Below are 112,584 nucleotides of genomic sequence, written 5' to 3' on the forward strand. Positions count from 1 at the left end.
AGATTGTAAACTGCTTCTGGCTCCTCTTATCTGTGCTCCTAGAGAACATGCAGAACACTGAGCTACTAAAGAGAGAGGCTTTGTGGAAGTCCAGGTTTTCAGCTAGAAAGAGACCTCAGAAGAATGTAGTCTTGAAAGATAGAGCTATACCAGAAAGGATCTGTGAATTTGAAGGTTTAATTCATTAAACTATTTATTTTAATTGGAGGATAATTACAATATTGTGGTGGTTTTTGCCATACATCAGCATGAATGGGCCACAGGTATACATGTGTCCCCCCCATCCTGAACCCCCCGCCCACCTCCCTTCCCACCCTATCCCTCTGGGTTGTCCCAGAGCACTGGCTTTGGGTGCCCAGCTTCATGCATCAAACTTGCCCTGGTCATCTATTTTACATATGATAATGGACATGTTGAATTTGAAGGTTTTAAAACAGTACACCTTCGAGTCATGAACAGCTATTTTTTGTGTGTCTTAAAATTTCCCCCTAAATCCTCCAAGTCCATTTCCCCTGAAGCAGCTTGGTTGAGATGGACGAAACTTTCCGCTTGGGAAAGGTAAGCTACCTGGAGTACCTCTCCCTGTATGCTCTATTTTCCTGATACTGGGTACTATTTAAGTGACTATGCAGCTGTTTCTGCCCTGTGCATTCAGGACTTTATTTCCTGCCCTGATGGAGTCACTGTACTATTTAAGCAGTCAAGTGAGAGATACGTGTAAACTGTGTTAAGTGTTAAATGCTAAATGTTTAAAAGCTCTCCCAGTTTGTTGGGAAAGCTATCACCGTAGGAAAAAATAATAATTTGAATTTGATTGAGGTACAAGAAAGCCCAGGCTTTCAGACACACAGCATTTTATCAGAAGGTCAAGGAATGGTGAGCATCTAGTAACGACCTAAGAATTCGGAACTTTCTGAGGCACACAGGCTTGGAAATCAGGGGTCATGCAGCTTTAGCTCCCCCTTCCTCTTTACATCTCCCATCCTTCAAACCCACTTACTTTGCAATCTATGATGTAGAGCAATACTGGATGCCATGGTAAAGGTCAGTGGTAGAGCCAGAATTAAGCCCAGAATCAACTTCCAAACTGTATTTCATAGAAACGGTTTATCTGAAATAGATTCATTCAAACCATTGAGGATCCCACAATGCTGAGATATTGGACCTAAGCTAGTCTGGGGAGGCGGTTATAATTGGGTGAGCAGAAAGCGACCAAGAGTCTGAAGTAGGACTAAGCCAAACGTGATTTAGTTTGAGACTGGAGCAAAGGTGAGTTAAGACTGTTCATTCCAATTCTTCCCATCCATTCTATCTCATGTTCCCCTTGAAGTAGGGCTGGTTTCTTCCCACTAAGCCTCAGACCAACTCAGTTCTTTAGTCCTTTTGTTTAAGCAACCAGTATATGTGTAGTCCTGAGTTCTCCAATGTGTTCCTGGGTCTGGCATTTTTCTTCTTGAATACATTTAAAGATTATGTAAACTTTCCTCCTCTCCTATTCAGATGAACAAACATCTGCTTTTGTTTGCTGATTTGCACATACTGTACATAGATACCTGTCATTTCACTGGGAATCTGATATTTTTCTCCCCAGAGAAATAAACACAAAGTATTCTAAAAGTAGTAAGTTGCTAAACCTGTTGGGGACTTATTCCTATTATAATAATCTTGAATTGGGATTATTCAATTTCAATTCTCTTGAATTGAGATTATCCCTCGCAGTATTTGGCTCCAATATTAATTTCACAGACATATACAAATACTAATACATGTACAGTTACTTAGCAGTTTCCAAGGCACTCATTTTGTTTTATTTCAATCTTTCAAGTATCTATTATTTTTTTGCTTATCAACTGCGTGCCATGAAATATTTGAAGAGGCTGGGGTATATCAAATACAACCAAGATCTCTACCTCTGACAAAAAAAAAAAACATAATAAATAATCTATATAGTAGGTTAAAAGGTGATAATGTTATATAAAAGAGAAAAATTAAAAAAGGGTAAGGTGATAGGAAATCCCAGGAAGAGGGAGTGGTACAAGTTGCGTTTTTTAAAAAATTGGTTTGTCAAAGTGGTCTTTATTTCAAAGGTGAGACGAGTACAGACTTGAAGGAGACAGGTAATTTATTGGAATTATAGCATTCTGGCAAGAGGGAACAACTGGAGCAAAGACCCCAAAGCAGGGGCAGTTCTGTCTTAGTTGGGGTACAGCAAGGAGGCCCGTGTGATTGGACTAGAGGAGGCACGAGGGAACATTAAGGGGTAGGTCAGGTAGAACAGGAGCACGGGTAGTGCAGGGTGTTGTGGGTCATTCTACTCAGAATACAATGGGGAATCATTGCAGGGTTTTAAACAAAGGGTCACATATGTTTCACGTTTTAAATGTGTCCTGATATCCAAAAGAGGAGACTACACTATTGTGAACAGGAGAAGAAGTAGGGAGAACTTTATAGGTGCTATTGCCAGTATTCAGACCATGGACAATAGTGTCTTTGACTTAGATAGCAGCAAAGGTCGTAAGAAGTGGTGAGACTCTGGGTATATTTTATAAGTAAAACTAGTATTATCTCTTGACACATGTGATATCGAATATAAGAGAAAAATGGGAGTCAAGGATGACTTCAAGGATTTTTTTCTAAGAAACTAAAAATATGAAGTGTGACTGGGAAGGCAATAAATCACACAAGTTAACAGGTAATTAAGAGTTTAATTATAGATCTGTTTCATTCATAATATATACTAGATGTCAGTATTGAGATTTTGAGTTTAAAGATGAAATTAGGGTTTGGGAGAGAGGTCTGGATAAACGATATCATTTGAGGAATTATTATGATTTCGTGTTAAACTATGAGATGGAATTAAGTCACATTAGAGAAAAGTGAAAGTCGCTCAGTCATGTCTGACTCTTAGCGACCCCATGGTCTATACAGTCCATGGAATTCTCCAGGGCAGAATACTGGAGTGGGTAGCCTTTCCTTTCTCCAGGGGATCTTCCCAACCCAGGGATTGGACCCAGGTCTCCCACATTGCAGGTGGATTATTTACCAGCTGAGCCACAAAGGAAGCCCAAGAATATTGGAGAGGGTAGCCTATCCCTTCTCCAGCAGATCTTCCTGACCCAGGAATTGAATTGGTGTCTCCTGTATTTCGGGAGAAGGCAATGGCACCCCACTCCAGTACTCTTGCCTGGACAATCCCATGGATGGAGGAGCCTGGGGGGCTGCAGTCCATGGGGTCGCTAAGAGTCAGACATGACTGAGCGACTTCACTTTCACTTTTCACTTTCATGCATTGGAGAAGGACATGGCAACCCACTCCAGTATTCTTGCCTGGAGAATCCCAGGGATGGCAGAGCCTGGTGGGCTGCCATCTATGGGGTCAGACACAACTGAAGTGACTTAGCAGCAGCAGCAGCTCCTGTATTGCAGGCAGGTTCTTTACCAACTGAGCTATCAGGGAAGTCCACAGAAGAGGGGGAGAAAAGAAGACTCAAAGACTATGCCTTGGGAAACTTGTATTATCAAGAAGTCAGAGTGAAAAAGATGAAGTAGCAGAAGAGAATAAGGAAGAAAACAAGCAGGTAGGTGAACAAAGCCAAGAGAATCAGATCAGATCAGATCAGATCAGTCGCTCAGTCATGTCCGACTCTTTGCGACCCCATGAATCGCAGCACGCCAGGCCTCCCTGTCCATATAGTATCCTAAAAACCAAGTGAAGAGAGTATATTTATTTTTCTCTTTAGTTAATAAATTTGATGACAATGGCCATCATTTGGAGAACAAACACACAGATCTCACTTGATAGTACAATGCTTATCTTCTCCTCTTGACCAGTTACAGGGTTTCGAAGGTAGCAGGTGACATTTCCATGGGTGCTCTGTATTAGAAGGGTCATCTTCATGTTGAACAATTTGTCTGTATCTTGTGAATGGGATTTTGAGGAAGGTGGGATGGTCTCTTCTCTGCTGTCTCTCCATTCCATTTGAGGCTGTGGAAACCAACCTCCTGAATTACACTCCACTAAAAGACCTTTGGTGTTAGGAGGATGCACCAGAATCTGTGTTTCTAGGCTTGTAGCTGTTGGAAAGAAAAGGGAAAACAAGATTCAGGTGATGGGTTGGGGAAATATGAGAGTAGGAAAAGCCCCTTTCCACTGTAAATCTTATGCCTGTAGGTATACTGACAGCTAAGCACTGTAAGGTTCTGATTGTTCCTACGAGCTAATCAAAAGGGAAACAGGCTAAGCCAGACTGAAGTGTTGTGGTATACAAACTTAACACCCCAGTCCTAAAAAATCAGGACAGTGCATTTGTTTGATCTATTCATTTAGACAGTCAAAAATATTTATTGATTATTTTCTAAACCTAGGAGACTGAGTTAGGTCATGGATGAACAAAAACAATCAAGATCTCAGTCCTCATAGAATTTATAGTGTAACATTTTTCTTATATTTTCATCATTAATCTCATCAGTTCAGTTCAGCCGCTCAGTCATGTCCGACTCTTTGCAACCCCATGAATCATAGCACTCCAGGCCTCCCTGTCCATCATCAACTCCTGGAGTCTACCCAAACCCATGTCCATCAAGTCGGTGATGCCATCCAGCCATCTCATCCTATGTCGTCCCCTTCTCCTCCTGCCCCCGATCCTTCCCAGCATTAGGGTCTTTTCCAGTGAGTCAACTCTTCCCATGAGGTTACTATAATTTATTATTAAATAGTAAATAGTATAAAGTCTAGTTTGCAGCTTTAATTGAAACTTTAATTTATGTGCTCTTTGGCTAACCCAATATTATCAAAACAAATTCTTATGTATCTGTTTAGAGAAAATAAAAAGTTTTTGAAAAAATTTCAGTATGTTGCTGGGGATGTAAGACTTGCCTAAACTGTGAACAAAGAATGAGCAAAGATTTAAAAAATTACTCCATTTTACTTTACATTAAAGTTACTTTAAATTAATGTCTGTTAAAATTTCTGCAGTGATGGAAGTATTCCATATATCTGTGGTCCAATCTGTAGTGTTTGCTACATGAGACTTTAGCACCTAAAATGTAATCAATGAGATTAAAGAACTAAATTTTCAATTTTAATTTTTACTTTTAATTTTATTAAATAAAAATTGAAGTAGCCACATGTGGCTAGTGGCTATCACATTGCATAGGTTAGTTCTAGGCAATACAGATGAGTGTCACAATAGCCAATGAAAATGTTATGTGTGAATGGGCCTTGGACCCTACCCTTATGCCCTCACATTTGGGAACCCCTTCAATTAACTTTGAGTCTTCCATTTCCCCACCATTTCTGTGCTATTCAGAAAACTTGAAGACTGAGGTAATTTTGGAGGACATGGAAGATTGTGGATAAGGCTTTTTGCACTAGATTTAGAACGAGTTCAGTTCAGTTCAGTTGCTTAGTCGTGTCTGACTCTTGGTGACCCCATGGATCACGGTACACCAGGTCCCCCTGTCCATCACCAACTCCAGGAGTCTACTGAAACTCATCTCCATTGAGTTGGTGATGTCGTCCAACCATCTTATTTTCAAATGAGTCAGTTCTTCACATCAGGTGGCCAAAGTGTTGGAGTTTCACCTTCAGCATCAGTCCTTCCAATAAACACTCAGGACTGATTTCCTGTAGGATGGACTGGTTGGATCTTCTTGCAGTCCAAGGGACTCTCAAGAGTCTTCTCCAACACCACAGTTCAAAAGCATCAATTCTTCTGTGATCAGCTTTCTTTATGGTCCAACTCTCACATCCATACATGACCACTGGAAAAACCATAGCCTTGACTAGATGGACCTTTGTTGGCAAAGTAATGTCTCTGCTTTTGGTTGGTCATAACTTTCCTTCCAAGGAGTAAGTGTCTTCTAATTTCATGGCTGCAGTCACCATCTGCAGTGATTTTGGAGCCCCCCAAAATAAAGTCAGCCACTCTTTCCCCATCTGTTTGCCATGAAGTTATGGGACCACATGCCATGATCTTCGTTTTCTGAATGTTGAGCTTTAAGCCAACTTTTTCACTCTCCTCTTTCACTTTCATCAAGAGGCTTTTGAGTTCCTCTTCACTTTCTGCCATAAGGGTCGTGTCATCTGCATATCTCAGGTTACTGATATTTCTCCTGGCAATCTTGATTCCAGCTTGTGCTTCATCCAGCCCAGCGTTTCTCATGATGTACTCTGCACATAAGTTAAATAAGCAGGGTGACAATATATAGCCCTGATGTACTCCTTTTCCTATCTGGAACCAGTCTGTTGTTTCATGTCCAGTTCTAACTGTTGCTTCCTGACCTGCATATAGATTTCTCAAGAGGCAGGTCAGGTGGTCTGGTATTCCCATCTCTTTCAGAATTTTCCACAATTTATATTGACCCACACAGTCAAAGGCTTTTGCATAGTCAATAAAGCAGAAATAGATGCTTTTCTGAACTCTCTTAGATCGATGATCCAGCGGATATTGGCAACTTGATCTCTGGTTTTTCTGCCTTTTCTAAAACCAGCTTGAACATCAGGAAGTTCATGGTTCACGTATTGCTGAAGCCTGGCTTGGAGGATTTTGAGCATTACTTTACTAGCGTGTGAGATGAGTGCAATTGTGTGGTAGTTTGAGCATTCTTTGGCATTGCCTTCCTTTGGGATTTGAATGAAAACTGACCTTTTCCAGTCCTGTGGCCACTGCTGAGTTTTCCAAATTTGCTGGCATATTGAGTGCAGCACTTTCACAGCATCATCTTTTAGAATTTGAAATAGCTCAACTGGAATTCCATCACCTCCACTAGCTTTGTTCGTACTGATGCTTCCTAAGGCCCACTTGACTTCACATTCCAGGATGTCTGGCTCTAGGTGAGTGATCACACCATTGTGATTATCTGGGTCATGAAGATCTTTTTTGTACAGTTCTTCTGTGTATTCTTGTCACTTCTTCTTAATATCTTCTGCTTTTGTTAGGTCCATACCATTTCTGTCCTTTATTGAGCCCATCTTTGCATGAAATGTTCCCTTGGTATCTCTATTTTCCTTGAAGAGATCTCTAGTCTTTCCCATTCTGTTGTTTTCCTCTATTTCTTTGCATTGATCGCTGAGGAAGGCTTTCTTATCTCTCCTTGGTATTCTTTGGAACTCTGCATTCAGATGGGTATATCTTTCCTTTTTGCCTTTCCTTTTCCTTAGTTTGATTTAGAACTAAGTAGTCAGTAAATTGAGTCAAGGAGAAATGGGAATAAGAATGATTATTAAAAAGACAATTGTAAAGATTTAGGTCACTTCTAGAGTCAGGTTTTACTAAAGTGTTGCCAAGAAATAATTGAAAAAAATAGTAATAAATCCTGAATGGATTCTGTTGACACTTTACAGATCTAACAGTGCATATGGACATGGGAAAACAGATAGTTCTTGCTGATAAAGGTAATGTGTGCAGAGACAAAATTTGCATTCTTAATCCTCCACTTTTCCCCTTTTAAAGACTAAATATATGAATCTGAACTTGCTAACTAAACCCTGACTATGAAATGGTCAGAAATATTGAGAATATTCTTAATACTCAGCCTCAGATGGACTGAGAATCATGGATGCATAGAAGTCTCAGAGGGATCCATCCTTACCTGTGACCTTTACCTCTGTGATGGCCTCCTCATAGAAATCACCATCTTTGAAGAAACAGTGGTACGTCCCGTCATCATCAGCATTCACACTAAAGATTCTGAGGGTCACCTTACCCTCTCCAATAGCGTCTGTGAGGAGCTCTGTCCGCTCCACATAATTAGAGATGGTTTCTCCATACAAGTCTTTACCATCCTTGTACAGGTGAACAGGTCTTTTGTAGTGGTTCCGGAACCAGCGTATCTCCATGTGTTCTGCAGTCTGTGGTGGGGACAGCTGGCAACTGAGCTCAACTTTTCCACCCAGTGGAGCCAAGATTGGCCCCTCTATACCATTCACTGTGAACTGCTCTGGGAAGGGAGACAGTAACCACAGGGTGAGAGTATGAGCCAGGGCACAGCATTTACTTCGTTCATATATGTACCTCCTGAGTTCCTAGCTTTCTAGGTATCAATGGGCTTTTAGTGTCCCACTCTTTGCAACCCCATGGACTGTAGCTTACAATGCTCCTCCGTCCGTGGGATTATCCAGGCAGGAGTACTGGAGTGGGTTGCCATTTCCTTCTCCAGAGGATCTTCCCAACCCAGGGATCGAACCTGGGTCTCCTGCATCGTAGGCAGATGCTTTACCATCTGAGCCACCAGGGAAGTCCACAAATACCACCTATATGACTGCCTTAATTTTTTAGTGTCTTTCTAGATACTCCCAAATTTTCCCTTTGAATAAGATCGAGACATACATTTCAAGGAAATAGAAAAGCAGAGACCAGCTAAAAGTCCACCAGGCTAGGTACGTAATAATGGTACAGTATTGAGAAGAGTTCCCTGTGCTATACAACAGGTCCTTACTATTTATCTATTTCATACACGTGGTGGTGATTTAGTCACTAGTCATGTCAGACCCTTGTGACTCCATGAACTGTAGCCTCTGTCCATGGGATTTCTGAAGCAAGAATACTGGAATAGGTTGCCATTTCCTTCTGTAGGGGATCTTTCTGACCCAGAAATCGAACCTGAGTCTCCTGAATTGCAGGTGGATTCTTTACCACCCGAACCAGCAGAGAAGCCCCTATTTCATATATAGTAGTGTGTATACGTCAATCCCAATCTTCCAGTTTATCCTGCACATCCTTTCCTCCCTGGTAACCACAAGCTTGTTTTCTATATCTGTGACTGTTTTGTAAATAAGTTTTAGATTAAAAAATAAGTTTTACCATTTTTTAGAGTCCACATATAAGCAATTCATTTGGTATTTGTCTTTATGTCTGACTTACTTCACTCAGGGCCACATTCTGCAGGTCCATTTATGTTGCTGCAAATGGCATCATTTCAACTTTTATGGCTGAGTAATAGTCCCTTGTATATAAGTACCATATCTTCTTTATCCATTCATCAATAGCTACTTAGTTTGTTTCCATGTCTTGACTATTGTAAATAGTGCTGCAATGAATATTGGGTGAATGTATCTTTTTGAATTATGGTTTCTCTGGATATATATCCAGGTGTGGGATTGCCGGAACATATGTTAGTTCTATCCCATCAGGAAGCTTCCATAAGCCTCTTATCCTTCTCTGTCAGAGGGCAAACAGACTGAAAACCACAGTCACAGAAAACTAACCAATATGATCACACGGACCACAGCCTTGTCTAACTCAATGAAAGTATGCATGCCATGTAGGGCCACCCAAGACAGACAGGTCATGGTGGAGAGTTCTGACAAAATGTGGTCCATTGGAGAAGGGAATGGCAAACCACTTCATTATTCTTGCCTTGAGAACCCCATGAACAGTATGAAAAGGCAAAAAGATAGGACACTGAAAGATGAACTCCCTATCTTTAGGTCAGTAGGTGCCCAATATGCTACTGGAGGTCAGTGGAGAAATAACTCCAGAAAGAATGAAGAGACAGAGCCAAAGCAAAAACAAAACTCAGTTGTGGATGTGACTGGTGATAGAAGCAAAGTCCTATGCTATAAAGAGCAATATTGTATAGGAACCTGGAATGTTAGGTCCATGAATCAAGGCAAATTAAACGTGGTCAAACAGGAGATGGCAAGAGTGAACATCGACATTTTAGGAATCAGTGAACTAAAATGGACTGGAATGGGTGAATTTAACTCAGATGACCATTATATCTACTACTGTGGGCAAGAATTCCTTAGAAGAAATGGAGTAGCCATCATAGTCAACAAAAGAGTCTGAAATACAGTACTTGGATGCAATCTCAAAAACGACAGAATGATCTCTGTTCATTTCGAAGGAAAACCATTCAATATCACAGTAATCCGTCTATGCCTCACCCAGTAATGCTGAAGAAGCTGAAGTTGAACGGTTCTATGAAAACCTACAAGACCTTCTAGAACTAACACGCAAAAAGATATCCTTTTCATTATAGAGGACTGGAATGCAAAATCAGGAAGTCAAGAAGCACCTGGAGTAATAGGCAAATTTAGCCTTGGAGTACACAATGAAGTAGGGCAAAGGCTAACAGAGTTTTGCCAAGAGAACGCACAAGGCATAGCAAACACCCTTTTCCAACAACACAAGAGAAGACTCTACACAGGGACATCACCAGACGGTCAATACCAAAATCAGATTGATCATATTCTTTGCAGGCAAAGAAGGAGAAGCTTTATACAGTCAGCAAAAACAAGGCCAGGAGCTAACTGTGGCTCAGATCATGAACTCCTCAATGCCAAATTCAGACTTAAATTGAAGAAAGTAGGGAAAACCACCAGAAAATTCAGGTATGACCTAAATCAAATACCTTATGATTACACAGTGTAAGTGAGAAACAGATTCAAGGGACTAGATCTGAAAGACAGAGTGCCTGATGAACTATGGATGGAGGTTCATGACATTGTACAGGAGACAGGGATCAAGCCCAATATCAACAAAAAGAAATGCAAAAAAGCAAAATGGCTGTCTGAGGAGGCCTTACAAATAGCTGTGAAAAGAAGAGGAGCAAAAAGCAAGGGAGGAAAGGAAAGATATACCCATCTGAATGCAGAGTTCCAAAGAATAGCAAGGAGAGATAAGAAAGCCTTCCTCAGTGATCAGTGCAAAGAAATAGAGGAAAGCAACAAAATGGGAAAGACTAGAAATCTCTTCAAGAAAATTAGAGATACCAACGGAACATTTCATGCAAAGATGGGTTCAATAAAGGACAGAAATGGTATGGCCCTAACAGAAGAAGAAGATATTAAGAAGAAGTGGCAAGAATACACAGAAGAACTGTACAAAAAAGATGTTCAAAGCCCAGATAATCACGATGGTATGATCACTCACCTAGAGCTAGACATCTGGAATGTGAAGTCAAGTGGGCTTTAGGAAGAATCACTACGAACAAAGTTAGTGGAGGTGATGGAATTCCAATTCAGTTCAGTTCAGTTCAGTCTCTCAGTTATGTCCAACTCTTTGTAACCCCATGAACTGCAGTACGCCAGGCCTCCCTGTCCATCACCAACTCCCAGAGTTTACTCAAACTCATGTCTGTTGAGTCAGTGATACCATCCAACCATCTCATCCTCTGTCATCCTCTTCTCCTCCTGCCCTCAATCTTTCCCAGCATGAAGGTCTTTTCAAATGAGTCAGCTCGTCACATCAGGTGGCCAAAGTACTGGAGTTTCAGCTTCAACATCAGTCCTTCCAATGAACACCCAGGACTGATCTCCTTTAGGATGGACTGGTTGGATCCAGTCCAAGAGACTCTCAAGAGTCTCCTCAAACACCACAGTTCAAAAGCATCAATTCTTTGGCACTCAGCTTTCTTTATAGTCCAATTCTCATATCTATACATAACTACTGGAAAAACCATAGCCTTGACTAGATGGAAAAAGCAAGAGAGTTCCAGAAAAACATCTATTTCTGCTTTATTGACTATGCCAAAGCCTTTGACTGTGTGGATCACAATAAACTGTGGAAAATTCTGAAAGAGATGGGAATACCAGACCACCTGATCTGCCACTTGAGAAATTTGTATGCAGGTCAGGAAGCAATAGTTAGAACTGGACATGGAACAACAGACTGGTTCCAAATGGGAAAAGGAGTACATCAAGGCTGTATATTGTCACCCTGCTTATTTAACTTATATGCAGAGTACATCATGAGAAATGCTGGGCTGGAAGAAGCACAAGCTGGAATCAAGATTGCCGGGAGAAATATCAATAACCTCAGATATGCAGATGACGCCACCCTTATGGCAGAAAGTGAAGAGGAACTTAAAAGCCTCTTGATGAAGGTGAAAGAGGAGAGTGAAAAAGTTGGCTTAAAGCTCAACATTCAGAAAATGAAGATCATGGCATCCGGTCCCATCACTTCATGGGAAATAGATGGGAAAGCAGTGGAAACAGTGTCAGACTTTATTTTTTGGGGCTCCAAAATCACTGCAGATGGTGATTGCAGCCAGGAAATTAAAAGACACTTACTCCTTGGAAGGAAAGTTATGACCAACCTAGATAGCATATTGAAAAGCAGAGACATTATTTTGCCAACAAAGGTCCGTCTAGTCAAGGCTATGGTTTTTCCAGTGGTCATGTATGGATGTGAGAGTTGGACTGTGAAGAAGGCTGAGAGCCAAAGAATTGATGCTTTTGAACTGTGGTGTTGGAGAAGACTGTTGAGAGTCCCTTGGACTGCAAGGAGATCCAACCAGTCCATTCTGAAGGAGATCAGCCCTGGGATTTCTTTGGAAGGAATGATGCTAAAGCTGAAACTCCAGTACTTCGGCCACCTCATGCGAAGAGTTGACTTATTGGAAAAGACTCTGATGCTGGGAGGGATTGAGGGAAGGAGGAGAAGGGGATGACAAAGGATGAGATGGCTGGATGGCATCACCGACTCGATGGACGTGAGTCTGCATGAACTCCGGGAGTTGGTGATGGACAGGGAAGCCTGGCGTGCTGCGATTCATGGGGTCGCAAAGAGTCGGACACGACTGAGCCCCTGAACTGAACTGAACTGAACTGACTAGACGGACCTTTGTTGACAAAGTAATGTCTCTGCTTTTTAATATGCTGTCTAGGTTGGTCATAACTTCCCTTCAAAGGAGTTATTTCAAATCCTAAAGATGATGCTGTGAAAGTGCTGCACTCAATATGCCAGCAAATTTGGAAAACTCAGCAGTGGCCACAGGACTGGAAAAGGTCCATTTTCATTCCAATCCCAAAGAAAGACAATGCCAAAGAATGCTCAAACTACCACACAACTGCACTCATCTCACACGTTACCAAAGTAATGCTCCAAATTCTCCAAGCCAGGCTTCAACAGTACATGAACTGTGAAATTCCAGATGTTCAAGCTGGATTTAGAAAAGGCAGAAAAACCAGAGATCAAATTGCCAACATCCATAAGATCATTGAAAAAGCAAGAGAATTCCAGAAAAATATCTATTTCTGTTTTATTGACTATGCCAAACCCTTGACTGTGTGGATCACCACAAACTGGAAAATTCTGAAAGAGATAGGAATACCAGACTACCTGACCTGCCTCTTGAGAACTCTATATACAGGTCAGGAACCAACAGTTAGAACCAGACATGGAACAACAGACTGTTTCCAAATAAGGAAAGGAGTACATCAAGGCTGTATATTGTCACCCTGCTTATTTAACTTGCATGCAGAGTACATCATGAGAAACGCTGGGCTAGATGAAGCACAAGCTGCAATCAAGATTGCCAGGAGAAATATCAGTAACCTGAGATATGCAGATGACACCACCCTTATGGCTGAACGTGAATACAAACTAAAGAGCCTCTAGATGAAGGTCAAAGAGGAGAGTGAAAAAGTTGGCTTAAAGCTCAACATTCAGAAAACTAAGATCATGGCATCTGGTCCCATCACTTCATGCCAAATAGATGGGGAAACAGTAGAAACAGTGACAGGCTTTATTTCTTTGGACTCCAAAATCACTGCAGATGGTGACTGCAGCCATGTAATTAAAAGATGCTTACTCCTTGGAAGAAAAGTTACGACCAACCTAGAGAGTATATTAAAAAGCAGAGACATTACTTTGCCACCAAAGGTCTGTCTAGTCAAAGCTATGGTTTTTCCAGTAGTCATGTATGGATGTGAGAATTGGACTATAAAGAGAGCTGAGAGCCAAAGAATTGATGTTTTTGAATTGTGGTTTTTGAGAAAACTCCTGAGAGTCCCTTGGACTGCAAGGAGCTCCATCCAGTCCATCCTAAAGGAAATCGGTCCCGAATATTCCTTGGAAGGACTGATGCTGAAGGTGAAACTCCAACACTTTGGCCACCTGATGTGAAGAACTGACTCATTTGAAAAGACCCTGATACTGGGAAAGACTGAAGGCGGGACGAGAAGGGGATAACAGAGGATGAGATGGTTGGACGGCATCATTGACTCAATGGACATGAGCTAGAGTAAACTCTGGGAGTTGGTGATAGACAGTGAGCCCTGGCATGCTGCAGTCCATGGAGTTGCAAAGAGTCGGACACAACTGAGAACTGAACTGAACTGAACTGAACTGAAACAAACATATGAAAAGAAGCTTAATATCATGTGTCATTAGTAACTATAAATTAAAGCAATCAGATACTACCAAAAACCTATTAAAATGGCTGAAATTCAAACACTGACAACATCAAATGCTGACAAAGATGTGGAGCAAAAGAAACTCTCATTGTTGGTAGGAATGCAAAATGTTAAGCCACTTAACAGAAGAGTTTGGCAATTCCTTACAAAGCTCAATATGTAATCACTATATGTTCTAGCTCTCCGCCTTCTAGATATGCAACCCAAATGGGGTTGCATCCACACAAAACTACATCCACACAAAAACTCACATCAATGCTCCTAGCATTTTTATTCATAATTGCCCTCAAATTAGAAGCAAACAATATAACCTTCAATGAGTGAATGAATAAACAAACTCTGGTACATCCAGACAGTGTAATATTATTCAGTGGTAAAAGAACTGAGCCGTCAAATCATGAAGATGCATGGAGGAAACGTAAATGCTTACTGCTAAGTAAGGGGGTCATTATGAAAGGCTATGTATGTATTGTATGATTCCAAGTACACGACATTCTGGAAAAAGGCAAAACTAGGGGAACAGTGAAAACAGCAGTGGTTACTAGGACTTCAGCAGGAGGGAGTGATGAACACAAGGAACATAGGATATTTTTAATACAGGGTAAAATGGTTCTGTTTGATACTGTAATGGTAGACACATGGCATTATGCATGTATTAATATAGCACATTTGAGGATTTAAGAGCTGAGCAACGAAAAAGGTATGACCGCAAGGTGGCAGTAGCACCTGTATTTGAGAAGCAGTTTGACAGAGGCGTTGGTGACAGTCCCCACAGTATGAGAGACCATTTAGAGGCACAGGGAGCACCATGCAAAAGGGGGAGAAGGGCAAGGGAGCTCACAGGGGAGAGACAAGTCAGGGAGAAGTTTTATGTGTCTAGCAGTGTCACCCCACAGCACAGTGAAGAGTCAGGGCTCTGCAGGACAATAGTGGCTTGGGGTCTCTCTAGCTACAGGGCTTATCTTACCTATGGCTAGCAGATGTTGGGTGCAATTCCAAGGGACTTGGAAAGCATAAAGGCATTACATAGTTAAAAGTATGCTCATTTTTTAATATATTTAAAACAATTGGATATGTAAAAATTTGAGTTTGACAATGGCAAGCTTTTGAGTGAGAGGGTCTCAGCCTTACAGAAGTAAGCAGTGTAGGGCCAGTATGCAGAGGCCACTTGCATTCATTTATGTAATAATTTGTTAACACCCAGGGAATTTTATAACACCAAGTACAAACCCTAATGTGAACCTGATTTAATAATATTAATAATTATCAATATTGGTTCATCAATTTCAGTAAATGTATTGATACTGTACTATAGATGTTCGTAGTACGGGAAACTTTGGAAGGGCAGGGAGAAGAAGGGAGAATGGGGTTTTATGGAAATGCTATGTAATTTCTTTTCAACAAATATTTATTTATTTGGCTGTGCCAAGTCTTAGTTGCAGCATATGGGTTCTAGTTCCCTGACCAGGGATCAAAGCTGGCTCTCCTTCATTGGGAGCATGGAGTTCTAGCCCCTGCACCACCAGGAAAATCCCTCTGTGTGGTTCCTACACAATTTTTCTGTAAAGATAAAACTGCTTTAGAAAATAAAGTAGTAAAATTTAAAAAGTCAATGAGGATAAAAAGTAGGACAAGATAAAGGGGGATTTTGGAAACATCATAATTTACAAAATAAAATAAAAATCAAAGCAAAAAAGCTCTCTGCATATTCAAAATATAATTAATAAATCAATGGACAATTATAAACTGGTAAGAAATAAGTGGGATAGGTACAACAGATAAAAAATTCCCAATATTTAAGAGTTCTTAAACAGCAATGAAGGAAAACCAACAGTACAAAGCAGATGTGGAGTAAAGACCTATGCAGGCAGTTCAGAGAAAATGAAACAATTTTTGTCTGAAAGATATTAAGTCTCACTTATTAACAAAAAGGTAAAATGCAATCACTATGAGAATTTATTTTTCATCTGTAAGTTTGGAAAAGATAAACAGCTCTGGTACCTGTAGTATCTGAAATAGTGATATTACCTGTTGGTGGAAATGTAGACTAGTAACGATTTCAGAATGACATATTCAATACCATAATAAAAAAACACATAACCTTTGACAAGCAGGTCTATTCATTGGAATATTTGCTACCTTTGTACTCACAGGTATGCTCAAAAACATATGTATAAAGACATTGGTAGCAGCGCTATTTTATTAGCCAAAGGCTGGATCCCACCTGAATGTGCATCACTTAGATTTCTGTCATTTAATAAGCAGCTTTTTGCTAGAAATGTTTAAATCTTATGCTCCATTTGATGTCTCAGGCTTTCTATTTTTGTTGTTCCGTCACCCAGTTGTGTCCAGCTCTTTGTGATTCCACTGACTGCAGTGGGCAGGCCTCCCTGTCCCTCACCATCTCCCAGAGTTTGCCCAAGTTCATGCTCATTGCATTGGTGATGCCGCCCAGCCATCTCATCCTCTGACACCCTTTTCTCCTTCTGCCCTCAATCTTTTCCAGCATCAGAGACTTTTTCAGTGAGTCATCTGTTCGCATCAGATGACCAAAATTCTGGAGCTTCAGCTTCAGAGTCAGTCCTTCCAGTGAATATTCAGGGCTGATTTCCCTTATGACTGGCTGGTTTGATCTCCTTGATGTCCAAGGGACTTTCAGGAGTCTTCTCAGCACCACAGTTCAAAGAATAGACAGAATTTTTATTACCTATCTCTAAATGTACTATTATTTCTGCTTTGCATAGATCCCTTTACAAATGTGGATTTTCATCACCTGTCAAGTTTCCACCAGCCTATCCCATCCTTTTTTTTTACTAATAATTCACATGGATTCCAGTATGGATCTGTGACCTAGACCACTTCCTCAAGGTATAAATAGTACTTAAATCTGTCTCCTAAATATGAATATTGGTTCTCAAGGGCAAGTATTAGGTCTTTATTTGCCTCTTCTCCATGGAACCTAACAAAAACCTGGGTACATGATAAAGAAGACTTGCTGATTAGAAATATTTTGTTTTTCTAACCATAAACTGGATCTTATAGTACACATCATCATAACATAACTACATATTAAATCTAGAAACAATGGTCCCTTTTGTTTGGTTCTTGTTTTCCCTAACCTACTTGATACTGGTGTGGCTCAGAAGAGTAGGAGAAAACTTCATACCTGAACTTGGCGTTATCATCTGCAGGAGGAGCGTGGCAACAAAGTATCTAGAGAAAGATTGTCCTGTCATTTCCATTACACCTGATAAGAAATGAGGCCCGTTTAGAGACAGTGTTAACAGAAGCAAGAAGTTGCAGAAATCACATATCTCCACATCTTTTTTTCTGCAGTAATGGACTGCCAAATAGTGTTGCCAGACAAATGTAAGACTTCCAGTCTTATTTTAATATCAACAGTGATTTTAATAAAACAGTGACAGCTTTTTAGTATACATACTTTCGTACAACATTTGGCATCCTGTAATTTTTATTTACTAAATCTGTCAACCTTGCTCTTAAGAATGGCCATTGTAATCACCAAGTCCAGCCACTGGCTCCTTTCCCATTAAAAGGTTTCTTTCACTCAGGTTAGATGTCATTTGTCTTCTGGTTTGTAAACTCCATTTGGTGAACTACTTCCGCAGGGAAAGTGTGTTAGTCCCTCAGTTATGACTGACGCTTTGTGACTCTAAGGACTACAGCCCACCAGCCTCCTCTGTCTATGGGATTTTCCAGTAAAGAATACTGGAGTGGGTAGCCATTCCCTTCTCCAGGAGATCTTCTTGACCCAGGGATCGAATCCAGGTCTCCTGAAATGCAAGTGGATTCTTTACTGTCTGAGCCACCAAGGAAGCAGGGAAAGTGGTTGCCTGTTGAGGGAATAGGTCCTAATCTTGAAGGTACCAGTGTTCTAAACATAGACACAGTCAGTTACATTTAGTTATAAGGGAAAATCTAAAGACAGAGATTTAACCTATCTGGAGGGATGAACCAAGTAGCCATTTTAGAAGGGAATCTGACTTTCTTCTCTTTAGTTGGCACAATCCCTCTGAATTTTCTGCTCCTGGAGGACTCACAATTGAGACAGATTTGTGGACCTGGTGATTGCAGCCATGAAATTAAAAGACGCTTACTCCTAGGAAGGAAAGTTATGACCAACCTAGATAGCATGTTCAAACGCAGAGACATTATTTTGCCAACAAAGGTCCGTCTAGTCAAAGCTATGGTTTTTCCTGTGGTCATGTATGGATGTGAGAGTTGGACTGTGAAGAAGGCTGAGCACCGAAGAATTGATGCTTTTGAACTGTGGTGCTGGAGAAGACTCTTGAGAGTCCCTTGGACTGCAAGGAGATCCAACCAGTCCATTCTGAAGGAGATCAGCCCTGGGTGTTCTTTGGAAGGAATGATGCTAAAGCTGAAACTCCAGTACTTTGGCCACCTCATGCAAAGAGTTGACTCATTGGAAAAGACTCTGATGCTGGGAGGGATTGGGGGCAGGAGGAGAAGGGGACGACAGAGGATGAGATGGCTGGATGGCATCACTGACTCAATGGAGGTGAGTCTGCATGAACTCCGGGAGTTCGTGATGGACAGGGAGGCATGGCGTGCTGCGATTCATGGGGTCGCAAAGAGTCGGACACGACTGAGCGACTGATCTGATCTGATCTGATGGCCAGTAAAAGCAAGGGAAGAATGAAATGGTCTTTCTTAGCCAATCATGAAAGCTTTTTGCCAGTTCTATAATGATTTGGCTTTTGACTCAGCACACAAATGTGATAGTCATCTTTTATGCCCTCAAAAAAAAAAAGTTTGTTAAGTGCTAGGAGATTATGGTAAAATGGACAGTGAATGGTTATAATAACGTGAAAATGCCATGCTCTGCGCCTGATATACAGATGTCTGGAAATAGAAAGGAGCCACAGAAGACAGTAGGCTGAATTCAGGGCAGTTTGGTTGGTGATCACTCAGGATGATCCTGGGCTGTTCACCCTTTGCACTGACAGTTGGACTCCTCTGAAGGGATGAACCCCTTGGCTTGGACAACGAGAAGCCAAGGAGCTGATGGTCATGAATAAGCCTTCGTGGGGTCAGGATTGGTAGAAAGATATTTGGATTTACTTTCCAGAGCCTGAGGTAGTCCTCACTGTCTTCCATGTCCCTGCCTATAACATGCTGACACCCCTTGGCAACAAGCAGCTGATGCCCTAGCTTGGGTATGTGACCTGGCAACTGATCTTTCAGTAAATACAGCAGATTGGGTATACAGAAGGAGTGGTCAGGTGGGATGGCACATTGCCAAAAATGGTGGATTTCCCTTGAAATACAGTGACATTGTTAATGTAGTAATTTTATATCCTGTATATTCTAAATAATATCCAACGCAACTGCCAAGGAGTCTGGGGTATTCCAGCAGACTTTCCAACTGGTAAGAGCTTGGTAAATTGATTATATTGGCTCCCACCCTCCAGATGAGGGTTCTAAGTTTGCCCTGGTATGTGCAGCTACTGTATTTGGCCTAACCCAAGCTTTCCTCTGTCCCTGTGCAAGCCAGGCTGTCACCATTAGGGCATTATGAAAACAGTACCATGCAGGATACCCTTATTGAACAAACAGTGATCAGGGATCATGTTTCAGATGTTATGATGTACAAGACTAGGCAAAAGTCCATAACATTGAATGGAGATTCCACCTTCCCTAAACCCCACAAACAGTAGGGTTAGTAAAAAGAAAAAATGGAATATTAAAGCAACAGATTAAATGTCTAGCAGGTAAAACCACCTCAGCCAGGTGCACTGAAGTACTGTCTCAGGCTTTAACAGTTTTGAATGGTCAACCAGGAGAGTTTGTTGTTCCATATGCCAGATGAGATCCTTGCCAAGACAATCAATTCTTTAAGTGCACGCTGAATATGCACTTAAAAATGACTAAAATGGTCAATTTTATGTTATGTAATAGTTTACTAACATAAAAATATTTTTAAACGTTCAAACAAAAAGCAAATAGGCCAACAGAAGACTATAAAATCTAACACAAATCATGTTTAACCTGCCAGGAAAGTGAATCAGATCACAGAAAAAGAGATCTTTAAGCCAGAGGGATCACAGGAAAATTTCCTATATAATAGAAGCAGTAAAATTCACCCCTGTTCTGCTAGTTTTTTTTTTAAGCTATAGCAAGTGTTTCTGATATATGTTCCTTACCTGTTTAGGGTGACTGAGTGAAAATGTTTTTATGAAGGTCATTCCTGTTACATTTTGTAAGCCAATAATTCTGCAGATATAATTTTTTTAAAGTCACCATAAATATTCCGTAGTGAGGTATTTCTGTTTATCTTTATTTTTCTTCATCCTAACTAGTAACATTAGAGAAGAGGAATCCTAGTTGCAAAGAATACTATGCAATGGGGACTGCTCACACTACTACTGTATGACTAAGAAATGACATGCGTAAGAATAATATTTTATTTGCTCCTGATCAAAACAGACAGCAATTGAGCCCAGCATTTGCTGTGGCGCATGCGCGCGCGTGTGCGAACACACACACACACACACACACACACACACACACACACACAATTAAGGGAAAATAGAGACAAACAAAAATACCCCACTGTGGAATATTTATGGTGACTTTTAAAAACTGAAAAAAGATTTTCCCTAGAGGTGACTGAGACGTCTCAGTTCACCTCATCCTTTAGAAGCCCCAAATCTCATAGTCTTCAAATATAGGTCTGTCAAGACTTTAGAAATGCAGGGACCGGAGACTTCCCAAAAAGCACAAGGAAGAAGAAGAGATGGAAGAAGTGATAACCATCTGTGAAGAGAGGACCTTGTCCCTGAATCTTCCACTTACTTGAGCCTGGAGATCCTGAGTCAGCCCTTCGTTGTCCTTAGAGAAAGTTCCGGGTCACCACCTGGGCTTCTCCCAGTGTGGAGGCTGATGGGCACCAGGCAAACTACCTACCAAAGTCCCTTCTCGCTGTGCCCATCCCACTCCCAGCACCTGATGCTGTCAGCCTGATCCTTACGTTCCTTTCCAAGGGAAATTCCGAGGACCCTGGCTACCTCCCTCTGTGGGTAGCAGTCTTTGTTCACATTCCGTGACTGCACCTGGCATCACTGTGCTAGCATTGCAAGTACTAACATGACCTGCCTCGCTCTGAAAGGAGGCAACGCATGATCTGATTTAGACATTCCCAGTAATTTGTGCCTGGAAAATCCCATGGATGGAGGAGCCTGGTGGGCTGCAGTCCACGGGGTCACTAAGAGTCGGACATGACTGAGCGACTTCACTTTCGCTTTTCACTTTCATGCATTGGAGAAGGAAATGGCAACCCACTCCAGTGTTCTTGCCTGGAGAATCCCAGGGACGGGGGAGCCTGGTGGGCTGCCATCTATGGGGTCGCACAGAGTCGGACACGACTGAAGCGACTTAGCAGCAGCAGCAGCAGCAGCAGCAGTAATTCGTGCTGAGTAAAATGGCCATGATAGAGACATTTATTCTGAATGCTGTACCTGCACCCAGAGGGGAAAGGAAGGGAGCTGTGGAAGTGCAAGTAAGAGACACAAAATTCAGATTAGGCATTGGGGAAGCTTCAGTGAGCTGACAAAGGTTCAGAGAAGATTCTTGAAACAAGATGGACAGTTAGCCATGTGAAAAAAAGGAGCAGAGCAGGTTTTCCAGGCTGAGGGAGCAGCAGAAATGGTAAATTCAGAAAACTTGAAGTGGTTTGCTGTGGCCATAATGGGAGATATGATGTGAAAATGATGGGAAATGAACTGTAGAGAGAAACAAAGGTAAAATTATAAAGGTTGTCATTTTAAGAAATATCTATAATACATACTTAAGTGTATATGCACACACATATATATACTTAAATCTCATATAATATAGGAAACACACATATTTAGGTATTATAATACATAGCTATATACATAAACATATACATGTGTGCTGCCCTGGTGACTCAGATGGTAAAGACTCTGCCTGAAATGTGGGAGACATAGGTTCAATCCTTGGGTTGGAAAGATCCCCTGGAGCAGGAAATGGCTACGCACTCCAGTATTCTTGCCTGGAGAATCCTATGGACAGAGGAGCCTGGTGGGCTACAGTCCATGGGGTCACAAAAAGTTAGATATGACCAAAAAATGACTTAACACATACATTTGTGCACAAATATATGGATATATTTATTCTTTATTACACATATTTGAGAATATATGCTTATAGACATATAAATACACTTACATATGCATGCATATCCTAATGATGCATATCTGTACATGTGTATGTGTGAGTGATGATATATGCACATATGACTAAATCTATGTGACTATATTTATGCACAAACACATAGACTTATGTATATATGTTAATATAAAAATATAAATGATATGTACATGAGATCAGGAAGAGGGCAATGAGAACTTAAAGTAGTATCTGAGGAGACAATGCATAATTGGGAACATTTGAGATCTATTTAGCATACAGGATTGATAGGGTGGATTGATCGAAACTGGGGAAATTGAAAACTTTCAGGATGTCTCCCAGATTTCAGCATTCCACTGACCAGATGAATGGAGAGAATATTATTTGAGGTGTAGCTGAGTGAAAGAACATTTTTAAACAAAAGGGCAAAATATGGTGATTTGGATGAGTGAGTTTGATTTGGGATAGATGGATTTTAATGTGCCTTTTAGCTTAGTTGATAAGGAATCCGCCTGCAATTCAGGAGACCCATGATTCCTGGGTCAGGAAGATTCACTGGAAAAAGGATAGGCTACTCACTCCAGTGTTCTGGCCTGGAGAATTCCATGGACTGTATAGTCCATGGGGTCGCAAAAAGTTGGACACGACTGAGAGACTTTCATACTGTTCTGTTCATGGGGTTCTCAAGGCACGAATACTGAAGTGGTTTGCCATTCCCTTCTCCAGTGGACCACATTCTGTCAGATCTCTCCACCATGACCCGCCCATCTTGGGTTGCCCCACAGGCATGGCTTAGTTTCATTGAGTTAGACAAGGCTGTGGTCCTAGTGTGATTAGATTGGGCTCCAAAATCACTGCAGATGGTGATTGCAGCCATGAAATTAAAAGACGCTTACTCCTAGGAAGGAAAGTTATGACCAACCTAGATAGCATGTTCAAACGCAGAGACATTACTTTGCCAACAAAGGTCCGTCTAGTCAAAGCTATGGTTTTTCCTGTGGTCATGTATGGATGTGAGAGTTGGACTGTGAAGAAGGCTGAGCACCGAAGAATTGATGCTTTTGAACTGTGGTGCTGGAGAAGACTCTTGAGAGTCCCTTGGACTGCAAGGAGATCCAACCAGTCCATTCTGAAGGAGATCAGCCCTGGGTGTTCTTTGGAAGGAATGATGTTAAAGCTGAAACTCCAGTACTTTGGCCACCTCATGCGAAGAGTTGACTCATTGGAAAAGACTCTGATGCTGGGAGGGATTGGGGGCAGGAGGAGAAGGGGACGACAGAGGATGAGATGGCTGGATGGCATCACTGACTCGATGGATGTGAGTCTGCGTGAACTCCGGGAGTTGGTGATGGACAGGGAGGCCTGGCGTGCTGCGATTCATGGGGTCGCAAAGAGTCGGACACGACTGAGCCCCTGAACTGAACTGAACTGAGAGACTTTCACTCCACTTTTGGAGTCTTAAGGTTATGTTCAAGAAGCACGTGGTTGTTTTGGGTCTAGAGCTCATGATTTGTCTTTGTTCTCCTCTTTGAGAGCTGCAGTGATGGGAGCTACTGGCCTTTTCACTGTGAAGTCCTCAGGAAGCCTCCTCAAGGCCTTCTCCTTTCCTGCAGGCCCCAAGGCTGAAAGCTGCCCCGCTGTTCCCTTTAGCTGTCCCCAGCCACACTCTGCATTGCTGTCCGACCCTCAGAACTCTTTCTCCTTGATGCACCCCAAATAAGGCAACTGGCCTCTCTTTTAAGCATGTTGCTGTCGGTTCTTTTAGAGCAACTTTGTTGTTGTTCAGTCACCCAGTTGTGTCTGACTCTTTGTGACCCCATGGACTACAGCACGCCAGACCTCCCTGTCTCTTACCATTTTCTGGAATTTCTCAGGTCCACGTCCATTGCATCGATGATGCAATCCAGCCGTCTCATCCTCTGACGCCCTCTTCTCCTTCTGCCCTCAATCTTTCCAGCATCAGGGACTTTTCCAGTGAGATGGCTGTTCGCATCAGGTGACCAAATTACTGCAGCTTCTGCTTCAGCATCAGTCCTTGCAATGAATATTCAGGACTGATTTCCTTTAGGATTGACTAGTTTGATCTCTTTGCTGTCCAAAGGACTCTCCGAAGTCTTCTTCAGCACCACAGTTTAAAGGCATCAATTCTTTAGCGCTCTGCCTTCTTTATGGTCTGGCTCTCACAACCATACATGACCACTGGGAAAACCATAGCCTCGACTATATGGACTTTTGTCAGCAGGGTGATGTCTCTGCTTGTCAACACTCTGTTTAGATTTGTCATCGCTTTCTTGCCAAGAAGTAATCATCTGATTTCATGGCTGCAGTCACCATCTGCAGTGTTTTTAAAGCCCAAGAAGAGGAAATCTGTCACTGCTTCCACATTTTCCCATTCTATTTGCCATGAAGTAATGGGGCCAGATTTTAGTTTCTTTAATATTTAAAGTCAGCATTTTCACTCTCCTTTTTCACCTTCATCAAGAGGTTATTTAGTTCCTCTTTGCTTCTTGCCATTAGAGTGGTATCATCCATTTAGAAAACTTAGAAGGTTAATGAAGTAATGTAGGTGGAGATGCAAATAATTCTAAAATATTAATAGATGCTTGAAAAACAGATCCCTGGCCTATATAGTTCGATATACTCCAAGAAGAGTATGGGGTCCATGGCAGAACTCTGCCATTTCATCTGTTACACATGGGATGAGCAGAAGACCATTAGCCTTCTTTTTCCTGGTCCCTTCCTCTATGGTTATCCTCTGTATGCAAAGCAGAAATATCTACCTAGGTGATTATAACCTATGTTGGGACCTCTCAGAAATCAGTCTGAGAGCCTCACAGGACTAGACACTTGAATAAGAAAGAGAGAGCTGAGAAAAACCCCAAGGAAAGCTATACACACTCCTCCAGGACCACCTCCTTGGCCCCAGGAGGGGTTCTAGCCAAGGCAAACTGTTAAACCTGACCACTCACTCATGTGCCCGGATCTGGTGTTCTTCTCTTCTCCAGATCCTTCTGGTGAAGCCCTGGTTGGGCTCAAGGCCTGTGATTGTATCTGAGCTAGCTTCCAGCACAGAGCTGAGCAGAACAGGTGCTAAGACATGTGCAGAGAATCTGAAGAGATCGTGAATCACAAACAATGTGAAACTCCATCATCTGTGATTGTAACAAATATGCAGTGAAATATCTGGAGACAGAATTCCAAAGTTTTCTGTTGTTCAGGTGATGTAATTCCTGGAGTGAAATTAACCCCAATAAAAACATTTGTTAGCATTAACAAGGTTATTTTTCTTGTGAAATTCTTCTGCCCTATAACTCTTTCCCTGCCTCACGCAAGCATCCACCCCACACTATCAATAGCCCTCTGTATCAGATTCCACCCATCCAGCCAGCCTACACATTTGAATCATCTGGGGACTATTTATACTTTGGGGTGAGGAATCCCATTGGCTTAATTAATCAATTAACTACAATTTTGTTTATTTTAATTGAAAATTAATTCACATAACATAAAATTTATCCCATATAGAAGTATACAATTCAATGATTTTCAGTATATTCACAATGTTGTATAACCATTATCACCATCTAATTCCAGAATATTTTCATCACAACAAAAAGGAGCTCTGTGCCTCCCAATTCCCCTCCCTTAATCCCTTGGCAATCACTGATCTACTCTCTGTCTCTATGAATTTTCTTATTCTGGGCAACTCATATAAGTGGAATTATATGATATGGGTCCTTTTGTGACTGGCTGTTTTTTCACTCAGCAAAACACTTTCAAAGTCCATCCATATTGTAGCAGATATTCCTTTTCATAGGTCGATAGTACTTTAATTATGGATATACACTTTTTTCATAACCAAGAAAAACTAGTTTACAGACTATTCAGTTTTAATCATTTTTATTTTCTTGAACTCTGCCTTCCTCATGATAGTAAACTACTTTTCTAAAAGCCAAGATATAATTAACATTTAAGTTTAAGGTATATGATGTATTGATTTGATATGGTGAAATGTGATTATCACCATAGCATTAGCTAACACCTTTAACATGTCCAATAATTTTATCATTTCTTTTTTTGTGGTGAGAACAATTCAGATAATCTCTTAGACGCTTTGAAGTTTATGACACAGTAATGTTGCCTATAATTGCTATGAAATGCATTTGATCTTCAGAACTTATCTACTGATGGCAAGTTTGTTACCATTAAACAACATCTCCCCAATTCCCCCAACCTCCAGCCCCTAGTAACCACCATTCTTCTCTGTTTCCACACGTTTGGTTTTTTAGATGTCATTGGCATTTTTAAGTTCCCCAGATGATTACAGTATGCTGCTGCTGCTACTGCTGCTAAGTCGCTTCAGTCGTGTCCGACTCTGTGCGACCCCATAGACAGCAGCCCACCAGGCTCCTCTGTCCATGGGATTCTCCAGGCAAGAACATGAGTGGGTTGCCATTTCCTCCTCCAATGCATGAAACTGAAAAGTGAAAGTGAAGTCGCTCAGTCGTGTCCAACTCTTAGCGACCCCATGGACTGCAGCCTACCAGGCTCCTCCATCCATGGGATTTTCCAGGCAAGAGTACTGGAGTGGGGTGCCACCTAGGTTGAAAACTATGCCTCTATAGCTAAAGGAGATTTCTGGCTTAGCTTTAAAATTTTGGGGGGCTGTGACAAAAAGACCTTTCTGAGAGGTAGGATAATGGAGTTTTCTCAGTCGAAGGTATTGGAAGTGAATCCCAAGTCCTATTAGCTCTGATGTTGAGTGACTATTTTTATTCTCTTTGCTGAGGGTGGGATTACTGTGTTATGGAAAAACAAGCTTCATCTTGTAACTGACAAGAGATTTCACTCTTATTTCCATCTATTGTATAACATAACAAGAACGCTTGTTCAAGGAGATTCAACCAGTCCATTCTGAAGGAGATCAGCCCTGGGATTTCTTTGGAAGGAATGATGCTAAAGCTGAAACTCCAGTACTTTGGCCACCTCATGCAAAGAGTTGACTCATTGGAAAAGACTCTGATGCTGGGAGGGATTGGGGGCAGGAGGAGAAGGGGACGACAGAGGATGAGACGGCTGGATGGCATCGCTGACTCGATGGACGTGAGTCTCAGTGAACTCTGGGAGTTGGTGGTGGACAGGGAAGCCTGGCATGCTGCAATTCATGGGGTCGCAAAGAGTTGGACACGACTGAGCGACTGATCTGATCTGATCTGATAGAGTCAGAGTTTCAAGGTGGTTGATGGGAAAACTCTGCTCTAAACCAAGGAGGATGGTTTATATGACCTTAAATTTTTTCTTCCATTGATCAAACAGGTAATCATCATAAAAGAAGAAAACAGTAAAATCTCATCAAAATTTAAAATTTTCTCACAGGCAAATACAACATGAAGGATTTCTGACTTCTACTTGGGATTCACAAAGCTGGAATCCCAACAAAAAAGAAAGGCTGGATAATCAGCAAAATCATAAAATTTTCTTGATTTCTGCTGAATTGCAGGGAAAACCTCAATGGAATTTAGAGTGAACCTGAAATTTCCGTGAATGGAAGAGACACAAGCACTGACTTAGCTGAGCAGAGCATGGAAAAAAGAGGAACTACTGTTGAAACTGGTGTGAAAACTTGACTAAAATGGTGGTGAATAGATAAACGCCAGTGAGGGCTTTTATGAGCGTAGAGATCCCTAGGAGGGGCAAACAAGAAAGAGGTTTGCACCTGCCTGCGGGATCGCCACTGTGTCCCCCAGTGGGTGTTCCTGAGAATGACTGGAGGCAGGTTTAGAGACTAGAGAAAGCCATCCTATGATGCAAACCAGGAGAGGGCCGCCGCCTACTCTGGGAAAGGAAGAAGCTACACCCAGATCACCTTCACTGGAACAAGAGCATTAAGTGCAATCATAGGGACTTCACTGGCAGTCCAGTGGTTAAGACTTTTCCTTCTAGTGAGGGGGGTATGGGTTCGATCCTTGGTTGAGGAGCCTCACAGGCAAAAAATCAAACGTAAAGCAGAAGTAATATTGTAACAAATTCAATAAAGAATTTAAGAATGATCCACATTAAAAAAAATTATTTAAAAAAAGAAAAAAAGATTGGCAGAAGGACAGCAAACTCTATCACCTGCAGGGCATAGGTGCAGACCTGTTGTTATATCAAAATAAAACAGAAAAATTTCTCTAGCCTTAAAGGAGGGGCAAGAAACTACTGTGATTAGACTATTGAGACAACTCCCAATGTCAGAAACCAGGATGACTGAGAAATCCTCCTATCCAAGACCCAGGCACATGGGACCTGCCTAAGTTGGAGCTAAACTAGGATAACAGAGAACACACCCCCAAAGCCCTACACAAGGCTAGCAAGCACTGAGTGACAAACATTAGCAGATTCCTATTAAGGGAAGGATGGGAGCACAGACTTCTGATACACAGGCTCGCAAGGAAAGCCTACTCTGGTTTCCATGGTAGCTCAGATGGGAAAGAGTCTGCCTGCAATCCAGGAGACCTGGGTTCAATGCCTGGGTCAGGAAGATTTCCCTGGAGAAGGAAATGGCAACCCACTCCAGTATTCTTGCCTGGAGAATCCCATAGACAGACCATGGGATCACAAAGAATTGGACACAGCTGAGTGACTAACACTTGTGGTAGGACAATAACCTTAAGAAAACACCTCTAACAAACCAGTTCCCCACTCCCAAGGACAAGTACATCAAGATCAAGAATGACAAAGAAAAGTTAAGATGATATAATCTAATATATATATTTAACTATGCTTAGTTGCTCAGTGGTGTCTGATTCTTTGCACCCCTGTGGACTGTAGCCCACCAAGATTTTCTGTCCATGAAATTGAATATATACATATACACCTACATACATGTATACATATCATACATATGTAAATATATGTATACATTATCATGGGCTTCCTGGGTGGTGCTGTGGTAAAGAATCTGCCTGCCAATGCAGGAAACATAGATTCTATCCCTGACTTGGGAAGATCCCCTGGAGTAGGAAATGGCAACCCAATCCAGTATTCTTGCCTGGAAAATTCCGTGGACAGAAGATCCTGGCAGATTATAGTCCGTGGGGTCGCAAAGAGCCAGACACAACCGAACATGCATGCACACATTATCATATATCCCAATATATGATACATCTGATATATCTGTATGTTCTTATTCTTGTATGTGTCTTTCGACAGAAAAGATCACGAATACCTGTTGTTATTCAATCACTAAGTCATGTCCGACTCTTTGCGACCCCATGGATTGCAGCATGTCAGGCTTCCCTGTCATTCAACATCTCCCTGAGTTTGCTCAAACTCATGTCCAGTGAGTCAGTGATGCTATCAATCATCTCATCTTCTGTTATCCCCTTCTCCTCTTGCACTCAATCTTGCCCAGCATCAGGGTCTTTTCCAATGAGTCAGCCCTTTGCATCAGAAGGCAAAAGTATTGGAGCTTCAGCTTCAGCATCAGTCCTTCCAATAAATATTTAGGGTCGATTGCCTTTAGGATTGACTGATCTCTTTGCCGTTCAAGGACCTAGAAATAAATTACTGCCTCATATGGTATACATATGTTCACTTTGAATAGTTATTACCAAATAGCTTTTCAAATTCTAGCAATTAACACAAACAATACTACCAGCAAAATCCTAAAATTTACAACATGGATAACCTGAGGGACATTATGCTAAGTGAAATAAATCAGATACAAAAAGATAAAAACTGTATTATCTCACATTTATGTGGAATCAAAAAAAGTCAAACTCATAAAAGTAGAGAGTAGAATGGTTGTTGCTAGGGGCCAGCAGTGCGGGGAAAGTGGAACGATGTCAGTTAAAGGGTACAAGGGTTCAGAAATGCAGGATAAAAAAATCCTGGAGCCCTAATGCACAGAATGCTGAGTATAGTTAATGATTGTTGTTGCTGTTCAGTCGCTAAGTCATCTCTGACTCTTTTCAACCCCGTGGACTGCACTGCAGCCTACCAGGCTCCTCTGTCCATGGAATTTCCCAGGCAAGAATATTGGAATGGGTTGCTACTTCCTTCTGCAGGGGATCTTCTTGCCCCAGGGATCGAACCCATTGACTCCTGCATTGCTGGCAGATTCTTTACCACTGAACCATGAGGGAACTTAATGATATTGCATTGTGTATTTGACATTTTCCAAGAGAGTTAATCTTAAGTGTTGTCAACACAATTGTAAATATATGAAGTAATGGATATGTTAATTAGCTTGATTGTGGTAATCATTTCACAATCCTTCAGTCAGTTCAAACTCTCAGTCATGTCCAACTCTTTGTGACCCAATGGACTGCAGCATGCCAGGCTTCCCTATCCATCACCAACTCCTGGAGCTTTCTCAAACTCATGTCCATCAAGTTGGTGATGCCATACAACCATTTCATCCTCTGTTGTACCCTTTTCCTTCTGCCTCCAGTCTTTCCCAGAATCAGGATCTTTTCAAATGAGTCAGTCCTTCTCATCGGGTGTCCAAAGTATTGGAGTTTCAGCTTCAGCATCTGTCCTCCCAATGAATATTCAGGACTGATTTCCTTTAGGATTGACTGGTTGGTCTCCTTGCGGTCTAAGGGACTCTCAAAAGTCTTCTCCAACACCACAGTTCAAAAGCATCAATTCTTTGGCACTCAGCTTTCTTTATGGTCCAACACTCACATCCATACATGACTACTTGAAAAACCATAACTTTGACTAAATGGACCATTGTCAGTAAAGTAATGTCTCTGCTTTTTAATATGCTGTCTAGGTTGGTCATAGCTTTTCTTCCAAGGAGCAAGTGTCTTTTAATTTCATGGCTGCAGTCACCATCTGCAGTGATTTTGGAGTTCAAGAAAATTAAGTCTGTCACAGTTTCCACTGTTTCCCCATCTATTTGCCATAAAGTGATGAGACCTGATGCCATAATCTTTGTTTTTTGAATGTTGAGTTTTAAGCAGGCTTTTTCACTCTCCTCTTTCACCTTCATCAAAAGGCTCTTTAGTTCCTTTTTGCTTTCTGCCACAAAGGTGGTGTTATCCATCTATCTGAGGTTATTGATACTTCTCCTGGCAATCTTGATTCCAGCCTGTTCTTCATCCAGCCTGGCATTTAACATGATGGTGGCTCAGATGGTAAAGCATCTGCCTACAATGTGGGAGACCCAGGTTCGATCCCTGGGTTGGGAAGATTCCCTGGAGAAGGGAATGGCAACCCACTGCAGAATCCTTGCCTGGAAAATCCCATGGACAGAGGAGCCTGGTCAGCTACAGTCCATGGGGTCGCAAAGAGTCAGACATGACTGAGCGACTTCACTTTCACTTTCATTCGGCATATATGTTTAGCAAGCAGGGTGACAGTATACAGCCTTGACGCACTTCTTTCCCAATTTAAAACCAGTCCATTGTTCCATGTCCGGTTCTAACTGTTGCTTCTTGACCTGCATACAGATTTCTCAGGAGGAAGGTGATCTGGTATTCCCATCTCTTGGAGAATTTTCCAGTTTGTGGTGATCCACACAGTTAAAAGCTGACACTCCAATACTTTGGCCACCTCATGCGAAGAGTTGACTCATTGGAAAAGACTCTGATGCTGGGAGGGATTGGGGACAGGAGGAGAAGGGGATGACAGAGGATGAGATGTCTGGATGGCATCACCGACTGAATGGACATGAGTTTGGGTAATCTCCAGGAGCTGGTGATGGACAGGGAGGCCTGGCGTGCTGCGATTCATGGGGTCGTGAAGAGTCGGACACGACTGAGCAACTGAACTGAAGATCTTTTTTGTACAGTTCTGTGTATTCTTGTCACCTCTTCCTAATATCTTCTGCTTCTGTCAGGCTCATACCATTTCTGTTCTGTATTGAGCCCAACTTTGCATGAAATGTTCCCTTGGTATCTCTAATTTTCTTGAAGAGATCTCTAGTCTTTCCCTTGCTATTGTTTTCCTCTATTTCTTTGCACTGAACACTGAGGAAGGCTTTCTTATCTCTCCTTGCTATTCTATGGAACTTTATATTCCCATGGATATATCTTTCCTTTTCTCCTTTGCCTTTAGCTTCTTTTCTTTTCTCAGGTATTTGTAAGGTTGCCTCAGACAACCATTTTGCCTTTTTGTGTTTCTTCTTCTTGGGTATGGTTTTGATCACTGCCTCCTTACAATGTTATAAACTTCTGTCCATAGTTTTCAGGCACTCTGTCTATCAGATCTAATCTCTTGAATCTATTTGTCACTTCAAGGGATTTGATTTAGGTCATACCTGAATGGTCTAGTGGTTTTCCCTACTTTCTTCAATTTAAGTCTGAATTTGACAATATGGAATTCATGATCTGAGCCACAGTTAGCTCCTGGTCTTTTTCGCTGACTGTGTAGAGCTTCTCCTTTTTCGGCTGCCAAGAGTATAATCAATTTGAATATATTATATTGACCATCTGGTGATGGCCATATGTAGAGTTGTCTCTTGTGTGGTTGGAAGAAGGTGTTTGCTATGACCTGTGCGCTCTCTTGGCAAAACATTTTTAGCCTTTGCCCTGCTTCATTTTGTGCTCCAAGGCCAAACTTACCTGTTACTCCAGGCATCTCTTGATTTCCTACTTTTGCATTCCAGTCTGCTATAATGAAAGGACATCCTTTTTTTTTGGTGTTAGTTCTGGAAGGTCTCATAGGTCTTCATAGAACTGTTCAGTTTCAACTTCTTCAGCATTAGTGATTGGGGCATAGACTTGGATTACTGTGATATTTAATGGTCTGCTTTGGAAACACAGAGAGGTCATTCTGTCATGTTTGAGATTGCACCCAAGTACTGCATTTCAGAGTCTTTTATTAACTATGACATTATTTCTTCTAAAGGGATTCTTGTCCACAGTAGTAGATACAATGGTCATCTGAATTAAATTCACCCATTCTGGCCCATTTTAATTCACTGATTCCTAAAATGTAGATGTTCACTCTTGCCATCTCCTGTTTGACCACTTCCAATTTACCTTGATTCGTGGACCTAACATTTCACGTTCCTATGCAATACTGTTCTTTATAGCATTGGACTTTACTTCCATCACTAGTCACATCCACAACTGGATGCTGTTTTCACTTTGGCTCAGTCTCTTCATTCTTTCTGGAGCTATTTCTCCAGTAGCATATTGGGCACCTACTGACTTGGGAAGTTCATCTTTCAGTGTCATATCTTTTTGCCTTTTCATACTGTTTATAGGGTTAAAGAAATGTACCATTGTTATACACAATATTGATGAATCTCAAAAACTTTATATTGAGTGGAGGAAGTTAGTCTTAAAAGATTACATACTTCATGATTTCATTCTGTGACTTTCTCAAAAACACAAAGTTATCATGATGGAGAACTGATCATTTGTTAGGAGTTAGAGGGTGGAGCTCCTGTCCATTGAGTCAGTGATGTCATCTAACCATCTCATTCTCTGTCATCCCCTTTGCCTCCTGTCTTCAACTTTTCCAGCATCAAGGTCTTTTTCCAATGAGTTGGCTTTTCCCATCAGGTGGCCAAAGTATTGGAGCTTCAGCTTCAGCATCAATCCCTCCAGTGAATATTCAGAATTGATTTCCCTTAGGATTTACTGGCTTGATCTCCTTGCAGTCCAAGGGATTCTCAAGAGTCCTATCCAACACCACAGTTCAAAAGCATCAATTCTTCAGTGCTCAGCTTTTTTTATGGTTCAATTCTCACATCCATACATAACTACTGGAAAAACCATAGCTTTGTCTATATCGTATGGTAAGAGTATTCTATTTTTGTGAGAAACCACTCAACTGTCCAAAGTGGCTGTGCCTTTTTACATTTCTCTCCAGCAGTAAATGAGAATTCCTTTTGTTTCCCAGGCTCACCACATTTGGTGTTGTTAGTGTTTCGGATATTGCATGCTCAGTCGCTCAGTCATGTCCAACTCTTTATGATCCCATGGACTATAGCCCACTGGACTCTTCTGTCCATGGAATTTTTCAAGCAAGATAACTGGAATGGGTTACCATTTCCTTCTCCAGGGGATCTTCCCGACCCAGGGATTGAACCCATGCCTCCTGAATCTCTTGTGTTTGCAGGCTGATTGTTTACCACTGAGCCAGTTTTGAAAAGCCAGTTTTGGACATTATCCCCTCTTAATAGTGCATAGTGTTATCTCATTGTTTTCACTTACAATTCCCTCATAATTTATGATGCTCAGTATCTTCTCGTATGTGTATGCCAATCAAGAAGTAACAGTTAGAACCATGTATGGGACAACTGACTGGTTCAGGATTGAGAAAGGAGTTTGACAAGGCTGTTTATAGTCACCATGTTTATTTAACTTATATGCAGAGCACATCATGAGAAATGCCGGGTTGGATGAGTTACAAGCTGGAATCAAGATTGCCAGGAGAAATATCAACAACCTCAGATATGTGGATGATATCACTCTAATGGCAGAAAATGAAGAGGAACTAAAAAACCTCTTGATGAGGGTGAAGGAGGAGAGTGAAAATGCTCACTTAAAGCTAAATAAAAAAAAAAAAAAAACTAAGCTCATGGCACCTGGCTCCATCATTTCATGGCAAATACAAGGGGGAAAGGTGGAAGCATTGACAGATTTTTTATTTCTATAGAAACTTTCATTGAGACATTGGCAGGATTACACTGAAGCTGTATATGCTTGCAACATAATTATTGAAGAATTTTTCTCATTTGTTCTGTTGTGTTTTTCATTTCTACAGTTGGTGGATTGTATCTCTGTCACTTTGTATAGTATATCCTTCTTGTTCTTTATGTCCTGTAAATTGGACGTTAAAAGGGAGGTTTAATCTGATTCAGGTTTCTTTTGCTTCCTTTTTTTTTTCTGCCAAGAACACACATCATAGGTAGTATTTTGTTCTTAACATGCAGAATAATATAATCTCTGGTGGTTTCTCTTTCTGTGATATTAGCAACCACTGATGTTCAGCAACTAGGTTATTAATATATTTTCAAATTACTTTATTTAAGTAGTCATTATTTTGCAACCATAATATAACTATTTATTGTTAAATTAGTATTTTATTATTTTTTTCATATTTCTTATTTATCATTCATCTAATATTTTAGACATTGTCATTTCCATTTGGGAAAATTTTTTTCTTACATAATTTTCATAGAGTCTACAGTAATGGTACATTCTGTAAGTCCTTGACTAGTTTTCATTTTTACTTATGAGAAATTATTTGAAATGGGCAAAATTGTAGGTTCAAAGCTCATTTTGCCCTCAGAATTCTATATACGTTACTGTTTCTTCTGACATCTAGTGATACACGTTGGGTGTCAATGTTCATTTAATATTATGAAAGAAATTATACTAAGAAAGCAATGATGATTACTCATGGCTTTTGAATTGCAATCTGATTACAGGAAAATTTGAAGGGAAGATCATTATCTGAGGTTTCTTGGCCTTCAATTATAACAGAAACAAAATTTTCACAACAAAATCAGATACATCTCTAACTTAATACCTATTACTTGGGATTCTTGGGTGAACAAAGATGGAGAAATGGTGAGATTTGTTCAAGAAAACAGGGTGAATAGAGTTAATGTTCAAGTAGTATCAAGTCTTAGTAACTTTCAGTGAATGGAATAATGTATAAGAGCAGGTTAAACTGACCTGTGTGGAAAGCAATGTCACAAGATGTGCTTGGAGAGACATGTATTGTGGGTTTTTTTGGGTGCTGGAGATAGAGATGTCAACAAAAAAATTGCCCACATATTACAGGAGAAGGGTAATAAGCCTGAGGAGCACAGCTATGATTCCGTGTGTTACTAGCCAAAAGAAAGGGCAAAAGAAGCTTGAGTCACTCTTTGGTTCCACACTTGAAGGGCTGTAACTTAACCTTAGTTATTAAGTAACCATAGTATGTTAATGTATAACTTGACAAAACATAGATTTGGGCCTTTGTCTTTTCTCTGGAAACAGGATGAACCTTGGGCTGATAGCCAGGTGGGAAGTGGGCCTTTTCAGGGAATGGAAAATAAATAAATGCTGGCAAAATGATAGCCTCAGAGTCAAGACTCTCCCCACCCACTTACCTCTTAGCGTCATGCCTAAAACAGTGATTAATAGACTGAAAAATGCCATCGAACCAGCTAAAACCATTGCCATATCCCACATCCAGTCATTGTATAAGGGAAACAAAGGATCTGAAATAGAGACTGAAAAAAAATTTAGTTGAGTTGTCAATTAGGGGGAGAGAATATTAAAGAAATAACATTTAATATTACTTATACTGAGAATTTATTCTTTAGAAGTCATTGTTCTACCACTTAAAATGGATTAATTCCATTAATCCTTATATTAACTATATAAAATAGATTCATTAATGCTCTTTTGTGATAATCTTTTTTCTTATCAACTTTGAGTTGAATTTATAAGATGAAACCTTTGGATGAACAGAACGGCTTTTGTATTTGGGAGGAATGTGAATCTTTGGGAGCTAGACTATTGTAGACAGAATAGGCCCCTAAAAGTATCTGTGTCCCCAAACCTGGAACTTGTGAATATGTTACATTCCATGGAAATAGAGACTTTGCAGAGGTAATTAAGGTTATGAACCTTAACATAGGGAGATTATTCAAGTTTATTCATGCAGATCCAATATAGTTATATGAGTCCTTAAATCAGAGACTTTTTAAGACTGAAGTCAGAGAGATGTAGCAGAATGCAAGGTTAGAGAGAGTCAAATGATGAAATGGACTTGACCCACGATTGCTGGCAGAGCCACATGGAAAGCATGTGAAGAAATCCAGGCAGGCTGCAGTCCTCGGGCTGACAGTTGATAAGGAAAAGGGACCTCAGTCCCACAACTTTAAGGAACAAAAATTGGCCGACAATCTAAATAAATTTGGGAGTGAGGCTCTCTATAAGTATAACCCACACTGTGGCAAAATTCCTCTTCATCTTTGAAAAGTAAAAGTGCAAGTCTCTCAGTCATGTCCGACTCTTTGAGACCCCATGGATATACAGTCCATGGAATTCTCCAGGCCAGAATACTGGAGTGGGTAGCTTTCCTTTCTCCAGGGGATCTTTCCAACCCAGGGATCAAACCCAGCTCTCCCTCATTGCAGGTGGATTCTTTACCAGCTGAGCCACAAGGGAAGCCTTTCATCCTTGGGACCATGGAACTAGAAAACCAATTATTTACTCCTAACATATAATGGTGCCACAGGCATAGGAGAATATTGTAGTCACTCTCATTGAATTGTGAAGAAAATGAGAAGGAAAAAGTAGTCACTGCTCCCAAGTAATTTCAAAGGTCAACTGGGAAAACCCCATTAGGTTTCAAGTCCTGAGGATAAACACGTATGACTCATGACTCTAGCCTCTAGGCTTATAGCTTTGTTTTTGGAGACATTTTTCCTTCATGAAGGGCACGTGTGGGGGTGGTTTAGTTGCTAAGTCATGTCTGACTATTGTGACCCCATGGACTATAGCCTGCCTGGCTCCTCTGTCCATGGGATTCCCTACACTGAAAAATGATCCCAAAGATATTCAATATCTAATTACAGGCTGGAATAAAGGTTGCCAGATGAAATATCAACAACCTCAGATATGCAGATGATACCACTCTAATGGCAGAAAGGAAAGAAGAGCTAAAGAACCTCTTGATGAAGGTGAAAGAGGTGAGTGAAAAAGCCTGCTTAAAACTCAACATTCAAAAACTAAGATTATGGCATCCAGTCCCATCACTTCATGGCAAATAGATGGGGAAAAAGTGGAAACAATGAGAGATTTTATTTTCTTGCATTCCAAAATCACTCAGATGGTATCTGCAGCCACAAAATTAAAAGATGCTTGCTCCTTGGAATAAAAGCTATGACAAACCTAGACAGCATATTAAAAAGCAGAGACATCTCTTTGCAGACAAAGGTCCATAAGTCATAAGTCAAAGCTTATGGTTTTTCCAGTAGTCATGTATGGATGTGAGAGTTGGACCATAAAGAAGGCTGAGCAGCAAAGAATTGATGCTTTTGAACTGTGGTGTTAGATAAGAGTCTTGAGAGTCCTGTGGACAAGGAGATCAAACCAGTCAATCCTAAAGGAAATCAGCCCTAAATATCCACTAAAGGAGTGATGCTAAAGTTGAAGCTCCAGTCCTTTGGCCACCTGATGGGAAGAGCCAACTCACTGGAAAAGACCCTGATGGTGAGAAATATTGAGGGCAAGTGGAAAAAGTGATGTCAGAGGATGAAATGGTTTGATGGCATCACCAACTCAATGGATATGTGTTTCAGCAAACTCTGGAAGTTAGTGAAGGGCAGGGAAGTCTGGCTTGCTGCAGTCCATGGGGTCACAGAGTTGGACACAATTTAGCAACTGAACAACAATAACCCGTGGAACTCATGCCTGGAACCTTATGTGATAAAAGAGTAGAGATGTCATTAAGTTATGAATCTCAAGGTAGCATATTGTCCTGGATTATCTGGGTGGGCCCAATTCAATCACAAGTACTCTGAGAGGGGTGCAGAAATTTACTTTATACACAGAGGAGAAGACAATGTGAAGATACAGCTGAGAGAGTTTTTTTTAATGTATTTCTACTGTCTTTGAAAATGTAAGAAATAATCCATTAACCAAGAAATGCAAGGAATGCAGCTCTAGAAACTGTAAAAGGCAAGAAAATGGATTCTCCCTAGACGTTCTGAAGAGATTGCAGGTTTTGTGACATATTGGATTTAGCCCAGTGAAATCCACTGTAGACTTTTGACCTCCAGAACTGTAAGATAATAAATGTATGTTGCTTTAAGATACTAAATCTGTGGTAAGTTGGTACAGTGGCCACCGGAAAAACTTTTGTGCTTCAAATAACATCATCAGGGGGAATTCCCTGGTGGTTTAGTGGTTAGGACTTGGTGCTGTCCCTGCTGTGAGGCCAGGTTCAATCCCTTTTCAGGGAACTAAGATCCCACAATCTGTGCAGTATAACCAGACACCAAAAAAAAAAAAAAAAAGAAAAAGAAAAAAAGGGGAAAGAACACTATTGGGAAGCAAAAGGATAACCTACAGAATGTGGAGCGCAGAGGCAAGTCATGTATCTGATAAAGACTATGTATCCAGAATATATAAAGAAATACAACCCAACAGTTAAAAGTCAAGTAACACAATTTAAAAATTGGCAAATGATTTAGACATTTATCCAAAGAAAACATGCAAATAGCTGACAAGTACAAGAAAATCTCTTCAATGTCTTTGCTTATTAGAGAATTGAAAATAAAAAATCACATAGAGCAATGCTTGAGCTCAGCAAAAGAATGACATACCATATGGCTAACAGTGAAAGATATACAATAATAAGTGGTGAGAATATGTAGAAGTGTAACCCTCACACAGTGCTGGTGAGAATTTCAAATAGTAAGGCCAATTTGGAAAATATTTTAGCAGGTATAAAAAAATGTGAAACATAGAATTAATGTGATCCAGCAATTGCATTCCTAGGTGTATATCTAAGAGAAATGAAGACATATATCCACTCAAAATATTATAATTGAATATTCATAATGGAATTATTAACAATAATCAAAATTGGAAACAAACCAAGAAACATTATTGACTGATGAGTGAATGAACAAAATGTTCTATATTTATATGATGGAATATTATTCAGCAATAGAAAGGAATGAAGATTTGATACATATTAAAATATGAATAGACATTTAAAACATATGCTAAATGAAAGAAGTCAGTCAAAAATGAGTAAGTATCATTTGATTCCACTTATATGAAATGCTCAGGAAGAGCAAATTAAAACTGAGATGAGATACCACTGAACACACTAGCTAAAATTAGAAAGATGGAGGGAAACCCAAAGTGGAAACCATGAGGAATAAATGTTCTCTTATCCATTGCAGGTGATGTGTGAAACAATACACACAGTTTAGTGGTTTCTTATAAAGTTAAAAAATTCACCTAACGCATGATTCCATGGTTGCTCAGTAGTAAACAATCTGCCTGCCAAAGCAGCAGATATGGATTCAATCCCTGGGTGGGGAAGAGATGGCAACCCACTCCAGTAGTTTTGCCTGGAAAATCCCATTGAGAGAGGGGCCTGCTGGGCTAGAGTCCATGGAGCACAAAAGAGTAGGACATGACTGAGCAACTAAACAACAGCATATGATCTGGTTTAATTCCTAAGCATTTATTTAAAAGAAATTGCTGACCACAGCTAGGTGATCATTAAACCTGAGGGGGGAAAAACCTTTACAATCAGAAATAATTTATATTTCCTTGGGCAGCTCTTGTAAAGACTCAGTTTGTCTATACCTTGGTCTGTTGGCTCCTCACGTCTACTTCTACAGAATCCTCAGGAGTGTTTTGACTTAGTTCAAATTAAGAAATCCAGAGGAATTTTGGCTTAGGTCGACTATTTTTCTCAAACATCATTTTCAAGTTCTTGGTTTGTTTATACAAACATTAATTTTCCTCTTGGTAATAGAAAGTAGGGTCTTTCCATCCACTGATTTGGTAACTTCTGAGGCAAGGTTTGCAATTTTCAGTGGACAGATTAGAAATATAGGACTGTGCATGTTGTGGTTCAAGGCTGCCTAGCATGAGGAAGGGAGGAGAGGGAACCGAGAAAGTTCTACTAGTGACCATCCTAATTCTCTAAAATTTTCTTCTGTGGTTTGACATGAATGCCTCAAGTAAAATAAAGGGTTTCTTTGCCTTGATTAGATGGCAATTGTCTCGTACATACATATTCATTAGAAATCTCTAAATTATGAACTGCCAAGTGCTAAAATCATTTTTTGAGTACCATTTTATTAATCAATTTCGCCTCTAAATGATGACCATATTTTGTAATAGTCCAAGGAAAGAAAGTGAAAGTCACTCAGTTGTGTCTGACTCTTTGAGACCCCATAGACTACACAGTCCATGGAATTCTCCAGGCCAGAATACTGGAGTGGATAACCTTTCCCTTATCCAGGGGATCTTCCCAACCCAGAAATTGAACCGGGGTCTCCTGCATTGCAGGTGGATTCTTTACCAACTGAGCTACCAGAGAAGCCCAAGGAAAGAATCATAAGCTTCCTGAGACTGCATGTAGATTTAAGAGGTATATGTGAGCACTGCAATTGGATTCATGTTAACATTATATTTTCAAAGTAGACTCTAAGCCTTAAAGAGATAAGAAACATTGACCTAGAGTCATGAATGTACACCAACAACAGCATAGTAAATCAGTGGCCGGACCCAGTCATGTTTTCTGAAGCCAGAATGTTTCTTATTCCTTATGGCAGAAGGAGTTATGTCCTTAAGCGCAGTTGAAAACACTGGTGGCAGTCAAAGCAGCTTCAATCTTTGACACCCACAATAATCAGTGTCAGAATTTGGTCCTCTGAGACGTCACCTAAACTGTTGATCTTCCTGGTTATGAGGAAAAAGTCATACAGCTCTTGCTAAACAACACCAAGAAAACAGATATCTAGGGAAAGGAGATTTGTTAAGCTCTTAGTAGTAGTCACCACGATTAACCCCATTTACCTCGTTTCTGGAACTTCAGATATATAATGAGCATTCCAGAAAAGGCCAAAAGACATGGTAATTGAGTGATGCTTGAGCTCAACCAACCGAGAAAGTCATATGGGAACACTAGAACAGAGAGTTCGTATTAATGAAAGAGGAACGCAGGAATATGGGTTACCACTGACCCAAGAACCATTATAAGAAAAAGTACAGTCATTGGTTCATGCCTACTCAACCTAGGTAGGGCTAGGATGCGAGTTTACTTTGTGGGTGGTGGCTGACCCTAGTAAAACTGGACTTATGGACACAGCAGAACTAAGAGGAGTTTTTTCCCCTAATTCTCACCACCTAATCTAGCACTGAATTAGTCTCGGGGAACCGGACAGATGCCCTGGGGTCTTCATTAGATTTCTGGGAGTTCTGAGGGTTGTGAGATTAGACAGATGGAGCAGTGGTGACACTGAGGTGACTGAAAGAAGAAAACACACTTTAAACCCCTCAGCGTTAATTTCCCTGTCAAGGGGCTTATTTCTACAAGTTTAACAGAAATAATTAAACTGTTTTACCATATATTACTAAAATAGTTATTCTTTGATCTCTATCAACTTGCAGAAGAAAATAACCAGAAATAATGAGATACTCCTCAAAGAAGCTCAGTTGAAGTAAAATTATGACCTCAAGCCTTTAAAAGACTTTCCTGGGGAAGACAGAGAAGAGCCACTCATTGTGATGTAATTGGTAGAAATCATGGATCAATAGATTTTATTTCCAAAATGAAGAAAATTCCCCTGGTAACTATGGAATAGGCATGTTTCCTGAGTTTATAACCTCCTCAATCATTAAGGTGTGCAAGCAGAAACCTGAAACCAGTTACTGCAAACAAGCATAATGACTGGAGCATGAGGATTGGAAACAGAGACATCTGCCTTCCAGGCTTGGCTCTATCACTTATGAGCTCTGATTTGTGACATTTTCATCTATAAAATGGTGACAATAAAAGCAAGTCTTTAGGATTAATTTAGGTGACTTTGGTAAAATGAATATTATTGATACAATGCCTAGCATAAGGTAGGCACCCAATAAATGTGGTACAGGGTTTTATGGACTAGGTAGGGAAATGGGTCCAACAGATTATATCTTCTCCCTTGACTCATCTCCTTTAAAATTATCTAGAGTCAATTGCTAGATTCACATCCCCCATCTAGCAGCTTACACAACTATATAAAATCTATTTTGCCTAGACATAAGTTAGGAAAACAATTGTCTTTAAAATTGTTCTATGTCTTTTTACCTAATAGGTCACTATCATTCAGTGATATGTTCACTCAGAAGGATGATACATTCATTCAGTTTAACCACAAAACCAGATGGAAGAGTCTGGTTGTAAAGGACTTGTTGGTTTTGAGACCTATTTCTTTTTCATGTTGACATTATTTAAGTTCTAAGAGGGAGGTGGTATCTTGAAAGTTAATGAGAATCTATATAAGCAAAAAGACTATCATCAAATTAAGTGTATTCTAGAGCAAGACTCATAGGATTCACCCATCACAAAGTGATTTTGAGTGAGGCAGACACTGGATTCACTTCATGTTGACTGAATATTTACTTAAGACAGAAAGCACTTACCTTGAGGGCATAGAACTAACTGTGGGTCTGAACCACTCAGGAAACATCTATACTGACCTCGTTCCTAAAACAGCATTGTCCTGAGAAGTTCCTAATTAAGAGATGTGAAGTTCATTTCTAAAGTGAGAAACAAGCCCTAAATCTTCCTATGATTGGCATTCATTGACAAATGTTGTACAGCTTTGCCTAAAAAACCCCATGTGACTTACACATCACTTTAAGACAGATTCTCTTAGTGATTCCACACTGGTTGCAGCAGTTATCTCCATTTGTGAAACACTGACAACAAAAGAGCACAATAGCCAAAAACAACATCACGAACAGAAGCAATACAGAGAATGTCATCCAAATGTGATCTGGGTAAAACAGGTCATCTGAAAGAAAGGGCAGAGCCATTTGAAGATCAATAAACCCACAACATGGAGCACCATTGGATTGGGAATTTTACTGCTGATAAAGCAAGATTCTCTTTCAGGTCCTGTTTTTCTTCACTGTTTTTGTATGTGGGTTGGGGCTAAAGTTCACTGGAGCTGTTTTAGTGGCAATACAGAGCCTGGAATTGAGTTTGTTCGGGGGGTAGAATTTAACTTGAGGCTATAGTTGATAGAAGGAAGTCTCTTTCTCTCTCCCCCTCCCTCACTCTCGCTCTCGTTTCTTATTAACAATCCCAGTGCAAATGCTTCCTAATTATAAAGGAAACAAGCAGAATCCTGTACACCCTGCTTGTGGTTGAGAAGCTCAGTGGCTATAAGACAGCCTCAAAACTGTCTCTAGTGAGTTCTTAGGGTGTAAAGATAATGGAGACAAATAGATATTTCTTTACTTTTATGATCTGCACTTCTTGATAAAGTGAGGTTGCTCAGTCGTGTCTGACTCTTTGAGACCCCATGGACTATAGCCTACCAGGTTCCTCAGTCCATGGAATTTTCCAGGCAAGAATACTGGAGTGGGTTGCCATTTCCTTCTCCAGGGGATCTTCCCAACCCAGGGATCAAACCCAGGTCTCCCGCATTTCAGGCAGACGCTTTATCATCTGAGCCACCAGGGAAGCCCTTCTTGATAGGGTCTCTTTAATATTAGGATTATATGGTATATCCCTTAAAAATGTTTATTGTTTCACTTTTAACCTTTGACTTCTAACCTATATGTAATTTATTTCTGTATATAATTCTATGTATGTTTTTTCTTCCAGAAATATAGACAATTATTCCAACATCTTATAGGAACTTTTTCTTTCTTTTTTTTTTTTTTTACATTTCACATGTTTCAATGCCATTCTCCCAAATCTTCCCACCCTCTCCCTCTCCCACAGAGTCCATAAGCCTGTTCTATACATCAGTGTCTCTTTTGCTGTCTCGTATACAGGGTTATCGTTACCATCTTTCTAAATTCCATATATATACGTTAGTATACTGTATTGGTGTTTGTCCTTCTGGCTTACTTCACTCTGTATAATAGGCTCCAGTTTCATCCACCCCATTAGAACTGATTCAAATGTATTCTTTTTAATGGCTGAGTAATACTCCATTGTGTATATGTACCACAGCTTTCTTATCCATTCATCTGCTGATGGACATCTAGGTTGCTTCCATGTCCTGGCTATTATAAACAGTGCTGCAATGAACATTGGGGTACACGTGTCTCTTTCCCTTCTGGTTTCCTCAGTGTGTATGCCCAGCAGTGGGATTGCTGGATCATAAGGCAGTTCTATTTCCAGTTTTTTAAGGAATCTCCACACTGTTCTCCATAGTGGCTGTACTAGTTTGCATTCCCACCAACAGTGTAAGAGGGTTCCCTTTTCTCCACACCCTCTCCAGCATTTATTATTTGTAGACTTTTGGATCGCAGCCATTCTGACTGGTGTGAAATGGTACCTCATAGTGGTTTTGATTTGCATTTCTCTGATAATGAGTGATGTTGAGCATCTTTTCATGTGTTTGTTAGCCATCTGTATGTCTTCTTTGGAGAAATGTCTATTTAGATCTTTGGCCCATTTTTTGATTGGGTCATTTATTTTTCTGGAGTTGAGCTGGAGGAGTTGCTTGTATATTTTTGAGATTAGTTGTTTGTCGGTTGCTTCATTTGCTATTATTTTCTCCCATTCTGAAGGCTGTCTTTTCACCTTGCTAATAGTTTCCTTTGATGTGCAGAAGCTTTTAAGTTTAATTAGGTCCCATTTGTTTATTTTTGCTTTTATTTCCAATATTCTGGGAGGTGGGTCATAGAGGATCCTGCTGTGATGTATGTCAGAGAGTGTTTTGCCTATGTTCTCCTCTGGGAGTTTTATAGTTTCTGGTCTTACGTTGAGATCTTTAATCCATTTTGAGTTTATTTTTGTATATGGTGTTAGAAAGTGTTCTAGTTTCATTCTTTTACAAGTGGTTGACCAGATTTCCCAGCACCACTTGTTAAAGAGATTGTCTTTAATCCATTGTATATTCTTGCCTCCTTTGTCAAAGATAAGGTGTCCATATGTGCATGGATTTATCTCTGGGCTTTCTATTTTGTTCCATTGATCTATATTTCTGTCTTTGTGCCAGTACCATACTGTCTTGATAACTGTGGCTTTGTAGTAGAGCCTGAAGTCAGGTAGGTTGATTCCTCCAGTTCCATTTTTCTTTCTCAAGATAGCTTTGGCTATTCGAGGTTTTTTGTATTTCCATACAAATTGTGAAATTATTTGTTCTAGCTCTGTGAAGAATACTGTTGGTAGCTTGATAGGGATTGCATTGAATCTATAAATTGCTTTGGGTAGTATACTCATTTTCACTATATTGATTCTTCCAATCCATGAACATGGTATATTTCTCCATCTATTAGTGTCCTCTTTGATTTCTTTCACCAGTGTTTTACAGTTTTCTATATATAGGTCTTTAGTTTCTTTAGGTAGATATATTCCTAAGTATTTTATTCCTTTCGTTGCAATGGTGAATGGAATTGTTTCCTTAATTTCTCTTTCTGTTTTCTCATTATTAGTGTATAGGAATGCAAGGGATTTCTGTGTGTTGATTTTATATCCTGCGACTTTACTATAATCATTGATTAATTCTAGTAATTTTCTGGTGTAGTCTTTAGGGTTTTCTATGTAGAGGATCATGTCATCTGCAAATAGTGAGAGTTTTACTTCTTCTTTTCCAATTTGGATTCCTTTTATTTCTTTTTCTGCTCTGATTGCTGTGGCCAAAACTTCCAAAACTATGTTGAATAGTAATGGTGAAAGTGGGCACCCTTGTCTTGTTCCTGACTTTAGAGGAAATGCTTTCAATTTTTCACCATTGAGGATAATGTTTGCTGTAGGTTTGTCATATATAGCTTTTATTATGTTGAGGTATGTTCCTTCTATTCCTGCTTTCTGGAGAGTTTTTATCATAAATGGATGTTGAATTTTGTCAAAGGCTTTCTCTGCATCTATTGAGATAATCATATGGTTTTTGTTTTTCAATTTGTTAATGTGGTGTATTACATTGATTGATTTGCAGATATTGAAGATTAGGTCTTGATAAGGTCTCTTTAATATTAGGATTATATGGTATATCCCTTAAAAATGTTTATTGTTTCACTTTTAACCTTTGACTTCTAACCTATATGTAATGTATTTCTGTATATAATTCTATGTATGTTTTTTCTTCCAGAAATATAGACAATTATTCCAACATCTTATAGGAACTTTTTCATTTTTTTCGATGCACTAAACTTTATACTTCATAATTTGTTATACTGTTTTTTTATGATTTGAATCTCTTTCTGCCCTTCTTAGTTTTTAGCATTGATACAATGGCCTACTCCTGTGATGGTACATAATATTCTATGGTTGGAAATAACCACAAACTGTTTAACATTTATTCACAATTACTTTATTATAGTCAGTCAGTTTTTAATCTGATAAAGGAAATTCTTCCTCATTTTTAAAATTATTATTGCTAAATTTACAGATATTCATTTTTCCATACTAACTTCAAACTTACCTTATCCAACATATTTTTAAAGACTTCCAAGAGATTTCTATCTGGAATGTCTTTAAATAAATAATTATAATAATTTTGGTTTATTTTTGTCTTCAAGGAGGTGAATATTCTTGTTAAAAACTGACTATTCCTCCACAAATATTTATCTCTTTTTAAGGTCTTTTAGGCAGAATATGTGCTATATTTCATAGTCCTGTATTTACTTTGTGATGAAATTTTGTGGCTAATGTTAAGCACATGTCACTTTTTCCAGATTTTCCTTGGGATTGAGTTTCTTATTATTAGTCCTTGTTCTAGTTCCCAATTAAGGAAATTCATCATCCATAAATATACACCTTTGGGTTGCATATTTACCACATACTTGATATTTTTTAATATTAGCAACTGCATTTGAGAGGCTAGTTTTTCAGGGAAAATAAAGCTTACCTGGCAGTGTTTTTGTAGATTTCATATTTATTTTATATTTAATTTTTAATCTGTATGAATATGTGTGAATTGGATAAAAGTCTGAGAGCTTTTTATATGGGATGCAAAAAGTTGTAACAATATTGTTCACACAGCCTATGAAAGCCATTTTTTTCAAAATTATTATTACATGATTCAACTTTAAATACTAATTTAATTGCTTATGATACAGTTTTTTCTCACATATTATGTTTATGTTATAGCCTATTCCAATTTGAATCTTATCTGAAACTAATAATTGAATATACATGCATGCGTGCATGCATGTTCAGTCGTGTCTGACTCTTTGCTACCCCAGGAACTGTAGCCCACCAGGCTCCTCTGTCCTTGGGATTTCCCAGGCAAGAATACTTGAGTGAGTTGCCATTTCCTACTCTAGGGAATGTTCCTGACCCAGGGATCAAACACACATCTCCTGCGTCTCCTGCATTGGCAGGTGGATTCTTACCACTGTGCCACCTGGAAAGCCCAAATATATCTATATAATGCTTCTAATTTGAATAAGAAACAACTATCTTTAGTGAAACAATAAGAAACATTTGAAAGATTTAAAACAGGTTCTGAAGAAAATTCTTCTTTACCATTGATAAAAGAGATCAAAACAAATGCTTCTAATATTCAATTTTGCCTGCTGTGTTTATGTGTTTTCCTCCTATCTGTCTCCCTATTCCTATTCAGATAATTTGCAGATTTCTCTTAGTCCTCTAAAGGACATCTAAAAGGTGAATGCTCCGAAATTCAGTTTTAGGAACCTGTTTTTTTTTTTTTTTCCTATCCTTATTCACTTTGTATCTTGTCCAATTCCATTGTTTTAAATATTCTTCTTAAAGACATTCACATATGTTTCAAGCCTGGTCTCCTCCATAGAACTTTAAACTCACTCACTAACTCCCAGTTGATATTTCCCTTGCAAGTCTTATCTCTAAGATAGGCTCATTTCACAAACTTCCCCATCTCAGGAGATGAAAACATTTTTTCATGACTCAAATTATCCTATTAATTTTTCTTTATGTTGATATATTGACAACGAAACTCTGACAAACACTCACCAGCCAGGATAATATTTGTTCGTTTCTCTTCACCTGTTAGAGGATTGCGAATGTAGCAAGTCATGTTGCCCCATGACTGGTTCCTAAGGACAAGAGTCATCTTCATGTGAAACAATCTGGCTCCGTCCTGTGAATAGGATTTTGATGAATGTGGAACTATCTCTCCTCTGCTGTCTCTGCACTCCATCTGGGGCTTTGGGAACCACCCTCCTGAGTTATAATCCACCGTGAGTCCCTCAATGCCAGGAGCCTGAACATGGATTTGTGTTTCCAAGCCTAATGCTGGGGGAAATGGGACAGAAAGATCAAGACAGTTGTTGCTTTGAGGTTGGATTGGAAATCTGAAAAGAGTCTCATTAACATCGTGATCTTCAACAGAAGAAGAGGCAATACTCAAATTCACATCCAAATTAAAGTTAGGCGAATTCTGATCACTCTGCATTGTCTGTCCACTACATAGTATATTCTTGCATTAGATAAATAGATTTTTCTTATTATAGTATTTGAAACATGTTTGAAAGTGTGAAAAAATAAAAAGAAACATTGATTCATTTTCATATATTTCAGCTTACAGGGTCACAAGGGCATTGGTATGCAACATTCCACCATGAAACTTACCTGCTATGCTCAGATTCATGCTGGCCACATTATTAATGCCACTACCTTTAAATGAACACTGATATGATCCATCATCAGAAACACTGATATTATGAAGTCTGAGCATCACCTTGCCCTGTCTAATGGCCTCATTCACAAACTCTGTGCGGTTCACATATTCTGGGGCAGCTTCTCCATTCACTTCATGGCCATCCCTGTATAGGTGAACAAGTTTGGAATTGTCCCCTCTGAACCAGCGCACCTCCATGCGCTCTGCACTTTGTGGTGGGGACAACTGGCAGCTGAGCTCAGCGTGTCCTCCTACTGTAGCCACCAAGTGTCTCGCGGGAATGGTTACTGTCCAGTTTTCTGTGGAAGAAGGTAGAAAACCAGGATACACGTGAGGCCAACAACTTCTTCGTTGCTACACATTGTAGGAGACACTGAGTTCTTATCATCTGACCTGGCCATTCTAAATGTCCAGCTATGACTATATCCCTTTCTAAACATCTCACTACAAAAAAATCAACTAGACACAGAAGAAGTATGTAATGAAGGAAATGAGAGGCAAAAAGCTATGAAATATACAAGAATAAAAATACCAGAAGAAGTTCATTATTTTAAATGTAAATGGACTAAACTCTCCAATTAGCAGACAGAGTTGGGAGAAGGGATAAAAACTCATGATACAACTAGGTATTGTCTGCAAAAGACTCCCTTTAGATCCAAAGACTTGAATAAGTCGCAAAGAGTCGGACACGACTGAGCAACTGATCTGATCTGATCTGATCTGAAAAGGATGGAAAAAGTTATTCAGTGCAAATAGTAACCAAAACAGAACATGCCTTGCTATAGTAATATCATGCAAAATAGGCTTTCTCCCCAGCTTTACTGAAGAATAATTGACAAAAATCAGTCCTTAATACTCATTGGAAGGATTGATGCCAAAGCTGAAGTTCCAATACGTTGGCCACCAGATGCAAAGAGTCAACTCATTAGAAAGACCTCGATGCTGGGAAAGATTGGAGGTGGGAGGAGAAGGGGACAACAGAAGATGAGATGGTTGGATGGCATCACCAACTCGATGGACATGAGTTTGAGCAAGCTCCAGGAGTTGGTGATGGACAGGGAGGCCTGACATGCTGCAGTCCGTGGGGTTGCAAAGAGTTGGACATGACTGAGTGACTGAACTGAACTAGCAAAAAATTGTATATTTAAAGTGTATAGTTCTCAGTCATTATTGTTTCAAATATTTCTTCTATTTCTTTCTCTTTTTCTTTTTGTATTAGCATTCCATTTTATTTTTTTAGTTGTCCCACATTTTTTAGATTTTTCTCTTCCATTTTTTTTTTTACTCTTTCTCTGGTTTTCTTTTTTTTTAATTTAAATTTATTTGTTTTAATTGCAGGCTAATTACTTTACTATATTGTATTGGTTTTGCCATACATCAGCATGAATCGGCCACAGGTATACACGTGTTCCCCATCCTGAACCCCCCTCCCACCTCCCTCCCCGTACCATCCCTCTGGGTCATCCCAGTGCACCAGCCCCAAGCATCCTGTATCCTGCATCGAACCTGGACTGGCAATTCATTTCTTATATGATATTATACATGCCATTTCTCAAATCAATGCCATTCTCCCAAATCATCCCACCCTCTCCCTCTCCCACAGAGTCCAAAAGACTCTTCTATACATCTGTGTCTCTTTTGCTGTCTTGCATACAGGGTTATCATTACCATCTTTCTAAATTCCATATGTACGTGTTAGTGTACTGTATTGGTGTTTTTCTTTCTGGCTTACTTCACTCTGTATAATAGGCTCCAGTTTCATCCACCTCATTAGAACTGATTCAAATGTATTCTTTTTAATGGCTGAGTAATACTCCATTGTGTATATGTACCACTGCTTTCTTATCATTTCATCTGCTGATGGACATCTAGGTTGCTTCCATGTCCTGACTATTACAAACAGCACTGTGATGAACATTGGGGTACACGTGTCTTTTTCAATTTTGGTTTCCTCGGTGTGTATGCCCAGCAGTGGGATTGCTGGGTCATAAGGCAGTTCTATTTCCAGTTTTTTAAGGAATCTCCACACTGTTCTCCATAGTGGCTGTACTAGTTTGCATTCCCACCAACAGTGTAAGAGGGTTCCCTTTTCTCCACACCCTCTCCAGCATTTTATTGCTTGTAGACTTTTGGATCACAGCCATTCTGACTGGTGTGAAATGGTACCTCATAGTGGTTTTGATTTGCATTTCTCTGATAATGAGTGATGTTGAGCATCTTTTCATGTGTTTGTTAGCAATCTGTATGTCTACTTTGGAGAAATGTCTATTTAGTTCTTTGGCCCATTTTTTGATTTGGGTCATTTATTTTTCTGGAATTGAGTTGCAGGAGTTGCTTGTATATTTTTGAGATTAGTTGTTTGTTAGTTGTTTCATTTGGTATTATTTTTTCCCATTCTGAAGGCTGTCTTTTCACCTTGCTTATAGTTTCTTTTGTTGTGCAGAAGCTTTAAATTTAATTAGGTCCCATTTGTTTATTTTTGCTTTTATTTCCAATATTCTGGGGGGTGGGTCATAGAGGATCCTGCTGTGATTTATGTCAGAGAGTGTTTTTCCTATGTTCTCCTCTAAGAGTTTCACAGTTTCAAGTCTTATGTTTAGATCTTTAATCCATTTTGAGTTTATTTTTGTGTATGGTGTTAGAAAGTGTTCTAGTTTCATTCTTTTACAAGTGGTTGACCAGTTTTCCCAGCACCACTTGTTAAAGAGGTTGTCTTTTCTCCATTGTATATTCTTGCCTCCTTTGTCAAAGATAAGGTGTCTATAGGTACGTGGGTTTATCTCTGGACTTTCTATTTTGTTCCATTGTTCTATATTTCTGTCTGTGCCAGTACTATATTGTCTTGATGACTGTGGCTTTGAAGTAGAGCCTGAAATCAGGCAGGTTGATTCCTCCACTTCCATTCTTCTTTCTCAAGATTGCTTTGGCTATTCAAGGTTTTTTGTTTTCCATACAAATTGTGAAATTATTTGTTCTAGCTCTGTGAAAAATACCGTTGGTAGCTTGATAGGGATTGCATTGAATCTATAGATTGCTTTGGGTAGTATACTCATTTTCACTATATTGATTCTTCCAATCATGAACATGGTATATTTCTCCATCTATTAGTGTCCTCTTTGATTTCTTTCACCAGTGTTTTACAGTTTTCTATATATAGGTCTTTAGTTTCTTTAGGTAGATATATTCCTAAGTATTTAATCTTTTCATTGCAATGGTGAATGGAATTGTTTCCTTAATTTCTCTTTCTATTTTCTCATTATTAGTGTATAGGAATGCAAGGGATTTCTGTGTGTTGACTTTATATCCTGCAACTTTACTATATTCATTGATTAGCTCTAGTAATTTTCTGGTGTAGTCTTTAGGGTTTTCTATGTAGAGGATCATGTCATCTGCAAACAGTGAGTTTTACTTCCTGTTTTCCAACTTGGATTCCTTTTATTTCTTTTTCTGCTCTGATTGATGTGGCCAAAACTTCCAGAACTATGTTGAATAGCAGTGGTGAAAGTGGGCACCCTTGTCTTGTTCCTGACTTTAGGGGAAATGCTTTCAGTTTTTCACCATTGAGGATAATGTTTGCTGTGGGTTTGTCATATATAGCTTTTATTATGTTGAGGTATGTTCCTTCTATTCCTGCTTTCTGGAGAGTTTTTATCATAAATGGATGTTGAATTTTGTCAAAGGTTTTCTCTGCATCTATTGAGATAATCATATGGCTTTTATTTTTCAATTTGTTAATGTGGTGAATTACATTGATTGATTTGTGGATATTGAAGAATCCTTGCATCCCTGGGATAAAGCCCACTTGGTCATGGTATATGATCTTTTTAATGTGTTGTTGGATTCTGATTGCTAGAATTTTGTTAAGGATTTTTGCATCTATGTTCATCAGTGATATTGGCCTGTAGTTTTCTTTTTTTGTGGGATCTTTGTCAGGTTTTGGTATTAGGGTGATGGTGGCCTCATAGAATGAGTTTGGAAGTTTGCCTTCCTCTGCAATTTTCTGGAAGAGTTTGAGTAGGATAGGTGTTAGCTCTTCTCTAAATTTTTGGTAGAATTCAGCTGTGAAGCCATCTGGACATGGGCTTTTGTTTGCTGGACGATTTCTGATTACAGTTTCAATTTCCATGCTTGTGATGGGTCTGTTAAGATTTTCTATTTCTTCCTGGTTCAGTTTTGGAAAAGTTGTACTTTTCTAAGAATTTGTCCATTTCTTCCCAGTTGTCCATTTTATTGGCATATAATTGCTGATAGTAGTCTTTTATGATTCTTCGTATTTCTGTGTTGTCTGTTGTGATCTCTCCATTTTCATTTCTAATTTTATTGATTTGATTTTTCTCCCTTTGTTTCTTGATGGGTCTGGCTAATGGTTTGTCAATTTTATTTATCCTTTCAAAGAACCAACTTTTGGCTTTGTTGATTTTTGCTATGGTCACTTTTGTTTCTTTTGCATTTATTTCTGCCCCAATTTTTAAGGTTTCTTTCCTTCTACTAACCCTGGGGTTCTTCATTTCTTCCTTTTCTAGTTGCTTTAGGTGTAGAATTAGGTTATTTATTTGACTTTTTTCTTGTTTCTTGAGGTATGCCTGTATTGCTATGAACTTTCTCCTTAGCACTGCTTTTACAGTGTCCCAAAGGTTTGGGGTTGTTGTGTTTTCATTTTAATTCATTTCTATGCATATTTTGATTTCTTTTTTGATTTCTTCTGTGATTTGTTGGTTATTCAAAAGCGTGTTTTCCAGCCTCCATATGTTGGAATTTTTAATAGTTTTTCTCCTGTAATTGAGATCTAATCTTACTGCATTGTGGTCAGAAAAGATGCTTGGAATGATTTCATTTTTTTTTTAATTTACCAAGGCTAGATTTTTGGCCCAGGATAATATGATCTATCCTGGAGAAGGTTCCGTGTGTGCTTGAGAAAAAGGTGAAATTCATTGTTTTGGGGTGAAATGTCCTATAGATATCAATTAGGTCTAACTCGTCTATTGTATCATTTAAAGTTTGTGTTTCTTTGTTAATTTTCTGTTTAGTTGATCTATCCATAGGTGTGAGTGGGGTATTAAAGTCTCCCACTATTATTGTGTTATTGTTGATTTCCCCTTTCATATTTGTTAGCATTTGTCTTACATATTGTGGTGCTCCTATGTTGGGTGCATATATATTTATAATTGTTATATCTTCTTGGATTGATCCTTTGATCATTATGTAGTGTCCTTCTTTGTCTCTTTTCACAGCCTTTGTTTTAAAGTCTATTTTATCTGATATGAGTATTGCTACTCCTGCTTTCTTTTGGTCTCTATTTGCATGGAATATCTTTTTCCAGCCCTTCACTTTCAGTCTGTATGTGTCCCTTGTTTTGAGGTGGGTCTCTTGTAGACAACATATATAGGGGTCTTGTTTTTGTATCCATTCAGCCAGTCTTTGTCTTTTGGTTAGGGCATTCAACCCATTTACGTTTAAGGTAATTATTGTTAAGTATGATCCCGTTGCCATTTACTTTATTGTTTTGGGTTCGAATTTATACACCCTTTTTGTGTTTCCTGTCTAGAGAATATCCTTTAGTATTAGTTGGAGAGCTGGTTTGGTGGTGCTGAATTCTCTCAGCTTTTGCTTGTCTATAAAGCTTTTGATTTCTCCTTCATATTTGAATGAGATCCTTGCTGGGTACAGTAATCTGGGCTGTAGGTTATTTTCTTTCATCACTTTAAGTATAGCTTGCCATTCCCTCCTGGCCTGAAGAGTTTCTATTGAAAGATCAGCTGTTATCCTTATGGGAATCCCCTTGTGGGTTATTTGTTGTTTTCCCCTTGCTGCTTTTAATATTTGTTCTTTGGTTTGACCTTTGTTAATTTGATTAATATGTGTCTTGGAGTGTTTCACCTTGGGCTTATCCTGTTTGGGACTCTCTGGGTTTCCTGGACTTGGATGATTATTTCCTTCCCCACTTTAGGAAAGTTTTCAACTATTATCTCCTCAAGTATTTTCTCATGGTCTTTTTTCTTTTCTTTTCTTTTTTTTGTCTTCTTCTTCTGGGACTCCTATGATTCAAATGTTGGAGCATTTAATATTGTCCTGGAGGTCTCTGACACTGTCCTCATTTCTTTTAATTCGTTTTTCTTTTTTCCTCTCTGATTCATTTATTTCTATCATTCTATCTTCTACTTCACTAATCCTATCTTCTGCCTCCATTATTCTACTATTTGTTGCGTCCAGAGTGTTTTTATCTCATTTGTTGCATTATTCATTATATATTGACTCTTTTATTTATTTTAGGTCATTTTTAAACCTTTCTTGCATCTTATCAATCCTTGTCTCCAGGCTATTTATCTGTGATTCCATTTTTATTTCAAGATTTTGGATCATTTTCACTATCATTATTCAGAATTCTTTATCAGGTAGATTCCCTATCTCTTCCTCTTTTGTTTGGTTTGGTGGGCATTTATCCTGTTCCTTTACCTGCTGGGTATTCCTCTGTCTCTTCATCTTGCTTATATTGCTGCATTTGGGGTGGCCTTTCTATATCCTGGTAATTTGTGGAGTTCTCTTTATTGTGGAGTTTCCTCGCTTTGGGTGGGGTTGTATTGGTGGCTTGTCAAGGTTTCTTGGTTAGGGAAGCTTGTGTCGGTGTTCTGGTGGGTGGAGCTGGATTTTTTCCCTCTGGAGTGCAATGAAGTGTCTAGTAATGAGTTATGAGATGTCAATGGATTTGGAGTAACTTTGGGCAGCCTGTATATTGAAGCTCAGGGCTGTGTTCCTGTGTTGCTGGAGAATTTGCGTGGTATGTCTTGCTCTGGAACTTGTTGGCTCTTGGGTGGTGCTTGGTTTCAGTGTAGGTATGGAGGCGTTTGATGAGCTCCTATCAATTAATGTTCCCTGGAGTCAGGAGTTCTCTGATGTTCTCAGGATTTGGACTTAAGCCTCCTGCTTCTGGTTTTCAGTCTTATTTTTACAGTTGTCTCAAGACTTCTCCTTCTATACAGCACCATTGATAAAACATCTAGGTTAAAGATGAAAAGTTTCTCCACAGTGAGGGACACCCAAAGAGGTTCACAGCGTTACATGGAGAAGAGAAGAGGGAGGAGGGAGTTAGAGGTGACCCGAATGAGATGAGGTGGAATCAAAAGAGGAGAGAGCAAGCTAGCCAGTAATCACTTCCTTATGTGCACTCCACAACTGGACCTCTCAGAGATGTTCATGGAGTTATACAGAGAAGAGAAGAAAGAGGAAGGAGACAGAGGCGGCCAGGAGGATAAAAGAGGGGAATGAAAGGGAGAGAGACAGATCTAGCCAGCAATCAGTTCTCTAAGTGTTCTCCACCATCTGGAAAACACAGAGATTCACAGAGTTGGGTAGAGAAGAGAAGGGGGAGGGAGGAGACAGAGGCGACCTGGTGGAGAAAAAGGAGAGTCCAAAGGAGGAGAGAGCAGTCAAGCCAGTAATCTCGCTCCCAAGTAAAAATGGGTACTGAAGATTGGGTTCTTAAAGGTACAAAATTGATAACAAATACCAAAAAGCAAAGATTAAAAATTTAGAGTAGAGGTTGGATTTTCAAAAATACAATATTAAAGAAAAGGAGAAGAAAAAAAAAGTCACAAAAATTATTTTTAAAATATATGAAGTTTGCTTTAAAAAATAGGGTCTTTTTTTGAAAAGTAATAGTAGGTTATAAAAATGAAAATTAAAGGAGTAATAGAGGACTTAAAAATTTTAAAAAGTTAAAAAAAAAAAGAATGATTGTAAAAATATATCTAGGACTTTCTCTGGTATTGTTGTGGGCAGTGTGGGGTCAGTTCGTTTTCTGATAGTTCCTTGGTCCAGCTTATATTTCTCAAGATCTTAGGCCCCTTCCTATGTAGTCGGTACTAACTACAGGGTTTTAATCTATTGCACCTGTCACTTCCAAGCGGTTCCCTCTGTTTTAGCTTCTTCTGTTTTCTGGTCTCTTCAGTGTCTGATTTCTGCCCTGACACAAGGGAGCCCATGGTGGACACTTTTTTAAGGCTCATTGTTCAGTCGTGCTGTGGGGAGGGAGGGACGCTGCAAACAACATTGGCATGTGCTTGCAGTGTCTCGGCCACACTGGGCCTGCGCCCGGTCACTTCGCGTGTGCTCTCCCTGCCCACACAGCTCAGGCTCTAGGTTCTCCTCTGGGAACCCTCCAAGGCCATCCCTGGGCTGCATGCACCTCCCAGGTCTAAGCTGCTCAGGTTCAGGCACTCCGGTAGTCCTCAGAGGTGCAGACTCTGTGGGGCCTGCGTTTTGTGCCCTTCCCAGGTCCAAGCAGCTCAGGTGATGAGGTGTTTGGTGAGCACTGTTGCTGCAACTTATCACCTCTCCCGTCCCTGCTGCTCGGTTTTCTGGGTGTACAATCGGCACACCTTCTCAGGCGGATGATGACTGTCCAGAACCCCAAGAAGTCTTAGTTAGCAAAGAAGCCTGCTTGCAGTTTGGTAGATAATGTCTCTCTGGGGCTGTGATTGCCCTCTTCCAGCTCTGGCTGCCTGTCACCGGAGGGGGATGGTCTTCAGCTGGCTGATTCTGTTCAGTCCTTTGTTCTGTGCGCGGTCCTGGCGGTGTCTTAGGTTAGAGCTTTTAGCGTGGTATCTATCCCACAGTCTGGTTTGCTAGCCCAAGTTGGTTCGCTCTGATTACCCTCGGGGCATGCAGGCCAGATCCTTACTCTTAACCATTGCAGCCCGCGCCTCCCTGCCCAGCCCCCACCTGCTAGTGGTGGATGCAGGCATCTGCACTGCTTCTTCGCTGGGGGAGTTACCGTTGGGCTCCTAATGTGTATGCTTTTGAACTGTGGTGTTGGAGAAGACTCTTGAGAGTCCCTTGGACTGCAAGGAGATCCAATCAGTCCATTCTAAAGGAGATCAGCCCTGGGTGTTCTTTGGAAGAAATGATGCTAAAGCTGAAACTCCAGTACTTTTGCCCCCTCATACGAAGAGTTGACTCATTGGAAAAGACTCTGATGCTGGGAGGGATTGGGGGCAGGAGGAGAACGGGACGACATTGGGTGAGATGGCTGTATGGCATCACCAACTCGATAGATGTGAGTTTGAGTGAACTCAAGGAGATGGTGATGGACAGGGAGGCCTGGCATGCTGCAACTCATGAGGTCACAAAGAGTCGGACGCAACTGAGCAACTGAACTAAACTGACCACATGATGTACCAGGAAAAAAACAAAACCTGATTAATGCCTGATTAAAGGCATTTAGTGGGAGAAGGCAATGGCACCCCACTCCAGTGCTCTTGCCTGGAAAATCCCATGGACGGAGGAGCCTGGTAGGCTGCAGTCCATGGGGTCGATAAGAGTCTGACACGACTGAGTGACTTTCACTTTTCACTTTCACTTTTCACTTTCATGCATTGGAGGAGGAAATGGCAACCCACTCCAGTGTTCTTGCCTGGAGAATCCCAGGGACGGCGGGGCCTGGTGGGCTGCCATCTATGGGGTCGCACAGAGTTGGACATGACTGAAGCGACTTAGCAGCAAAGGCATTTAGTGAGTTAGTGGTAAGGTGTAGGAGGAGGGGAGATATCCTTTAGTTCTGTGATTAGATTTCAGTCTTTTAGTGAGCGTGTGTCCTTGACTATGAACTTCATAATTGCTTCTCAGTTGCATCCCTCCTTGCTGCGTGCGTGTGCTCAGTCCCTTCAGTCCTGTCTGACTCTTTGCTACCCCTTGGACCGCAGCCTGCTAGGCTCCTCTGTCCATAGTATTCTCCCAGCAAGAATACTGAAGTGGGTTGCCATGGCCCCCACCAGGGGGCATGGATCAAACTAATTTCTCCTGTGTCTCCTGCATTGCAGGCAGATTTCTTTTACTCATGAGCCAAAAAGGGAAACCATATCCCTCCTTAATGGGACACAAAGGATACAGCAGACGGAAGTTGGATGTTTTCCTGCCCCCAGGTAAGTTAGACTCTGAGAAAATACCAATAGGTTAGGTTCTGGTAAAATATTGTCTCTTGAGGGCAGGCCTTGCTAAGAAGAACATATTTCAAAGTAATTGCTCTTCCCCTCCTCCTGCTAAAAACACAATGGCATTTCCCCCAATATTCCCTGTGAAAGCCTAGTAAAAACCATGGAGGTAAAACACAGAAGTGAGCTTTCTCATGATTGGGTCCCCTTGGAGTTTTTAACTTTCAGACTTGTCTACACTTGAGCCTGAAAGTGAAAGTGAAGTCACTCAGTCGTGTCCGACTCTTTGTGACCCCTTGGACTTGTAGCCCACCAGGCTCCTCAGTCCATGGGATTTTCCAGGCAAGAATACTGGAGTGGGTTGCCATTTCCTTCTCCAGGAGATCTTCTCGACCCAGGGATTGAACCCAGGTCTCCCACAGTGTAGGCAGACGCTTTACTGTCTGAGCCACCAGGGAAGTCTGGCCTACAGCAATTCAGTTATTACAGTTTAGATTTTCCTACCCTTGTACTGGCTTCCACAAAGATTTATGGCCTGGAAAGTTGTGAGTCTCTCTCTCCACTTAGGGCTTCCCTGATAAAGTGAAAGTGAAGTCGCTCAGTCGTGTCTGACTCTGTGGCCCCATGGACTGGAGCCTGGTGGGCTCTAGGTGCCAGTCTGTGGAATTTTCCAGGCAAGAGTGCCAGAGTGGGTTGCCATTTCCTTCTCCAGGGAATCTTCCTGACCCAGGGATCAAACCTGGGTCTCCAGCATTGCAGGCAGCCGCTTTTACCGACTGAGCCACCAGGCTTCCCTGATAGCTCAGTTAGTAAAAAATCTACCTGCAATGCAGGAGATCCTGTTTTGACTCCTGGGTCAGGAAGATCCCCTGGGGAAGGGATAGGCTACCCACTCCAGTATTCCTAGGCTTCCCTTGTGGTTCAACCGGTAAAGAATCCACCTGCAATGTGGGAGACCTGGGTTTGATCCCTGGGTTGGAAAGATGCCCTAGAGAAGGGAACTGCTACCCACTCCAGTATTCTGGCCTGGAGAATTCCATAGACTGTATAGTCCATGGGGTTGCAAAGAGTTGGACACAATGAGTGATTTTCACCTCAGTATCCACTTCTGTATTTCTCTAATTTGGGAAGGAGCAATTTGTCCTATTACCTCAATTCTCTGTTGGATCTAGGAAGAGTTGTTGACTTTCCGTTTTTTTTCCGTTTTTTACTTGATAGCAGGCCATAGTAATGACTTCCAAGCTCCTTACATGCTAGAATGGACACTGTAGGTTCTTTCCACAGCTGTCACTCAGTAAGAAGAGAGTGGATGCTCTTACCTGAAGTTGATGTCATCACTTGTAGAAGAAGAAAGCTCACACAGGACCCAGAAAAAGAAGAGGATTTAAGCTTCATCATGCCTGGAAAAAGAGACAAGTAGAAAGTCATAGACTGAGATATGAGGCAGGAAATGTCAGGATGCTCAAAATTAAATCAAGATCATCAATAGGTACAACTTGGGACTCTCCTTTCAGAGTATAACCCCTCTCAGTATTCAGTAAAATGTCTGAATTTTACCATGTCTCCCCACTTGGTTCTTATCAGGAGAGGCCTTCTTAATCCCTCTTTCCCATAAATTCACACTCTGCTTTTTTCCTCTTTCACTTTATGACCTAACTGACTAAATAAGCATTTCCTATGGCACGTGTAACAAATGGAGCAGAAAAAAATATCCTAAGTGAATAAATCAGGGGAGGGAATAAAAAATGGCAAACACAAAAGCCTGAATGCTTAAATATGCATGATGAAATAAGGAGAGTCTTTTTTGGATTTATGTCCTTGAACAATTAAGATGAGATCAAATTATGGTGGAACTAAAATAGCTTGTCAACAATTTTATATATTAATTATAAAAAAGAAAGAGTGCTGAATTATTAGCTAGGTATCTTGTATTTTATCTGGCAACCCTCTTGTAACTCATAGAAACATGTGAGTTGGATTACAAAGTCAGTAAGTAAAAAACAAAAAAACATGAGATAATAACAAGAAAAAAAGGGGTTCAAATATTTATATATCTTTAAGGGAAGTGTAAAACTGTATTCACATCATAGCTATGTGCTAAAAAAATGAGTTAAGAGCTGAAGGAAGAAGTTCCTCTGGTCATGGGAAACAAAATCTGTCTACTATTGAAACTAAACAAAATTAATCTACTTTCGAAAAAAAAAGAAAGTCCTATTTGGCCTTTATAAAGCCCATGTGAAAATATTTAAAGTAATTGTGCTTTAAATTTTATTATTGTACATATCTGATAGATATGACAAATGATTATCAGCAATGCTAGCCTTTAAACAATTCACATCAATGGATAAAAGTAGGCAATTGTTGGCATAACACCCAGAAAAACAGATTACAATTTCCAAAGGAATGTAATCTCTAAATGACTCATAGTTATTTTGGTATCTCCCTCCACTACCTCTCATTCCTATTTAGAATCATTAACTTAAATTTTGAATTTATGAAAGATAAATAGTCATTTTTAAAAGCAAGCTACAAAAGAAATAAAGGCACATGTTCAGACTTATAACAAATGTTCATATTTTTATTTGTAATACTCCATAGCTGAAAATGGCTCAAAATTTTACATACAGATAAATGGATAAGCAAGTTGTGATATGTCCATATGATGTAATTAACTCAGTAATAAAATTATTATAATTAATAAATAAATATATATTTAATAAAACAAATATATAATTAATTAATTAAATTATTATATTTCAATTATTCCTCATTAAATTTTTTAATCTACTTTTAAAAATACAGTTAAAACACTAGTAATATTCTTTTATGGGGTACTTATATTTAATAACAATACAACATATACTTAAGGAAAGGATTCTTGGTCACTGGGGATACCTACCGTAGTGTCTAAAGCATTGGCATCACTGTAAGCTTTTTGATGTCTTTAAAAAAAGAGGCTAGGGAAGGGGTTCCATTTCTGGGACCCAGTGCAGATAGGATCGGCCTTTAATTGTCAGCAATCGAAAAATGAAATGTGAAAGCAGATCTTCCTTTTTTTCTTATTTTTAGCTGCCCTGGATCTTCACTGTGGCTCATGGGTTTTCTTTGCCCCGTAGCATGTGGAATCTTAGTTCCCTGACCAGGGATGAACTGTATCCCCTGCAGTGGAAGGCAGATTCATAACCACTGGACCACCAGGGAAGTCTCCCAGATCTTCTCTTTTGAAACACCTCACTGTCTGTTACTTTTCTAAATCTACAAGTACCACTAGTCTGATAAAAAGATTGGCAAAATACTACACAATTAGAGCTAAAAGAACCCCTAACACCATGTTTAAGGAGGTGGAATATAGCCTTATCCTTATCTATCTTTCACAAACTAGTCACTTACTTGAGCTCCAGAATCCAGAAGAAATTTCTTTCCAGGTCCTTCATTAAGTTGTCTCAGTGTCCAAGGGTGAATCAGCCATGCTGCTGTACTGATAGTCGGTAAGAGATACTACGAAGTGGGTCCTGTGTACCACAGCGTCCACCTATTGCCTGCCAGCTGAACTTGTTTTTATTCTAAATTGAAATCAATATGCTTTAATAGAGACAACAGCAAGGTGCCTGTTGTCTGTATTATAAAATCTCAAAACCACTTGCAGCTGCGCCTTGCATGACCTGAGAGAACTCATGTTATCTTTGCAAGAGACATGTACTGACATAACATGCCTTAGCCTGAAATGACATCTGAGCTCATCAGTCTTTATGTGTATTCCCCTGGACTTTTCCTTTACATCATGAGAATTCTGGGGAAATCTTAAGGGGAATTCTTTCTCTTATTAACAGACATATGCCATGCAAGTTACCTATGTAAGCACAATTTAAAATTTCCTCTTATTCATCGAGCCCTACTGAATACTATCTATTCTTCCCTACAACTGTTTTGTTTTCCTGCTGAAAACCATATTACATTCAATTTAGAGAAGGGCACAGGACAAACACTGGGAAAATAATTTTCTAAGCTGTTTTTAGTAATGAAACAATGGAATTTTTAAAGTAAGAGGAGCCTAGAGAAAGCTTAGACAGTCTGTGCTAGAAATTGTCTGGTCCATAGGGGACTTTAATGACAGCGTTCTAAAAAGGACATGAACCGAGGTCACTAGTGCCACGAAGTACAGCTATACGAGCTTATGGAGGACAGAACTTACAAGCTGATACGTGCAGGACCATGGACTAACCTCTAATTCTCCCTCTTTCATAGCAAGCTGTTCCGAGGCCAGGCACTGCTGAACTGAAGGCAGCATGGAGAGAGTTCCTCCTGTGATCTTCTGCTGTAATGCTCTACTTCTAAGACATGAGAAGTAGGAAGCATTCATGTGACTTTAGTCTCGTATGCATGCTAAGTTGCTTCAGTCATGTCCGACTCTGTGTGACGTTATGGACTGTAGTCTGCTAGGCTTCTCTGTCCATGGCATTCTCCAGGCAAGAATACTGAAGAGGGTTGCTGTGCCCTCCTCCAGGGAATCTTCCTGACCCAGGGGTCAAACCCAAGTCTGTAACAAGTCTGTGAATATGTCCTGCAAGGGCAGGTGGGTTTTATTTTTTTACCACTAGCGCCACCTGGGAAGTCCTGACTAGTCTTAGCCTGCTTTCTTGAGCTAACTCAGACCTTTTGAGCCATTTCTGCTGAGCTCCAAAAGGAGGGTTTGGAAATGAGGGCCATCTAGACTTTTTCCTCTATATCTCTGACACTTGGAGGTTCAGTAAATATTCCTTCCCACTGTGTACACAGACTGGACTAATCTGTTTTTGGACCAGAGGAAAGTTTCACAAGGATTCAAAATTTGCTATTCTTTCATCCACATAAACTTTAGGATTACCTAATAATTTTCAGTTTAAAAAACTGTTGGGATTTTGATTAAAGATAATTGACATATTGAGACTTCTGATCAATGATTATGGGTATTGCTCAATTTATTTGAGTCATCTTTATCTGATTACTAGCAAGTATAATTATCTTTTTGTTAGACATTAGGGGATTTCCCTTTGTGGAAAACACATAATAAAAGTTTCTCTTAGATGAGGATCCTGGGAAACTGTCTCTAAAATGTGGAATTGGATATAGGAAGTTTAATTGGAGTATATACTTGGGATCAACACCAAGAGTCAAGTGAGTGAAGTAGGATTTAGCAAGAACAGTTGTTGAACTGTGATGAAGCAACAATGAAGGTTGGTACCACAGGAAGCTGGGATGGTCCATTAGGGTTGCTCCACCATGAGGTGGGGTTGGGAGTTGTAGACCCGCGTACAACTATAAGGACAATCATTGGTACAGATTTTCCTTGTACCTGAAGAGGATGCATGACCTGTGACAAGGAAGCTTTGGTTTGCTTTGGTTGAGGACAACTCCCATGAAGGCACTTAGCAGAGAAATTGTAATCACTGGCATCTTGGGAATGGGTGACTCAGTCTTGAAGGGAGATCTGGAGGGCCTACCAGAGCATCTGCTATATACCACCCCATGCACTGCTTGATCCATGTGCATTCAATAGTAAATTAATCTAGAAGTCTCCATGCTGTCTTTTCCGAGTGAGCTTACAGCTGATCTTAGGGCCACAACTAACACCATCTCCCTCTTCTGCTACTTATTCTAGATTCCTCAACCTTTCAGCTATTCCTCTCACAGCATCTCTGTGAGCCTATGTAGCTCAACTAATGTGATGACTGAGCTTCTGATCCCTGAGATATGTAAGACCTTTATTACCACAACCTTCTCAAGTGATGAATGTTACATTTTACCATTTGCTATTAATATTTGACAAGTTGGGTGTCAAGCAGCAAGAAGGAACTTTTGGAAGTCATGGAAATGTTCTATACCTTGAATGTGGTCATGACTACAAGATAGAGATTTCTAAAAATGCCTCACACTATATTTTAAAAAGGTGCATTTTATCATATATAAATGGTATTTCAATAAAATTTTTTAATTGAGAAATGGAGTAACAAATGAAGCTCTAATGGATTATCTGGCTGCCAAACTATGTAAATTATATACTAAGAACCTTAAGTGTTTGTTGAAATGACTCAGAAGACTTAGTTTATTAAAAAGGTTTTATTACAAAGGACATAATCCAGTAACAACAGAAGGGCATGCACTGAAAAGAGTTTGGAATTCCCAGAAGTGGTCTTCTTGGTCTACCTGTAGGGTAGCCTCACGCAGAATATGCATTGCCTCCAGATCTCGGATCACCACTGTGTTTGGTGAAGCATTCCAGGGCTAGAAAGCCCCAAATCTACCTATGGGGGGGTCTCATATTGAACTGTTCACATAAATCTATTCCAGCTATGTGACTAGACTTAGGCTTTGAACCCTGACATTACCTATTCCCTCCCCCCACCAAAATCTGGTGCTAATCTTAAATAAGATTATCATTCCTAAGCAATGAAGACAGACTGATGCTTCTGGCTTTGTAACAACTTACAGACCCATGGTTTCAGAACACCATTTATCTTTAGTTGATAGATTTTACATTATTTACCAAGGGTCAATAGCTCTAGAGATAAGCATTCAGTCAATCCAGACCAGCTGAGATTAACTGATGCTGTAAACAAACATAGTCTTCCCTCCCGCCTTCGTATGCCTCTTCCTGATGATAAGCATAAATTGCCCCTGTCAAGATAGTGGCAACTTTCCTCACCTGCTATTTACTTGGCCTGAGAAACCCAAACATTGCGTGGAACTTCTGATTCCGGCTATGATGAAGTAACAAAGATAGGACCTAACATTAATAAACAATGATTAAACAAGAAAAATAAATAAAACACACGAAATAAATTTTAAGAAATGGATTTTTTTAAACTGTGGAAACAGACACAATAAAATCAATGAGGCAAGTTCTAAATCATCTAGGCTTCTGGGAGGCAAGATCTGATTACAGTTAGAGGAACAGAGAAAAGAAACAAAAGGCCTGGCTAAGTTGAGAAGATCTAATAGATTTCAGGAAGATAAGGTAGAAGGAAAAAGTAAGGCTGAATTCCAGGAAGAAGGGATCCATGAAGGAAAAGAGCTACCGAAATCTTCAGTTAAAGCACCTTGAACATTTCTGATTATTAAATAGTACATGTATAAAGTAAAACTCCACGAAACTGGGCAAAGGATGATTAATATTGCCTTAATACCATCACCAAAGGCACTACAAGAAAATTGCAGACCAAAATCCCCTGTGAAAACTGATTCAAAAATCCTCAACACAATACTAGTAAATAGAAGCCAGTAGCATATTAAAAGGGTTATACAACATGATCAAGTAGGATTTATTCTTAGATTAAAAGGATGGTTCAATACAAAAAAATTGATCAAAATAATATACCATATTAACAAAATGAAAGGAGAAAAACCACATGATCATCTCAATTGCTGCAGAAGAAATATACAACAAAATTCAAAATCCTCACATGATACAAAAAACAACTAGAAATAGAAGAAAACTGTCTCAGCATAAAATATATGAAAACCCACAGTGAACATCATTCAGTTCAGTTCAATTCAGTTGCTCAGTCGTGTCCGACTCTTTGCAACTCCATGAATCCCAGCATGCCAGGCCTCCCTGTCCATCACCAACTCCTGGAGTTCACTCAATCTCACCTCCATTGAGTCGGTGATGCCATCCAGCCATCTCATCCTCTGTCGTCCCCTTCTCCTCCTGCCCCCAATCCCTCCCAGCATCAGAGTCTTTTCCAATGAGTCAACTCTTCGCATGAGGTGGCCAAAGTACTGGAGTTTCATATTCAGTGGTAAAAGACGGAAAACCTTTCCTCTAATATCAGGAACAAGGTAAGGATGTCTATTTTTGGCACTTCTATGAAATGGTAGATCAGCAGTAAGATTATCTGCTTGCCAATTCGGGAGACATGTATTCAATCCCTGGGTTGGGAAGTTCCCCTGGAGAAGGAAGTGGCAACCCCACTCCAGTATTCTTGCCTGGGAAGTCACATGGGCAGAGGAGCTTGGTGGGCTTCTGTATTGGCAGATGTATTCTTTACCAATGTGTCATCTGGGAAACCCATGTATATACCACTTACATCTTTTGTCTATTGATGGATACTTGGATTGTTTCCAAATCTTCAGCATAGTGCCTAGTTCACAATGTAGTATTGTGTTCTTCAAATTTTTTTGAAAGCATAGACCTCGTGTTAAATTGACCACAAACACACACACACAAAATCAAACATAAAACAAAGGGACACGGAAACTTTGGGAAGTATTGGATATGTCTGTTACCTTGATTGTGGTGATGGAATCACAGGTGTTTGGGTTTGAACTCATCAAATTGTACTCATTAAATATGTTCGGTTCTTTGTATGTCAATTATACTTCAATGAAGCTCTTTTAAAAAAGAAAAAGAGTTCATGATTAAAGTACAAGTGCTCTTTATCCTAAGCTATTGACAGAAATGTTGCCTCTCAATACTGACAAAGATTCTTTGCTTGATCTAACATTAGTCAGGGTCATGAGGCTTTCCTAGGCCCATCTGTGCACTTCCTTATAAAATTTCATTTTACCAGGAACCTTGCTAAATCAGTTTAACCAGAATCCCCACACCCCTCTCACTATCCAATAGCCTCAATGTCTGACCAGGTTCCTCATCCTCCACCATTACCTATATCATGCCTGATCACCTTGACCTGTCTTCATTCAGCAAAAATCCCTTGTCAGATTTCCCCTTACTCCTGATGTTTCCTCTTAGTGCTTTTGTTCACTGACTTCCACTCTGCTGCTTGGCAATAAATTCCCATTTGCCCCTGCTGAATTTGGAGTTGAGCCCGATCTTTCTCCCCCCACTGTAAAATTCCATTCCATCCTACTTGATGGTCCTGCATAAAGAATGTATGACCATCTTTCACAAATATCACTGAATATTTTTGGTACCATGGTGGCTCCCTTGGAGAGAGAGTTTGGGACTTCATCCTAGCAGTCTTCAATATTTTGTTCGCATATCCTCTAAAAGGATTTAAGTAACTCTGTAATCCCTTGAGAGCGTCCTAGGTAGTTCAGTGGTAAAGAATCGGCCTGCCGGTTCTTTGGCAAAGGCAGCAGATGATCTAACCAATTTAGATGTTGCTGTAAAAGTATTTTTAAGATATGATTAACATTTAAATCAGTAAACTTAAAGAAAAGCAGACTACCCTCCACAGTGTGGGTAGGCCTTATTCAATCAGTTGAAGACCTTAAGAACTAAAACTAAGATTTCCCAAAGAAGAAAAAAGAAGAAAACATCTGGCTCATGGCTGTAATGTAGAAACCTTGCTTCTATTTCCAGTTTGCAGAACTATCCTGCAGATTTTGGACTCAAGACAGCAATGTCAACTCTTCCTCAGATCTCCAGCCTGCTGGTTTGCCTCACAGATTTTGAACTTACCAGTCCCCACAACAATCTCCTGACTCAGTTCCTCTAGTATATATATTTATAGACAGATATTCATACATATGTGTATTATATATATGATAGACTAATTAATATATATCAAAAATGGAAATTAATATAATTACCTCTCCCTGACCCAAATGACAGAATTCCTGAAAATCGCTGAGCCCAAAGCTAAAATCCTAAAAATAACCTTGCTAAATTAGCAGTTTCTCTCTCCATTAGTCATTTGGAGACCTGAGTTTGATATCTTTTATTATATTTTTACAGTTAAAAGTGCTGATAAAAGTTTCCAAGAAACAAGCAATATCCCTCCATTTCTAAAACTCTGGTAGAGAAGAGAAACTAAGCCAGAAGCTACTTCTTCAGAGAGATACAACTGATGAATCTTTGACAATACTAATCATGGGGAAAAAGTAAATATGAATAAACAATATTAAGAATGGAAATCACAATGTAATTGCAAAGTCAAGAAAAAATAAAGGTAATAAGACTGAAACAATGATTGTATACTAACATTGGAAAATAGATGAAATGAGAAAATTCACAGGAAACAATCAACAGATTATGGCAGAGACTACCATTTTTCCTACAGTATTTGTTATCTTGTCCTTCTATCTCATTAGAACTTTTTTTTTTTTAAGTGAGTACGTAGCCCAGTGAAATATAAACCACATTATTCAGCATCCTTTGTAGTCCTGGAGGCAGATGAGACAATTAAATATAAGGGTAATGATGGTCCTACTCTGAAGAAATATCCACAGAAAGAGGGTGTGTTCTCTTTACTTTGGTTCAGGTACTTTTATGTAACTGCATGGAAAAACAATACAATTGAAGAGATAACTGGTGACTGTGGAATGGACCTCCTGCCTTAGTGAGAGAGAGGAAAAAAGACATTGCCGTCTTGTTTAAGCCATGATTACTTGGAGTTTGCATTAACCTGCATCTAAATCTAATCTAGAAAAAAACAAAATTGATGAACTGGATTTCATCAAAATTAAAAACTTCTTATCAACAATACCATTAAGAAACTAACGGAAAAGACTTCAATCAGAAGAAAATATTTGCAATGTATACATCTGACAAAGGGTTTGCATCCAGAATATATAAATAACTTTTACAACTCAATAAAAAATTTTAAAACAACCCCATTGAAAAAGATTTAAACAAACACTTCAGAAAAGAAGATATATGAATGGCCAATAAGCACGCTAAAATGTGTGCAATATTACTAGGTGTTAGGGAATTGCAAAGTAAACTACACTGAGATTTCACCTCAGAGTCACTGAAATAGCTAAAATAAAAACACTGGCAACACAACACCCTGCCAAGGATGTGACAATTAGAACTTCTATATACTGCTGTTGTGTCCAAGACTGGCAGTTTCCAGTAAAGTATATATCTGCCCAATAACTCAAAAATTTCTACCCCAAGGCCTTAATCCAAGAGCAATGAAAACACATCTACAAATCTCTTTGTATAAGAATGTTCATAGTGGTTGTATGGTCAGGCCACTCAAGATGGCCATTCTCTTGCTCTCTGTATCTCTCCTCTGCTCCACCAGTGTTTGCTTTAGCTATGCCTTAGTTACATGACGGATCTTCTTTCTTCCCCAAGTCCCAGGTAATGATTGTTCCAGCTTTAGATCAGAACACTCCACTATGCTTCTCAAAAGGATGGTTAGGGACATGCCCCTTTGCTGTTTTCCCTGGTAAACAATGAGCCCACTAGATATCAATTGCCACTATACTGATAACCTCCCCTGCCATCAGACTTCCCTTGTGGCTCAGCTGGTAAAGAATCTGCTTGCCATGCAGGAGATCCAGTTTCAATCCCTGGGTTAGGAAGATCCCCTGGAGAAGGGAATGGCTACCCACTTCCGTACTGTTGCCTGGAGAATTCCATGGACAAAGGAGCCTGGTGGGCTACAGTCCATGGGGTCCCAAAGAGTCAGGCACAACTGAGCGACTAATATTGTCACTTTCCTCCTGCCACCAGGAGTGAAGTCTGTCTCCACGTCTTGCCTTGCCATCCACAGTACATGGTGGAGTGTGGCTCTAGGACCTTCCTTCAGACATGTAAGCTCCCCCATTCATTAAACCATTGATATCTCTGTTGCCAACTCTGGGCTCTTTCTTCAGTCTTGAAGCTGGGTAAGCACAGCCCTTGTAGTCCTGTCAAAAACCAGAAATAGTCCAAGTGCCCATCAGAAGGCAAATAGATACAATGTGGTGTATGGATAAAGGAAATATGCTATAGGGCACAATGAACAAGTGCATGCATTTTTCAAAATTCTTTGAACTGCACACACGATTTATTTGTTGCACTGTAGTGTTAAATTATCGGAGAAGGTGATGGCACCCCACTCCAGTACTCTTGCCTAGAAAATCCCATGGACGCAGGAGCCTGGTAGGCTGCAGTCATGGGGTCCCGAAGAGTCGGACACGACTGAGCGACTTCACTTTCACTTTTCACTTTCATGCATTGGAGAAGGAAATGGCAACCCATTCCAGTGTTCTTGCCTGGAGAATCCCAGGGACGGGGAAGCCTGGTGGGCTGCCGTCTATGGGGTCTCACAGAGTTGGACACGACTGAAGCAACTTAGCAGCAGCAGTGTTAAATTAACCTTGATTATAAACAGGAGAATGATTCTATTGATTATCCTCATTGTTAAGGGTGGGGAAAGATAAATTAATTGATAATCAGTTGACCCAGAATGGGAATTTTTCTAACTCCCCCTAATTTTTTCCTTCCCTGGGGACGTTTACCTGTCTCTACATGTTAGAATCTCCTTGACATTTAACAGAGCTCATTCCTGAGGTATGAGTGGGAAAGACAAAGGATAAAGAGGAAAATACTGAGCCGGGGAAATCTTAGAAAATTTTATTTTTGAATATTGGCCAAAAGCAATAGTAAAACATGGTAAGTTGTTCATACATGAAAAGATTCACTATAAAGAAAATCCCAAGGAATTGAAAACATGAAACAAAACAAAAAACTCCTGGAACTGATAAGCAGTGATAGCAAGATTGTAGGATACATGGTTAATATCCAGAAATCAATTGCTTTTGATTCTATCTTTGCCGTTCCTTGGGAATATGTAATTATCTAAAAATTAAGATTCTAAAGTGGGAAATTTTATCTACTCTCATAAACTACAAATATCTGTAATCTTGCCTACTTTTGATGACTTGAATGCTGATAATCCATCAAATGACATCAAAAATTGCTGCTCCACCCTTTGAGATTTATTGATGGGACATAAGCCAAGAAACCCACAAAAATATCTGAAAAATGAGGTAATTTATTTTAAAATCATCTTATACTGAAACACATGCACATCTGTAGCCCTATCTCTCAAAGAAAATTACTAGTAATGTAAGCAGCTTTTGGCAGGATGTAGTTTTTTGCAGGAACTTTACAGAAGGACCCTTTGTCTTGTCACTAACCTTAAACCAGGCACCTCTGGCTCTACTCATCTCCAGCCTAAGTGCAACTTTCAAATATTTTGATCACAGAATGCCTTGACTAATCTATTGGTTCTTTCCATACATCAAAGCAGAAAATGAAGAATAAATAATTAACAGATGACTAGATCTTTTCTCTAGCATCCCCTTCAGTAATTCTGGCAACAAATCGTGTGAACAAGACAGAATCTAAAGAAAAATCACAAGAAGTTGACAAGCCTGCACACAGTGGGGGATGGAGTCTACGTTGACCCCTATCTCAGTGATTAACTGAGACTGTTACTGAATTTGAGCTCGCTCTGCTAGCCACATGAGAGGCCAATAAATCTGAGGGACGAGATACTGAGACAAAGAATATGGCTATTTGGAAAGTCGGCTGGCCTAGGAGATGGGAGACAAAGTTTGTCAGAGTCCGGATGCCAGGTTCTTTTAGAGGGTCAGAGAGAGAGGCAATGAACAATTTACGTAAAAAGGCAGAATAGAGAGAGAGGGGGAGTGAGGAACTAAAGTCAAAAGAGTCCTCAGTCTTGCAAAACATCTCAGGGAAGGGCCAGCCTTTGGAAGGGGGTGTGTTAATCTCTTCTATTCACAGGTGGGCAGGGTCAGATTATCTTTCCGAACCAAGGCACTTTAGTTTACCATCAGGCAGAGGGGCAGGGTCTTCTGAGGCAAGTTATTATGTATGATTGTAATAACAAAAAACGAAAAGCAAATCAAAGAAACAGCTTCCAACATGGACTCAGAATTGGCTTCTTACCGACTCAATGGACATGAGTTTGAGAAAACTCCAGGAGATGGTGAAGGACTGGGAATCCTGGCGTGCTGCAGTTCATGGGGTTGCAAAGAGTTGGACATGGCTGAGGGCCTGAACAACAACAGGAGGACTGCTTTCCTTTTTCCCTTTAAAGAACTTTCATGACAAAGCAGAATCTTCAGAAGTAGTTTTTTGGGGGACATTGAGTCCATCATCTCCCCAATTTGCTGGCATTCTGACTAAAGGCAACTTTCCTTTCTACCATCAACTGCCTCTTGGGTACTGATTTTCCAGCAGCAAGCAGCCAGTCCTAAAATGGTATGAGTAACATTTTAGTAAGTGTTTCCCTGGTGGTTCAGGTGGCAAAGAATCTGCCTGCAATGCAGGAGACCTGGGTTCGATTCCTGGGTCAGGAAGATTCCCTGGGAAGGAAATGGCAACCCACTCCAATATTCTTGCCTGGAGAATTCCATGAACAGAGGAGCCTGGTGAGCTACAATCCATGGGGTCGAAAAGAGTTGGATATGATTAGATAACATTTTGGTATATTTTCATGAGTGCTTACAAAACTTCAGCATGCATGAGAATCACTTAGAGAACTTGTTAAAACACGCACCACTGGGTTCTACCCAGAGAGTAGGTGGAGTTTCTGATTCAGTAGATATAGTCAGGTGGAGTCCAAGAAGTTCCAGGTAGTGGCAATACTATCTATGGATATCCAGATCACACCTTTAGAATGACTGATAAACACCATAATTGTATTTTCCAAATTAAACTAATTGAGAAATAATACAAAGATTAAGGCAGATTGTGAAATAAAATGTCATTGCAACATTTTAGTCACTCAGTCATGTCAGACTCTTTGCAACCCCATGGACTGTAGCCTGCCAGGCTCCTCAGTCCATGGAATTCTCTGGCAAGAATACTGGAGTGGGTTGCCATTCCCTTCTTCAGGGGATCTTCCCAACCCAGGGATCAAACCCAGGTCTGCATTACAGGCAGATTCTTTACCATCTAACTACCAGAAAAGCAATAATAAATCATTGGTATAAGATACACTTAGCATATATGAGTGGGTGGGTGATTCATGACTCTAGGATTTAGGCATATGACATAGAGTCAGACAGCTGCTAAATTTACCTCCGCTGAGAACACATGTGGTCCACTGGAGACGGGAATGGCAAACCACTTCAGTATTCTTGCCTTGAGAACCCCATGAACAGTATGAAAAGGAAAAATGATGGGATACTGAAAGAGGAAATCCCCAGGTCAATAAGTGCCCAATATGCTACTGGAGATCAGTGGAGAAGTAACTCCAGAAAGAATGAAGGGATGGAGCCAAAGCAGAAACAATAACCAGTTGTGGATGTGACTGGTGATAGAAGCAAGAGCAATATTGCATAGGAACCTGGAATGTCAGGTCCATGAATCAAGGCAAACTGGAAGTGGTCAAACAGGAGATGGCAGGAGTGAATGTCGACATTCTAGGAATCAGTGAACTAAAATGGACTGGAATGGGTAAATTTAACTCAGATGACCACTATATCTACTACTGCTGGCAGGAATCCCTCAGAAGAAATGGAATGGCCATCATGGTCAACAAAAGAGTCTGAAATGCAGTACTTGGATGCAATCTCAAAAATGACAGAATGATCTCTGCTCGTTTCCAAGGCAAACCATTCAATATCACAGTAATCCAAGCCTATGCCCCAACCAGTAACACTGAAGAAGCTGAAGTTGAATGGTTCTATGAAGACCTACAAGACTTAGAACTAACACCCCAAAACGATATCCTTTTCATTATAGGGGACTAGAATGCAAAAGTAGGAAGTCAAGAAACACCTGGAGTAATAGGCAAATTTGGCTTTGGAGTACGGAATGAAGCAGGGCAAAGGCTAATAGAGTTTTGCCAAGAAAATGCACTGGTCATAGCAAACACCCTCTTCCAACAACTCAAGAGAAGACTCTACACATGGACATCACCAGATGGTCAACAACGAAATCAGATTGATTATATTCTTTGCAGCCAAAGATGGAGAAGCTCTATACAGTCAGCAAAAACAAGACCAGGAGCTGACTGTGGCTCAGATCATGAACTCCTTATTGCCAAATTCAGACTTAAATTGAAGCAAGTAGGGAAAACCACTAGACCATTCAGGTATGACCTAAATCAAATCATTTATGATTATACAGTGGAAGTGAGAAATAGATTTAAGGGACTAGATCTGATAGACAGAGTGCCTGATGAACTATGGACGGAGGTTTGTGACACTGTACGGGAGACGGGGATCAAGACCATCCGCATGGAAAAGAAATGCAAGAAAGCAAAATGGCTGTCTGGGGAGGCCTTACAAATAGCTGTGAAAAGAAGAGAAGCGAAAAGCAAAGGAGAAAAGGAAAGATATAAGCATCTGAATGCAGAGTTCCAAAGAATAGCAAGGAGAGATAAAAAAGCCTTCCTCAGCAATCAATGTAAAGAATGAGAGAAAAACAACAGATAAACAGTGGATATTTATAAATAGGCCTGTGGTCATATCCCGATAAACATAATAGAATTTACCACTTTGTTCTGTTACAATTAGCATATTCTTTTAGGCAATGGAGAGTCCAAGTACAAGTCCTGAGGCTCTTTTTTCGGGGGGTCTGGTTTTCCATTGGTATGCCATTTCTATAGACACCAGGCACAAAGTTCAGAGTCCATTGGGAGGGTGACCATGTGTGTACCCTAATGTTCACAGCCTGGCCTAAGATGGAGTCCAGCTCTGTCTGTTTCCTCCTTCAGAACCAGAGATCAAATTGCCAACATCTGCTGGATCATGGAAAAAGCAAGAGAGTACCAGAAAAACATCTATTTCTGCTTTATTGACTATGCCAAAGCCTTTGACTGTGTGGATCACAATAAACTGTGGAAAATTCTGAAAGAGATGGGAATACCAGACCACCTGACCTGGCTCTTGAGAAACCTATATGCAGGTCAGGAAGCAACAGTTAGAACTGGACATGGAACAACAGACTGGTTCCAAATAGGAAAAGGAGTTCGTTAAGGTTGTATATTGTCACTCTGCTTATTTAACTTATATGCAGAGTACATCATAAGAAAGGCTGGACTGGAAGAAGCACAAGCTGGAATCGAGATTGCCAGGAGAAATATCAATAACCTTAGATATGCAGATGACACCACCCTTATGTCAGAAAGTGAAGAGGAACTCAAAAGCCTCTTGATGAAGGTGAAAGAGGAGAGTGAAAAAGTTGGCTTAAAGCTCAACATTCAGAAAATGAAGATCATGGCATCTGGTCCCATCACTTCATGAGAAATAGATGGGGAAACAGTGGAAACAGTGTCAAACTTTATTTTTGGGGGGCTCCAAAATCACTGCAGATGGTGATTGCAACCAGGAAATTAAAAGACGCTTGCTCCTTGGAAGGAAAGTTATGACCAACCTAGATAGCATATTGAAAAGCAGAGACATTATTTTGCCAACAAAGGTCCGTCTAGTCAAGGCTATGGTTTTTCCAGTGCTCATGTATGGATGTGAGAGTTGGACTGTGAAGGAAGCTGAGCGCCGAAGAATTGATGCTTTTGAACTGTGATGTTGGAATAGACTCTTGGGAGTCCCTTGGACTGCAAGGAGATCCAACCAGTCCATCCTAAAGGAGATCAGTCCTGGGTGTTCATTGGAAGAACTGATGCTGAATCTGAAACTCCAATACTTTGGCCACCTCATGTAAAGAGTTGACTCATTGGAAAAGACCCTGATGCTGGGAGGGACTGGGGGCAGGAGGAAAAGGGGACGACAGGATGAGATGGCTGGATGGCATCACTGACTTGACGGACATGAGTTTGGGTAAACTCTGGGAGTTGGTGATGGACAGGAAGGCCTGGCATACTGCGATTCATGGGGTCGCAAAGAGTTGGACTCCAAGTTCCCGGCTCTTTTCTCTGGATCCAGTTCTAACTGAAACTTCCCTGTGGGAAGGGATCTGATTTCCACCTTCTTCTAAACCAAGACAGTTGTAGCACAGAACTAGAAAGTGCTAATTCCTAAAGTTTGTCCCAGATAGCACCTGTTTTTTGTCCCATATCCATTTATGAAATGATAACAAGCTGTCATAGACAGCTGCCATAAAGGGTAGAGATGGTCAGAAAAGGACCCCCCTGATGAGAATAGATGAGTTATTGGAAAAGACCTTAATGCTGAGAAAGATTGAGGGCAGGAGGAGAAGGAGATGACAGAGGATGAGATGGTTGGATGGCATCACCTACTTCAGTTCAGTTGTCACTCAGTCACATCTGACTCTTTGAAACCCCATGGACTGCAGCATGCCAGGCTTCCCTGTCCATCACCAACTCCTGAAGAGCGGCATGCTGCAGTTCATGGGGTCCCAAAGAGTTAGACATGACTTAACAGCTAAACAACAACAACAACAACATAGAGATTTTTAATTTTAGAGACTTATAGAAAGTCAGCATTTTGAGGGGTTTCAGAATATTTCAGGGAGATAGTTGGTGTCCCAAAAGTCTCAGAGAAATACAGAAAACTCTAGATATTTACATATTTTAGAAAGATATTGAGAGAGTTGATCAGAAAGTGTAAAAAAATCAGAGAAAGATTGAGATACTTCTCTGACACACTGACTCCTACGTGCCGGGAATGTCTCAGAGAACTTTTGACATCTTGCTGCAATTGAAAAATGCCATGACTCCCTCATCTATCTACAGATATTGTCTGTGGGAGTTTAGCTTTGATCATGGGTGTGAGAGGGAGTGAAGAAAGAATTCCCACCTATTGGTTTCTCACCTATTAGAACTAAAGAGCCTCTTGAGAGAATGAAAAAGCTGGCTTAAAACTCAACATTCAAAAAACTAAGATCATAGCATCTGGTCCCATCACTTTGTGCCAAATGGGAAAACAATTAAAACAGTGACAGATTTTATTTTCTTGGGCTCCAGAATCACCGCAGATAGTGACTACAGCCATGAAATTAAAAGATGCTGGCTCCTGGGAGGAAAAGCTATGACCAACCTAGACAGCATATTAAAAAGCAGAGACATTACTTTGCCAACAAAGGTCCGTCTAGTCAAAGCTATGGTTTTTCCAGTAGTCATGTATGGATGTGAGAGTTGGACCATGAAGAAAGCTGAGTGCCAAAGAACTGATGCTTTTGAACTGTGGTGTTGGAGAAGACTCTTAAGAGTCCCTTGGACTGCAAGGAGATCAAACCAGTCAATTGTAAAGGAAATCAACTCTGAATATTCATTGGAAGGACTGGTGCTGAAGCTGAAGCTCCAACATTTTGGCCACCAGATGCAAACAGCTGACTCATTGAAAAAGACCCTGATGCTGGGCAAGATTGAAGAAGGAGACGACAGAGGATGAGATGGTTGAATGGCATCACTGACTCAATGGATATGAGTTTGAGCAGGTTCTAGGAGATGGTGAAGGATGGGCAGGCCTTATGTGCTGCAGTCAATGGGGTGGCAAAGAGTCAGACAGGGCTGAGCTGAGCGACTGAACAACAGCATTGGTTTTTCTGCCCAGGATGGTGGAATGGAAGATGCTAAAATTTGTCCTATGTCTCCTCCCTGTGGTCATCTGTTGAACTTCACATTCTGAAAACTGTTTCAGGGGCCCAGGCCCAGACTCATCCCAGTCAGAATTACCCGCTTTAAAAGCCTAGATCTTATAATTCACACGTGACTATCTCCCTTCTCTAAATCCCTATCTCAGTTTAAATAGTTATAGTTGTGTGAATTCATCCTGCATTTGACACCACCAACAGCATTTCCCATGGATGCAGAACTGAGCAGTGTTTTCTATTCTCTCTTTAGTATTCACAAGCAAGCCAGGGATCCTGAACACTGAGCCTAAAAGAAGTGAATTCACTTGTCCACAGTTACACAGTTAGTAACCTGAAGTGCTGTCATTAAGACCTACCCCTGTCTTACTTCAAATCCCTCATCCTTATTCTCTGTCCCCACGTCCGAGCTCTTCAGTTGAATTTCCTTAAAGGAAAGCATCTAAGATCTGCTTTATTTCTGCCAATCACAGGCCAAGCACAGGGTTGGATACACAGTAGAAACTTGGTGAATAATGATAATTTAAAACTAATTGATGACTGACTGATTGATCACTTATTGATCAATGCCTGATTGGGGTCAGTGACTGCTTAGAAAGCCCTCCTAGGACAGATGGCTTTCCTGAAACCTAACAGGCTTGGTGAGACCACTGAGATATGTTACACCTCCATTTGCTGCATGATACAAAGGCAATTTTTTCCTGCATCACATTTGCCAGCATCAGCACGGGGGAGCCAGGAGCCCTACCGAAGCGGGTAAACTTCCAGAGAAAAGTTCCACAGGGAAAGGAGAGGAGGGGTAAATGCTGCAGACCAACCAGAGTGTCAGAGTCTAAGCTTCACACTACGGAGTCTAACAGAGCAAGCATCACACGCCTTCTTGTTGTTGTTCAGTCGCTGAGTTGTATCCGACTCCTTGCAACCCCATGGCCTACAGCATGACAGGCTTCCCCGTCATTTAACTGTCTCCTGATGTTTGCTCAGATTCACGTCCATTGAGTTGGTGATGCCTTACAAGGGGCAAATCTCTCCCTCGGTGAGACTCCTTCTTTCCAGTTGTTGGCACGTAACGCTGACAGCTCCTCACAGGCGATCAGGCTTCTAGCTGCAGAATAAACTCCAGGTGAGGGGCCTGGTCCAGTCTGGCAGGCGTGGGGCCTAGCTGGGGACTGGAGCAGTGGGAATGGGCTGGCGAGTCTCTCAGAGTCCAGTGCAGGAGGAAGTCCAGCTTAGATGTTGGGATACTGTGCTCAAGCCTTGCTCCACCACTCGCTTGCCTCCTGACCTTGGACAGTGACTGGAATTCTCTGAGCAAGGACTCTAACTTGCTTGTGGTCCTTTCACTGAGTCCTTGGGGAGCCCCCAGGCTGTTCAGGGTCTGAGCTCACAGCGGCCCATCAGAGCTGTTGTCACCCTAGCTGGGGACATAGAAAGGAAAAGCCCAGAGTGGGCAGTGCTCTGATGGGGAGTGCATGACCCCCCAACCTGGCCACTAGAAAGGCAGTAAAGAGCAGTCTGAGGAGAGGAGGGGAGGAAGGGAATGATCTGTCAGTCAGCGGACCTCCTGGAGGAGCAGGAAGGGCAAGAGCTATGCAGCCAGGGCCTTGACCACCCACCCTAGTCCCGTGTGCCCAAGCAGGAATCCTCTGCAGTCTCCTGACAGTGGGAGCTGTCCAGCTTTAGCGCTCCAGACCCTGGCCTATCCTGCTGGTGTCTCTCCTCCTTTCTCGATGCCCTGAGCCTAGACCACCTTGGACACACATACAGTTCTGCACAGACCCTCTGAAACTCTTCTCTCTCATTTTCACTAGGGGGTGAAAGAAGCTGCCTCCACCCCTTGCCAAAGGGAAGCAGGAACGGTCACCAGGTCACTCTAACAACTTTTTGCAAAGCAATTGCCATGGGATTCTAGCTCAGTTCAAACAAAATTTCAGCTGGCCCATGGAGTGTCCTCCAGCCAAAAATGTCATTATTTGAGCCACACCTCCTGCAGTAAAAGGCCAGTCATCTGGGCTCAGTCACGGGCCAAGAGCGCCAGGGCAAGTGAGACCTCAGGGTGAGTGTTCAGTGCCAAGGGAGTGGCTGTGGCTAGGGCAGCAGGTGCCCTGAGCTTAGCTGTTGCCATGGTCTCCATGGCATGACTCCCCGGGTGTCCTGACTCACTTTTAGAATTCCAGGGAGGATACTCGGCCCCTATTATATTGTCCTCATCCATTGGACCTCAGCCAAAACTGAGACAGAAACTATCCCATTTCAACATCTAATTGCATACGCATTATCTCACATAATAATCCTAACTTTTTAAGAGGTACATATTATTGCCTCACTTTGCAGATGCAAAATCTTGGCCTTGGTGGGTTAAATGATTCTTCTGTCATAGGTAAGCTAGTGAGCAGCAGAACTGGGACTCATACTCTGACTCCAATCTTGGCTCCGCTACTTCAGGAATGCGGGACTCCCCCTGGGAGCTCAGGGAACACAAGCATGCGCTGGTCACGCCTGTGCATGGGCTGTGGCGCCTGTGCATGGGCTGTGGCCCCACGCCAAGCCCTTCTTCCACGCTCCAGACAAAGCCCCAGTTGCCAAGTGTCGGCCCCACCTCTCCTCTTAAGAAACCTGTTTACCAGGCATGTGGGGACAACGGCAGCCACAGCAGCTGACTCTGAGCTGTAGGCTTCAGATCTGACCCTGGGGGCAGGGAGAGCCCCAAGTCCAGGACAAGATCTCTTTCTCAAGTTCATCATCAGGAAGTAAGGACAGGCACTGTCCCTCAGAACCCTGGGGCCAGTGGGCTGGAGTGAGATTTCATCACCACGGGGAGGAGCCAGGCTGCTCTACGTCCTAGACTTGAGTTGTCAGAAGCCAGGTCAGAGTCACATCAGACTTGGCAGCTTCTGCGCAGAGCTGAGGCCGAGATACTGAGCTCTGGAGGTTCCAGGCTGCGCTGTGCAGGTAGGGGTCTGACAGGGATCATTTAGTGATGAGTGTTTTTACTTTCTTCTTTTTCTTTCCTCTCCTTTCTTCATCCCTGGGTCTCTGTTATCATCTTTCTCAATCTTACCCCCATATACAGATGGCAATCCTTTCTTCTTGGAATTAAGTCTCCGGTCTGTCCACATGAGCCCCCATCCTACCTGGGACCTGGGAGCAGGTGTGATCTGGACCTGGGCACAGTCCAGTGACTTGGCCCTTTGGTGGCTGGAGCGGGAGGCCCCGTGAAGAGGTTAGTGCCTCCCCTGCTGCACAGATGGCGTAATTTTCTCCTCCATCACAGCCCCTCCTCCAGGATCAGGCCTGCTCTCCTCTCTCTGCCCAATACAGAGCACAGCCACTGCCCCAGGTACCACTGATATTGCGTTCTTGGGAATGGTGCCCCCTGGAGTTGTGTGATGGGACAACCCTGACAGAGGGCGTGGCCCAGAATGTGCTCAGTGAGTGACTGGGATCAGTTAAATGGAATTGCAATTGAATTTGAATTTAGAGGAGCATGTGAAAAAACAATAGCATCACCAGACCACGTGGGCTGAGGGCTAGGACACTGGCAGGAAGGGGGCAGAGGTGGCCAGGGGAAGAAGGGTGGCTGGGGGCGAGGGTGGCAGGAAGGGGGCTGACAGGTCTCTGGAATCAGGACCCAGACCCAGGGGGGCTCCTGTCCTCTCTCAGAGCCCCTACAGGAAGGGAAAAAATGAAGCAGTTTCCTACCCACCCTGAGAAGGGATAAACCTCATCTCTCTCCCTGTAGACATAGGACTAGGACAGAAAGGGTTGTGTGAGGCAGCCCAGCTTTTAGAGTCAGTCAGGCCTGAATTCAGAACCCAAACAAGCCACAGTTACAGGCCGTCACCAGTGAACCTCAGCCTCTCACCTGTAAAACAGTGATGAGAAAACCAGCTCATTCAGTTAATACAAAATTGTGATTGTACTGGGGTTGTGAGCCACACAAATCTGCCACATGCTGGTAGATATTAGTCCTTACCTCCTGTTGTTCTGGAAGAGGACGTTCTCAGCAGGAAGGTTGGCTGCTGAGAGTGGTTTTTCAGGAAGAACTTGCAAGCAGCCGGGGTGGTGCCAGCCAAAAGAATAACATCATGTGCCCTGGTTTCTTCCTGGGCCTGGGAGCACCCCAAAAAGACAGGAACGTCCAGGCAGCAGCATGAAAGGGGGTTTCCTTCCACATGGAAAACTCAGCTTCCACAGTGCGGACTGGTCTCTGGGCCCTGAGAGCCCCCTCTGCATCAGCATTTCATTCTCAAGCTCAGGATCTCACCTTTAGAGCTTCACTCCGTCAGTCAAAGGCGTCGCTGGTTAGTCAGTCCCTTTAGGATTTGAACAAACCCAGGGCTGCTTATTACCCAGAGCTCCATGTCAGGGATAAGTATTTGCAGGTGCTGGGAGCTGAGTGGAATGTCTGCCAAGGGCTGGGGACCCTAACATGGAGGATTTTGGACCTTGGCCTCACAGGTGGGGCAGGGACCCCAGGAGAGAGGAAGCCACAAAGGTCTGCATGTTTCCAGCTCAGTAAGAACAGCCAAAACCCTGCGCTCTCCATCCTTTCAACTAGGTGCCCTTCTCTGCCTGAACCTCTGTGCCAGCTTCCTCAGCCCCATCCACCCCCATGCTGGCCCCAGGGGGGTTCTCTAAACTGCCAGTCTCAACACCACGTCTCCTCTGGCATCCCCCAGTCTCCCTGCAGACCCTGAGCCAGGCACATTGCAAGCCCTCCCCTGAGAGCATCACTGCTATTCACTCTTCAGTGCCTGCTGGTCCCTCTGCCTGGAGGCCCTTCCGCTGCCCCTGCTCCCGGCCCACCTCCTTGCTCCAACACCATGTGTTAGACACAGTTTCCACTCTCGGTGCATTGATCTTGCCCATCACTGGGACACAAATGTGAATGAGATACACAGAGAGCTAAGAGAGACATGCTCTAAATTGACAAGTACCTTCAGGGAGATAAACAGGGCTGCAGGCTGGGACTGTGGACGTTCCCCAGACTGGGAGTCAGAGAGGACTTCCAAGAAATGATGATGAGGAAGGACACAGAACAGACTGAGACCTGGTTGGCACGGCCCTGTTGGGGGTGGCACCTGGGCAGTGCAGGAATGAGGAAGTACACGCTGAGTTCTGACCCCAGCTCCAGGGGCTCGGGAGAAGGAAGAGCGTCCATGTGAGCAGGTGACCAAGGATGAAGGTGCCGTGGGACAAACTGGTCACTGTGACAGAGGATGGTGGGTCAGCAGTGACGAGCTTGAGGATAGCAGTATGTTTGCTCACCATGGGCCCTGTGGATGCTGGAGGTGAGCAGAGGAGCAGAAGGTTGGGAAGGAGCTGGGCAAACCCAAGCACATGGGGATAGGGAGACAGGAGAAGTGAGCTGTCCCATTGGATTGAAATTTTGGGTAGTGACCTCAGAGAACAAGTTCATGAGGCTAGTAGGAATAGCTGGCCCAGAGTCCAAGCAGAACTTTGGGCTCCAGAATCTTCCATGAGGGCACATCCTGGAGGCTAAGGGAGACCCAGGCTGCAGGTGGCAGCAGTAAGGGGACTGATCTTCCATTTACTGTGAGCTACGCATGGGGCTTCCCTTGTGACTCAGGGGTAAAGAATCCACCTGCCAGTGCAGGAGACCCAGGTTTGATCCCTGGGCCAGGAAGATCCCCTGGAGAAGGAACTGGCAGCCTGTTCCAGTATTCTTGCCTGGAAAGTCCCACAGACAGATAAGCCTAGTGGGCTACAGTTCATGGGGTTGCAAAAGAGTGGGATATGCCTTAGCGACTAAACAACAGCACCACACGGGCTAAATAGGATGCAGGGAGTGAGAATCGGAAAGCAAGTGTCTCAAGCAACTCATGTGAGCAGCCTGTTCAGCGGAAATAGTTCCCCCTTCACCCCCAAAACACAGGCTGTTCTGTGAGTGTCCTGGTTACATTTAAACCATGACAACACCCCACTGTCACTAACTCTGACAGCACAGATATGATTCAGAAATGATAACGCCCAGCACCGTATCCTATTCCACACTCCTTTCTTCAGTTGAAATTAAGGCTTCTCCCCGCAGTTCCTGCCCTCAGTTGAGCTGGCTGCAGGCTGGCCTGCCTTGAGAAGACAGACCACTGCTGACTTGCTTTTTTCTCACTCCCCTCATCCTGCTGCTCCCCAGGACCTGCAGTGCCAAAGAGGAGAAATCAGGGCAGGAAGGTTTTGACTTAAAGGCTGTGGCTCAGCTCATGACCTAACAAGTTTTAGTCTGACTCTTCCTTGTGGGTGCTCCCATGGTCCACTGGGGTTTGCTCAGTTGGAAGAGCCTCCCCAGGGCTCCCTGCCCACATCCCTAATCCATTCTTCCATGGCTTCCAGGAATCCGGAGCTTCACTGCCCAACTCTTCCAGCTTAAGCCCCAGGCCCTTTCCAGGTGGTCCATTGGACAGGGTCTCAGAGGGTCCCCATGCTGTCTTTTTCATGCATGTGATCCATACCTAGTACACACACATACACAGGAGGAAAACATGCACTCTTTGCCCAGCCCCAGGGTACAGGTCAATCCCACACTGATAACTCCTGCCCACCCCATGTGGAAGCAGCTGGGCAGCCACAGCTTCTGCCTTCTACATGTGTCAGGCTGAGGCAGACTACAGTGACCCCAGCTGCAGGGACATGCACCAAGCTCTCCTAGTTTCCCTGCCAAAGCCCCTTTACTCAAAATCTTGGGGCAATGGGGAAGCAGCCCCCAACACCTTTCTCCCTTTCTTTTGGGAAAATATAGCAAAGATACACCCAGAGAAATATTCACAAAATACTTTATATTCTCCTTACAGAGCCTTTTTGTGATCCATAAGGCTTTAGTGTAGCCAATGAAGCAGAAGTAGATGTTTTTCTGGAATTTCCTTGCTTTTTCTATGATCCAACAGACCTTGGCAGCTTCATCTCTGGTTCCTCTGCCTTTGCTAAACCCAGCATGTACATCTGGAAGTTCTTGGTTCACATACTGTGAAGCCTATCTTGGAGGATTTTGAGCATGACCTTACTGGCATGTGAAATGAGTATAATTGTATGAAAGTCTGAATATTCTTTAGTATTGCCATTCTTTGAGATTGGAACGAAAACTGACCTTTTCCAGGCCTGTGGCCAGTGTTGAGTTTTACAAATCTGCTGACATATTGAGTGCAACACTTTAACAGCATCATCTTCCAGGATTTTAATTAACTTAGCTGGAATTCCATCGCTTCTGTTAGCTTTGTTGGTAGTAATGCTTCCTAAGCCCCACTTGACTTTGTACTCCAGACGTCTGGCTCTGTGAGTGACCGCAGCATCATGGTTATCCAGGTCATTAAAACCTTTTTTGTATAGTTCTTCTGTGTATGTTTGCCACCTCTTCTTAATCTCTTCTGAGTCTGTTAGGTCCTTACTGTTTCTGGCCTTTATCGTGACCATTCTTGCATGAAATGTTTCCTTGATATCTCCAGTTTTCTCAACGAGATCTCTATAGTTTTTCCTACTTATTATTTTCCTCTATTTCTTTGCATTGTTCTTTGAAGAAGGCCTTCTTATCTCTCCTTGCTGTTCTCAGTAATTCAGCATTAAGTTGGGTGTATCTTTCCCTTTCTCGCTTGCCTTCCACTTCTTTTCTCAGCTATTTGTAAAGTCTCCTCATGGGAATACCAGACCACCTTACCTGCCTCCTGAGGAACCTGTTTGCAGGCCAGGAAGCAACAGTTAGAACCAGATGTGGAGCAACTGACAGGTTCCAAATTGGGAAAGGAGTACGACAAGACTGTATATAGTCATCCTAGTTATTTATAACTTATGTGCAGAGTATATCATGTGAAATGCCAGGTTGGTGAATCACAAACTGGAATCAAGACTGTCAAGAGAAATAGCAACAACCTCTGATATCCAGATGACACCACTCTAATGGCAGAAAGTGAAGGGAAACTAAAGACTCTTTTGATGAGGATGAGAGAGAAGTGTGAAAAAGCTGGCTTAAAACTCAACATTCAAAAAATCAAGATTATGGCACCTAGTCCCATCATTTCATGGCAAGTAGGAGGGAGAAACACAGAAACAGTGACAGATTTTAATTTCTTGGGCTCCAAAATCACTGCAGATGGTGACTGCAGCCATGAAATTAAAAGACGCTTGCTCCTTGGAAGAAAAGCTGTGACAAACCTAGACAGCATATTAAAAAACAGAGACATCACTTTGCCAATAAAGGTCCATATAGTCAAAACCATGGCTTCTCTGGTAGTCATGTATGGATGAGAGGTGGACCATAAAGAAGGCTTAGTGCTTAAGAACTGATGCTTTTGAATTGCAGTATTAGAGAAGACTCTTGAGAGTCCCTTGGACTGTAAGGAGATCAAATTAGTCAATCCTAAAGGAAATCAGTCCTGAATATTCATTGGAAGGACTGATGCTGAAGCTCCAATCTTTTGGCCACCTGGTGTGAAGAGACAACTCATTAGAAAAGACCCTGAAGCTGAGAAAGATTGAAGGCAAAAGGAGAAAGGAGTGGCAGAGGATGAGATTGTTAGATAGCATCACTGACTCAATGGACATGAATCTGAGCTAATTCTAAGAGATAGTGAAGGACAGGTCATCAACAGGCGTTTGAATCCTCAGCTGCCATCCAATAGTGCCTTGGTTGGGGGTTGATTTGCCCTATTTTCTAGGTCTGTTTGCCCCAGTTTGGCCTGCACTTTGTGGCATCCTTTCTGCTTTGCCTGGTTTTAATGATGACTAGTGCACTGTCTGGCCATGAGTAGCAATTCTCCCAGCTATTCCTGTGCAGCCCTGCCTGCCTCGGGTAGCTTCTCTCCTGCTAAATTGTTTCCAACAGGCTGTGAGCGGGAACATAAATGCCAAAGCACAACTGCCAGGCCCGAGTTGGGGCCTTAGGGCTCAGTGATACGGCAAAGGCTTGAGGTTTGAGCAGAGGCTTTATGATAGATATTCTGGTGGTTTCATAGTCTTTTGCGCCCCCCCACACAGCCCCTTTTGCCCACCCTCCACACTCTCTAGGCTCTGAATCTCCAAGTTGCCTGATGACCTAACAGATAGTTCACAGGAGTGGCTGAAGTCAGCCCAAACCAATTTGTTTGGGGTTAGGGACTCCGGGAGATACTGAAGGGCAGGGAAGCCTGGCATGCTGTAGTCCATGGGGTTGCAAGAGTCGGACACAATCTGGCGACTGAACAACAAAAATGTCCAATGGGTTGCAGCTCAGCCTTGGCATCTGTGAAGGGTGGCTGGGGGGCCAGTGCATGAGCAGCAGAACCCAGAGGGCCAGGATGGGTCCCTTGGGTGGTGGGCATAGGAGAAAGTGCACACCCAGGTCATCTCCCCACTATACTCCTCTTCTCTTCTCTCGAGTGATCGGTCTGGATTCCTCACTGTGGTTGAGGAGCCTGAGCTCAGACATCTCCCTCTCTCCCTGATTAACATTCAACCATGTGGCTAGCCTCGTAGCCTCTACACAGCTCACCCCCAGACAACATGGGGCCCAGAGAACTCTGCTTCATTTTTAAATATGAGCAGGGAGTTCGCTGGACCCCTGAGCTGCCCCCAAGCTGAGTCTACTCCAGCCTCTCTCCCAGTGCAGTGGCCCTGTCCCTGAGCTCAGCATGGCCTATGCCTGATGTTCTGAGCCAGAGGCCCAAGGAGCTAGGAGGAGGGGTGTCCCAGGAGCTACGTTTCACTTCCCTCTCTCCAAAAGGGGTGGGAAGAGGGCCTGGCCCTCTACACCCAGGCCTAGAATCCTCATAGGGTGCTGGGTTGGGTGTGGATGGCAGTGAACAGGGCCCCCTGCTCCCCCGGCCTGGACCCCTGGCCCCTGAGTGTGCAGCTGAATGCAGAGCAGATGCTCCCAAGACTGAAACGTCCCAAATTCAGCAACATTCAGGAGCAGTACGGGCACATCTGTGTGCCTGGTGCCTGGGCCCCTTGGTGGCTCGTGTTTGTTTCTTGGTGTGGCCCCCACCCCGCCCAAAAGCGGGCAATCCATCAGGGTTTGCAGAGGCCCTCAGGAGTGCATCCCAAACTCAGTTGCAATGTGAGGCTTCACTGAGGAGGACACAGGCTTAGAGTCACTGAGAAACCTGCCCACGGTCAGCCTGCTGCTGGAGACGTGCAGTGGGAACTTAAAAGCAGGCTGTGCAGGTCTCAGGCCCGGCCTGAACCTCCGTCTCCTGACTCCATGTCTCAGGGCATCTGCATCTCTGCCTGGACCTGGGGGGCCCTCTGTCCTTTCCAGGAGCACCCCTTTGTCACGGCACAGGGCAGGGGTGCAGATGCAGCAGGTGTGAATTGTAGCCGTGCTCTGTAGCTTGGAGGAAACCACGTCTCTGCCCAGGCCTGTTTCTCACATCCTGAAAAAAGGAAAATGACACCTGGGTATGTTGGAGGTAGGAGCACGTGACATGGTGGACCCTTTGCAAGGGTCACAGCGGACCCCCCTTCTCCCTGTGCATGGATCTGACATTAAGACACCCCAACTCCAGGCCCAGCTTCACCTTTACTTCCGGGGTCCCTTTCCCTTCCTGGGCCTCAGTTCCCTCTCCACATAAGCATGACCTTGAGCATCTTGATTCTGAAGTCTCCCTTCCACCCCCTGCCCAGTCCAGGTCGCCAGCACCCTGCTCTTTGCCTCCTGTTCTTCCTCCTACTCCTGCTCCTCTCAGGGGTGGGAGTGTGTGTGTCCAGGTGCGTGTGTGTGCGTGCGTGTGCACGTTTGTGTGTGTGTGTGTTTGCAGGGAAAGGGAGAGGCTTGGGGCTGGCAGTTAGGGGAAAGGGGCGGGAGTATCAGGACTTCATGTGCCAGTGGGGCTCAGGGATGGCTCAGCGGCCAATGGCACTCGGGCCTGTTTAATCATTACAGGAAAGGAATGAAGCCAGGAGCACCTCAAAGTCCAGTCTGGTTGTGACTGACTAGCAGATGAGCACGGAGCTGGCAGCAATGGGGCCTGGCGCTTTGGGAAGTGGGGTCAGCACTGCGACAGTTCCACGCTCAGCGCCGGGTCCCAGAGGCAGCCTGCATGCCTACGATATCGCCGTCCTGGTCGTCTACTTTGTCTTCGTCATCGGAGTAGGGGTCTGGGTGAGTAGCCTGGAGGCTGGAGGCTGGCAGGGGAGGCAGAGACAGGCTCTCATCTGCAGCCGATCGTAGAGCTGGGGGCAGGGGTGGGCAGAAGGCAGGCATGTCTGGGAAGCACAGGGACTACTGTAGAAGGACTTTAAAGGGGGATCACCCTCTCAAGCCCTCCATTTAGAGATGGGCAACTGAGGCGCAGAGAGGGCTGTGACTTGTCTGAGCTCACACAGTGAGCCCGAGGCAGGCCAGGCCTGAACCCCAATCTCTGGACTCCCTGTCTCTGTGCATCTGATGCCTTTGACCCCATGTACCCTTGGCCTCCTGAGTCCCATTCCTGCCATCTTCCTCATGCCAGATCCCCAACTCTGTGAGTGCTTGACTCCTGACCCTACCACACCCTCCACTGTGCAGCATCTTGGCATGGAGCTGAGCTTTCTAAAGGAGCTGAGGCAAGTGTGCTCATGGGAAGGGAGCCAGGTGGCTCCCAATGGGTTCTGGTCTCCAACGTGTACTGGAGCCTCAGTGTGATGTATGGGGGCCAGGGTTGGAGGCCATGGAGCCCCGAGTTTAGATGCCAACTCTAACAGTTAGGGCAGCGTGGTTCCGGGAATATACTACAGAGCCTTAGTTTTCTCACCCAGACAATGAAAATAAAAAGGACTACTTGCTTTAGGAACATGACACATTTAAGGATCTGGTACAGTGTCCAACACACAGCCTGCAGCAATAAATGACCCCTATTGTCTCCGCAGCAGTCGAGGGAAATGCCAGCAACTTTAGACTCCGCTGTGAGGCAGAGAGGGATCTGAGTCCCAGCTGGTCGGTCACTTACAAGGCTGTGGCAAGGCCAAGAACCCTCTCTGGGCCTCAGTCTCCTCATCTGTAAAGTGGGACAAGCAGTCCCTGCTTCCCAAGTTGTGTGAGGAAGAACGGGGCAAACAGGCTCGTGTGAGGAAGAACGGGGCAAACAGGCTCGCTGGCCCCCAGAGCCCGCGGTCGTGAGAAGCACCAGCTCCTCTCCTCCATGACTTTGGACAAATTGCTTCCCATCTGGGGACCCCAGTTTCCTCATCTGTAGTGTAAATTCTTCGGGTTCATCTATCCTTCCCGAGGACCAGGACTGACACAGAAAGTCCAAGCAAAGACTTGACAAGCCTCAGACCCTGCACAGCAGTCCTGCCCTACTGAGTAATATATGCCTTTCTCTCAGGGGAAGAGATGCTTCTTCCAATTTCCCTTCATTCTTCCAGTCCTTCAGGCATTTCTGATGTATGTAGACCCAACCAGACATTTACTGTCTTCAGCATCTTAATTTGTTTAGTCTCTAAGTCATGTCCAACTGTTTGTGACTTCAGTATGCCAGGCTTCCCTGTCCTTAACTATCTCCCGGAGTTTGCTCGAACTCAGTCCGTTGAGCCAGTGATGCTATCTAATCATCTCATCCTCTGTCATCCCCTTCTCTTCCTGCCTTCAATCCTCCCCAGCATCAGGGTCTTTTCTAATGGGTCGCCTCTTCCCATCAGGTGGCCAAAGTATTGGAGTTTCAGCATCAGTCCTTCCAATGAATATTAGGGGTTGATTTCCTTTAGGATTGACTGGTTTGATCTCCTTATAATCCAAGGGACTCTCAAGAGTCTTCTCCAGCACCACAATTCGAAAGTATCAACTCTTTGGCACTTAGCCTTTGTAGTCCAACTCTCGCATCTTAATAATGGTTTTAAATTTATCCCCCCTACCCTCTACCCTGTCTCACTTTCTGCATTCTGAGAGAAAGTTCTTTCATTCCTCACTCCCTTTCAGTCCTCAGAGTAATTCTTCAAAAGGACAGCCACTGCCCCCCTCCCCGTGCAGGACAGGGTTTGCTCCAGGGTCCTGGGTGGGCCTCAGTGATGTGATCTGACTTGAGGCAGGGGCAGGAGGCCACCCCCCATTCCCACCCCTGGCAGAGCCCTGCCTCTGTCTGGGGACCAAGTGCTTTGTGTCTTCCCAGCCCCCAGGATGGGAGTCTGGCTGGGTGGAGGAAGCAGGGTGGTCTCCCCACCATGGTAGCCTGAGGATGAGATCCCAACTCACTTCCTGAAGGAATATTTGGATGGGGTGGAGGGCAGAATAGGGCACAAAAGGACATGCCAATAATCTGGGCACATGCACAGTGCCATGCATTCAGTAGGGCATTTCACACACCCCACCCCACCTCCAACCCCCTCCTCCATTAACTCCTTTGTTCTTCGCACCAGTCCTGGTAGGCAAGGTGATTGACCCCACCAAAGCCCCATAGCTTAAAGATAGTGAAACCTCCAGCCTTGGTTTCCACCCTATGTCCCCATAGTGCCAGAAACCAAAGGGCAGGTAATCTGGGGCAGAGGGCAGAGCCTGGGGAGACTCGGGATTTCCTCACTCCTGCTGTTTCCCTTCCAGTCATCCATTCGTGCGAGACGAGGGACCATCGGCGGCTACTTCCTGGCGGGGAGGTCCATGAGCTGGTGGCCAGTGAGTTCACCTTCCTCCTTCTCCTTCCCCCACCTCCCAGTCCCACCTCATCTTCTCCAATCTGGAACAAGGCTACAGCCTCTGAGGGGTTTCCTGGCTCTGGACTCCTTCTCTCAGGTCCAGAGACACCTAGCAACATGAGAGATATTGCAAACGCATAGCTGGGACCCGCGTCCACTGGGCACCTCCTAAGTGTGGGTCCCAGGCAGGGCGCTGGACCTATAGAGCCCACCCAGAGTGTTCCCGTTCTAGAGGGGCTCAGAGCTGAACCAGGAGGATAGACTCATAAAAAACTTGATGGTTGCTCAGCCGGAGGGGAGCATGGGGCCTGTGAGCGCATGGAGGAGGCCTCTATCCTCCGGACAGTGGAAGTGGGCTTAGGAAAGATTTTCTTGGGAAAGTGACACATAAATACTGCAGTTCAGGGAAGGAAATCTTAGAGGTAAAATTCCACCATCCTGAGGCCTTTGTGAAGCCCAGGCCCTCCCAGCAGGCCTCCCCACTTGCTCCCTTGGTCCTCCGGGCTAGCTTCCTCTTCCTGAAATAAGGAGGGAGGCGAGCCCTGCCTCAAAACTAACAGTGCAGAAGTCCGCCCCGGGGCCACTGAAGCTGGGCACATGCCCGGGCATGTCTGACGCATGGCACGTGTGTGCACGGACACACACCCCCACATACTCATACCCCTGTCTTGATTCTCACCAGCCTTCCTACCCAAAGAGCGGAGGAACCCAGGAGGCCCACAGGGCTCTCTGGAAGGTTTGGTGTCTGGGACAAGGAGAGGTGCAGGCAGGAGTATGACAGAATCCCCAGGGATGTGGGGGCTGTGGGCCTGGCAGCTCACAGGGACAGGGGCAGGGCCACTGGTACTGCCAGCAACCCCTCGCCAGAATAATGAGAACCCCCTGGAGGCTGTTCTGCTCAGCTTGTGCCCCTACCCCCAGCCCTAAACTGCAGCCCTGGAAGTGAGTCTGTGAGAAAGACAGAAGAGGACCGGCACGTCTCCTCTGGTCCATCAGGAGGGTGAGCAGGGGCTGGCCTGGATGTTCAGTCCTGCAGAGAACAGAGGTCTGGGGTGTGAGGAAAGTCAAGGCTTTGGAGCAGGACAGGGTTCCCCAAAGATGGAGGTGGAGCCAGGCTTGGGAATGTGTACCCCGGGAAAAAGGATGTGGGGCGCCCTCCTTGGGGGCCAGGGCTGGAGCTGAGCCACCTGCAGTGAGAGCAGCTACAGTCTGAGTTGGGGCAGAACCAGCCAGGGATCAGGACTCTCGACCCCTCTGCCCCACTGGAATGTGTATTTCTGGTGTCTGTGATGATTGTCCAACAACTTGCCTGCTTCCCTACTCAGCCAGTCCTGAGAAGTGCCTGGTTCCCCTCGTGTGTCCTGAGAGCAGTGTGGCTGGGAGTTAAGAGCGGAGGGAGCAGCAGCATCCTTGTCTCAGAGGGGCCACGCGGGTCCCCTGATGACCTTGTGGGTGTCTCCTTGAGTGACGAGTTAGGAGCCCTGGGCAGGGTGGAGGTGAAGGCACCTCGCTGTCCCGAGAGCAGCCTGGGGAGCTTCTTCCTCCAAAGTGGAAGGCCCAGTGCTCTGTGCTCTGGCCAGGGGTCCAGCCCAGCCGCAGCATCCCAGGACCACCAGACAGAGGGAGGGAGTATGCGCGGGCGGCAGAGTGGCTCAGAGTCCTCAGCTAGGTCAGACAGGTCATTATCTCTGTGCCTTTGCACGGCTGCCTCTTCTCCGAATGGTTCAGTACTTTCTGCTGCCCAGCACCACGATTTTATTAAGATGACACAGGGTCCAAAACTGGCTCTTCCCCTCCAGCCCGCAGCCCCTCCTCTTACCAATAATGATCCTGTCTAATAATAAAAGCTAACACTAATGACCGCTTACTAACTGCCTAGCACCCGTCAAGCAGTGGTTACTGGAGCAGATGGCTAGGGTTGAAATCCTCGTTCTGTCACTGATTAGTTCTGGAACTTGAGCTAGTTATTTACCTGTGCCTCAGTATCCTCGAGAACAATGGGGATGATAACAGAACCTTCCTCCTGGGGTTGTCATGAGGAGTCAGTGAGTTGCTAAATTTAGAATAGAACCTGGCACTTGGCAATGCTGCTTGTGTACGGACCGCTATGACTGTCATCATTATCTGTCTAACAGCATGGCCTCGGAGTAGCTGGCTGCCTCCAGGAGAAAAATTAACTCAGAGGCTGGCCCATCCTGTGCTTAACCCCCGTGGCTCCTCCCCTGGAGTCTGCAGGAAGGCGGTGGCAGAGGGCCTCCCCCATCTCTCTCATGGGGGACTCTCCTTCTCCCTTTAGCCTTCTTCTCTCCAGAGGCCCTTAGGCCCATGGCCCCAGAGCAGAGCTTCATGGTCCTTAATGGACCTTGCTTTCCATGTCTTTTCTTCTTTCCCACTTTGCCTCTCAAATCTCTGGGTGTCCTGGAGGTGGTGACTTCATTTCTCCAAACATTAACTCCTTCCTCTGTAAAGTGGAAAGATTAGTACCATCCCTCCAAATACTTTTGGAGATTTAAGTATATTAGTGCATATAAAATGCCCAGCACAGTGCTCAACATACAGTAAGTGCCTAATATGTGTCTATTCTGTTCAGCCTCCTCATTGCTCCCCAGTTTCCTCTCCTCCCTCTGATCTCACATTTATGAGTTCAGGTTCTGCTTTCTCTGCCTCCATTCCAGATCCTGAAGCTCATAGTCCTGACTCCAAATTGATTCAGATGAAAACTGACCCCTGACCCTCGACCCCACTTGTGCCTTGCAGATCGGAGCATCTCTGATGTCCAGCAACGTGGGCAGCGGCTTGTTCATCGGCCTGGCTGGGACGGGGGCTGCTGGAGGTCTTGCTGTGGGTGGCTTTGAGTGGAATGTAAGGAAGCTGGCTGGAAGATTCTCAGGGATAGAGGGGTCTTAGCCCACTCCACCCTACCCTGTCCCTGACCTTAGTGCTGAGAGAAACCTCAAAGGTGCTTGGGGAGGCTGCACGGTAAATGGAGAACCCATTTTATAGATAAGGAAACCAAGTCCTGATGGACCTCATCAGGTCACACAGGACTGAAATCAGGCCTCCGGTCCCTTACTTCCCCTCCCAGGGCTCTCCTCTGCATGGACCACTCCCCCTCCATCTGCATTAGGAACATGAATCCCTTTTCCTCCCCATTCTCCCAGGCAACCTGGCTGCTTCTGGCCCTTGGCTGGATCTTTGTCCCCGTGTACATTGCTGCCGGTGTGGTCACAATGCCGCAGTACCTGAAGAAGCGATTCGGGGGCCAGAGGATCCAGGTGTACATGTCTGTCCTTTCTCTCATCCTCTACATCTTCACCAAGATTTCAGTGAGTACCGTTCCCATGTGGCCATATCATGTTGCTCTGAAAATGCTTAGTAGAGGACACAGCACGTTGTTGCTATACGTATGTACGGATGGATAAATTGATAGCTGGATAGATGGATGGATGGATGGATAAATGAATAGATGGATGGATGGATGGCTAGATGGAAGAGCAAGGATAACAGAAATGGAGGATGAATTCACACCCCTTCATCACACGCTCCCCGTCCACCCCCACTAACAGCAGGGTAATTAGAGATGGACGATAAATGTTTGTTGAGTGAATAACAGTCCCTCTATCCAAAGAACTCACAATTTCAAGTTCATTCACTCGTTTATCTTCCCATTAAATTAGTCTTCATTCCGCACCAAGAATGTTACCATTAAAAAGGATGTATTCCTCCTCTATTGAGGCAAACTTGGAAGACAAACTCAGGTCAAACGATTTGCCAAGGTCCACACAGAGCACTAGCTCTGGGGCTGGAACTAATGTTTGGTTCCCGTGGCCCATTCTAGGCCTCCTGCGGCTCTGGCATGTTGAAGCCCCTGTCATGGGTCACAAAATACTCAGGGAAAGGGACCAGGAAGCACGCCCTGAGTTCAGGGCTGGAAAAACTATAGCCTCTTTTCCACCAATGCTTGTAAGCAACCCTAAATCAGCTCAGGCCAAGGCTGTGACCCCAAGTCCTCCAATAAAGCCCAGCATGTGGGTATCCAGGATCTGTGTCATCTGCGGCTCCTGCTCTGTCAGGTCACCTGGGGCCCACATCAGGTCCGAGTGGGCTGGTGCTCTTTCAGGGAGCAGTTGAAGGCCCTCTGGGTTCCCACCCTCTCCCCCAGGGGCCTCTTCTTCCTGACCCCCACTCCTGCCTCATTTCCTCAGCATGCTACTCCATCTTCTCACCGCCAGCACATGCCCCTGGGAGTGCAGCTGGATCACAGGGCCCTCAGGCTCAGAACTGTGTGCTCCTCTGCGTTGCAATCCCCCCGGCTCCTCAGTGTCCACAGGCCAAGCCCATTCTCCCGAGCATGTCACTTATGGCTCATCCTCACTGTACTCTGAGGGCCGACAGCACCTGGCATCACTGAGCAGGAAGGAGACATTGCCCAGTGGCCACACAGAGGGCCTCGGGTGATCCGGACTCCTGGGTCCCTGTCCCTGCAGACTGACATCTTCTCTGGAGCCCTGTTCATCCAGATGGCCTTGGGCTGGAACCTTTACCTCTCCACAGTGACCCTGCTGGTGGTGACGGCCGTCTACACCATCACAGGTACGGCCAAGTGGAGGTCACGTCGGGTGCAGGTACCAGGAACAGAGACATGGAGAGGTGGAATGGGAAGCTCTGGACAGCAGGGGCACAGAGGTCCAGGGAGGGAGAGTGAAAACTGACCAGGAGAGTGAGAAAGAGAAGCATGAGGGGGAAAGAGAGAGGCAGGCAAAGATGCAGTCAGAGGAAAAGATGGAAAGGCACAGTGCATCAGAGAAAAGGGGAGTCGGAAAGGGAAGAAACAGGAGGAAGCAGAGCCGGCCCGAGAGAGCCAGGGAAGGAGAGACAGTAGGAGACACAGAGAAAAATGGACAGCAGGGACCTGGGTGATGAATGGGGGACTGTCACCCAGGCCAGAGTCACCACAGGCTGCTCCAGACAACAGCCACAAGCCTGCCTTCTCCTGTCTCCTCCAGAGCCCCTCACACAGGCCTGAATGCCCAAGATGTGGGCTCAGGCAGACTTCCTGCTGGCTAAGGTGTGGGGGAGTTTAAATGGGTGCTGGGGTGGGGAGGAAGGAAGGGAGGTCTCCTGGGGGAGCTAATAGCACAGCCAAGGACGGGACTTGGTATTTCACAAAAGCACAGCTGGAGGACAGAAAGAGCAGGACCTGAAGGCCCGACCATGACCAGCCTCACCTGCCGGGCGGACTGGAGGAACACGAGGGGCGGGGAAGGCAGAGGCCAGAGTCCACTGGCTGAGGGCTCTGCATGTTCTCTGGTCTCCCCAGTGTGGCTGAGCACAGGGCGGGTGCCCCGAGAGGAAGGCCCTGCTGGTGCTGACGAGCCCTCTCCTTGGGTCCCCAGGGGGCCTCACGGCCGTGATCTACACAGACACTCTGCAGACCGTGATCATGGTCGGGGGAGCCCTCGTCCTCATGTTTCTGGGTAAGGAAGAGGCCTGAGTACATCCCTGCCCCTCTAAACTCCTCTCTGATCTGGCTCTGGATGTCACCTCCATGGTCTGCAGAGCACAGAGCCATTCCCCACTTCAGGCAGGGCTCCCAAAGAACAGGATTCTCTCTACACCAAACAAGGGCTCTTGAGCCTGAGCCCCACTTTCCTCTCTCATCCCCAAGTCCCATATGAGTTCCAAGCTCAGGGATCCCACACAGGACTGGGATCTGGGGGTGGGGGTAGGTGACAAGCCCAGTGGGGCCCCAGGGCTGTTTCATTCACTGAGGTCTCTCCCTGCAGGCTTTCAGGAGGTGGGCTGGTACCCAGGCCTGGAGGAGCGGTACAGGCAGGCCCTCCCTAACGTCACAGTCCCCAACACCACCTGTCACCTCCCCCGGCCCGACGCCTTCCACATGTTCCGGGACCCTGTGTGCGGGGACCTCCCCTGGCCAGGCCTCATCTTCGGGCTCACGGTGCTGGCCACCTGGTGCTGGTGCACTGACCAGGTGATGCCCTTGCCAAGCTTGGCCAGCTCGTCACCAACTGGGAGGGCTCCTGTGGGCAAACCGCGTGCGCCAATGCACAGAGGGCTGGGACTGGCTTGGGGGGATGGGTGTGGGGCACAGTCAGCGGCCATGCCAGGGCTCACCAGGGCTGAGCGGAGCCCGAGCCAGCCCAGGCGGCACGCCTGCCCTGCTGCCTTTCCAGGTCATTGTGCAGAGGTCTCTCTCCGCCAAGAGTCTGTCCCATGCCAAGGGGGGCTCCATTCTGGGGGGCTACCTGAAGATCCTGCCCATGTTCTTCATCGTCATGCCTGGCATGATCAGCCGGGCCCTGTACCCAGGTAAGAGCCAGTCTCCCTCTGGGCAATACTGGGCCAGAGCAGGGACCACACACACTATTTCTATTAAGAACACATAGTAAATATGTTAGGTTTTGGGGGTCTGACATACAGTATGTATTTCAGTAGGAGAAACTTGTATCTGAATGTCATTTTAAAGTCTAGCTTTCTCTTTACAAGGGAAAGACAAACTGAGGCACTCATGGTGCCTTGTAATGATATTTACTATTTGTTAAAATAAAAGGCCTAAAATCTAAAGGAGTCTATCAGGCTTTGCAGGGTGGTTTGTGGTTGAGAAATTTACCAGATACCAATAAACCATAAGACCCAATATCAGCCTATTCTTGGACCTTCTAGATGCTGGTCCCTGCGAGTCACCAGTGAACATTTTTTCTATACGGTCAGAAAGCACATATTGAGCCAACCTGAGAAGGCATGGGATAATTTGGGTCTAACTATCATCACTTCTGCAGATGAGGTGGGCTGCGTGGATCCCGACGTCTGCCAAGCGATCTGTGGGGCCCGTGTGGGATGTTCTAACATTGCCTACCCCAAGCTGGTCATAGCTCTCATGCCCGTGGGTAAGTCCATCTCCCTCGCAGCATGCTTCACATCAGCTTTCCAGCAAAATCCAGAACTCACTATCCAGGATAGATTGATTGCATTAAGGATGCACATGGATGGGAAGAGAAAATGGGAACATTTACTTCCGCACCCCACTTCCTAACACACACACACACACACACACACACACACGTTTTCACAGCATCTGCGAGGTGCTGCTCTGTGCCCTGGCTCTGGAGAGGCAGGGATAAAAAGCAGGACTCTGTGCAGTCTCCAGGGTAGAGGCACAATGCAACGTGACCAGCATGAGACTTAGTGGGGATGAGGGACCCATATGAAGGCACCTGACCCACTTTGGGGAATGTGAAGGAAGGTTTTCCAGAGCAGAGGACATAGAGCTTAGTCCCAGGGGACATCTTAGGCAGACAAAGGGGGAGGGGCGTGGGAAATGTTATTATGGGGAGGAGGGCTGCATGTGCAAAGGCCCAGGGTTGCGAGAGAGCGTGAAGTTTGAACTGAAAATTGCCAGTGTGGACTCAGATGCAGCAGGAATGAAGATCACCTTTGTGGGGAGGACATGGTGGCCATGTGTAGCATGGCCTTTACTCTGAGGGCAGTGGAGGGTCACGGGGGTTTCAGGCCAGCATGCATGATTAGGGGCTTCCCTAGTAGCTCAGACAGTAAAGCATCTGCCTGCAATGCAGGAGACCTGGGTTCGGTCCCTGGGTCGGGAAGATCCCCTGGAGAAGGAAATAGCAACCCACTCCAGTATTCTTGCCTGGAGAATTCCATGGACAGAGAAGCCTGGTAGGTTATAGTCCATGGGGTCACAGAGAATCGGACACGACTAAGTGACTAACACACACATATGTATGATCAGATGTGTGCTTTAGAAGGATCACTCTACATGGAGGGTTCAGCTTAGGGGGAGGCAGGGAGATGATTACTAAGGGATTTCCAGTGGTCCAGGTTGTCATGGGGGCTTGGCTAGGGTCAGTGGCTTTAGGGATAGACAGAAAGGGTTTAGTTTACATTTGTGAGAAAGAATTGGCAAGACTCGATGACTGGTCGCATTTCAGAGACAAGAAAGACAGAGAGATCCAAAGAGGGCTCGCAGGTCTTGAGTTTATAGTAATATTGAGACTGGGGACACAGAAAAAAAGGCAGGTTTATGGAGGAAAGTCAAGTTATTCCCTCCCTCCAGTAGAAACAGTGGAGGTGAAATGAATGTAACAAATAGTGGAGGTGGGTGGAGGCCCAGCTATGATGGGGCAGACGCAGAGGGACCCGATGCGAGAGGTGGGAAGGAGGTAGAGGAAGAGGTCCGGGATAACTTGGAGGTGTCCGCTTAGAGACCAGAATTTATCATTAACCAACAGAAGAAGCAGGGGCCCCAGAGGAGATGCTGTCCTAGATCCGGGACACCTTGAGCCTTCTAGGGAGGCATGCGGGGGGTGGTTAAATATTCAGACTGAGGGGAAGGAGGACTAAGGTGGATTTGGCCAGAGAGTCATGTTTCTAGATGCTTCCTCATCAGAATCATACAGATCAGATATCAGCAGGCCCCACCCTCCCTTGTTACAGGTGTAAAACAGGCCCAGAAAGGATCAGGACTGGTCCAAAGATCACACAGCTAGGTACTTGCAGAATCAGGAAACAAACCCATGGCTTCTGACCGTGGGAAACAGTAAGGAGTTTTCTCAAAAAACTAAAAGTAGAACGACCGTCAGACCCCACAGTTCCACTCCTGGGCGTATATGCCAAAACCCCAAATACTAATTCTAAAAGATACATGCACTCCATTGTTCATAGTAGCACGAGTTATAATTGCCAGGATAAGGAAGTAAACTAAATGTCCATCAACAAATGAATGGATAAGATGGTATGCACACACACACAGACAAACAAATGGAATACTACTCAGCCGTAAGAAAGAACAAAGTTTTGCTATTTATAGCACCATGGATGACCTCGGAGGGCATTATACTAAGCGAAATAAGTCAGAGAGAGAAAGACAGATGTGGTATATTATCACTTGTATGTGGAATCTAAAAAAACAAACTAGTGAATATAACAAAAAAGAAGCAGATTCATAGATACAGATAAGGAACTAGTGGTTCCTGAGAATGGGGGACCCTGGGGTGGGGAACTGAAAGATGCAAATTACTGGGTATAAGATAGGCTCAAAGATGCAGTGTACAACACAGGGAATATGACCAATATTTTTTAGTAACTGTAAATGGGAACTAACCTTTAAAGTTTGCATTACAAATTAAAATAAATAAAATAAAAATTTTAAAAAGCTCAGAGCTTTCTGCTGCCCAGGCTGGGGCTTTAGCCTGGCACCATAGTGTCCATGATAAAGGTACAAAACACTGAAAAAAACTCAATAATTAATCATCACCCTTCTCCCAACCAGGGTCCACTAACCGTGTCTACAGGTTTAAAACCCAGATTGAGATGGCCAAGCTGAAGAGAACCTTAAAGGTCACCTGGTCCCACATCCTTTAATGTTCAGATGAGGAAACTGAGGCTCAGGGAGGAGAGATGACTTGGCCACGGCCGCAGAGGAAGGCAGAGGCACAGGGTGGCTGGGACCAGCCTCTAGTTCTATGAGTTTCCTGGGTTCCTGGAAGGGCACCTCATTCAATACCTCTGCCATCCCTTCTCCTCTGAGCTCCTGACTCTGCTGGACGCTGGTAGCCTCTATAGCTCCTGGCAGATCGGCTTTCACCGGCCAGCAGTCCACAGACACCTCGTCTCTCCCCAGGTCTGCGGGGCCTGATGATCGCGGTGATCATGGCCGCCCTCATGAGCTCACTCACCTCCATCTTCAACAGCAGCAGCACCCTGTTCGCCATTGACGTGTGGCAGCGCTTCCGCAAGAACGCAACAGAACAGGAGCTGATGGTGGTGGGCAGGTGCGCAGGCCCATCCTTCCTGGGTCCTCTCCCTGTAGGCAGAGGTCTTTCCCCCTGCCCCCTGCCCCGGGTTACCCCAAGGAGATGTGGCTGGGTCTAGACCCTGCCCCGGCAGCCAGAGCACCTGGGACCTAGGGCCACCTTTCTCTCTGACATGGGTAAGTTCTTCCCCAACTCTGGACCATTTACCTCCCTCCAGATAAGGAGAAAAAAAGTCTCTTCCCTGCCTGCCTGTTCAACTTTATCTTGGAACTGATCAAAAGGGTAAATGAGAGCAGCTGACAAAGCATTTAATCAGTCAAAGATGCACTGTATTGATGGGAAGGAGTTAGCAAGCAGCTCACCCCCAGTGTCTCCCAGACCAGCTCTGGCTGTCACCCCAGGATACCAGAAAGACTCAGTCTCAGCAGGCATCCTGCATCATACTTTTGTGCTGGGGATGCAGGGATGATTTATATGGTCCTGCCCCGAGGATGCACACAGTTTAAGAGAAAGGCAGAAACACAGGTAATGCAGTGAGGGGCATGGGTGGATGGAGATGTTCATAGAAAGTTTGTCTCCAAAGGATGCAGAGCTCAGCTGAAAATTTTGAACCTTATCTCATCGGTATTCATTTTATGGTTTTCAAGACATAACTTGGTGGCTATTTTTACTTTTTCTCCCTAGGTTGGGGATTTATAGTTTACATAAAGTTAAGAGGACCTTTCCGAAATCTTTGCTTCAAAATTTAAGGTTCTACAACTCAAGTTTCTGAATGTTCCTTCTCCCTTCTGGTAGATGGTACTTGAGTTTAGATAACTTACTCTTGTCCCTCTCCTTACCTTTGCCCTCACTGTTTCTTCCATCACGATGCCTCCTGCCCACGGCTGCCTAAGGGACCCCCTAATGCCCACTCATCTGTGCACCCCCAGCTCTACGCTCAGGGGCTGACCATTGAAGGACCTGAGTGCAGGACAGATTTTTACAAATGGGTGGAGCATGAGAGGGGAGTGAATGGCAGGAAGGCCATTAGGTAACTGCTGCTCTACTGGGGCCAGAAAGAGAGAATGGGAGGGAAAGGTGAGGAGAGGACAGAATCCTTTTCTCTCTGCCCACCTGCCAAGTTTTACAGCAATCAGTGGGGATTGGGCGCCATCTCCTGGCAATATTCACTATTGCACCCAACACACCCAAGAACAGTTTTTCAACAGAGGCCCTTTACTGAGGTGTATAAAGGAGAAAGGTATGGATTTCTTTCTGAAAGCAGGTGGTCCATATACCCCCTTCAAGGGATCTAATTTTTAAATTCTTGAGTTTTATTTGGGTTCTATAATTCTAATGTTCTGGGATTTTACGAAAATAAATTTCTGTAATCTTTGCATCTGTGATCCTGGCCTTCTATCCGTCTCTGATTCAGCGGCCACGCGTCCCTCTCTCCCTTCCTGATTCCCACTCACCCCCTGCTGTGCTGCCCTGAGCACTCCTCACAGCGCCCTGTGCTCTCCTGCAGAGTGTTTGTGGTGTTCCTGGTCGTCATCAGTATCCTCTGGATCCCCATCATCCAAAGCTCCAACAGCGGGCAGCTCTTCGACTACATCCAGTCTGTCACCAGCTACCTGGCCCCGCCCATCACTGCCCTCTTCCTGCTGGCCATCTTCTGCAAGAGGGTCACAGAGCCTGTGAGTACAGAGCACACCTGTCTCCCAGAACGTCAGAGGGTCAGGAGAGCCACTCGGTCCATAACCTGACTGCCCTCTCCAGGCTTCCAACTCCCCGTCCACGTCGACAGGTCGAGATTTATTCATTCCTTCAACAAATATCACTCCCATTTTGGAGGCTCTGGGGATGCAATGGTGTACAAAGTTCACGTCTGCCACCACTGAGCCAGAGGGAGGAGAGATAATTCAACATGTGATAACAGCAAAGTCGGATGGCTTCCCAGGTGGTGGGAGCAGTAAGGAATCCGCCTGCCGGTGCAGGAGATGAAAGAGATGCAGATTCAGTCCCTGGGTCAGGAAGATTCTGTGAAGTAGGAAATGGCAACCTGCTCCAGTATTCTTGCCTGGACAATTCCATAAACAACAGAGCCTGGTGGGCTACAGTCCATGGGGCCACAAGGAGTCGGACATAACCGAGCAATAAAAAAAAATACACAAGTAGGATGGCTGCTAGGGGAGCAAAAAGCAGGAGCACCTAACCTATGGGACACCTGGGAGGGGGGTCACAAAGTGACATCTGAGCTGAGATCTGAAGGATTAATGGGAGAGGAAAGTGTTCCAGACAGAAGGGTCAGTGTGTGTAAAAGCCCATGGGGACAGGAAGATCTCTAATACTGCTGCTGCTGCTGCTAAGTCGCTTCAGTCGTGTCCGACTCTGTGCGACCCCATAGACAGCAGCCCACCAGGCTCCTCTGTCCATGGGATTCTCCAGGCAAGAATACTGGAGTGGGTTGCCATTTCCTCCTCCAATACATGAAAGTGAAAAGTCAAAGTGAACTCGCTCAGTTGTGTCCGACTCCTAGCGACCCCATGGACTGCAGCCCACCAGGCTCCTCTGTCCATGGGATTCTCCAGGCAAGAACATGAGTGAGTTGCCATTTCCTCCTCCAATGCATTAAAGTGAAAAGTCAAAAGTGAACTCGCTCAGTTGTGTCCGACTCCTAGCGACCCCATGGACTGCAGCCTACCAGGCTCCTCCGTCCATGGGATTTGCCAGGCAAGAGTACTGGAGTGGGGTGCCATTGCCTTCTCTAACACTGTAAGGTTCTAAATGTCAGCAAATTTATAGCAAAGAGGATGATGAAACAAAGTGTGAGCTTACAGGGGTGCATGTGTGCCATTCATGGAGCTGCACTGAAATCTAACAGGTCCTGGGAGGTACCGGGAGGGTGACCTTGGTCACTCCCTGGGATAGCCTGGAAAAGAGAGCCCCAAATCCATTGGCTGTACCTTGGGGGAGGTAAGAAACGTTGCAGACATGACTGCCCAGGACCATGTGAGAGCCCAGGGTCATCAGGAAGGAGACCACAGAGCCCCCCGCCCTCAGTGGGGTAGCTAAGCCAGGCCTCTGCTGGGTCTGCTGTTTGCAGAGCTCAAGGCCCCCTGCTGATAACCAGCATGCACACTGGGACTCTGTTGAGTTCTGGAGGTTTCTATTCATTCCAGAATTTTTGAAACTGGGCCAGCATCTCATATTGTGCAAATAAAAGCCTTCTAACCCTTATACCTGGGAAACAGGTGTAGGTTAGGGCCCAACAGTGCTACAGAGAAGATATGAAATTGAGCTTTTCTTTAAAGAAGGAAGTGCTCTGATTCTGATTTATTATGACAGGAATTTGGGGAGGAAGATCCTGGTTTTCCCCACTGATTACAAAGATTCCATTCTAGTTGAACATTAAACATCTATCCTTAGTACTTAGTAATTTGCTTATTGCTGCTCGTGAGTGAGGTCGAGTCACTGCTTTGGTCATTGTTCCACCGTGGAGCCTGGCCTGTCTGGTTCTGGAGCCCATGTCCTTTCCAGTGTATCACTCTGCCCGCTTTAGGATAAGACAGCACCTCAGCATTCATGGGAGAAGGCAATGGCACGCCACTCCAGTACTCTTGCCTGGCAAATCTCATGGACCGAGGAGCCTGGTAGGCTGCAGTCCATGGGGTCGCTAGGAGTCGGACACTACTGAGCGACTTTACTTTCACTTTTCACTTTCATGCATTGGAGAAGGAAATGGCAACCCATGCCAGTGTTCTTGCCTGGAGAATCCCAGGGATGGGGGAGCCTGGTGGGCTGCCGTCTGTGGCGTCGCACAGAGTCAGACATGACTGAAATGACTTAGCAGCAATAGCAGCATTCATGGGGAACTCACTCAGGCAGGCTTGCACACACTGTGACAACCTGTGGCTTTTAGCTTCTGAGGCTCTCCCACCTGGATCCCACCCCTGGTGTGCCCTCTCTCTGCAGGGAGCCTTCTGGGGCCTCCTGTTTGGCCTGGTGGTGGGGCTTCTTCGCATGATCCTGGAGTTCTGCTACCCAGCCCCAGCCTGCGGGGAGGAGGACCGCAGGCCGGCCGTGCTCAAGGACTTCCACTACCTCTATTTCGCACTCCTCCTCTGTGGGCTCACCGCCATTGTCATCGTCGCTGTCAGCCTCTGCACAGCTCCCATCCCTGAGGAAAAGGCAAGTGGAGTGCTTGGAGTGAGGCCCCCATGCTCCCCTTCCCCAGTGCCTAGAATTCCACCATTGACTTTCACTCTACTGGGTTGCGGTCACAGATGTCTTAGGGATGGTGAGCTCCTTGTGCTGTTAATTCCCAAGTGAAAAGTAATTCATTCAATTGGAAAATTATTCAGTGGGCACCTACTCTGGGCCAGGCCCTGTCCTGGGCTTACAAAGATGAACGGTCCCTGCCAGCCACTGTCCATGGGAAGTGGGGGACGGGGGGAGGAGGAAAGGAAGACCTCAACACCGCCAACAGTTACTCTACCAGGAGAAAGCACAGAGGACCAAGCTCAGAGGGAGCAGTCGAGAGTAGGAGAGGCAGGCGCCCCTGGGGGAGGGGAAGGGTGGTCTGACAAGGCCACTTTGAGTTGGACCTTGAAGAAACCAGTCTATGAAAAAATAAACAATCTAGCAAAGTAAGAGCTCAGCGTGAAACCCTCACAGCTCCCATGCTGATGGATTTACCAGTCCCCAGACATGGACAGGGAGGCCTGGCGTGCTGTGATTCATGGGGTCGCAAAGAGTTGGACACGACTGAGCGACTGGACTGAACTGAGACAGGGATGCTCTGTCTTTTGAAACTTTGTTTTCTTTAGAGCAAAAGGGCATTAGTTCGCTCAGGCTGCCATAACAAAGTACAACATACTGAGTGGCTTCAACGATAGAAATTATTTTCCTGCAGGTCTGCAGGCCAGAAGTCAAGGTGTCAGCAGGGTTATTTCCTCCAGGGCCTCTCTCCTTGGCTCATAGATGGCCATCTTCCCTCTGTCTTCATGTGGGCTTTTACCTATGTCTGCCTGCGTCCTAATCTCCTTTCTAAGGACACCAGTCACGTTGGATTGGAGTTCACTCATCAGACTTCATTTAACCTTAATCACTTCTTTAAAGAGGAGCTTCCCAGGTGGTGTTAGTGGTAAACAATCCACCTGCCAGTGCAAGAGACCTGAGAGATGTGGGTTCAACCCCTGGGTCGGAAAACTCCCCCGAAGGAGGGCATGGCAACCCACTCTAGTAATCTTGCCTGGAGAATCCCATGGACAGAGGAGCCTGGTGGGCTACCATCCATGGGGTCACAAAGAGTCAGACACAATTGAAAGGACTTAGCACACACCGCTTTAAAGAACCTCTCTCCAAATACAGTTACACTGTGAAGTAGGGGGTGATTAAGACTTCAGCATGTGAATTTGGCGGGAACAGTATTCTGCCTGTAACAGAGCCCATGCCAAAAGTTGGTCCCTGACACACTGGGTGGAAATAATAACACTCCTTACCTTTAGAGTTGGCAAAACAATCTAGACCTTTGGTGTAATGAAATCCTACAAACAAGCAGCATCTTCACAGATGAGCCGAGAGGTTGACTTCCCCAGGGGACTCACTCCAGAAATGATCTCCGCCCACTCCTTGATCCTGCAGCTTCCCCACTGTCTGCTGTCTCATTCCGCACCAAAATCCTTCCCAATGAAAAATCTCCTCCCTGGCTCCTGGTCTCCTCCAGATACAGTTGTCTCCCTCTCTGAGCCTCAGCAGAAAACTGTGAAGAATGGTCTCCATCCCCAGCCTCCGCTTCCCTCTCATCTACTTCCCATCCCACTGCCGTCTGGCTGGCGTCCCACTGCCCTCTGGCATCGCTCATGCCAAGATGCCCAACAACCTTGTAACTAAAAATCAATGGCCACTTCCCCATCCTCACCTTAAGTGGATTCTGAGAAGAACCAGATATCACTGCCAACATGCTGCATCCTGGAGACCTCTTTTCTGCTCATTGTATTTTTTTCCAGCCAGCTGACTGCCCCTCTGCCATCGTCATGGGGTTTTCTTCCTGCTCCTTAAATATTGTTGTTCCTTGTGTGAGCTGTCATTTCCTCTCTCCCCCGCCTGCTTACTCAGTTGTCATAGCCTGCAGAGCTCACTCCTTAACCTTGACACTGCCCCCTCCTGTGACGTCTGGCTGCTCCTTTTTTCTTGTTTCACTTGCACAGCCGGCTCTAGGCTGAATCCCATCAGTTCACTCCAGGAGATCTTTCTAAAGCTAGAACTCAACCTCTTTGCTCTGCCTCTGTCTTCCGTGACTCTCCACTGCCGGCCAGTTTCATTTACCGTCAGCTCCTCCACCTGACCACAGAAGTTGCTACGTGGGGCATGAAGAAAAGTTACATGGATCAAAATAGCCTGGAGTTAAAACTTCCCTTAGGGTCCTCCCCACCATTCTATGCAAAACAAAGAACTCTCTCACTTGAAGGAAAAAAAAAAAAAGGACATTAAGGTTGATTACGCCCAGCTCCCAGCTGATTCAGCCTCTGGCCGATCTCCAGAATTTCTTGCCCCAGCCGTTTAAGAGATAACTACTCCGAACAACCTTGGAAAAGAACAGGCCCCCTTAAGACAGTAGATTTCCACATATATGCCTATATATACTTACTCTTTTCTTGGGTTAGCGCAGCAGCTCACTAATCTGACTACTGCCCCTTCTCACCTCATTAAGGTGATCTGTTCCTGTAAAGTGCCGGTCTATTTCCGAACCTCGCCTTCTCTAACTCCCTTACCCTACAGGGCACCTGTCTGCCTGTCCCCAGTCTTGCCTCTTCCTGTCTGTGAGCTCTGGGAGGTCAGGGGCCCAGCCTGATCTGCTGAGATTTTGGCCCCCCGAAGGAGGCCTGCGTGGAGCAGGTGCAAGGAGTTCAGGTTTTCAAAGGGCGGGTGAGTCAGGTCTCAGAGCCCGACCTCCTCCAGCCGCGAGCTCTGTCTTGTTCTCCACGAGGCTCTGCCGGCCTCCCAGGAACAGGGTCCTCTCTTCTTACAGTCCGACTGCCCTCCAAAGGCACCTGAGCTGAGACTGTTTGCTTTCCCTCCAGCTGGCTCGTCTGACTTGGTGGACGCGGCATCACCCCCTCTCTGAGCTGGAGAAGGAGCCCCCTGAGAGTACAGCGGGGACAGCGGAGGTGGCCTCTGGGGAGGGCCCCACAGGGGCCAGAGGAGCAGAAGACCCCGGCCAGGGCCAGGAGCAGCCTGGAGGTAGGCTGAGGGCATATGGGGTGGAGGGGAGCGATGGAGACAGACACCAAGTCATGGGTCCTCAAAGACCCCATTTGGGAGTTCACTGGGATGGGGTCTCTAAGGGAATCCTCAAAATATCACCCTTCCTCTTCCCAGATGACTACTGATATTAAACGAGTAAGGCAGATGGGAGCCAAAATATTGCCCTCATTACTGCGAAAGTGCAGGTGTAGGATCTGGTTTATACCACAGGGCAGTGTGCTTCCTAATGCTGAGCCACTGGGTCCTCGGTCGCTCTGAACTGGGAGGAGCTCCATTACCCTCACCCCCAACACCCCCGCCCCTGGAGATGAATCCGCTATACAACAGTTTGGGGTTTCAGCATGAGGCCCTAGCTCAGCACTCCGCCTGCGGCTTGCACCAGGGCTAAGCTGACCTGCCTCTGCCCCTTCTGTGCGCCTCGCTCCTTTCCTGGGTTTCTCACCATCTCTCCCCCGGCCCTGCTCTCTCATCATCTCCTTTCTCCCACCTGTGCTCTGCTGCTCCCCTGCCTCCCTCCCCTCTGATTCCTGTCCCTCAGCCCCACGCAGGTACTGGGGACAGTGGCTCTGGCGGTGGCTCTGCGGACTCTCGGGAGCCCCGGAGCAAGCGCTGAGCCCTGTCGAGAAGGCTGCCCTGGAACAGAAACTGACCAGCATCGCGGAGGAGCCACTCTGGAGGAGCGTCTGCAACATTAACGCTGTGCTGCTGCTGGCCGTCAATGTCTTCCTTTGGGGCTATTTTGCATGACTCCGCAGGCCTGGCTTCGGCCCAGGCAGGTTCAGCACTTCCATTTGGCCCAGGCAGGTTCAGCACTGCCAGGCTTGGCCGGCTGCAGACAGGCTTTCCTCCAGCCTCGCTGTCCACACGGAACCCTCAGATTGAGACTGCAGGGGGCCCTGACAAGTACCCCGGCCAGGCTGCACACTGAGGAGAGGAGCCAGGAGGCCCAGAGAGGGCGCTTGGTCTGCTCAGGACACACAGCAGGCCTTGCACTGGGTCTCGGGCTCCAGCTCTCTCCACCTCAGAACCTTTCACTCCTACCTCAGAAACAGTTTTCCCTCCTCTGGTGAGTCTGTTCAGGAGCTTTTACTCTACATGTGTCATGAGTGGCAAGAAAGTTGCAAAAATCCTCCCCTGTCTTTGCTCGCCCTTATTCTTTCCTTGTCCACCATCTCCCCCCTTTACCCTCTGTCTCCCAATCCCCGCTCATCCATTTCCAGCCGGAACCTCCCCAGGGCTTTATACTCTCATTGGCAGCTCTGCAGTGGTGGCTGTCAGACTGGAAGGAGGGACAGACCAGGTGGAGGGTAAGCAAGGTGGCAGCTGGCATTGGGGCAGGGAGCTCTTCTTGGTACACTCAGATCTCCCAGCTTCCTACTCTCACATCCAAACATGCACCAAGTCTCCAGCCCTTGAGGGACTTGGAGGCCAGCTGGAGAGAAAGGGCTTGTTGGAGACAAGAGAGATGAAGACCGGCTGCTTGGTGCTATGAGTAAGCCTGGCAGAGGGGCAGCGAAGACTACCTAGGAGCCCCTGCAGCTGTGCCTCTGCCCTCTCCCTCTGCCTGCCAGGCATCCAGCTACCCTGGAAAAAACCACGACCTTGCCGGGATGTCCCTCCTCCAGGAAGCTGCCTGATGCCCACAAGTGGATCAAAGTCCCATTCCTGCTCCCACACCCGCTGGACCTGCTTCTGTGACAGTGCTGATCACAGGACTGTGAGATTTGGCTCCCAGACCAGACAGCACTCCAAGGGGCAGGGTCCAAGTGACTTTGTACCCAGAAAGTAACAGGCGTTGCATTAGTAACAGTAAACGTTGGATGGTAATTCTACAAAGTCCTGCCTGGGTGGGGAGCTGGGGGTGGCGAAGAATCTATTTCAGTTGGAGTTTACACTGAGTCTCAGATGTCTAGAATGAAACCACGGCCCTGTCCCATTGCCAGAGACACCCATGAGAATGTCCCTTCCTTCTTTTGTCTTTGTCCAGGCTGTCCCTACTCTCATGGGATACATTTTAATGCTGACTTTGATCATCACTTTATGTTAATCACTCATCATAATTGAATACAAATAAAATTATTGTTTTGAGGGCTTCAATACATCTGTGTGTATGAATACCTCTTGTAGCTGCTGCCTCTACATTTCTGTGCCCCTCAACCTTTTCCCATTCTGTGTCACCTCCCATGTCTATGCTATCCTTACTGATCATCAGGACCCTTTCTGGGCACTCAGCTGTTTCTCCCAATTTCCCTCAAACCGTCTACATAAGGCATTTATGTGCAACTGATTATACTGAAGATTTGGGGAGGGGAAGAGCTGTAAGCTACAGAAGCACAATTTAAAATTAAATATTGAACATCTCCATTTCTCAGAGCTCTTCAGCCTGCTCTGAGGACTTCCCATGGGTCTCGCCAAGTCCAGCCTCCTGCTACTCGCTGTGGCCCCCAGCTCCCTCTCCCAGCAGCTTCTCTCACGTATCCCTCTCCTCTTTTCTCTTTCGAGGACCTCTTCCTCAGTTCCCCCTGCCTTTGTTATACTGAGTCTCATCTGAACTCCAGATCTATAGAGAAATAGATTCATGAGCACACTGTTAACCATGGTCAGACAGCAGGAAGGGTGGTTCATTCTACTTCTCTACCCTCTGTGCCTGGTTAATTCCTACTCATTGCTCACATCTCAACATGAAAGTCATGTCCTTCCAAAGGGAAGTTATGTCATCCCAGGCACCATCTCAACTTGGCCACCTGCATCCCAGAGCAGGTGAGTCCCCAGTATCCAGCATGTAGTCTCATGGTTCCAACTTTACCTTTAAAGAAAGTGTCAGAGTAACATATTTGCATAATTACTACATTTACACTTATCTCATCCCCTAGATTGTAAAGTCCCCATCACCTAGGAAGTTCCCTGGTCCATGTTAGGTGTTAAAAAAAATGTAAGTAAAACAATGAATGGATGAGTGAAAGAGCATCCTTCCCAGAGGAAATCAAATATTCAAAATAGAGGTGGGGAAACTCATGACATAATTAGGAAAGGGAAAGTAGTTTAAAATGTCTGGACTGGAGGGAAAACTGGGCAGGACCACCGCTACTCCACATGGCTTCTCTGTGCTGCAAGCAAGCCAAAGGCCCCCTTCCTTCTTGTATCTGAGACTCTTCACCAGGGCTCACAGGTGTGGCCAGAGCCAAGCTGCATCATCTCTGCCCCCACATGGCCCTTGGCCTGGTGCA

At 43.8% G+C, this 112,584-nt stretch overlaps 3 protein-coding genes, 1 long non-coding RNA gene and 1 other non-coding gene across 14 annotated transcripts; 1 reads left to right on the forward strand and 4 right to left on the reverse strand.

The window, feature by feature from the left end:
* Positions 1 to 3,659: 3,659 nt before the first annotated feature.
* Positions 3,660 to 19,282, reverse strand: LOC147375304 (putative selection and upkeep of intraepithelial T-cells protein 1 homolog). The gene is made up of 4 exons (XM_086394043.1): positions 19,117 to 19,282; positions 17,310 to 17,390; positions 7,594 to 7,941; positions 3,660 to 4,074 (listed from the first exon to the last, which is right to left on the reverse strand). The coding sequence occupies exons 1-4, from the start codon at positions 19,280 to 19,282 to the stop codon at positions 3,737 to 3,739; spliced, it is 933 nt and encodes a 310-aa protein (XP_086250169.1). The 3' UTR covers positions 3,660 to 3,736.
* TRNAR-ACG (transfer RNA arginine (anticodon ACG)) lies at positions 8,167 to 8,238 on the reverse strand. Its single transcript has one exon. It is a non-coding gene; the product is annotated as a tRNA-Arg (tRNA).
* A 15,628-nt stretch (positions 19,283 to 34,910) lies between the features above and the next one.
* On the reverse strand, positions 34,911 to 83,886 carry LOC147375306 (selection and upkeep of intraepithelial T-cells protein 7-like). Its single transcript, XM_086394044.1, has 11 exons — positions 83,776 to 83,886; positions 82,699 to 82,834; positions 81,137 to 81,338; positions 66,198 to 66,278; positions 63,738 to 63,846; positions 49,541 to 49,943; positions 48,923 to 49,204; positions 43,653 to 43,817; positions 41,836 to 41,943; positions 36,457 to 36,509; positions 34,911 to 35,103 (listed from the first exon to the last, which is right to left on the reverse strand). The coding sequence occupies exons 1-11, from the start codon at positions 83,884 to 83,886 to the stop codon at positions 34,966 to 34,968; spliced, it is 1,788 nt and encodes a 595-aa protein (XP_086250170.1). The 3' UTR covers positions 34,911 to 34,965.
* On the forward strand, positions 81,345 to 111,454 carry SLC5A9 (solute carrier family 5 member 9). Of its 10 annotated transcripts, none has more exons than XM_086387220.1 (16): positions 81,345 to 81,674; positions 81,796 to 81,945; positions 89,593 to 89,811; positions 92,224 to 92,295; positions 95,073 to 95,177; positions 95,477 to 95,641; positions 96,803 to 96,908; positions 97,712 to 97,792; positions 98,102 to 98,307; positions 98,510 to 98,645; positions 99,116 to 99,223; positions 101,977 to 102,127; positions 103,617 to 103,785; positions 106,064 to 106,279; positions 109,174 to 109,333; positions 110,929 to 111,454. In XM_086387220.1, the coding sequence occupies exons 3-16, from the start codon at positions 89,650 to 89,652 to the stop codon at positions 111,144 to 111,146; spliced, it is 2,055 nt and encodes a 684-aa protein (XP_086243346.1). In that variant the 5' UTR covers positions 81,345 to 81,674; positions 81,796 to 81,945; positions 89,593 to 89,649; the 3' UTR covers positions 111,147 to 111,454. The 10 variants fall into 10 exon arrangements, 9 of the variants coding, with proteins under 9 accessions (XP_086243346.1, XP_086243360.1, XP_086243385.1 ...); XM_086387227.1 differs by having other exon boundaries at positions 81,561 to 81,674; positions 109,896 to 111,454; XM_086387271.1 differs by having other exon boundaries at positions 81,566 to 81,674; positions 97,636 to 97,792; positions 109,896 to 111,454.
* LOC147375308 (uncharacterized) lies at positions 105,391 to 108,433 on the reverse strand. Its single transcript, XR_015158798.1, has 2 exons — positions 108,012 to 108,433; positions 105,391 to 106,268 (listed from the first exon to the last, which is right to left on the reverse strand). It is a non-coding gene; the product is annotated as an uncharacterized LOC147375308 (long non-coding RNA).
* Positions 111,455 to 112,584: the final 1,130 nt, after the last annotated feature.

The sequence above is a fragment of the Bos grunniens genome, chromosome 3, assembly GCF_055505025.1.
Source record: "Bos grunniens cultivar Pamir isolate PY7600 chromosome 3, Bosgru_T2T1.0, whole genome shotgun sequence".
In the NCBI taxonomy this organism is placed as follows: Eukaryota; Metazoa; Chordata; class Mammalia; order Artiodactyla; family Bovidae; genus Bos; species Bos grunniens.

Coding starts and splice junctions, on each gene's coding strand:
- LOC147375304 (XM_086394043.1), bottom strand. CDS start 19,282: ATGGAAGACAGTGAGGACTACCTCAGGCTCTGGAAAGTAAATCCAAAT. Junction 17,391..19,116: donor TCCAACTGTCAGTGCAAAGG/GTGAACAGCCCA, acceptor ATTTCTTATCAG/GTGTAATGGAAATGACAGGA. Junction 4,075..7,593: donor CACAGAGGTAAAGGTCACAG/GTAAGGATGGAT, acceptor TCTTTCCAACAG/CTACAAGCCTAGAAACACAG.
- LOC147375306 (XM_086394044.1), bottom strand. CDS start 83,886: ATGGACGCTCTTCCTTCTCCCGAGCCCCTGGAGCTGGGGTCAGAACTC. Junction 82,835..83,775: donor AACAGGGCCGTGCCAACCAG/GTCTCAGTCTGT, acceptor GGGTGCTCCCAG/GCCCAGGAAGAAACCAGGGC. Junction 35,104..36,456: donor ATGACTGGATGTGGGATATG/GCAATGGTTTTA, acceptor TCCAATTTACAG/GACATAAAGAACAAGAAGGA.
- SLC5A9 (XM_086387220.1), top strand. CDS start 89,650: ATGAGCACGGAGCTGGCAGCAATGGGGCCTGGCGCTTTGGGAAGTGGG. Junction 98,646..99,115: donor CAGCCGGGCCCTGTACCCAG/GTAAGAGCCAGT, acceptor TCACTTCTGCAG/ATGAGGTGGGCTGCGTGGAT. Junction 106,280..109,173: donor CTCCCATCCCTGAGGAAAAG/GCAAGTGGAGTG, acceptor CTTTCCCTCCAG/CTGGCTCGTCTGACTTGGTG.